Source organism: Pantherophis guttatus, chromosome 2, assembly GCF_059756535.1.
Source record: "Pantherophis guttatus breed Tessera chromosome 2, ASM5975653v1, whole genome shotgun sequence".
Classification (NCBI taxonomy): Eukaryota; Metazoa; Chordata; class Lepidosauria; order Squamata; family Colubridae; genus Pantherophis; species Pantherophis guttatus.
In genome coordinates, this window is record NC_142064.1 from 119,658,250 (window position 1) to 119,783,925 (window position 125,676).

At 42.2% G+C, this 125,676-nt stretch overlaps 5 protein-coding genes and 1 long non-coding RNA gene across 29 annotated transcripts in view; 2 read left to right on the forward strand and 4 right to left on the reverse strand.

Annotated features, from left to right (window-relative positions):
• UBL4A (ubiquitin like 4A) overlaps positions 1-6,227 on the reverse strand; it is a 9,641-nt gene extending 3,414 nt beyond the window's left edge. The window contains exons 1-2 of one of the 2 annotated variants that reach the window (XM_034434147.3): positions 5,882-6,227; positions 2,862-2,967 (exon numbers count right to left, since the gene is read on the reverse strand). In XM_034434147.3, the coding sequence (XP_034290038.1) occupies positions 2,862-2,967; positions 5,882-5,929 (154 nt within the window). In that variant the 5' untranslated portion in view covers positions 5,930-6,227. The remainder of the gene's footprint in view (positions 1-2,861; positions 2,968-5,881) is intronic. The other variant, XM_060683368.2, reaches the window with a different exon arrangement.
• A 214-nt stretch (positions 6,228-6,441) lies between these two features.
• On the forward strand, positions 6,442-7,844 carry LOC117675355 (uncharacterized). Its single transcript, XR_004594186.2, has 2 exons — positions 6,442-6,512; positions 7,638-7,844. It is a non-coding gene; the product is annotated as an uncharacterized LOC117675355 (long non-coding RNA).
• A 25,568-nt stretch (positions 7,845-33,412) lies between these two features.
• On the reverse strand, positions 33,413-37,202 carry SLC10A3 (solute carrier family 10 member 3). 2 transcript variants are annotated; one of them, XM_034434140.3, is made up of 2 exons: positions 36,187-37,202; positions 33,413-35,244 (listed from the first exon to the last, which is right to left on the reverse strand). In XM_034434140.3, the coding sequence occupies exon 2, from the start codon at positions 35,113-35,115 to the stop codon at positions 33,805-33,807; it is 1,311 nt and encodes a 436-aa protein (XP_034290031.2). In that variant the 5' UTR covers positions 35,116-35,244; positions 36,187-37,202; the 3' UTR covers positions 33,413-33,804. The 2 variants fall into 2 exon arrangements, with proteins under 2 accessions (XP_034290031.2, XP_034290029.2); XM_034434138.3 differs by having other exon boundaries at positions 37,028-37,151.
• A 3,896-nt stretch (positions 37,203-41,098) lies between these two features.
• Positions 41,099-64,774, reverse strand: FAM3A (FAM3 metabolism regulating signaling molecule A). 7 transcript variants are annotated; one of them, XM_087886592.1, is made up of 11 exons: positions 62,754-62,901; positions 61,906-61,981; positions 49,381-49,494; positions 47,745-47,768; positions 45,417-45,540; positions 45,239-45,297; positions 44,722-44,772; positions 44,276-44,360; positions 42,241-42,367; positions 42,039-42,139; positions 41,099-41,187 (listed from the first exon to the last, which is right to left on the reverse strand). In XM_087886592.1, the coding sequence occupies exons 1-10, from the start codon at positions 62,775-62,777 to the stop codon at positions 42,041-42,043; spliced, it is 783 nt and encodes a 260-aa protein (XP_087742718.1). In that variant the 5' UTR covers positions 62,778-62,901; the 3' UTR covers positions 41,099-41,187; positions 42,039-42,040. The 7 variants fall into 7 exon arrangements, with proteins under 7 accessions (XP_087742718.1, XP_087742719.1, XP_034290032.2 ...); XM_087886593.1 differs by lacking the exon at positions 62,754-62,901 and adding an exon at positions 64,358-64,774 and having other exon boundaries at positions 41,099-42,139; XM_034434141.3 differs by having other exon boundaries at positions 41,099-42,139.
• A 97-nt stretch (positions 64,775-64,871) lies between these two features.
• On the forward strand, positions 64,872-90,721 carry KDM5C (lysine demethylase 5C). 8 transcript variants are annotated; one of them, XM_034434127.3, is made up of 28 exons: positions 65,041-65,913; positions 68,327-68,404; positions 69,605-69,727; positions 69,980-70,150; positions 70,456-70,590; positions 73,435-73,503; positions 73,925-74,048; positions 74,135-74,316; positions 74,696-74,854; positions 75,089-75,208; positions 75,545-75,703; positions 75,840-76,021; positions 76,898-77,060; positions 77,145-77,264; positions 77,465-77,659; positions 77,748-77,929; positions 82,342-82,466; positions 82,818-82,965; positions 83,242-83,338; positions 83,465-83,823; positions 83,953-84,091; positions 84,183-84,362; positions 84,452-84,592; positions 85,359-85,895; positions 87,607-87,664; positions 87,912-88,111; positions 89,565-89,768; positions 89,880-90,721. In XM_034434127.3, exons 1-28 carry the CDS (start codon positions 65,368-65,370, stop codon positions 89,886-89,888), a joined length of 4,905 nt encoding a protein of 1,634 aa, XP_034290018.2. In that variant the 5' UTR covers positions 65,041-65,367; the 3' UTR covers positions 89,889-90,721. The 8 variants fall into 8 exon arrangements, with proteins under 8 accessions (XP_087744762.1, XP_034290018.2, XP_034290019.2 ...); XM_034434128.3 differs by having other exon boundaries at positions 89,883-90,721; XM_034434129.3 differs by having other exon boundaries at positions 70,459-70,590.
• A 1,855-nt stretch (positions 90,722-92,576) lies between these two features.
• LOC117675470 (semaphorin-3F-like) lies at positions 92,577-119,973 on the reverse strand. 9 transcript variants are annotated; one of them, XM_087888638.1, is made up of 18 exons: positions 119,466-119,973; positions 117,544-117,659; positions 110,377-110,537; positions 109,446-109,508; positions 108,529-108,648; positions 108,083-108,176; positions 107,062-107,181; positions 106,240-106,379; positions 104,335-104,449; positions 103,546-103,615; positions 103,305-103,449; positions 102,877-103,099; positions 100,979-101,067; positions 100,831-100,872; positions 100,486-100,643; positions 98,310-98,377; positions 93,831-93,961; positions 92,577-93,493 (listed from the first exon to the last, which is right to left on the reverse strand). In XM_087888638.1, the coding sequence occupies exons 2-18, from the start codon at positions 117,644-117,646 to the stop codon at positions 93,014-93,016; spliced, it is 2,322 nt and encodes a 773-aa protein (XP_087744764.1). In that variant the 5' UTR covers positions 117,647-117,659; positions 119,466-119,973; the 3' UTR covers positions 92,577-93,013. The 9 variants fall into 9 exon arrangements, with proteins under 9 accessions (XP_087744764.1, XP_034290026.2, XP_087744767.1 ...); XM_034434135.2 differs by having other exon boundaries at positions 93,831-93,964; positions 119,466-119,972; XM_087888641.1 differs by lacking the exon at positions 119,466-119,973 and adding an exon at positions 118,610-118,960.
• Positions 119,974-125,676: the final 5,703 nt, after the last annotated feature.

Sequence of the window (125,676 nt, forward strand, 5' to 3'; positions counted from 1 at the left end):
GGCTGCTGAGTGGACAAGAGCATAAAGCAATCAATTCAAAGCAGATCTAATAGAGGACATCCTGCACTGAATAAACAAAACTTTATTTCCAAAAGCTTGGCTGCGTTACTATGTTGGTGGTGAAAAACAACCAACAGCTTAAGAATGAACACATACCTAATAATTATAGATTTTAAGGACCAGAGGCTATTATCACCCCATCTGCTTTCTATAATAGTAGATAAGACTTCAAGTCTGAACAAGTGAACTTTCGTTCTCCAAATCCAAATAATATTCTCTTCAGAGTGCAGTACTGCAGGCCACTTCAGCTGACTGCTAGCTGCAGTTCGGCAGTTCAAATCTCACCGGCTCAAGGTTGACTCAGCCTTCCATCCTTCCAAGGTGGGTAAAATGAGGATCCAGATTGTTGGGGGAAATATGCTGACTCTGTACACCGCTTAGAGAGGGCTGGTAAAGCACTGTAAAGTGGTATGTAAGTCTAACTGCTATCGCTATTGCTATTTAGTGAGATTTAGCCCAGTTTCTAAAAAGAGCAGATATTTGCTATTATTCCATTTTAAAAAGCATATAAACTTCCAAAGGTGAGGCTCCTTAGTTCTTAATGGGCATTATGAAGTAAATATTTAATGAAAGAATATTTTCCATACTGTCACAAATGTCCAGCCAGATAATGACACAGCAGAGTATCATTTGCAACTGGCTAATCAGAGGAGCCTCTATCTTTCTCTGAAATATGCTGCCAGCCCATAAAACTACTTTAATTACAGATAAAAGCTTTGTACAGAAAATATTATAAACACTACTTCTCTTACACATACAGTACCTCAACACAAATGGTATTTAATATTTTTTATAAATACAGAAAACTATGTACACATCAAATGTTTGCACAGATTGCTACAAACTACAATATAAGCCAGGGATCAGCAAGATAAACCTATATTCTTGCTACGATACTATAGTATTGTAGAATCAAGGGGTGTTTACAGCACATAGTTAAAGTACTGCAAGTCAAGAGGGCAGGTGTGATAGTGACATTCAAACTCTGCCTGGTTTTTATGGCCATGCAACACAAAAAGACAGGCAGAGCTTCAATTGCACTACCACAGCCATCATTTGATCACTTTGGCTACACTCAGTTTATAGGAATAATAATAATAATAATTTTATTGTCATTGTACGTGTATACACAGTATACCTATACAACGAAATTCACTTAACACCCAAAGACCAGGTCCAACACACATAACAATTCCCAAACACACTCCCACCCACCACAAATTCCCCACCCCTAAACCACCCAAACATCCAGATAACAGACCAAGTAATGCTGTCCAACAGCTCACTGATGGTGGCCCTTTAGTTCATTGTTGAGTGCAATTATAGCTCTGGGATAAAAACTATTCAGAAAACATGTGATCCGAGTTTTAATTGTTCTGTATAATAATAAAAATATAATTTTTAATATAAATATATAAATATATATATTTATTTTGTATAAAATTTATAAAAATATTTTATTATATATATATGCCTTGAGTGTGTGTGTATATATATATATATATATATATCTAGATATATATATATATATATATATATATATATATATATATATATATACACACACACACACACACACACACACACACACACACACACACACACACTCAAGGCAGAAATAGCTATTTGAGTCTCCTAAAGAGCTGGTTTGTCAGCAAGAAACAGAAAGCCCAGAAACTTGTGAATGAGATTTCACAGAACCAGGGCTGTAGAACATCTTAGCTTACGTAGGTAAAACCTGGCTAGAAAGAATATGCATATGTGTATATATATATATATATATATATATATATATATATATATATATATATATATATATATATATATATATTCTCAGGTTTTCGCGGGTGTTTGTATGTAGGTCTTTGGTTATTCGGGTCTTCTCCCACGTAGAATTGGAAGTGTCTTGGCGACGTTTCGACGAAGTCTCATTCGTCATCTTCAGGTTGGTGTTCTCGGCTTCGTGCTTCCAGGAGCGATGTGAGATCGCAGCTGTCTCTTCCTTTTAACTGCTAGTGGGGGTGGGAGCTGATTGGGTGGGAACTTGGCTGTGTTCTGATTGGGTGGAGGTGTGTTCTGATTGGTTAGGGGCTTGGTTGTGCTCAGCTTAGTCTGAGTTGCAGGGGGATTTGAGCTGGTGAGCTGCTATATATATATGTAGATCTTTGGTTATTCGGGTCTTCTCCCACGTAAAATTGGAAGTGTCTTGGCAACGTTTCGACGAAGTCCCGAATAACCAAAGACCTACATACAAACACCCGCGAAAACCTGAGAAAACATATATATATATATATATATAGGTCTTTGGTTATTCGGGTCTTCCACGAAGCCGAGAACACCAGCCTGAAGATGACGAATGAGACTTCGTCGAAACGTCGCCAAGACACTTCCAATTTTACGTGGGAGAAGACCCGAATAACCAAAGACCTACATACAAACACCCGCGAAAACCTGAGAAAACATACACACACACACACACACACACACACACACACACACACACACACACACACACATATATATATAAACTATCAGGACAGGTTGCATTGGTACATTTTTGAGACTGGCAGAAAGTAGGAGCTACTACTGTCCCATAAACCTGCAAAATTGTGTGCTAGTTTCTCTCATATCTCTGTCAAACTGGATGTCACAGAAACTATTGGTCTCATTCCTCTTAATGAATCCATGCACCTTTCTTTTTGAGACATCTTTTTGAGATGTCTTATACTTGCTACCTTGGATGAACCTGATTGCCCTCTCTGTATCACCAACTGCCTTATGATTAACCATTCGGCACCCACCTGCCAGAGCTTTGCCTTTGAAAAGTAAGCGCTGTTGAGAGATTGGGACATTCAGCTTTTCTGAGACAAGTCGCTTGAGAGAGGAGATGCGCTCATCAGGGGAGACCTGAGAAGGGAGAATGTTGTCTGGTGAGACTTACAAAGAGTGTGTCTCAATTTTATATTTGAAAGAATACAAGACCAAGAAACTGAGAGAGGGACTTGAGTAATGCTTTTTCAACTCCTGCTAGACGCCCTAGCAATACATACATCCCTAAGAATACCTATCTTTCAGCAGCTGGTCTGTTAAGTTTTCCCCATTAGCAAACTACTTGAAAAGGAGTAATTTTACTTTGTATTGAATTTATGGCTGCAAACTTTCCCCCCACTCATAGAGTTGAGGTTGGTGCACAGAAAATTAGCAAATGCAATTTTTTTCAGTATAGACATTTTCTGCAGAGTATTAACATCTATTAAATATTATTGGTGCTTTTTGACTTAAGCACTCCTTTCTGTGGGAGAAAAATGCAAACTATGATTTGGAAATTTATGGATAAAACTTCATAGCTCATTAAATATCGCAAACACTACTGCATTTAACCTCTGGCTTCCCCCCTGCCCCCGCCAAATTTCTTAATTTATTGACGGTAACAAAGATATGACCTTTCCTTAAACAACTGGAGCAAGAACCTCAGAGAATATAGACATGAAATTCTTAAAGAATAGTACAAAAATTAATATTTGAATACTTCAATATGAAATACTTTGTGCTCAAGGTTGGTTAAAACTGTGAAGGTGAAAACTGTATCTGCCTTGGTCAAAGTAAGCAAATTTGAACTTGACCAAGTATTAGGTTACATAAATTCCCTTAATGGTTTCAGTAAGCATGACAGGAAAGAAAGTGCTTTTCCTCTGTTTCAAACAATGACAGAACCTAAAGTCCTCTACTTGTTAAGAGTGGAGTTTACAAGAGATTCAGAACCTAGTAGTTCATGGAAAAACTATGGCTACAGATCTCTGAGTTGAAATAATATACAGGTAGTCCTCCACTTATGACCACAATTGAGCCCAAAATTTATATTGTTAAGTGAGACATTTGTTAAGTGAGTTTTGCCCCACTTTACAACCTTTCTTGCCACAGTTGTTAAGTGAATCACTGCAGTTGGTAAGCTAGTAACCCAGTCGTTAAGTGAATCTGGCTTCTCCATTGACTTTGCTTGTCAGAAGGTCGCAAAAGGGGATCACCTGATCTTGGGACACAGCAACGGTCATTAACTAGTTGCCAAGCATCTGAATTTTGATCACATGATCATGGGTGGGATGCTGCAAATGTGAAAAGCGGTCATGAGTCACATTTTTCAATGCCGTTGTAACTTTGAACGGTCACTAAAAGAAATGGTTGTCAAGGTCTACTTGTATGTAAATATGATTTCAAACTCCTGGAGTATGTGTGTGTGTGTGTATAATATTGTGTTATTCTATTTTTAATTGCTGTAAGCTCTCAAGTCATGTATTTGAGATGACCAGCTATATAAATTGAAATAATCTATCTATCAATCACTGGCTCTATCTATCTATCTATCTATCTATCTATCTATCTATCTATCATCTATCTATCACTGGATCTATGTATCTATGTATCTATGTATCTATCTATCTATCTATCACTGGATCTATGTATCTATCTATGTATCTATCTATGTATCTATCTATGTATCTATCTATGTATCTATCTATCTATCTATCTATCTATCTATCTATCACTGGATCTATGTATCTATCTCTATCTATCTATCTATCTATCCATGTATATATGTATGTCTATCTATCTATCCATCCATCCATCCATCCATCCATCCACCCATCCATCCATCCATCCATCCATCCATCTAAATATCTATCTATCTATCACTGGATCTATGTCTCTATGTATTTATCTATCTATCACTGTAACTATCTATCACTGTATGTATGTATGTATGTATGTATGTATGTATCTATCTATCTATCTATCTATCTATCTATCTATCTATCTATCACTGGATCTATGTATCTATCTATGTATTTATCTATCTATCTAAATATCTATGTATCTATCTATGTATCTATGTATCTATCTATCTATCTATCTATCTATCTATCTATCTATCTATCTATCTATCAATCACTGGATCTATGTATCTATCTATGTATTTATTTATCTATCTATCTATCTATCTAAATATCTATCTATCTATCTATCTATCTATCTATCTATCTATCTATCTATCTAAATATCTATCTATCACTGTATCTATGTATGTATGTATCTATCTATCTATCCATCTATCTATCTATCACTGGATCTATGTATCTATCTATGTATCTATGTATCTATCTAAATATCTATCTATCTATCACTGGGTGCTAGTCCTAATGGCTGCCTACCACCTTTAGAGACATTTGCCTTTTGAAAACCTCCTTCTGGGCCACACAAAGCAGAGGGTGGATTTACCAGCGTACCTAGTTGACAACGGTGGGAATAGGGATGTGGGGCCTTTGCCTGCCTCCTCTTAAGGCCTGTGATGCAGGGTGTAAGTATTACATTAATGTCAGCCATCCTGCAAATCCAGGCCAGCCTCAATCTCTTGGGTGTCTCGATTGGGTCCTGTTTTTTTTTTTTTAATTAAGAAAGATTTTTAATCCGCCAAGTGCAGCTCTGGCACCAGTTGGGGCCAAAGTGCTGTGAGTCAAGCAGGGGCTGCCGGGTCTTGGGAAGGAAAGGCTCCCGAAGGAAGGCCAGGGAGGGTCTTCTCTGCTCTCCTTCCAGGAAGCACCCAAGGAACCCAAGGAGGAGCGGAGAAAAGGATTGAGGCCCAGAAGGACCCGCTGCCCCGGGAACAGCGGAAGCGCCGCCTGCTTCGACCGCCCTGCCTGCCCGGCACAAGGCCCAAGGGGAGGCCGGGCCCTCCAGGAAGCCCCCTCCCTCTGCCCTCGGGAGAACCCCAAGCCCCCAGCGCCGATCCGCTGCGATCCCCGCCCCGGCAAGAAAGAAGAACTACCTGGAGGCTGCATTCCCGGCCCTGGAGCGCCTTCACCGTAAGTAACATCTCGGGACCCCGCAGCTCTGGAAGCCAAGCGGCCCCTTTAAGAGAATCATAGACAGCTAGACGGACAACCCAAAACAGAGCGGTCCAGTAGGAGGGTCAACACAACGCATTCCCTACTAACCTAGGCGGAAAAAAAAAAGAAAAAAAAAAAGACCCGGCCTCCTATCTCTACGTCAGGGTATCATAGAGAGACAGGAAGGAGAGGAGACGCGGAGTCTCTATGGTCGGAAATAGAACTTCGGAGAGCGTTAAACCGACCGGAAAGCGGAAAAGCCGACTAAAGGAGAATATGTCACATGCTCCGAAGTGATTAACTATAGAGAGGAAGTCATAGTGTTAAGAGTTTGTTCAAGTTTGAGGATTGCTTATATAGTGAGAATACTTGCAAGGTAGAGAGTAGAACAGAGGTCTTCAAACTTGGCAGCTTTAAGACTTGTGGACTTCAACTCCCAGAATTCTCCAGCCAGCATAGCTAGTTGGAGAATTCTGGGAGTTGAAGTCCACAAGTCTTAAAGCTGCCAAGTTTGAAGATTTCTGGAGTAGAACATCAAGATAAGAGAATCTCCTTTATATTAAGCCTCAGGTAGCGTTCCGAAGTTGTTAATTAAATTTGGGATTTTAGTTTGGACAATTTAAAAAATCTGCCACATGTGGAGCAATCTGAGAACTAGTACGGTATATAGGAGTTAATGGAAAAATGTAAAGAAAAGGGTTAGCAAAATTGTTAGTCTCCTTTCAGTTAAGTGTCTAAGCTACTTAGATTTCCTTTATCCAAGAAACTTAAGAAAAGAAGCAAATACATAATTTGGTCGTCTATTTTCCAAAATAATACTATCCACCTTCTATGCAGAGAAAAGAAAGAGCATAATGACATACAGCAGTGTTATGGGGCTATCTCCAGGAACCCTCTTCATTTTTAGAGCTTGAGCTAAAAATAATTCAATGCGTGAGAAGTTTTGAGATGTAAATTACTACCTGAGACCCTGTTTGTCTAGTAGTTACGGCCCTAGGCTAGAAATCATAGTCGCATATCTGTAGTATCTCACCTGATTCTGATGACAAAATAGGATTCAAATGTCATCAGCACATTGGTAGCACGCAACCCCAAACCTCCTGATATTCTTATCTAGTGTTTTACCAAGATGCTGAACAGCATGGGTGTTAAATCAGAACTTTCTGGGATCCCCCTTGTAGTCAAAGGGCCTGGTAAAAGTACTCTAAAGCCACCCTCTGGAGCTGACTGGATATTGTCCAGGTGGACAATAATTGAAGAACACTTCTTCGACTCCAGCTCTAAACTCCACAGGATTCCATAACTGATGCTATCAAAAGCCACAGGAAGTCCAGTAGGATGGACAGAGTTACAGTCCCCATCTTTCCCCAGAGTAGGTCATCTGTCCCAACACTTAAGGCAGTTTTAATGCCAAAACACAACTTGAAAATTGACTAAAATGAGTCTGGATAATGCATACCTTTCAAGAACAAATGATCTGCCACTGTCCTTTTAAATACCTTATAAGAGGATATTTTCAGCTGAGCAATAGTTCTCTACTTCCTGATCCACAATTACTTTTATCTATTATATTGTAGAATAGGTCATATGTTTGTTACAAAGTTATTCGTTTGGGTCAGTGCTTTTTCTCTTTTGTATTGTATTGTATATAATATATTACGTTGCTAGTAATTGGAGCTACTTTTGATTTTCCAGATTCCCCATTACATTAATAGAACAAAATCACCAGAATGGATTTATGCTGACTGACTTCAATGTCACTTAAAAATAGCTAACTTTTTCTGCGTTGGAATTGTTTGAAGTTTCTTTCCCCTGATTGTCTAATGTAATTCAGTGAGTCATAGTCTATTATGTACAAATCATACCATGCAGAAAAATACAGTGTCTACATTGGTAAAACAATTAACTCCTATATTCATTGAGCCAAGGACAGAAGGGTGAAAACACATAATTTTGAATAACACATCATAGAGAAGCAATAACATCGAACTGCAGAATCCATGCAACATTGTCTTCATTATAGAAAGCCAGATTATCCCTCTCAATGGATTAGCTTCTTGCTTCATTACATATATAACAATTCTCTCTCCCTTATACAGCAGCAGCCATCAAAAATATTGGTGGATAAAGACTGGTGCTATGAGTTAGCTTCCATCACAACATGCTGTAATGTTTTCAAAAAGGAAAAGTCACAGTCTCCAACCAACCTTTTATTCTGGAGGCAAGGATTCAAAATCTGTTTTTACTTCCCTGCCAAAGGAAGAATGAGGATTTACACTAATACATTGATAGCAGCAGTGTTGGGTTGCCCCTGGTTCGGACCGGTTCACAAGAACCGGTAGTAAAACCGGCGGGAGGCTCCGACCACTGACCCAGACATCATCATAGGTAATATGCGCATGCGCAGAAGAGTGCGAGCGAGCAAAGCAAGCATGCGCACGTGTGCACGTGTGCGATGTGAACTGGTAGTAAAGGTAAGTAGAACCCACCCCTGGATAACAGCAACATCACATGGAGAAGGAGCTGAAGTAATAAATATGGCTCCATTTAACATTTGATTGTTCAGTCAGCCCCAGTCTTCTTTCACAGTCTTTTTGAGAAAGTATTTTTCACAGGTACACAATATTTATTGCCACATTAAAAAAAAATCTCTTATCCATTAAATCCCAGCAAAGAGAAGCAACAAGGACCTCCCAGCTATATGAATCAGAAGATTAACATGGTGAAACAGTTCAGATTTTATGTAGAGGAGATATTCTGAATCTAAGGTATATAGATATGCTTTATTTCAATTTGGGTCATCTTTCCATTTTTTGCAACTCAACGTAACAAGCTGAAGCCTTTTTTTCTTTTTCTAAGCATACATTCTGTGGAACAAAAAAAGAGGAGAAACCCCTACCTTATTTCTTAAAGTGATTGTATTTCTCAGGAAATATGGAGAGTGACTAATTCCTCTACATAATTTCTCAGGAAATTATGGCATAGGCCAATTGCCATGGGCAGTTCTTACCCAACTTCCTGGTCACCTGTGAGGCTCACTCATAACAACCTTTCTTTGTTTGCCCAACCAGTCCAGTGCTATTAGGCATCATCCAGGGAGGTTTTATCAACCCCCTTCCTCTAACAGCCTCTTTTTCCAAGACATCAACTTTACCACCTATTGTGTACCCTCTGAGGTTTCTCCTCAAAACCAAACTCGGCGGAAAGTAGAGGAGCTCTTTACCCTAATAAGAATGAGCAACTTGTTTCATGTGGCAAGATGAATTTGGAATTTGCTGAATGAGAAACACTGAGTTTTAAGAATCCTGTTCTGTCCCCTTGGTATTACAGGCAAATGTAATACCAAGCACGCCTGCCAATATTTTATTAGGTAAACAGATTAGAATTCCTGGCAGACCAAGGTTTTGGCAGCAAACTGCCAAATGCCTGCCAAGACCGTTTTCACTCCCATAAAGCAGAAGAGGACTTATCTTCAGTCCGTTCCAGGAGCAACAAATTATCCATGAGACAAGAGTTAGGCAATGTTCAGTCCAAAATATATCCAAGCCGAATTTCAGAGATCACGACGTGACTTTCAGGGTTTAACTTTGTCCGTCACAAAGCCTGAAGAGCAATCCCACCCACTTTTATTCCTGGTGGGGCGTGGCTCCGTGACTCAGCTCAATCTCTGGCCCTCCCATGCCTCTTCAGTTGCTGCGCACGCTTCTCCCTCCGATGCTGCCTGGGATCAAGCCAGGATTCATCATCCTCGCTCCCTATCAATTGGTGCTCCGATATGCCTTCCTCCTGGCACATCCCAGGCTGTTCCTCCTGGCCTTCGGATGGAACCTGAGGCATTGTCAGAAAGGAGGGTCCTGGAGAGGGAGGCCTTGTCAGTTCCTCCCCATCACCTTCTGAGTCCTCCTCCTCTGTTAGGACAGGCTCGGGAGTCGGGGTCATAACAAATCCTATTTTTTTTATTGTAAAGATAAAAGATGGAGGGGATCCTGAAAGTGACCTGCGAGTAGCTTCCTCCAATCATCCCTAAGCCTCCTGTAGGAAATCTCTATCCAGTAGGATTTCTGCCCAGCTGATTTTTTTTATTGTTAAAATGTTTATTGTAATTAGAAATGCATGAGAAATGTGCCAGTCTTCTAGCATCGTTTTGAGGACTAGTGTCATTCCCATATAAATTTCACTCCCAAGTGTGCTTGCCTGCAGATCAGAAGATAATTAGGGTAGCAGAGGGCATCCAAGAAGGTAGGAGAGGGCGTTAAGATCATTAATTTTTCTGCTAAATGAGAATTTTATAACAGGATAGGCATGGGAACCATGGCAGCCATTTTGTGAGAGTACCTACAACATGGTCTCAAAATTACAAATGTACCATCTGGCCTCAAATGTTGCCAATGCTACCTTATGCAGTTGCTTAATAGACTTCGGAAAAAACATCCTTAGTGTGCCCCAGATGACTTTCTACTAGGGACATCTGCTATGTAAATATTCTGCTGCAGAGCTTGTTAGCATTGCCTGGAACATGTACAGCTGGAGGCTGATCACTGTAGCTAGTTGTGATTTTTTTATACGCTCTCAAGTTCTTTTCACACTGAATATTCCAAGTGCTGCTGATCGTATCAAAGAGGTGAATATTTAGGGAATGTTTAGCTGGCAACACATTCTCTTTTCCTTTTTTGGGGAAAAATCCAGCAATAAGAAACTTTGTCAACAAAGTTATTGGCATAAATCCCATGTCAATTTCTAGTAAATATTCTACTAAGGGACCTAAGAATCTCACACATCTATTTTTTTCCAGCTGGTTGGTCTCTAAAGGGACCAGATTTAATAAGCAAACTCGCATCTTACCACTCAGATCTATTGCTCCATCGAGCTAATTATCATATGGATTAAATAAGAAGGAGGAGGTTGGGACAGACTCAGTTGAATTCTTATTAGTGCAATTAGCCATATCCCCAAGGATTTTTTCACAGATGTTTGTGAAAAGAAACCAGAAGGTGAAGAACACTAGAATTTACTCCTGGAAAAAGGTTACTCTAGTCCAAACCACCAACTTTTGTTTTCTTTTTTCTTTTTCTTTTTTTTATTATAAAATACAAACAAACAAACAAACAACAACAAAACATACAAATAAACAAAAATCCATCTATACATCTTCTTTTCAACTTGTCGCATCGGTAATCTATATTCATATTTATACCTTTTCTCCTTCTTATTTTAACCGTCTCTTTTATCTATATTCCTAATACATCGTCTCTATATATTCTCTTAATCAACATTTTTAATTTACTATTAACCTAAATTGGTACTTGATTTCCTATCTATACTTTATATCTTCTCATTTATTTCCATATCTTTTTTCTTTTTTATTCTCCAACCAATTATACCATTTCTCCCATATTAAATAATAATCCTTTTCCTCTTTTTCTTGTATTTCCTTTGTAAGTTTGTCCATTTCTGCACATTCCATAATTTTACTAATTACTCTATCCTCTGTTGGCATATCATTATTCTTCCAATTTTGGGTCAAGACTATTCGTGCTGCTGTTAATATGTGGATGATTAAATATTTTATTTCTTTTTCATATTGTCCTGTAATTATTCCTAATAAAAAAATTTCTGGCCTCATTTCTATTTTTGGTATAATTTCTTCTATCTGCATTCTAATTATTTGCCAATATTGTTTTGCTTTCTGACAGGACCATCACATATGGTAATAGGTTCCTTTTTCGAGTTGCATTTCCAGCATATTGGGGAGGTATTTGGGAACATCCTTGCCAGTCTGGCCAGTGGGAGGTGCCACCTATAGAACATTTTGTACATGCTTTCTTTATAGGGTATAGACATTGTTAGTTTATAATTTGTGTTCCATAATTTTTCCCATTTTTCCAATTCAATGTTATATCTGAAATTTTTCGCCCAAATTATCATATTTTCTTTAACCACTACTTCTTCTAATTTGTATCTTAGTAGGTAATTGTAGGTTTTTTTAATCAATTTATTGTCTGTCCCTTGTAAAATTTTATCTAATTCATGTGGTCCTTTTTGAAATCCAAATATATAAGACATATATATATATGTCTTATATATAGATTTTATTTACAAGTATGGCCACCAATCAATGTCTGTACCCATTTCTTTCAGTTCTTGTCTCGATCTTAGTTTCCCTTGGTTATTTAGCAGGTCTTTTTAGGTTTTCATTTTGGCAATGTCCATAGCATTAGGATAGATCTGTGCCTCCATAATTGATAGCCATTCCAGAATTTTATCGTAGTGTGTCTTTTTTATCTCCTGCCATGTCTGGAACAATGCTTGTCTGATAATGTGTCTTTGGAAATATCCATGTTGCTTATCTTTTCCCTCCCACAGAAATGCATGCCATTCTTTTTGTAGATCAAATCCTTCTAGCGTCAGTATTCTTTTATTTTTGAGTTCTATCCAGTCTTTAATCCAAATCAGTGATGATGCTTTATAGTATGTTTCCGAGTCCAGTAGTGCTAGTCCTCCTCTCTCCCTTGTATCTTGTAGGTGTTTTATTTTGATCCTTGTTCTCTTCCCCTGCCAGATGTAATTTGCAATTAATTTGTTGAAATCTTTAAAGAAGTTCTTTCCCGGTTTTATCGGAATCACTTGAAATAGATATAGGATTCTGGGTAGCATGTTCATTTTAATCGAGGCAATCTTTCCAAGGAATGATAATTATAATTTACTCCAAATTTCTAAATCTTTTTTTATTTGTCTTGTCAATTTATTGTAGTTATCTTCTCTAATCGATGATCCTTTATTAGTGAGCCATATTCCTAAATATTTTACCTTTTTTGTCATTTGTATACCCATTTTATCCTCTAATTCCTTCTCTTGTTGGTTTGTAAGGTTTTTCGTTAATGCCTTTGTTTTTTGCTTGTTAATTTTAAGTACGGCTACCCTTCCATATTCTTCTATTCTTGCTAATAATTTAGTTCCTATTAATATTGGCTGTTCTATAATAAAAACCATGTTGTCGGCGAAAGCTTGAAGTTTGTACTCCTCTTTTTTGACTTTCAATCCTTTTATTTCTTTGTCTCTTCTAATTTCATTTAGTAATGTTTCTAGGGATAGTATGAATAACAGGGGGGATAGAGGGCACCCCTGTCTCACTCCTTTTGATATTGAGAATTGTTCCGTCATGTCTCCATTTATTGTAAATGGAGGAGTAAATTTTCTTTATCATGTTTATAAATTTATCACCGAATTTCATGTTTTCCAATTGTAGTATGAGAAATTTCCAATTTACATTGTCAAAGGCTTTCTGTGCGTCTAAAAAAATTAATGCCAATTGTTTATCCGAATTTATTTCGTAGTATTCCAGTACATCAATTATTAATCTCATATTGTTTTTTATTTGTCTTTTTGGAAGAAAGCCGTTCTGATCCGGGTGAATGTATTCATTTATTACTTTTTAAAGTCTTTCTGTAATAATCAGTGTAAATAACTTATAATCTACATTTAATAATGATATCGGTCTGTAATTTTTGATTTGTGTTTGACCTGTCTCTTCTTTTGGAATAAGTGTAATAATGGCTTCAGTCCAGGATTTAGGGATTGTGGCTTCCAAAAATGCATCGTTAAGGATTCCAAGTAATATTTCATCCATTGGGTGCTAACATGTCTTGTAGAATTCTGACGGTATACCATCTGGTCCTGGGGTTTTATTATTTTTCTGCTTTTTTCTTCCCTCTATTAATTCTGTCATAGTGATTGGCCTGTTCAGTAATTCTCTATGTGTTTCTTCTAATCCTTTGACATCTGTTTTATTTAAATATTGTTTAATATCCTCTTCCAAAATCTCTTCTTGCTCATATAGTTTTTGGAAAAATGTTTTTGCTATATTCTTTTTGTCCTCATTTCTATGGTATATCTCTCCTGTATCATCTTGTAGTTGGTGTATTGTTCTTTTCTCTTTTTCTTTTTTCTATTTATACGCCAGCCAATGTCCTGTTTTATTTGCATGTTCAAAATGGTTTTGTTTTGCTAATTTAATTTTCCTTGCTATTTCTGTTTGTGTGATCAAATTAATTTTGTGTTTTGTCAAATTTATTTTTCCTTTAATCGTTTGGTTTTGGGGTTCCTTTTGTAACTCAGATTCATATTTTTTAAGTTCCTTTAACAAATTATCTCTTATTTGTTGTTTATCTTTGTTTTTCTTTGCCATTTATGCAATTATCAGGCCTCTTATATAGGCTTTTGCCGTATCCCAAAGATTTTGAAGAGAGGTTTGCTCTTTTGTGTTTATCTTAAAGAATATATTCATTTCTTTTTCCATCATCTGTGTATAGTCTTTATCTTTTAGTATTTCCTTATTCATCACCCATCTTTTCTTTCTCCAATATCCTTTCCATATTATTTTTACCAGATTGTGGTCTGCCCAAGTATTTGCCATTATTTCTACCTCCTCTATGTCTTTCCTGAGTTCTGTCGTCATCCAAACCATGTCTATTCTAGACTATGATTGGTGTGAGCTGGAATAGAATGTGTACTGTTTTTTTCTCTCTATTTACCTCCCTCCATGCGTCTTGAAGACATAATTCTTGTATCATCTCCTTGAAGGTATCTGGAAGTGTCTTTGTCTTGGTTTTATTTTTCTTATTACTCTGGTAATCTTTTTTTGTGTCCATAATTGCATTAAAATCACCTACAATACAAATATTCTCATATTCCAAATCTTTTACTTTATCATGTATATTTTTGAAAAATTCATTTTGATTCCCATTTGGTGCATAGATCGAAATCAGTAATATTGTTTTTAGTTCTGTTTGTATCTCGATCATCAAAACTCTTCCATCTTCGTCTGTGTATATTTGTTTTGTTTTCAGGTGTTTTTTGATGTAAACTGCGATACCTCTCTTTTTGTGTTCTGCTAATGAAGTATATAGATTCCCTAGTCTTGGATTCTCTAACATCTTTTGGTGTTGTTTTTTAATATGGACTTCCTGTAGATTTATAATATTCATCTCCAATTTTTGTAACTTTGTAAATATCTGGGTTCTTTTGGCTGGCACATTTAATCCGTTTATATTAATCATTTTTATTTCCTGTTCCATTTTTATTCTTATCTATTTGTTGTCCTTAGTCTTCTTGTGTTTCTTGTTACTATTTGTGTTTTTCCCCTCGCTCCCTCTCTCTTCATTTTTTCTCTTTCCTATCTTCTCCTTTCCTCTTGTTCTCCTTCTGTTTCTTCTGTGGAGTGTTCTTCTTGGCTTTTATTTTCCAGTTATTCTCTGGTTTCTTGATCTTCCTCTAGTACGAAATGTTGTTCGAAAAACTCCTGGGCTTTTTCCAAACTGTCTATCCTAAATTTCTTCTCTTGCCAAGAGATTAGAATGACCTCCTGGATTAGCCAACAAAACATCATTTTATATTTGTTTAATTGTGAGAAAATTGTTATTTTTCCTCTGGTTCCTTACTTATCTTGGAATCTGTTTGAGTGTTATTATCTCCTTCCCTTTATACAAAATTGCCTCGTCTCTCATTTTTTGTAGATTTCTTCCTTTATCGTTTTTTTGGTGAATGTAATATGCACTTCCTTTGGCAATTTATGCCTGCGCGCATAATTTGTATGCACTCTATACACCTCGTCAATGTCCCTTCGTATATCCTCTTTATCCCTCTGTGTTGTTTCTGCCAGGATCTCCGACATTATCTCTCCTAGATCTTCCTCTTTACTTTCCGCTATGTTCTGGAACCTAAGATAAAAGGATGCCTTCTCCATTTCCAGATATGTGATCAATTCTTCTAGTACTCTGTTAGTTGACATATGTTTTTGTTCCAACGTTTCTATCTTCTTGTCCGTTTGTTCCATTTTTGATTCCACCATTTGGATCCTTTGTTCATTTGTAGCAATATTCTGTTGTATCTTTTCTATTTTGTCATCCATTTTCTTTATATTGTCTTTTATTTCTCCCACATCAGATTTCAGATCCTCATGGTTTCTTCTTGTTTCTTCGTAGTTGTTTGCGATAGATTCTTGTGTCTTATTCATTGCTTCCTGGATCATTGCCAATACTGATTAAATATTTTGTATACTGGAAGTGGAGCCTGCCTTTTCTTTATCTGCTCCTAGCATGGTTTCTATTGATCTTTGCTGTTCAGGGGATACTGTGAGAGATGCTTGGTTCGAGGTTATTTTCTTATTTATTTTGGTTATCGTTGTTGTGCCTGTGCTTGTCATTTTTACTCTTTGTTGTAGATTCTCCCAAAATTTCATACACTAGCTTACTTTCGATATCTTAAATTTGTTGTCTATAACAGTATTTAACTTCTATGTCATATGAATCTTTAAATGGCAATCTATATTTATAGTGTTGTAAATTTATCTATATAAATATTCTTATCACTCTAATAAGTACTTAACCACTCTATCAGGCAATATATAGTACTATATATCTTTCTATATACGTATTCAAGATTTGTAAATTCTAACTTACATATACACTTATGTTAAAGGAGAAGGAAAGTAAGAGGAGGGAAGTGAGGGAAAAAATTTAAGATTCTAACAATTCATTAATTTGTTCTTGATATAGTTAACACAATATATATAATCAATCTATAACAATAAATAAATAAAACTAGGCGTTATTAAAATTAATATCAATAAACACTAATTACCAATCAATAGTCAGCAGTCAACAATTATTGATAAGTAGTATATAATTCTACTCAAATTAATCAATTATATATATGATTCGTTATTCTCCTATCATACAATCCTCTTTCACTCTTGCATCATTTTCTGCTCAGTCATCTGTACAGTTCTTTTTCCAAACTCTCTTGAAGTATAAATTTTAATGTCTCTCACCAGAAATGTTCAAATATCCAAATATCCAAATTCAACACTTTTGGGTAGCAAGTTCAAAATTCGTTATTTTCCACGTCAAATCTGTCTATCACTCTTTTAAAGTCACCACTTCTCCAGTCACCGTTCTGTTTCCACCGCTCGCTCTCTTTCTCCGATCCTTAATGGCTTCCGTCAATCTCATAGTTCTTAATCCTAAACGCCATCTTCCTGCAAATCTATTTGTTTTGTAATCCACACCTCTCTCAAGTCAATGTCCAAATATATCTGTTAGAATTTCCTTCCTCGTCTCCGCCGCTCTCTCGCCTTTCACACACTCACCACCTGTCAAAGTTCCTTCTTTCTCCCATCGCTCGTTATCTCCTCCGATCTCTAGATGTTTTCGTCCAGCTCATAGTTCAAGTCCAAATCACCTTCCTCTATTCAATTTATTTGTTTTGTAATCCACACCTCTTTCCAGTCAAAGTCAGAGTAAATCCGTTGGAGTTTCCTCATTCCCACCGCTCTTTCTCTTTCGCAGTCACTACCTGTCAAAGTTTCTTCTTCCGCTCCTTTCAGCTTTTCGTCACCACTTTATCTGGCTGCCGTTCTGCTGCTTGTCTTGGAGTCCTGATCTCTCTGCTCTCTTTTTCCACTGTATAACTGTACCTCACTCAATATACTTTTTTTTCCCTCGTTTCTTGTACCGTTGTGATCTATTGTTTCAATTTTCACTTCCTACTTTTCAGCTGTCAGTGCTTCGGGCCAGCTAAAATGGCTGGTTTTTCCACTCTGGAATTAAGAGGTTTCTCCTGAACCTTCGGGACGATTGCTTTCCCCCCGAGGTCCTTGAAGATTCCTCTTTTTTCTATTGATCTCTCCGGGATCAATAGTGCCTAAAACGGCTTCCTGGTTGGGAATATTGGAATTTCAAGAACAGAGCTCCGTTCTCTTGTTCCAAACATGTTGGCGTCACTGCCGGAAGTCAACTTTTGTTTTCTATTTAGCATATCAGGTTATAATATTTAGCCGTCAATAAAGAGACATAGAGACACATACAGAGTGATACATAGAGAGGGGTGAGAGAGGGGAAGAGAGGGAGAGATACAGAGGGAGAGAGACATGGGGGGAGAGAGGGGGAGATAGGAAGAGGGGGAGAGAGACAGAATGGTTTTGTGGCTGGATAGGCATGGCTAGGGGGGGGTCATGTGACTGGGTGAGTGAGTGACATCAAGTTGGCCATGCCCACCCAGGTTTTGTGGCTCCGGTGTGTTTTTTTTTCTGTGGGAAACGGGTCCAAGTGGCTCTTTGAGTGTTTTAAGTTTGCCGACCCCTGCTCTTGACTAACCAAACTCAATTCCTTCATATGTTTTTGTCTCCAGCCGTTTAATCATCTTAACTGCTCTTCTTTGCACTTTTTCCAAAGTCTCAACAATTTTGTAATGTAGTGGATGCAGAATTCCAGGTGTGGCCTTACTAAAGCTTTGTAACAAGGTATTGGTTTAGAGTGGGATGGCTAAACATCTGCTTTACTATTTGTTTTTTACATCATTTACTAAGAAATGCTTGTTGAATATAAGATACAACAAACATTTGTTACAAGTTCTAAGTAAACCAGAGAGAAAGCCTTTTGTGGGCTCCGTGGCATCCTGTCTTCAAATGGGATAAGTTTATATGGCATGTTTTAACTTCCCTGGTGTTGTAGTACAGGAGTGTCAAACTGGCGGCCTGTGGGCTGGTTGCGTCATGCAAACCATACCTACCCCAGATCTGCGAATGGCAAAAACATCATGAAATGTCATGTGACGGCAACGTGGCAAGGTGAGTTTGACACCCATGTTGTAGTATAATGTTCTAAAGCTAAAATTTATACCTCTCCCATTACACAAAGGGTGTCATATCTTTTGTAAAGTGGAAGTAATTACTCAGCCTGATCTTATCTCATGGAAATTTCCCTACCTACAGAGTCACCACCCAAGGCATATATGAACCCACAGATCTGCTGAGAGGATTACATTCCAGCTGCTTTGTCAGGATAGATTAACCTTGCCCTCCTATTAGATTACACCTTTCCTTTGTGTTCATCATCGACTTTTTGTCTCTGTGTCCTACTCAGAGGAAGAGAACAGGAAGAAAATGATATATACAATACTTAGTTGGCTGGTTTTAATAATTTGTTAGATTGTGGTTTATTTTATTTTATAAATAACTCAAGATGGCTAACATCCACAATATTCTTTCCTCCTTCTATTTTCCCCACAACAATTTGAGTTGAGTTGGGCTGAGAGAGAGTCACTAGCCCAAAGCCACCCAGCTGGCTTTCATGCCTAAAGTGGGACTATGACTCACAGTCTTCTGGCTTTTAGCCTGGTACCTTGACCACAAAACCAAACACATATTGTCAATGTTGGCTTACTTGTGCAATGAGTGAAATCTTTCCATCTCTAGATTTTGACATATAACTGCCAAATAATCACCTTGTGCTCTGGACAGAAGAACCTATCGGATGTTTTATCTGTTAAATGGAATGCAATTTGCCTGCTGAAATAGAGGAAAGGAGATAGAAAGAATCCTGTTGTTGTTTTTTGCCCAGACAGTAGGAACAAAGTTAGATTAAACTGAAACTGACTGCCACATACCGAATCTACTGCCACCAATGATTAGATTGACATCACCCCATCATAAGCCATGGTTTTCCACCACGGGGGCTGGATTCATATTATATTATATCATCCCTCTGGAATGAGCTACCCCCAGGGATACGACTGATCCCGGACCTCCATACCTTCCGCCGGGCCCTGAAGACTTTTTTATTTCAGCAAGCCGGGCTGGGTTAAAAATCTTTTAATTGGGGAATTTTATGGGCAACGGGTTTTAAATTGGAGAAGCCAAAGATAATTTAATTTCGTTTTAATGTATTTTAATATTTGTATTGTGTGTTTTTAATTTTGGCTGTTCACCGCCCCGAGTCCTTCGGGAGAGGGGGCGGTATAAAAATTTAATAAATAAATAAATAAATAAATAAATAAATAAATAAATAAATAAATAAATAAATAAACTGAGCCAAATTAAATATAGCTTAACATGAGATGGAGCCAGTTACCGCTCATCAGAACTGCCAGCCCCTCTTGAATACTGGGGAATTCTAACAATTAAGAAAAAATGCATATTTATCTATGGCAAATTAAGTCATTAGTTTATCCAGTTCAGTGTTTGCTCAAAAGTGGTCAATTGCATGACTGCAACTCCCCAGAGCTGCAAACTGTATGTTGTCTCAGCATTATTGGAGATACTGGGAACTGAATGTTCTGATCCAACTACTGAACTGTGGTCTTTCCCAGGAGAGAGACCAAGGGTGACTGGCCCACATGTGGTAGGGATTGTGTATATTTGCCCTGTTCATTACAGGGAACATCCTGGGTATTCTGGGAAACAACAGTGATGCATTTTCTGTGAGAGGTTTGAAGAGAAATAATTCCTGTTTCAAAGTTACAATAGATAAGTCTGAAAAAGGCATGGACTCCATTCCAAAATACCATTATATTCTAATTTACAGCAGGAAAGGAATGTTAGAATCAGGTTATGTAGGCAGAGGTTAGTGTGACTTACTGAACAAATCATGGCTAATGTGTAAAGCAAGCCAGAACCTAATTCTCATTTACTTCAAAGGGACAAAATCAGAATGTTGCAATAGGAGACAGAGATAAGAAAAGAACAAAACAAAACATGTTCCTTCACTCTGCTTTCTGCTATGCCCAGATGTAGATTTTGTTCCGCAGTATCCTCTTTGCCTTCTTTTGTCCTAATGTATAGCTGATTTTAAACACAAACACTTTGGTGAAATGATGGATAAGCCTGTCTATTATTTCTGAAATTCTAGAGCTGTGTGGGGAGAGTGGTGTGTTTATTTATCTCTTTCTTGTCCAATCTGATGCCACACCTGTTTACCACTGCTATTATTTTATAGCTAGCACTGCAAATAGGCTAATACATCTGGCACATATTAGGAAGACTATTGTGTGCACAGCACATGAGAAGCATTTCTTTCCTGAATATTCATATCCTTATTTCCCCAACATACAAACGTGTATTGTTCACTACAGTGAGAGATATTTTGCTACTGTTTACAGTATAAGAAACCGGAAAGGGAAGATTTTTGAATTATAAACTTGTGAAAACTTTAAACAAGATGTTTATGTAACTGTAATTTGTGTACAGTATAACTATGCAAGTCTGTTTTATAAGAGGTAATAGTCATATTATTAGAGGCTAAGAATCAGATGAACCAACGATATAATTTAATCTGCTGTCCTGAATAATGTGCAACCTCCCACTTATCTCTATTATGAGCCTGTTAAATTGTCTTTAAAAGTCAGTGTAACAAGAAGGGACAAACTAGACTAATGACACTGGCTGTGCTTGAAAAACTGGTCAGCTCAAGCAATTAATTACTAAGTTGGCCTTACATTTTAAGTTGGTTTTATGTTCTATTACACTAATGGACACACCCAATTAAGTGGTCTCATGTTTCACTAAATATTTTTTTTCAGCAAACATTTTATCTTGCTTTCCTTACAATTTTAAAAAAGAGAGTTTAAGTGTTAAGGTAAAGCAAAAATCCATCACATCTAGAATTTACAGCAGAGCTCCATGAAACTGGCTCAGAGTTAACTAAGGTATACTACAGGATTATATCAGGACAGGGGATTTTCAGTCTTATCTTATAAATTGAAACAGTCACAATATATTCCAATGGATCGTAACACAGAGATAATTCAAGTAGTATTTATCTATTTACTTATTTATTATAAACTGTATGGCTGCCCAATCAATCTGTGATTCTGGGTTGCTAACAATAAATAACTGCACTGACAATTAAAACCAGTTAGAACACATGATATATGTGGAACAAAAAAACCTCAACAAAACAGCACACTTAATGAGTTTACCCGATAGCAAGGCCAATGCTGGAGGGAAGAGCCAGGAAGCTGTACCACCTTATGGAAAGCCAGCAAGTTTAGGACCATCTGAATCACTGGGGGTTTGTTGTTCCATAGAGCAGACTCTGTGACAGAGAAAGCAGGCTTCCTGGGTTCTATTAGATAGCATTGTTTAATAGAGAATTCCCAGAGCACATTCATTTGCCATAGTAGTGTTTTTCATATTATTTTAAGTGATGGAGTAGAGAGTTACAGTTGGTTTCATATATACTAAAAAAAAAAAACCCTGTATGCATAAAATTAGCATTTTATAGAGAAGAGTAGGCTAAAACTTAATTCTTGATAATACTGGATTTCTCACTGCCAGATTTTTGTGGATAAAACCATTCATGTATATTGTCCTCTGCTGATCATTAACACAGCATTGCTTCAGAAACTCTCATTGTGAAAATCACCTATATGATGACGGCCTTTCCCCCTAGGTTGCATTCAGGTGGATTTTTGAAATAGGACTTAACTTTTTTGTTCTCCCATGGAAGGAGACCAGTCTTCTGCCTACCAGTAGAATGCATTTGGCAGATATCAGTTCCTTTTTCATACATACTTTTAGTTTTCTATACATACTTTTTTTATACATATTTTAGTTGGAGTTCTCCAGTCCTAGAGAGATCAATACATCTAATGCGCTGGTTGTAACCCTTAAAACTCTACATGACATAGGGCCTGGTTACTTGTGGGATTGTCTGCTAATTTGATCCTGCAGAGTTGGCATATTCCAGATTCTTTATTCAAACAATATCATCTATTGGGATCCCAGGAGATCTCCTTCTCTGTAACAACACCTGCCTTGCTACAGATATTCCTCCTGAGATCTGGATGGCTCCCACTCAGCTGTTGTTTAGAAGGTATGTCAGGACTCGGCTCTTCACCTGGACCTTTGACAAAGAGGAGGGAGATCCCTCAATTCAACACACTTGCCATTTTTATCTTTTATGTTTCATTGATGTCATTGAAATGTCTTTGATTGTTGAGAGTCATTGAGAGTCAGGTGGCATACAAGTTTAATAAATTCTATGGCTGGTCGCACAGTCAGTCAAATACAGTATTTAAGCTTGATTTGTTATTTTTGTCCACCTAACAACTCTTTCCCAAGGATTATGGGTAGGCAGATGTTGTTTGATGGTGTTAAAGATATTAAAGGTATTGATGGTGTTAACAGGTATTAAAGCTGTACATGGTACATGTCCTCCTGGATGCTCGGCTGTCCCTAGAAGACCATCTAACGGCCGTGACCAGGGGGGCCTTCGCACAGGTTCGCCTGGTGCGCCAGTTGCGCCCTTTCCTGGACCAAGATGACCTTCGCACAGTCACTCATGCCCTGGTTACTTCCCGCTTGGATTACTGCAATTCCCTCTACATGGACCTGCCCCTGAGATGCACCCAGAGACTCCAGCTGATCCAGAATGCAGCCGCACGGGTTGTTACGGGAGCCCCTCGTTACTCCCATATAACACCCCTCCTGCGTGAGCTACACTGGTTACCAGTGGTTCTCCGGGTCCGCTTCAAGGTGCTAGTTCTCACCTATAAGGCCCTACATGACTTAGGTCCGGGATATTTGCAGGATCTTCTCCTGCCTGCCTCTCACCGTCCTGTTCGCTCACATAGGGCCACTCTCCTCAGGGTTCCGACGGCGAGCCAATGTCGTCTTGCTATGCCCAGGGGGTAGAGCGTTCTCTGTGGGTGCTCCCACCCTCTGGAATGAATTACCTACCAAGCTCCGGACGGCTCCTGATCTCCGTTCCTTCCGTCGGGACCTGAAGACTTGGCTGTTCAAACAAATAGGCTGACTCTGATTCCGGGCTTTATTATTTACTATTAATTAGTTATTTGGTTTAAAATGGGATTTTATTGTACTTGTTTCTTAACTTGTGTTCGCCGCCCTGAGTCCTTCGGGAGAATGGCGGCATATAAATACATGTAATAAATAAATAAATAAATATCCCATGATATTAGCTGTACCATGTAAAACTGTCTTTTGCAATTGATAGATGATTTTGTCAATACTGATGCTGTTCAAATGGTGCTTTATTATATTATTTAATTAGGTTTTAAAAATTACAGTAGTTTTTCTGTCATGCACCTCTTCATATCTTTTAAGTACGCTATTTTTATTTTCATACCATGTTATAATTGTTAAATGGAATATATATCTGTATTCACCTTCTTCCTGCTCAGATGCTGCAATGGCATCGGTTCCAGCCAATCGATGCAGTGAATAAACAATTGGCCTCTAAGACACAGAGGTAGATCCTGTTTCTCCTGAATAAGCCATGCTTTTTTAGTGAGGCTCATTGCTTTCCTTCTATAAATTTGCATGCAGCTTTGATCTATGAATCAGCAGGAAACAAGCCTGCCTCTTAAGGTGTAATAATTTTAGTACCTGAAAATAATCAGAGAAATGGGTCCCAAGTCAACTTGTTCAAAAAAGAATTACAAACTGGAAATTCTGGTCTGTTAGTCTGCTTCACCCTACTTGCTCTGGAGCAAAAATTAATTCCAGAACATGTAGGGAAGGACAACCAGACAGGAATTGGTTAGGATGTTATTAGAAAAATAAGAATATTTTTTGATTCCTCTGGCAATACCATTGTAAAGGAATGCAGAAAGAAAAGTCACAAAACTATCCGTTTCCTGAATACCACATTTTTCTCTTCAGAAAACGGGTTAGATTCTTGCACATTTACTTAGGCAATTAAGTTGCACAAGAATGTATTTCTACTTCCTGAGAATATTTCTGTATTCTCAGAAATGGAGGCAGATTGAGGAGAAATGTGTTGTGACGCAGGTCCAAGAAGGTATTATCAGACGCAATCAGTTCTAAACAAACAGCTTATTAGAACAGCTGAGAATTAACTCATTCTCAGCGTAGTCCAAACTAATTCAAAACAAATTCTTCATAACAGAATTCTTCAGCCTTATCACCAACCTTGGTCTACTGTGGCAAACTACCAAAGGCTTTTCTTAGCAAAAGTTCAGAAGCAGAAGACGCCGACAAGAAATAAATGCAGCAAGACAAGAAACAAATCTATCAACGCTGTTTTCTAACCAAGAGCCCAAGAGCCGTTGCTGGTCTTTTAAGCCTTATGGGAGGGGCCAATCATCTCTTGGCTTTATTCCCGAGTCGTCCTTTTTGCTTTAGCTGCTCTTGCCTTCTCATGCATGCACTAGGAACAGGCTCCTCCTGTTCCTCTGCCTCTCTGCTGTCAGCCTCTGGAGGCTCCGGAGTCCGCACATCACTCCCAGATGGCCCTGGCCCCATCTCTGCCTCTGACGCAGAGCCCTCATCCGGCCCTTCCCCAGCCTCCAGGACTGGCCCATGTTCTTCCTCTGCCTCCTCACTGTCTGACTCTGCTGCCAGCTCCACAGGCTGCTGGCAGACGACATCAAAATGTGACTTTCAGGGAAAGATATTTTCCTAATATAAGAGCAAGCTAGGGATGAAGAAAAACCAAAAAAGGCAAGGCTAGCTGTAAAGGGTCTTAGGAAGATACCGTATTTTTTTGACTATATGACACACCGGGATATAAGACGCACCAAGATTTCGAAGAGGTAAGTAAGAAAAATAAGTTTTTGCCCTCCCTGGCCTCTAGGAGCACTCTGCAGGTCTCCCAAACTATCTCTGCTCCATTTGTCACAAAAATGGGACAAGTCTCCCAAACTATCTCTGCTCCATTTGACACAAAAATGGGCCCATTTGTCACAAAAATGGGACAAGTGAGGCAGGGCTTCGGGAGGCCAAAAATGGCTGTATTCGGCATATAAAACGCACCAACATTTCCATCCTCTTTTAGGGGTGGAAAGTGCACCTTATACTTCGAAAAATACGGGTAATCAAGAATTATAGAATTGTAATTTCAGAGACAATTACATTGGTAATTGATAGGTGTTTGATAGGTTTTTGGCTTTCAGAATAAAGGAACATCTTCCGAAATGGGTCCAGTGGTGGGTTGCTACCGGTTCAGCCCGGATTGGGTGAACCAGTAATGGTGGCGGTGGGAGGCTCCGGCCACCCGCCCGTACATCTCTGTGCATGTGCAGAAGCATTGTATGAACCGGTAGCAACGGAATTTGAATCCCACTACTGGTTCAAACAGCCTTGAGTAATCCAACAACAGCAAATCATGGCCATAAAATGCCTTCTTCGGCCATTGCGAGACACTTACTATCTACTGGTCACCAGGTGGATCAAAACTCTATTTAAAGTTCTACTGTATCAACGGAACTCTTGATTCCTGTGTTTTGCTGAGGTGGTTGCCATTAAACAATTTGAAGCCCCCCTTGTGTGTGAAGAAACGGCTTTATGTCAATCTATGCCTCCCCTGGTCGTAAGGTTTGCCATTGATTGCTTTCCTGCATACGTTCTAGGCTTAATTGATGCTCTTGCTAGATCTTATATTTGAGGCTGATTTTAACTGTGTTATTGTAATGTAGGTACTAAAGAGTCAATACGAAATGCTTGCATCTACCTCTGTTCGTCTTTTGGCTGTACTGTTTAAATTCTATAACTATTTGGATTTTCCCATCCACATATATCACCAACTATGAATTATCCGGGGACTGTCACCTAGGTATGCTGAGCTTTTTCCCTTATAAGGTTCATTCCAGGAAGGGCCTCCAGGCTGGTTACTCATTTATAATTAAAATGTGATCACTCCTGATTGTGCAAAAGATTCAGCCCAGGGATGCAGAAACTTATTTTTCAATCAAGGGCCAATAGTCCATGAAGTACCCTGTTTCCCTGAAAATAAGACATCCCCTGATAATAAGCCCAATTGGGCTTTTGAGCGCATGTGCTAAAATAAGCCCTCCCCCCAAAAATAAGCCCTCCCCGAAAATATTTAAGCGCAGAGCTGGAAATCAGGTAAGATGGCAAGAAGAGCCCCGTCTTGCTCCACATGCCCCAAAATAATAAGACCTACCCGAAAATAAGGCCAAGTGCTTATTTCGGGGTTCAAAAAAATATAAGCAGGGTCTTATTTTGGGGAAACATGGTAGAAGGCCTTTACTGATCTTACTGATGGGTTGGTGGCTTGAGGACAATTTAGACAAGCCCTAGAAAGGAAGAACTGTGAAAATACAGATTAGTGTCTAACAATCTAACAGAGTTGCATTTTCAAAGGTATCTTTCCTAATCAAGAGACAAGATATGCAGGTAGACAGTTTCAATCTGAGAATTTAGCCATAATGAAAGCCATTATCTGCTAAAAAAGTTCCTCCTTTGCTTTAAATTTTTATTCCCAATGTGTGAACCGCACTAAGACTTCAGCAGAACCTTGCTTACTTTCTAGCTACATGATTTTATGCCTTAAGATACACATCCATTTTATTGCTTCTGAAAAGATGTTTCAGGTTTCTGTGTAAATTAAATGCCACCCAACAAAGTAACAAGCAAATACAAAAAGGTAATTATAGCCACCCAGAAAATTATAGATCAATTAGTCTGATTAATATTACAACTAAAATTTATGCAAAGTATCTAGCTAATAAATTAAGGAACTAGGTCATCAATAAAAATATACTCACAGAGGAACAGGCTGTATTTAGAGCAGGATATTCAACAATTGATCGTAGTTTTGTATTAGATCATCTGATGAACAAGTATGTAAAACAAGTGTGTAAAACAAGTATGTAAAACATGTAAGTTGCCTTTGTGGATTTTCATGCAACTTTTGATTCTATTGATAGAAACAAATTATGGAATTTGGATGTTTAATTTTGATCATGGCTTTATATAAGGTAAAGGTTCCCCTCCCACATATGTGCTAGTCATTCCCGACTCTAGGGGGCTCATCTCTGTTTCAAAGCCGAAGAGCCAACACTGTCCGAAGAGATCTCTGTCGTCATGTGGCCGGCATGACTAAACGCCAAAGGCGCACGGAACGCTGTTACCTTCCCACCAAAGGTGGTCCCTATTTTTCAACTTGTATTTTTTACATGCTTTCGAACTGCTAGGTTGGCAGAAGCTGGGATGGGAGCTGGCCCCATTACGTGGCACTAGGGATTCGAACCGCTGAACTGCTGAACTTTCGATTGACAAGCTCAGCGTTTTAGCACTGAGCCACCGCCTCCCTTGGCTTTATCTACAAATACTCAAATTCAGGTTAGGTTCACCTCAGTAGGGCATCTGACAGATATAAAGATACCAAGACTTTTAAATGATTGAAACAAGGGTGTACGCTTGCATCTTCACTATTTAATCTGTTTATTAATGATATCGTTCTAGTTGTTAGTGGAGAAAAAAAATTCCAGTAAAACCGGGAAATAGGACCTTGTCTGTATTACATTTTGTCAATAATTTATTGCTTATATCCCATTCCCAGATAGGCTTGCAGAGACAATTAAAAGCTTTGGATTTTAAATTGTCTAACTGTGAATGCAGAAAAATCAAAGGTGGTAGTATTTGGGGAGAAAAGACACAAATGCAAAGAGTATTATTTAAAAATAAAATGTCTTTGCCCAAAGAAATTTGTTTAAATTAGCATAAAATAAAATTGCCCCTTGGCATGCCCTTAGGAGGATCAAAATGAAATGCGAACATTAACTGAAGTGCATTACAGTACCATCCTTATGAAGGGCACTTATAAGACTACAGTTCCAGCAAATGGCATTAGAGACTACAGAGGGCCAATTCCTCAATATCCCATATAATATGTCTTTCTGCCATTGCTCCAAGGAAAATATAGAGTTTAGCCATTATTTATTAGATTGTCCTAGTTTTGCTTCAGCATGTAGAAAATTTCTGGTGCCTCTCTTGATAAGAAAACAAATTTTGCTTGATTCATATAAAATTGAATATCTAATTAATTTAGAGAAGAGGCAATGCTATGGAAATTAGCAAGTTTTACATGGGCTGCTGCTAAATAAGAGATAATATTTATCAAAATGTCCTAATGTTTTCTAATATTTTATTTTGTTGTAATAATAGTGTTTTCATGTTTTTTCTGGGCTTTGTGCCTTTTACTGTATTTTATTAATGCAGGCCATTTTTGTGCAGGTTCTATACTGTTTGTTACAACTGGTGACAAAAGAATAAATAAACTGATTGACAATGCTGTCTTAGTAAATTAACAAAAACATATCCCCCCCCACACACAAATAGGAGGAAGCCAATAGTAATCCAAATGAAGCTACTTTTCATAATTAACCACAAGCAGCACTGTGGATCCCAGAAATGCTAAGAGGTGTCCATCCAATACGAGGTAAGATACAAGCCTGGGATTGGTAGGTTTTTCTAAGAAGCATTTTTGAGGCTCTCTAGAATAATATTATAGATGTTCAATAGACTATTCAGGGGGACAACTTGGAGGGAACAAATATGTTGATAAGACTATTCAAGGAGATAGTTCAGAGGAAACAATTGTCCTTCAAGTAGCCTTGCTTCAAACATTTTAGAGAAAAGCCCACCCAAAAATAAACAGCAATGCAAAACTAGTAACAACAGAACTCTAAAAAACGTTATACTCCAAGGCTCAGTGAGTAATCTTGCAGCAAGATCTTCTGCCAATTTTTTGCATAGGAAGCCCTACTTCTGCACCACAATAACGGGAAGGATCTGTACTATTCCATTTGCAAATGGAAAGTTTTTTTTTTTTTCCCCTCACCTAGTTTTTATACCCAATGACCAAAATAAATAAATAAATAAATCCAGAGCAAACCTTATTACATCTCCGGAAAAAGTAACTCTTGAGAGAATAACACAGCTGCTACCGTCAGGATAAATTAGGATTTCCTTGTTTAAGATTCAAGAAGTGATGTGCATGATGAGACTCCGTACTGGCATCCTTCCATCAGGAACAGTTTACTGTTGTAAACTGCCCTGGGTGTTCCATGTAGATGTATTAAATAAAAAGTGAAGAAATTACTTAGCGGTATCTATAGTCAGTCTTATATCCGCAACCTAAAAATGACACAGTTGACTCTAATATGTGTCTGAAATGAATAAAGAAGTGAACAGGAGCGACCTTTATCTTATATAGTAAGGTAATTTTGACAGAGCCATTATTATTCATAGATTCAATAGAAAAGACCCCTTTGCTGCAGTTAGCATAGGAGAAAGTAACTGCAACACAGTGTGTCCTTGAGACTGGAGAATGCATTGGAAGCCATCTGGAAATCTTTTTGGGCCAGACTGAACGTTTAGGAGCCGGTTGGCTACTTCCCAATTCAAATCCTGTGGGGGTTTTTCCCCTCCATACAAAAAATAATGACTGTGTGTAACCGCTCACATTAACTTAGCAAACCAAAACCATTATGAAACTACCAGTGAATTTAGCACACACTTCCTCTGTCAAAAAGTAGTTCCACTCTAGCGAAAACATGAAGAAGGGTGCAGTGAACACTTGCCGATTATAATTGCTCCCCATAGATCGAAATGTTAGAGTAGACCAAGGGAAGCAAGTAGCAAACTTTAAATGTTTACTCCATGCAGTACTTACTTGCTAGATAACTATGTTTCAGGCGTGCTGCATTTTGATAAAAATAATTAGACCACCGTTCGCACTTAGAAAACACAAAAGCAGTTACTTCTTGGGTTGGCATTACTAAAGCTGTTTCTACATAATCAGGTCCTTTGCCATGTTTAGCATTCTTGCTAGGACTTGATTATAGTTATTAACTCCAAAACGTATCATCCCTGAACTGCAGTACGAGGCCAAAATGACTAGCTACAGTCTCCTGAGTAAGAGGGAAAGCTGTTCAGGGGAATACCACTCCACATCTCTGCTGTTTGATGCACTAATTCAGAACAGGGTGTTGGCCACATAAATGCACCAATCTCAAGAAAGTGCCAAATCTGGGCTGCTTTGGGATACCCGGTCTCATTCAAATATAAAATAACTTCCCAATATAACGCAAAATTAAATAATGGCAATTTGCAAGCCAATCCAGATGGGAATCCCTGACAAAGGATCAAAAGTGGTGGGAGCTTGATGGCCATTGTTTGATACTGGGGCACATTTTTCTGATTTGCCATCCTTCTTCCCTTCTACTGCCTTCTTAAACTACCTTCCAATTGATTGCAAACCACATTCCCATCGTAATGTCTCCCAATTCTTGACAATGCTTACCATGCATCCCTGAATGTATAGAAAGTATCATTCTTTTTATTTATTTTTCAGCCCCCCCCCCTTTTTTTTAATGATGTACAATATCACACTGTCAGCCCTCTGAGGCACTTCAGGTTAGAAATCAACCCCTGCAAGGATGATTGGAACTCCATTGTAGGCCCATAATAACACAATCTTAAAAGCCTGCCAGTTGCCCTTCATCCTCTCTTACGGCATGCAGAATTGAGGCAGGATTATTTTGCTTACGCTTCCTTCTTTCCCAAGGCTGAGATTTCACGTACAGTCTCTCTTACCGTTTTAAGGTTTTTGCATTTGTTTTCTATCTCTACTTTTCTCTATATATACACATCCCTTCAGCAGTGCCTCAGAGTCAACTGAGGCTTTTTTTTTTTTAGGTAAATGAGTCCAGAATAGCAGACACTGATCTCCAGGTAGTACAAAGTACAAGGATGCAGAATAGACTTCATGCTCACTTGTTTTTGTTTGGTTGTAGAGTTCCTTTCTTTCTTCAAAGAATTCTGGGGAGCATCCATCAGTATGTCCATCCCTGTCTATTATATCTTTATAACAGTAGTTGTAGAGGAGCCCAATAGCTAAGAATAAATGTCCTAATTTGTATTTGAACCCAGACCTCCAAAAATCAAGTCCAATAACAATCCTTTCTCATTCAGGTCTGTTCCTTTCACCCTGCTCACTCTGAATTTTATGCAATGCACTCCCATTTAGGAAAGAACTCCCACTGAGCCTTAAATGGATTGAATCTCAAGCAAGAATGATGAGAGATTTAATACCATAAAATCCTCAGCTTGCTTCCCCAACATGGGGAACAGAAAAATAAAAGCAATGCACTATGAATAATACTAGAATTTTGAAGGAAAGAAACTGCCCCTTCCAATTTAAAAGATGTTTTCACTTGACCAAACCAGAGAACTTCCCAGTGGTCACCTAATATATTAAGCCATAGTTTGATTGAATACATGTAGTGAATAAACCACAATTGGTTGTTTTTAACTTTCTTAAGCAATAAAGTATGGTTTTAAGTTTGAGTTTACAATGACACATTAAACCAAATTCAAACCAACCACATTTTTGTTTTTCCTAAAACTACGGTACTAGATTAGGGTTGCAAAAATCTGGGTAACCCTATGGATGGCAGCAAAGATTTTGCATTTTCTGTATCTCTTTGCTTCTATCTAGGGGTGATCTGGGATTCTGCAGCCCAGATGGAGTAGCTTTGGGCCTAAAAAGATGCACAAGGCCAATTTATTGCATACTTTCCCAAATATTAATAATATTCTTAGGCCACGTTGGCAAATGAAAGAAAAGCGGTATATTAAAGCAGTCATGAGGAACTCAGGCTGTTGTTGTAAGGGTGACTTGGCTTTAGGATGATGGACAAGAGAGGATAAAATAACAGTAAAGCTTATGTTTCTTGCCGGCTTCAGGCCAGATGCCAACCTCTCTCTCTCTCCCTCCCTCCCTTGTTGACTGAACATCCAACTGCAATTCATGAGCAGCTCTGCCCTCAGAACATGCCGTGCTGCTTCTCTGCACCAGCAGATGGGTGAGTGCATTGAAAACACAAGTCCCAGTCCTCCCAGCACTAACACAGGATGATGACATATCAGCACTCCCCAGGAAGAAATGAAAAGCGGTTGGAGCAATCCAACTGCCTGCTTCTAATCTATCTGTAGCTGCTACATTTTCAACAGCAATACTAGTGTGAATGACAAAAGAAAAGCTGGATTGGCAGAAGCTGGAGCACACCTGAAAATCTGTACATTTCAGAAGGACCACAACTTCTGAGAGAAAAAGCTTCTGTACTGTGTGATTAGGCTCCAACTTCTCTCATTCCTAGGAAGTATAACCAAGATGACAGTTGTCACCCCATAACCTCTAGCAAGAACCCACAGCAGGAGCCTTTCAAAACTCCCAGAGAGAAGAAACTCAACTTCATAATCAAGACAGGCTTTGTGACTGAGTTTGTCGATCAGAAAGGCTGGCGGTTCGAATCCCTAGTATAGGTCTCCTGCCTGAGCAGAGGGTTGGACTAGATGACCTACAAGGTCCCTTCCAACTCTGTTACTGCTACTCTCCAAATACTAGCACATCCATTATGGCCTGAGACCTGAGCTTAGGTAAGAAAAACTTTCTTAGTTGTTAAACCAGTTGGCAACTTGAAGATAGGTGACTTCAACTTGAGGGAATTGGGAAACTTGGGGAATTATGAGTTGAAGTCCATCCATCTTCAAACTGCCAAGGCTGAGGAAACACCGTGTTAAACTAACGCAAGGCTATGTATTTACACATATTAATATAGATAGGCCAAGTATTTCTTCCTATTATTTTCTATACTCCAAAGGAAATTTAACATGCAAGTCCAATCTTGAACATTTGTTTTTGTTACATTTTTAGCTCCCCTCCAGGCATGCTCTCAAGGCAGCTGCTTAATCATTGGTGTGATTAAGTGTCTAAGTGAATAGGTGTAAAAAAAAAAATCTCCTCCTTCCCCTGCTTTGAACATTATCCTGCTAAGCTCTGCATCTTCATCTCCTCCAGCAGTGAAATTATTTTATGTTTGAAAAAGACAGACAGAATAGATTATCTTCAGTTGTGTTTTATTCAAACCCTGTATCCCGCTGAGTGGGTGAGGTGAAATAGGACAGATTCACCCCCATTATACCCCCTCCGTCTGTGCAACTCAAATGTTAAGCTCCAGAGATACCTCTTGCTATATAGAAAAACAAGTTGAATTTTAAAAAAACAGAGAAGCTCAGGTTCCCCCCACATCACAACTTGTGGGATATGCCCCTGCAAAGGGCCCCTTGGTATCTGAGCACCCCATCATGGGTTTCAGGCTGAGGTCTTGCTTAGCCACACCCCTACCAAGGGGGTGCCTCACATCCAGCTCCTAAGGCTTTTGGTATCCATCTCTGATCAGGCCACACCCAGAGTTCAAATCTTTGGTATCTGCCTCCACTTTCCCAGGGGTCTTAAGAGCCAGTTGAACAGAGTTTGTTGTATGCCAAGTTCCCCAAGACAAGCAGCAACATCTCAGACGTGCTGCTCAGGGCCACAATAAAGGGAGCTTGGGAAGCAAAGTCAGCTTGGGCCCTTTGGAAGGAGAGTTGCAGCACGGCCAAGGCCAACAGGCTATTCTGCACCCCGACCTCAATACTGACCGTCCGACGCTGTGGCCCTGGCAGTCCTAAGCACCAGGCCAGCAGGTAGCCCAGCAGCAAGCCGAAGATGGGCACAGTAACGCCAGCCAGGATGATGGGGGGCCGCACGCTGGTTAGGATAAATGCTCCCATATGGTAAGCCATGAAGAGGCCTCCAATGATGAGGGTGAAGCTGAAAGGTTTGATGAGGAGGAGGAGGAGGCGGGAGACACGGGGCAGCTTACACTTGACCAGCATGCCAGTAGAGATGGGCACTGCGATGAAGAGGAGAGTGATGAAGATCTTCAGGAAGGGCACATGCAGAGTCTCATGGGCTCCCAACAGCCATCCGTAGAAGCTGGAGGAGAGGGGCATGAGCCCAGTGGCTGCTATTGTGGATAGGAGAGTCATGGAGATGGCCACAGTGACATCTCCACCCAGTAGAAGGCTGTAGAGATAGCCACCGCCACCACCGGGGGAGGAGCAAGAAATCACTAGCCCCAAAGCCAGTGCCTTAGGCAAAGAGAAGGCCAAGGACATGAGGTAGCCATAAAGGGGCATGACAACAAATTGGCCTAAGATGCCCAGCATGATAGGATGAGGTTGGTGAACCAGGCTTCGGAGAGCGTCCACCTCTACCTTGCAGCCAAATGCACATTTATTGAGGAAGATAAGAGGCAGGAGGGCAAAGAGGATCGGGTTCTCTGAGAAGTGACCCAGGCTCATCCGTATAGTTGGCTCCAGATCAGAAGTGTCAACCCGAATCCGGAAATCAGCTCGTTCCTCAATGAGGCGGTTCTGTTCCAACAATCTGAGTTGCAATGGGGCCAGGCCAGCCAAGCCAGACTGGAATCTGACTGTGAAGCTCCCTCCCCAGGAGGCACTGACATTCTCTATGACTACCACGGTAGGCTCCAGTGAAGATGCACTCAGCCAGGCATCTGATCCCGGATAGTGGCAAGTGACCAACAAAACACCCTGGCTATGCTCAGGGAAATTGAATTCCAAAACTGTTCCGTCCCCAACATTCAGATAAGGGGCACTGACTGTTGCTCCCTGAGTCCAGCCAGTTACAAAAAGTTTGAGGAAGAAGAGGAAGAGAATGCGTGTCCCAGACATGGTGCCGAAGGCTGACGAAGGCATGCTGCGGGCTCATTCCATTAGAGCTCTCCTTGCTCCAACATCATGGTCATTGTGTTCCTTCAGCGGGGATCATGCTCTTAGCCTCAGTTCCATAGGCTCTGCTGATGCCTCTCTATGAAGACCTTCCACCTAGTCAGAGAAGGGAGATGAGAAGTGAGGACCGACATACAGTAATTTATGCAATGAAGTCAAGGCAGAGGGCTAGTGATCAAAGAGGTACCGAAGTAAAGGCTAAATCACTTCGCCCAGGCATAACATTTTGGGGCTGCAGTTGGGGCTGATGTAATACAAACTGCATTTCTCACCTCTTAATGTTTTATTAGTTTACCAAAATATAAAATACAGAAGTACAAAGAAAAATAAAAGTCAGGGAGGAAAAGGGGAAGAGAAAAAAGCATAGGGGAAAGGGGAAAACAAAAAGAAAAGCATTGACTTCTAACTCCTTATGGTGCAGTAGAATAAAGTAGTTACATAAAACTTCAACTTTTTACTTTTATATGATAATATATACTAGCCATTTCTATAACAAACCTACCTAATCAGCAAAAACCCCAAATCAAAGTTTCACAAATTGCATTTCTGTTAGAAAGTCACTGTCCCAATGCTTACAATTCCCAACTTTTTCCAAAGTTATGTTTTCTTAAGACACTACAAAAGTATTTCCAACTTTGCAGAGACAAGTAGTAGAAATATCTCTGAGCTCGGGACAGAAATCCCCAACAGAAGGCCTTGGCATGTCTTAAAGCCCTGAATCCAAAAGAACAAATCCAATAACTAGAATCAGGATATCTGTAATTATAAAGATGAGGAAATTATGCCAACCGATCCAAATCTCTGCCAGGCTCCCTCTGTCATTCTCATCCTATACAGTTTAAAGCTCCACTAAATGCGTTAGCACAAAATTCTGTTGTGGGGAATATAGCGGGAGTTGAAGCTATTAAATGTTCTACAGTTATACGAGTCTCAATCTGCAAGTAATACGATGACAAAACGTTATTCTGACAAAATGTTATTTTGCCTGAGGCGAGAAAAATCCTTGGCACAACCTCGCCTCTGTGTTCTCCTAAATACCTTGAGCAGATGTCAGGGTAATTTCGAAGCCACCATTGCTTTTCCTGTAATGTGTACATCTTCTCTCCTTAGGATCGTTTCAGGTAAATGAAGTTTGTTGGCAGCCCACTTCTGGGTTTTAAATCTTGTCTTCCTTGAGGAGTTTTCTGTAACCTGACCGCCCTGAATATTAGTAAACATTTCCCTCTTTTTTACAGCTTTGCCCAGGCAAAACAGATTTCCAGACGGAGCCTTCTCTGCCAAAAATTCTTCCTAGCGGGAAGGGGAGGGGAAAAAAACACCATGCTGGAGCTATTATCCCCGAGCAAGTCTTGACAGCTCCAAAACTGGAGTCCCTCCCGCGGCAGCAGAAGGGGTGAGAGAAATCGGAGACCCGTGAATCGGCGGGTTCAGGGCAGGTAAGTCCCACTCCCCTTATTTCCACCCCCGATCCTCAATTCAGCTGAGTCACTTCTGTCTTAAAGCTACAAACACCTGTTGGGAAAGAAGCTGATGCCCCCCAAAACTTCTCCCCCTGATTTATTAGTAAGGTAAGAGGAACATCAGACATTCCTCTTTCTTCTTACACCCTTTTCCCGCATCAGTCTCCTTTCAACGCAAAGACTGCGCACCTCCTTTCACTGGGGGAGAAGGGAGATATTTCGGCTCTCAATCTCGCCCCCCCCCCAAAAAAAACACACACCACCTACGCAATTCTCACTAAGAAAGCAGCCTCCGCAAAGCAGATCGGATCCGTTATAGCCCAGCTTTATTGTTTAGAGACCCCCATCTCTGCCCCAAGTATGTTTAAAACCACCCCACGATTAACAGCCCCGGAGAGCGGAATCGCTCCGCAATTTACCTTCGCGGGGCTTCGTTCCCAGCGTTCGTTCACCGGCACCGACCTCAACTCAACCGCTCGATTTGTTTGCTTTCGTCCGCTCCTTCTTTCCCTGCCCGGCCCCGCCCACCGGGTGGTGCGCCACAGTCATAACCACGCCCACACAAGAATGCGAATTCATGGTAGGGGCCACCCTCCTCCCCATGACTTTAGGGCATCCTGGGAATTGTAGTTTTTTTTTAAAAAAAATTTTTTTTAAAGCAAAAAATACATCTGCTTCGGTTTTAGTGGGAAGAATGCTAGTCGCTCGCCTTGTAACGGATGGGGTTAGAAAAAAACGCACTTCATATCTCTGAGCAGGCAGTATGATTGTCCGAGTGTGAAAAACCATGAGGGAATAATAGCGATCTGATTGGAGAGAGCAGATAGCCACTTCTTCCCGAAATAGAAATTAATGGTACATTTTGCTCCAGGAAGCATTAAATAAAGTTGTTAGTTGATTGGCTGGATCAGAAATGTACTGTCACCCGATTGGAAGAAACAGGAACACTCTTCTATATCCCAAAAGGATTAGGCGATGATGGAAGGAAGAAAAAAAAAAATACAGCGATCATCCTGCAATTTTATTGGAGCATTGAGGGTCTTTTATCCTCAGATTGACTGACCTGGGTATTACTGTATTTTGCTGTGCTAGGATTATGAATTCATTCATACCCATTAAATAAATTGATTTAGGATTTTTTTTTGAACTGGGATTAGAACTCAGGAAAGAACAGTCAGGGAATACAACATTTTCCAATTCCGCAATTTAGGGGCAACAGCTATATATGCAATGGAGACAAGTGTATATGGGGGAGTGGCAAAAAACAGAAAATTGGGGGAATGAGAGGAAGGTTTCAAATGGCTGGACAATGGTCCAATGCCCCTTAGAATTTAAGGATTAACAAACCAAGTAAAGGTACTGTTGGAAGAAATCTCCTTCTAGGTTCTGCTCCAAGTGGGGAAACAGACACTGGAAACATGGAGACTGCTTGGAAAGATGTTTTAATGGTGGACAGGATCACATGGCTTGAGTTCCTGAACAGAAAAGGGGGCAGATACAGGGAGTCCTTGGGTTTTTATGCTCTCTCTGGCTTTGCATTTCCTGGGGCCCCGAAAGAGTATCCTGATTGGTTGTCAGACTCCCAATGGGGGTCTTAGCTAGCCTTCCTGGCTGATGGTCACATGTGCTTCCCAGGTCACATGCTTCCCAGGTCACATGTGGTGAGTTTCTGCTGCTATTATGTAGAGGGCTAATCCTATCTTTGTTGGATTCCTACAATTCCTACTATGGCTCTGCCTGAAGGAGGTAGATCTTTGTTATGTAGAATAAACTGGCCCAAACCTTAATGGCCCATTGACAAAGAGTGGAGGCAGGAAGATGGGAGCTGCTTCAAAACATGCTTATCCCAGGGAAATATAATATTCTGCCTTTTTCATATTTCCTAAAATATTTCACTCTTCCAAGAAAGGGGTGGGTGCTAACTTCCTACAGTACCAAAACATGAAAGACAAAAATCTCAGAAAGATAGTTAAAAGAGTTTCAGGGAATTGTTAGAAGCAATAAATCAAGGGGGGAGGGATGACACCAATGAACATATACTGATTCAAAGATCAAAGTAAATACTGTACAGCAGAGATCTAGAGATGCCAAAAACCTCAAGTACTAAAATTTGAAGCTATATCAGCATTCCAGTCCTTATCAAGTTATATGAAACCCATCCTTTCCACCAGAGACAACCCTATTGGTTGAAGCATGCTCTTCAGATGGCAGCAGGGTTCCCTGCAGTGCCTTGACCTAGCCAGCTTTCTCATGCCCTGAATAATTTATTTTGCACGAGGAAAGGATAGCAGATGATGATGGAATGGATTATTTTGACAAGCATTAAAATAAGATTGGCCCTGGTTCAAAGATGGAGAACTTTCTGGGAGGAGGGTAGCATTTAGTCTTTGGATGGCATGTCAAGGGCAATGCTCTGAAAAAGAAGATAGGGCCAATGTTTAAAAAAAAAACCCCAGCCATGAAAAAAACCATTGTGAATTATATTGAAAATAAGCAATTCCAAAAGGTTAAGCAAAGTTTAAGCAATATTTTGGTATTAAATTTCAAGAGCAATCATGGAAAGAGCAGTTTCTACAAAAGAGACCAGGCACACTTTACCCACTCCTGTGTTAAATAACAAAAATATAAGAAATAAATTTTCTGGAAATTCAAGAAATCTTTTAAGGTACTTATCTTTTTCAAAGCCCAGCTCCATCACCACCATGGTCACCAAAAACCTTACAATAAATTGCATGTATTTGGTGGAAGAGTAGAACAGTGAAAGACAGGCAGGAAGGCAATTTAAATTACTTGGTTCTCTTTCCTATTTAATTTAGACTGGCACTTTCTCCTTTTCTTTCACCCTTTCTTTAATAAGCAATTTGATTTAATCGCCAGAAAGCTACTGATAAAGCATATTAACAAGTTGCAAGCTCCACAATTTAATATCTACAGTATATGAAGCTGCTAGATGAGGCCATCCATCAACAGGTCAGCTATCAATATCCTGATGATACCTAGTTATAAAATCTATACCTTAGAGCCAAACCAGATGCTGCTGTCAAATTATCTGGAGGCTGTGAGAAAAACAGACTTCAGCTTAACAAAAGCAAGAATGAAGAGGAGGCGGCAGTGCCTTCAAGATAGTCTTGATTTTTGGCAACTGTCCAGACTAGTACCTCCAATTTTCTAGGCAATTTTTCAGAAGTGGTTTGTTGTTGCCTTGGCTCAAAACCACCCAGCTGGTTTCATGACTAATTGCAGGACTAGAATTCAGTCTGGGTTTGTTGTATGTTGCCTTAACTACCAGACCAAATTGGCTCAGCTGTGGGTTTGGGGGATTCTCCAATACTGGAGGCTCTCTACTATTGGTTCTGGATGGGATTGGATGGGACTCCCAGACAACACTGGTGCACAATTTGAAGATCCTGTTGGATTCTCAACACTTACTGCAAGAGCAGGTGGTAGGCAAGAGTAGTTGTGGGTGTGCCCAGATAGCACTACTACCTTGCAAGCTGTACTGATTCCCTATAGGCTTTTGAGAGTAATTCAAGATGCCAGTTGTACAATACTTTAATTATACTTTCCTTCTTAGCATAGGGCTTGGTTATTTGTGGCACTGCTTATCTTCAATTAGCTTTGTTCATTCCATGACATCCAGCAGAGTAGCATGCTTCTCTTTTTTTTTTTACCTGGGACGTGGACCTTGTGGGATCTAGCAGACAGGTGTGCCTTCTCCCTTGCAGTGACTGCCTTATGGTACAAGATTCCCTCTGAAGGTCTGATGGCCCAAACTTACTGGCTTTCGGTAAGATGATGAAAGCCAGACTTCTCCCTTCTGCATTGAGCCACAGTATTGGATGATCCCATCCAGAATTGAAAGGACTTGACTATAAGACCCTATTGTTGGTTCATTTACTCTGTTTTCAATGTTGTGTTGCTCTATTCTGGTTTTTTAGTCTTTTTCCCCTCTTATCCCCTAACCATTTGTAAGCCACCTAAAGTCACTTCTGTAGATGTCTGGCCATGTAATTCAAATCAATCAGACACATCGGGGTGGGAGAAGGGATCAGTGAAGAGTGACGATCGTAGAAAGTAAAATAAAAGGCAGCTGCTTTTGTAATTTAGTAATTGTCTTCTCTCCTGCCTTCCAAGTATTGTAATCTGGCTGCCTCAGTGCTCATATGATTTTCCCCCCCATTGTAAGGAAAGGAGGTAAAAGAGAGGCAGAAGTGAAACATATAAAAATGGAGCATCGAAGCTCACGTGCAAGATATATCCTAGAGGAGAAAACTCTACCAGTGCATGAATTGGTGCATAGATAGGTCAACTGGCAATGGACAAAAGTCTACCAGCCAAAATGTTGGCGGTAGTAGTAAATAAAGCTGCAATCGAAAATTCAACAAGTGCATAATCACATTATCTTCAATTATAGATCCCATGGGATGAACCAGGTGGTTTTTTTGGGGGGGGAGGGGCAGGCAGCAACCATTTCAAACAACAAGCCTCAGTTGTTTTACACAGTATTTATTGAAGAAGTTGTTCAGCAACAAGGATTGGGCAAATGGAAACTTTCAACTTGGATTCCCTCAACTACACTCTATAAAAAAAAAGTGAACATGGGCAAAAGGATGAATGAATGACTCAGTCCTCACCCAATCCCCTCCCAAACTGAAGCACCAACATTACACTACAGGAAGCAGTAACTGGGCATTTCTCAAGTTTAGCAAACTAAGGGGAACAGCAGTGGTGTTAAAATAGAGATAAACACATTTGGAACAGCAGTGGTGTTAAAATAGATAAACTCTGATTCAGAGTGGTTCCTTTGGCAGAACCTCATGAATACGGGACTCTTCCTTTGACCTCCATGCTTTTCAGGTGAGCATTGCAGGGATTCTACACATGCAAAGAATGCATGTTTGATTGAGATGTGCATGGATCAAAGAAAGGTGCAAATATGTAAAGAAGGCATGATAGAAGCATGTTGTAGAGATAAAGAAATGGGGGGACCTTCCCACTTTTCATGGTATCTCCCACTTACTCCCCCTGCCCAAGAGTTCTTCCTCCTGCTTTAAATTATCACAAATAAAACCCCCAGATCGGTTCTCAGTAGAGGAAATCAATTGTCTCTGCAAATTTATAGCAGGGAAGAGGGCAAGGAGGATTAGCCCCTTCACCTGGGAAAAATGTAAGGCACTAGAGAAGGGACGTGAGAACTAACCCGACAATAAGGAGTTGTTTACACGTTCTTTCTTCCCAAAGTCCAGGGCAAGAAAACTTTTCTGAAAAGGGCAACTGGTTGGCCTTATTAAGGCACTGCCAAACAGGCCACTGTGGAGAAGGGAAAAAAGGCAGCTGCCACAATAAGGGTAGACAACAATAAGTGGAAGACTGGAGACTTTTTCTCCCATCCCCATGAAAAAATTCACTTGAAGTTTCGAAGAAACGGACCCTCACAGGACCTCGGTGGTTCGCTGCGGAATGCAGCCCTCCATCTCAAGGGCTTCGGGCCAGCCCTCATACTTGTTGGAGCTTCTGCTGTTTTTCATATGCTGCAAAAAGAACAAAGGTAAGGTCTGGATGGAGACTGACCTCTTTTTCAGAGATTATTTCAATTGATTCTTGGGACCTTCCAAAGTCCTGAACCAAATACCTGCTCAAAGGGACTCCTGTCTTGCACTCCTTTGGCTCCAACAAAGACCCAGCTGTCTCGAAAGGCCAGTTCCCGAGCAAACTTGCTGCCCAATTCTGTGAAGATTTTACGGGCCTCTTCATTCATTCTACAGTGAAGCAGAGAAGATGATTGAGGAAAAACATCTCTATGGTTTATTTTTTTTTTACTCCATCTGATTTCCTCTTCCTTCTTGTATTTTTGGGTGGATTAAAGCAACTTCCTTTTTACCTTCTACTACATATTCACTCCCACTAACCTTCTTATTTAAATCAAAGGCAAGAGCTTAAAAAGAATTTGGAATATGGAGATTCTCAGTCATCTAGGTCATGGTTGTCTCAAAGATGCTTTTTCACGAGGCAAATGGACTTTCTGATTTTCCTTCTGAAGAGCTGAAAAAGCTTCTTGGATGAGCAGCAAAACGTCTTCAAAGAAACCCAGAAAGTCCAGTTGTCTTTTGAAAAAACACCTTTGGGACAAGATTTGGAATAGTTTCCTCAGCATATATAATAACTGGAAATATTTTCTCAGTGTTCCAATTTGGGTGGTTGACAGAAGTACATGTTTCTCTTTCAAGGAGCAATAGATTTCCTCCAAATTATTCCAAGTGACATATTTATATGTTTTGTGAGGATCTGCTGATGCAGGGGATTCCAATCTCAAACCTGAAGAGATTTATTTCTAAGGAAACAGGTCTGCTTAGGAAGTCTATTGAAACCCATGCAAATCTGTAGTTGAAGAAGACCAGTTCAGCACTTCATGGTCTAACATTTGAAATGATCCGTGTATCTACATATATACCAAACCGAGTTCTTCCAAGGAGGGAGAACTCCATCCAGAAATGTTAATGAGAAATAGCCCTTCTAGACTGTCAATTTCACAAAAGGTAGTAGCACAACTTTTAGAAGATGGAAAAACAGCTGCCTCTCCTCTTCTAGAGAAAGATCCATGTGATGCCAAAAGGCTGCCAAAGGTGAAGAATTACAATCAGAATTCCTTTTCCACCTATGTGCTACATCAATGGGAGAAGCTGCTCCAGTTTTGTCTTCTGGGCAATTCTTAAAAACACAAAACTGTTCTTGGTCAGATCTGGCAACCTGACTTTTGCTCTTAAATTGGGGTATTAGACATCAGACCTTTGGGCTGCATCAGCACCCCCTTTCATGGCCCGGGGGAGCCTGGGGGGAAATTTTAAGGGGCAAAATGGATGTCCTAAACTGCTATGCCAATTTCCTTAAAACATCCCCTCCAATTTCAGCCCCACTTTGACTTCTAGCTTTGCCCACTTTTGGACAGCACCCAAAATTTTATCAAGCACCTTCTGCAGCCCTGAAATGACAAAAGCTTCCCCCTTTAGACCAATGATAGTAAAGCCCAACATTTCTGAGCCTTGTATCTTCCTTCCTGAATTTATTCAAACATATTTGCCCACCATCTGATAACAGCATTTTCATCAAACATCAATCTGTGTACATAAAGCAACCATTCCCAATCAATGGGACTTTTGTCTCATGATTTTACTATTTATTTATCTTAACCGCCCATTTCCTTCACAGGCTCTGGGTGGTGTATGCATATGTTATGTAACGTATTTTTTTTAAATGCCTGTGGACTTTTATACTAAGGGTTGACCTATAAACTTGTAAAACTGTTAATTTCACATGACTTCTGACTGCTTGTCTACAAGAGCCAGTTGATATGATGACCAAAAGGTTCATTTATGTAAACAGGCAAAAGGAAATCCTTACTGCGTTGTTAAAACTATTCAAATTGCTTGTAAAGGATGTGGCTAAAGCCAACTTAGAAAGCTTTAATGGATGTTTAGGCTCTCAATAGCTATTAGCCACACTGGATACATGTTACTTTCACATTATATAACGTCTGAGTATTGTTGCTCAGAATCCTGATTGGGAGGATGCTATAATGTACATAAGAATGTTTCTTAATGTTTTATGTCAATACAAATTTCATCACATGAATTAGTGTATTTTTGAGCTGAACATCATTCAACACTCACTTTGTGGCAGGATCATCATAAGAGGCAACAAATACCAATGTCCCTTCGTGCAATGACCGGATGAATTTTAGCAGCTCATTCACATCTGGAGATGAGAAGAGTTAGAGTGAAGAAGGTAGGAAGGTTTAGCTCAGCCTTCCTTACATACTGTATCTATAGCATCCTTTCATTTTTTTTCGGAGAACTGCCTCAGCTTCTCTCCAGACCAGTGACCCCCAATCTTTTGGGCACCAGGGACAGGTTCCGTGGAGAGAAATTTTTCCGTGGACCAGAGGGTTTTGTATGCTGCCTGCATCCTACGAATGGGGCTTCGCTTCTTTGTGTGGCCCAGTTTCTGGCATGCTATGGCCCGGTGCTGGTCCATGGACCGGGGGTTGGTGACTCCTGCTCCAGAGCACTCTATATTCTATCTATTAATACCAAATCCTTTCCATTACCACACTCACCTCCTGCCCACATGTCAAAAGACTTAGCATCAATCAAGTCTCCATTCACACCTGAAAGCAAAGCAGAACAGGGTTAGTGGCCACATTTACATTACTCTCCAGCATGTTGAGTGGGCAATTGGCACATCATCCCTATCATCCTTTTATCATATGGTTGACATCTACTACTGTACTTCATTTCCATTTTAAGATATTTTTAAGTGTGCCATTTTGTTTGTTCTGCTTTTTAGAATTTAAATTTTGTATCTCTCCCCTTCCTCATTATTCCAATATCCCACCCTCTATGACATTGTGCACCCGAATGACAGCCTTAGCCAAACAAATAAATTGTTAGGACCGAATCACGGTGCCTAATATTATGGATTATGAATCCAACACTAGATATATTGGAGAATTGAGGTGAGCATCTTTTGAAGCAGTGGCTTCAAAGCCTCCATGACTCGAGCCCCTTCAGTGGCTGTCTGGCATTATAAAATCATACAACTTTAGCATATGTATTCCCTTAAGTCTATCTTACCATTCACCAGGGCAACATTCAGACCTCTGCCTACATTATCCTTCATGCTGCTCATTAGCCTGAAACAAATAAAAGGCCAGATCAGATCCTTCAAAAGGAGACTCTCCAGGGGTCTAGTACAGTCAGTCCCATGGACTTGCACAAATGTATCCAACCGTCAAGACTTTTCCTGGCTCACATTTTATCTTCAAGGCAGATTTTGGGCCCAATAACATTGGCTGCACCGCTTGTCATCCGGAAGGCAAACGAATGCTCTGGGCAGGGCTGAGGGAGGCCACACTTGTATTTCTTTGGCCTTGGTTCTGAAAAGATAGCAAAGGTGAGATCTTCAAGTCCCTGGTCAGAAGTATACTGAAGTGGAGAAGTATCTTGCATATACTTCCAGATTAGTATGGACTAACAATTTTTCTTATTACCCTTACTCCAAGAATCACAACGTTTCCCCTTCTAACTATGATGACTTAGCACAAGCGCCAGGGTACTACACTCAACCTTCAGTGTCCCAAGGACTTGAAAGACAGTTTTCAAGCCAGCTTAAGAAGAGCTGGTGCCAGGCCAGTTAGAGAATTTTGAGGACCTACTCAGGAGAGGGAAATCCATTCCACCACCCAGCCAAAATCATCTTACAAATCAGGGAAAACACGCACAAAGCCTCCTATATTCATGAATTAAAAGAAACAGGAAAGACATCTTTCCTACTGAGCAAGGGACCTTCTGGGAAATAAGGGCATAAGGGAAGGTAGGGAAGAAAAAACATTTTAAAACTACTACACGGAAGTCCATTTATGCTATCCTGTATCCCCAATTCCTTTTCAACTCCTCTGAACTCACTGCGATGACTATTGCGGCTGCCTGCAAAATTCTTTGCCGAGACCACTCTGATCTTGTCCAAATCTGACAATGATGGATAAAGAGTCAGGATTCCAGGGATAGCAAGAGAGACACAAAGCCAGGACAGACAAGACAGACAAGTGGCATGGGATCTTGGCTTCCGACCGGTCCTTACAATGTCTTACACCAGTCTTCCTCTACCTGCCTTCCCTCTCACAATTCTTTAGCTATTTTTTTTTTTGTCATGTTAACTGAGAATTCTGGGAACCGGACCATCACATCTATGAGTAGCAAATAGAAACATGCTTTATATGTAATATCTTTATCTTGCACTCTGGCTATAGAAAATTCACTTCTCACCGAGTTAAGGGGAAACGTATCATTTTCCCCTATCCTATATCTGGTACCTGTAATCAGTTTACAGATTCTGCAGTTACACTGCAGCAAAGAAATTGAAATTTATTACCAGATAGCTAAGGATTAATGCGAGTCTGCTTTCCCCAAGAAAGCACATACAGTTACCAATGCAAGCTTCCCTTTTGTTTAGCCCTGCACTATATAATTTCTGTCTGCATTTTTACTAATTTATTCTTCCTTGTATGGGCCAAATCATATACCCCTCAGCTAGTGAGGGTGTCTGGGCAAAAGAACTTGTTGACTTCCAGAACTCTTTAATTTTCTGTTAACTGTGAACAATTGTTAATCATTTTTGTTATTTCTCTTAGCCATGGCAAGCAGCATAGCGAAAACACTACTGATGATCCTTGATTTATAACTGGTTGTTTAACGACTGTTGACAGTTATGATGAATTTTTTAAAAAGCTACTTATGACTCGTTCTTGAAGTTACAACCGCCACTTCATCACCCCCTACAGTCATGATTGCATTTTGGGTATTTGGAAACCTATTGACTGGTTGCCAAGCATCCCCAAATCACATGATTCCCATTTGCAATCTTCTCTGCCAGCTTTTCCAAAAAGTCGATGGAGAAGCAAGCAAAGAATATTGCAATTGCTGCCACCTTCATGCGCTGGGGGAGGAGAAGTTCCTGTGGCAGACTGGAGGGGTTTTTTTTTATTTTTTCCCCAACCAAGCCACTGGATTTCTCTTTTGCATAGAGAGGGGAGCTCTTTTGCTCTGTCCACTTAATGACCCATCTGGTCACTTAATAGGAGAGTGAGGATTGTGTTCATTGAACAAAGTGATCACATGGGCATCTCACGTAACATCCGCAATTCCAGGATCTATTTGGTCATAAATCAAAGATACTTGTAATGGACTGCATTTATTTCAGCTGTGCTAAAAGTTACTTTTTTGTTTAGTCAGATGCAATTCAAGATCTGCTTGAAAGCTGTAATGATTTAATTGTCCAGGAATCTTAGCAAGGCCAGGTTCAGCAATGAATTTGCAAATATAAGGATTCCTCGTACACTAACCTTGTCTCCTTATATACCGTATGTTATATGTATGAAGACTCCCACTACCAGCAATAAGATAGCTAGGGATGATGGAAGTCAATAGCCAACATATCAGAATGGCCACCTGGTTAGAGAAGTCTGTTCTACGCATGTATTGCTTGCAAACTGCTACTCCAACTAACTAGGAACAAAGGGAGAGGGCACCAGGTTGGGGGAGGCTGGTAGGAATGGTGCAGAAATGTAGCCAATCATCTTACCTGTAGCGGGAGTGTTCTCTGGACCTGCAAGGAAGCAAAGAAACATTAGCATCAGCAAGATATTCAATGTAGAGTTATCACTCTGTGCTAAAAGGTTTAGTCTGGTTTAGACAGATGCAAGTTATGATCTGTTTGAAAACTGTAATTAATGTCCTGCCTCGTCTGTTCAAAGATATACAGGCAGGAGCCAGTATCAAAGAATCCTTCATTCTTCAATACTTCAGCGCAGAATGAGCCAAAGAGTTACTTTTAAAAGATTTGTTTCTGATTAAGCTTGAAAAGAATATTCAAAGCAGCAAGCTAAGGAAAACTTGCCTCTTTGGACTGACCTGACTGATGGCTTAAAGCATCAGGTGTCATTAGGTTTGTTAAACCACTCCAAGGTTCCACACTCTGAATCATTAATCAGTCTCACTCAATTACTTTACACTGTCTCTTTTTTTTCCTATTGAGCCTGGTTTATGAAATTGTTGCAAGAATAAATGCAATAAGCCCTTGAGCAAAATAAATTCATGCATCACTATACCAAGTGAAGTGGGAGTAATTAAAATGCACTGGAATAAAAAGTGGAAGTGGGTATTCAGAAGTAATTTTGGGGGTTAAGTCACCAAGGAAAATTAAAAGTTTAGGATAATTTAAGTCTGACCACATAATAAATTGTGCTCAGTAAATTATGAAAGATCTCTGCTGGGGTCTCTGAATTCTCTCTGCTTTAATCCAAATTTTTGTTCTAATTTCAGGTAAAACCGGCACCTAGATTATAGCTGCACCTTAACACAGCTTTAGTTTCACTTACTTGCAGGTACAAGGCTGGTCCAGGACACCGTATAATATAAAAAGAGGCCCAAACTGCCAATGAATTTTGTCTAAAATTCATCATACAATCCTCATGACAGTGTATGGATTTCTTCATGGATTTCTTCAGTGACTTGACAATCCAATGAAGGTGACCGGCTTTCTTTGCTATCTGTCCCTAGTACTTGGAGTTATACTTTCATATACAAAGATCTCATTTAGCTTTCATATCTAATGGCCATGCAGAGATATTTCCCAAATTAAGCAACTTCTATTATATGTGGATGTCAATTCTCAAAATTTTTCAGCAGTGACCATACTGGCTGGGAAATTCTGGAAGCTAAAGTCCAGACATTTGGAGGGCACTTAGATTAGAAAAGGCATATCTAGAAGTTCTTTTATCTTTCTAAGTATTTTGATGCCCTATTGAACATTCTGCTGAATGTAATGGAGGTCAAGAGTAAGGAAATGCAGCACTTCAGATCCAAAGAAAGAAAAAAGGAAGTATGAAGAACATGCCTGCCTCTACTGCAAGGCATCTTACTTCATCCTGTCAACAACGCCTTACCTAAAATGTGCATTTTCCTGAGACTGTATCACTACAATCTATGAATGACACACCCACCCACCTCAGGAGAAGAAGGAACTTTTTGAAGTTTTCCAACTGCTGAAATATGCAAGCTCACCTTTTCTGCTTTGGATCTGAAGCACTGCATATCCCTAGCTAACAGCAAACCACAGTGAGCATGCACAGGAAAGATGGTTGTTGCTGCCAGGGAACACTTGTTCTATGTCCTAGCACCCCTCCATCCTTCCCCTCTCTTAGTGTCCTTGTTCTTACTGTTGAGGAGGAACTGCTGCAGGCGAGAGAAACTGCTTTGGGTCCCCAACAAGATGCTGACAAGGATCCAGGTCAGCCCTGCTGTCAAGACAATCACAACAACTCGAAGAGGACCTAAAACAATTAAGAAAGATGAAGTCAAGTCAAAGCAAAGCCAAAAAAGAAACCCTGGAGGAAGACTGAATCCAACTGCTACACTACAGTCATCCAGTAGTGGCTACAATTTTCCCCAACATATCCCAGAAGCTTAAATGCTCTAAAGGGCTACTGGATGTCAGTGGCTAAAAACTATTAATTTTCCTGTCTGAAGGGCTGCCTTTTGCTGTCACCATCCAGAGCTCACCTGCTAGTCTCATGGCCCCTTGAGAGTGTCCAGAACCAGTGGAAATCCAATGCTATTAGGCTCCTGAGGTAGCAGAATGGGTGAGGGAGTCTGAGGTAGGTTAGTCACATGTACCCTTCAAACTACAGAGATCAGAAATGGCAGTCAGAATCAACCCAAGGAAGATAAAACTCCTGCATGACCCCCAATACTCAGGACAAATGTCCACGAGTTCTACACTAATAAGCACACATATAAAAATATAACCTTCATAACATACAGACAACAGAAATCACAAACCGCCTTGTACGATTTTCATGGTTAGGCTGCCGGCCACTTCATGTAACACCAAACCATTAAAAATTGAACTACAACCAAATTCATCTTGAATACATTTCTTAAAAAGTGTTTCATCAAACTTGCAAGTTAAATTGCTTTGCCATCTTATGGACAATTGAGGCAGCTCCCTCAAGGCAATATAGCAGAGGGCCTTTGAATTTTCTTACCCCAGGACATCTGTAGCTATACTTTGCGTTAAACATAGTGTACACTGTAACCGCTGGATACTTTTCAGAGGTTTATGCAAAACTGTAGTCTATTCTAGTGAAATGAAACTTAATAGCTAACTGTGGAAGAGAACTCTATGTAAAAAAAAAAAAAATTCCTGAGCAGGGCAAGGCAGAATTTCCTCTTTTTCTTTCTTTTCTTGCCTGTCTGCAGGCAAAAGGCATTTTTTTAATTGCCTAAAGGGTTAATTTCCAGGGGGTTGCTAAAATCTACACAGAACTGCAAAGCTCAATTTTAACCAAGACCTCCACAAAATGGTGTCAGTTTAGCTTGCAGGGGAGGGATACTACTAAACTTTACACTCTGTATCAAGTTTGACTTGAACCATACTGAACTCTGCAGCACTCCTTGTTTCACCCTTTGGACCTTCCAAGACCAAAGCAAGAAAATTCTTTGGCCTCCACCTCCTTCCTTAACTGTATTCACTCTCCAGACAGAACTTTTGAGCAACTTAGTGCTACTTATTTAACCCACTTCCAAAACTGGGTGGATTCCCTTGGGAGATAAAGTCTCATTTATGTGACTTCCCCTTCATAGGTATAAATATGGACTTTTATGACAAAGAGCACCCCTCTTCTACTTCTGGTTCTTTTTCTTCTTCCACTTTCTCTTAAGCGCTGCAAACAGGATGGCAACTTAAGTTCTCACATCACCTACGGAGGTGGAACCTTGCCTCTTTCTGTCTTGTTAACATCCGGCCATGTCCAGAAGGGAACAATCCCGTAATTAAGTTCTGTTCAACTACTACCCGAAGCAAATTGGCCTCATGCTTCTTGATCACCCTCATCCCCCCCCCCCAAAACCACATAAATAAACCAACAACCTAAGCACGATCGTCCCGGTGGTTTCTACTCGGGTAGTAAAGCACCGAGAAAACCACCAGAGACGAGCACTGGACTGGAACAGGTCGGACAAACATCGCGGGAAACCGAATGGCAACCCCCACTTCCATATTGTTGCCAAGCGAACCACACGAACACGTCGTCATAGTTGAGCATCCGGGAGAGAGAGAGGCTTCTGGCCCTTCTCTCAGCCGGTGGCAGAGAAGCCCCAAGACCCTGCAACCGGTCCACGGATCCCGCCTGCAGCCCGGTGCCGAACCCTTCGGGCCCTCGCGCAGGGCCTCCCTTCTTCTTACTCCGCACCCTCCTCCCACTCCTCCCCGGTTGCTGCCTGAACCCTCCCGGCTGCCCACGTACTCATCTCCCAAACACCCCAGTCGCCTCATGATTCCCTCCAGCTTCCTCCAGCGTCCGGTTGCCGATGCAATCCGCGCGGATCTTCGGTCGCTTCCCAGGAAAGAACAAGATTTTCCGGCTTGCCAAGTAATAGCAGCAGCAGCAGCAGCAAACAGCTCCTCCTCCTCTTCTGTCGGCGGCTCCGCCCAGCCTCCTGGGTAGAACAGCTTAGCGGAGACCTCGGTGGCTCCCCTCCGCTCTGATCGAGTTCCTCTTTGGGCGTCCCGGCCCTTCGCCCCCTCCAGGCTGGGTACGGAGCCCTTCCCCCCGCTCCGCCACTGGCCATCCCCGCTGTCCCACCCGCTCAGGCTTATTCCGATCGGACGCCGCTCGGGAACCGGAACTTTCCCACGGTCTACTGGCCTCGTTCTCTTATTGCGCCTGCACCCGCTATTCCCGAGGAAGGCCCTCTCTTCATGGGTTAACTGGCGTAAAGAGCAGGGCTAGGGTTTCGTTTAAAAAAAACAAACCCCAAAACCAGCGTTTCGGAGAAATCCTAGAAAAGCCTCTTGAAAGAATTGCGGTTAGAGGTTAGGCTGGCATCCGGGCACTCCCGCGCATCCTTTGGAATCTCCTGGAAACCAAATTACGTCCTGGAAAGGGGAGGGGAAAGATGACCAAATAAAGCTACACTGAGAGAGAGCAGTGATCCTTCAGTGTGGCTTTATGTGTTTTTAAATTGTTAAGATTTATACAGCCTGCTTTCCCTCCAGGAGCATCCTTTTTCCATTTTTCCACAGTAAATTTCGAGATACCAGAAAGTAGCTGGCCACAATTCACCCAGTCGTCTTTCATTGTGAGGCAGGGCTTCAACCTAGTCTAAGTGTCTGTGGAGATTCTCAGTTATTTACCACAGGTCGTGGTTGACAACCTAGTCGACAATCTAGCTGACAATCTAGTCTGGACAACCTAGTCTAGTCCTTTCTGGGATTAGACCAACATTTTAACTTAATTGCACCAGAGGTTAACAAATAGTTTGCCTTTGCCTCTGTGGCTCCATCCAATAGTTTAATTTACACCCACAACTCCATGGGTCTAAAACTTCTGAATTATTCTGACAGATTTTAAGTTACATTATATTTGGCATAATAAAATGTTAGCAGTCAACAAGTCACAGGTTATTTTATACAGCATAAAGTGTTAGAAATTGTTCATTCCGATTTCCAGGGTTTCAGTACTGTAATCCGTAAAACTCCCACGTACCAATAAAAGAGAGTATCTGTAGCTCAGGGTTGAACTCCCATGTACTGTTTTTTTTTATTATTATTATAAGTTTTTTATTATTTTTTTAAAGCATAAACATAAAATACATCTTTCAAGAACGAAGCCTTGATCCGGTCATAAGTAGGTACAATCACACCCCTCTTTATCAAGCTCTTTCCCAAATCTCCGCCATTACATCTTTTAAAATGAACACCAAAACATAAAATTTCCCCACAATTATAATATCTTAATCTAAACATTTACCATTCTATTATTTCACCAAAAATCTTAATTTCCAAATAACACAACTCAATATTTAATTACAGTTATTTGCCCTAAGTTCTATCTATATACCCATCCCATGACCCATTACATTGAATCTTTAAATCCTAATCTCTTTTATCTAACACCAATATTTCTTAGACTTATCACATATACACTCTTCATTATACACAGAATCAATTCATTATCGCAGTCTTATTATCTTCATTTTGTTATTCATATCAAACATAGTCACCTTTATTTCTAGTGCTAATCCCAACATGATCATTTTATTATTACTATCAATTCCAATTTAAATCACATTTATTTTTACCTTTTTATCTCTTAATCATTTTCTTTCTTCTTTTACCAGCATATTCACCTTTATTTTACTTTCAGATCCAGTATACACCTCTCCCTCTATTGTTATGGCTGTTTTCCAGCATATTCAGTTATTGATTGGCTGATTCCCAGCATAATCTATTTGTTTTGGCTGTTTTCCAGCATATTCAGTTATTGTTTGGCTGTTTACCAGCATAATCTTCTAGTGCTTTGGCTGTTTACCAGCATATTCCCCTTACACCTCTCCCTCTATTATTATGGCTGTTTTCCAGCATATTCAGTTATTGATGGCTGATACCCAGCATAATCTCTATTTGTTTTGGCTGTTTTCCAACATATTCAGTTCTTGTTTGGCTGTTTACCAGCATAATCTTCTAAACACATTTTAATATTACTATTTATCTCTGTGTAATTCCCTATTTTATTATACCTTCCATCTACACATTAGTTCTGTATATTTAATCTTATTATCATTCTCAACTTTGTTTACAATTTAACATTGAGACTTAGTTCTTACATCAAAAATCACCACATACAGTCAGGTCCAGAAATATTGGGACATCGACACAATTCTAATATCTTTGGCTCTATACACCACCACAATGGAGTTGGAATGAAACAAATACAATGTGCGTTAACTGCAGACTGTCAGCTTTAATTTGAGGGTATGTACATCCAACTCAGGTGAACGGTGTAGGACTTACAGCAGTTTGCATATGTGCCTCCCACTTGTTAAGGGACCAAAAGTAATGGGACAGAATAATAATCATAAATCAAACTTTCCCTTCTTAATACTTGGTTGCAAATCCTTTGCAGTCAATCACAGCCTGAAGTCTGGAATGCATAGACATCACCAGACACTGGGTTTCATCCCTGGTGATGCTCTGCCAGGCCTCTACTGCAACTGTCTTCAGTTCCTGCTTGTTCTTGGGGCATTTTCCCTTCAGTTTTGTCTTCAGCAAGTGAAATGCATGCTCAATGGGATTCAGGTCAGGTGATTGACTTGGCCATTGCATAACATTCCACTTCTGTCCCTTCAAAAACTCTTTGGTTGCTTTTGCAGTATGCTTTGGGTCATTGTCCATCTGCACTGTGAAGTGCCGTCCAATGAGTTCTGCAGCATTTGGCTGAATGTGAGCAGATAATATTGCCTAAAACACTTCAGAATTCATCCTGCTGCTTTTGTCAGCAGTCACATCATCAATAAATACAAGAGAACCAGTTCCATTGGCAGTCATACATGCCCACGCCATGACACTACTACCACCATGCTTCACTGATGAGGTGGTATGCTTAGGATCATGAGCAATTCCTTTCCTTCTCCATACTCTTCTCTTCCCATCACTCTGGTACAAGTTGATCTTGGTCTCATCTGTCCATAGGATCTTGTTCCAGAACTGTGAAGGCTTTGTTAGATGTTGTTTGGCAAACTCTAATCTGGCCTTCCTGTTTTTGAAGCTCACCAATGGTTTACATCTTGTGGTGAACCCTCTGTATTCATTCTGGTGAAGTCTTCTCTTGATTGTTGACTTTGACACACATACACCTACCTCCTGGAGAGTGTTCTTGATCTGGCCAACTGTTGTGAAGGGTGTTTTCTTCACCAGGGAAAGAATTCTTCGGTCATCCACCACACTTGTTTTCCATGGTCTCCCAGGTCTTTTGGTGTTGCTGAGCTCACCGGTGCATTCCTTCTTTTTGAGAATGTTTCAAACAGTTGTTTTGGCCATGCCTAATGTTCTTGCTATCTCTCTGATGGGTTTGTTTTGTTTCTTCAGCCTAATGATGGCTTGCTTCACTGATAGTGACAGCTCTTTGGATCTCATCTTGAGAGTTGACAGCAACAGATTCCAAATGCAAATAGCACACTTGAAATGAACTCTGGGCCTTTTATCTGCACATTGTAATTGGGGTAATGAGGGAATATCACACACCTGGCCATGGAACAGCTGAAAAGCCAATTGTCCCATTACTTTTGGTCCCTTAACAAGTGGGAGGCACATATACAAACTGCTGTAAGTCCTACACCGTTCACCTGAGTTGGATGTACATACCCTCAAATTAAAGCTGACAGTCTGCAGTTAACACACATTGTGTTTGTTTCATTCCAACTCCATTGTGGTGGTGTATAGAGCCAAAGATGTTAGAATTGTGTCGATGTCCCAATATTTCTGGACCTGACTGTATAAATCAATAAAGTTTCTTGGATTTTTCTCATGTTCATACACAATCTTATTCACTTATAATAAACTTCTTTTTATCAATACATTCTATCTTTACTACATTTTCCTATTTTAGTCACATTATTTTATTTTCCATCCTTGTATGTCTTTAAACACCTCCTTTTATAATTAATATTCATTTAAACAATACAATTCATTTATTAATCAGACTATTTCTATATTCTTCTTTCCAGTCATATATATTTTATTTCTTCACTTCCTTGTCTAGCAATTTATAATCCATGTCAAATTCAATGTTCCCAAAATTGTTTCTTCGTATATCATTTTAGTTCTTTTTATTACTTCAATTCCCTGCAAAGAGACTTCCGGTTTGACATCGCAGCGAGACAGTCAGGGAAATAGCGGTCTCTGATGAGCCCCGCGAAAACCCCGGCTGCTGAACCACCGCCGATGGGTCTTTGGACTGAACCCGTCTTGCAGGGATGGCGGAAGAAGAGGGGCGCCTCGAACGACCAAGAGGAACAGGCAAGTTCCTCAGAGGTTGGAGGGAACCCTCTGTGAGTCGGCGGCGGGGGCGGCAGCCACGGCGGCTGCAATGAAGCTGGGACAAACCGAAACAAGAGATGTGCAGGAGGAAAGTGAAAAGAACGAAGCTCTTTGAAGCCGGGTGAGTGACACCAACCTAGGCTTGAAACAACGCTGGAGCAATAATTGGTACTTGTAAGACCCCCTAACCTTAAACAGTGGCTGTGGATTTGAGGGGCTTAGAAGATTTTGAAAAGTGACATTAGAAGGAAAAGATCCGCAAAGAAAATTACTTTGGTATTGAATTAATTGGAACAATTGAACATTGAGGCAGGTTGAAAAACCTGGAAAGAACTTTTAAATTAGAATTGGACTTGGAAAAAAAAAAGGAGGATTTAATATTTTTAAAACTCAAAAGAAGACGAGAGTTAAATTGGACTGTTATATAATCACAACAAAATGGAGACTGGCGTGACTAAGGGAAAGTGTGGATTGCAGAGCAACACTTTCCATTTTAAAAGGAAACATTATAACTTTGTTTAGGAGAGTCATTAAATTATTGAAAAAATAATGGTGGAAAGAAGGAAGAAATACAACGGAACTTTTATAATTGTGACTAATTGGCGCAGGAACAAAAGAAGTCAAGCGGCGCAGGAACAAAAGAGGGGAAGTTGAACTCCCATGTACTGTTAATCCTCTCATACAATGCAATTTTCTTCAACCTAGTACCATATGTCATGCACCACTAGCCATAGTGTACTGATTGAGAATTATGGAAGTTGTAGTCAAGCACAGCCATAGAAAATCAAATTAGGAAAACTGCAAGATTTCATTCTTAGCCTTTAATTTACAATAGGATCAAAATAGGTTTACCCAGTTTCCTATTACAAACACTAGAACCCACATTGAACAAGAAGCAACTGCAGAACAGCTATTATATAGCAGAAACGCACAATGTTTAATGGCATCAGTTCTGTACTATGATTGGCACGTTCAGGGTTGCATTCCACAACCGAATACATCCAAAGCCCATTTTTGGAGGGCCTGGAGATTTTAAGGTAGAAATGCATGCTGTAAACCTCTGCAGGATATGATACCCATCCAAAATTTTGGTTCCCACCCAAAAGCTGTACATGGGTACAAGGAGGAAATGCAGTTCTATAGTATGCAAAATCCAACTATTTCTTTCTTTCTTCTTTCTACTTCTGAAACATCCTTTTATAATGCAGAATAAAGAAGCATCTTAACTTGATAATATGCATGTCTAATGTATTCCAACTCCCTTGGCTTTCCTTCCTTTTTTCATCTCCTACAATCCTGAAATTCTGTTTCTCAATTGCTAACTAAGACAATGAATTGCTGGAGCTCTATAATTCATATGCCCAATGGGATAATCCTGCCCCTCTCGCTCTGGCAGTAGAGGCCTTGTACAGATCTTATCAGCCAAGGAATTTCAGGGAGTGAGGGCGAGGAGAAGACCCTTCTCTGCCTGGTCCCGTCCTCTGAAACATCTTGCCACTGGAGGTGACATCTGCCTCCACCTTTCTGGCCTTCTGGAAGGGCCTTAAAACCCGGCTCTGTTGGTTGGTTTGGGGCCCCAAGGTGGGTGTTGCTATGTTGGAGGTGGTTGGTTGGTTGAGAGTAGTAGTGGGGACATACTAACATCTCTGGTGGTCGTGCAGGAAGGCACAACACTACTGGCAGGAGATTAAGAGAATAATTAAAGAAATAACAAGGCAAAAAGTAGAAATGAAACCAGAATTTTTCCTATTTGGAATGACTACACCACAATACACTAAAGAGATAAAATATCTTACCATCCACATTTTGACAGCGGCACGTATAGTGTATGCTCAAAATTGGAAATCCAAACTATTACCAACAGAAGAAAAAATAATTGCAAAAATAACTGAATGTGCGGAGATGGACAAGCTCACTAAGGAGCTTCAAGAAAAAGAGGATACCAATTATTATTTAGTTTGGCAAAGATGGTACCTATGGCTAGAGGGAAGGATAGGGCCAACAACATAGGATATTAGGAGAACTCAAATTAAGAAACAAAGAACTAGTCTCATGAGAAGAGTTGTATGATGGTATAAACAAATGGTTAACAGGACTATAGAAAGATACAGCTCAAAATGTATAAAGTATAACAAAGTGAAAGCAAATTAATCTGAAAACTGTAAGATAAAGGAAAAATAAGGGAAATAGAAATTAACCACTGATGCGAGAGTTTCTTAAGAGCTAGTCGATAGACTTCTTGTTTTTTTTTTTGCTTTAGTACTGTGTTAATGTATATGTGTTTGTATGTATTTGTGTTTTACGTCTGTTCATGTTAATAAAAAATTTAAAAAAAAAAGAGAGTAGTAGTGGGTTTCAAATCCCGTCGCTACTGGTTCGCTCGTGGTTGTGCATGCGCTTGCCCGCGCAATGCTTCTGTGCATGCGCAGAAGCATCTGGGTGGGTGGGCAGAGCGTCCCACCGCCGCTACCAGTTTGCCCGATCCGGGGCAAACCGATAGCAACCCACCACTGGTTGAGAGACCAAAACCTACCGCCAACAATGCTGTTGATTTTTAACCTGTATTTTTAATGCTTTTACGCCATTCTAAACCTCCCAGAGTCATTCTAGATAGTGAGACAGGCAGAATATAAATTTAATAAATAAAATTAATCCAAAGGGAATTGGAGCTATCCCATTGGCTCATTCTACCATACTGGGCCTCCAACTCATATTCAACTGAAGGGCAGTAAAACTTTATAGAATTTAGACCATCAAACACACAGAAGTCTACTTGGGTGAAGTACTATACATGTACCATAATGAATTTAGCTAAACACAGGTAAGTATCTCCTTTGTCCACATGAAGGCAAGGGAACAGGATCTGTGACATTCTTGAACACCGAGGCATTGCTTTGCAGCATAATTTGCTTGACTTCTGGTTCCTTTGCTGTGTTTCCCCACCTTATCAACTTTCTGATCCTTGTTCTTCAGTACCCAGTATTCTCCAGCCAGTATGGCCATTGTTTCAGTATTCTGGGAATTGAAGTCCATACACCCCAAAGTTGTCACGGTTGGGAAGCAGTGCATTAGCAGTGCACGGGCCAAGCGGTGGGCCTTTATATATTCCATCAGGACATGCCTCATCTATTTTTTAAATAATCAGTTTAATATTATTAAAAAGAAAGCTGCACCAGCATATAAGAGCGTTATTATTTTGTAGCAATATTTTTGGGTCCCATTTCACTGAAATAGCATATAGCATCTTGGTAGGCAGTGTCCTCTTTGTAAAAGGGTAACAACTAGGGATGCCCACCAGAGCAACCATTCTGTGAACTGACATAACTGCTGTGGCAGCCATTTTATCTGCATCACCTTTTCAAGGTCTTGAAATTTCCTCCTCAGCTTGCTATTAGAAAGAAAAAGAAACAACTCTATGTTTCTGCCAAGCAAGCATTAACCAACAAGTCTTTGGTTAGCTGAAACCAAAGCATGAAAAACAGGAGCATGAAAAACAGGAATCCCTACTGTAACAGCTTTTTCTTCATATACACTTAAAAAACCCTATACATTTAAGACAGCAGCAATATGTGTGTAAATCAGATTTGACATCTGATTTGACATGGAAGAAGCTAATTAACTTTTGCAATGATTAAAGAAATAGGAAATATTTTTAGCGAAGAATTGGAACCAAAATCAACATTAGAATTTGCTACAACCTGTTTCAACTTCATCCAAACCCACAGTAAAAGGCCAGACAAGATTATATTGTCTCCCAGTGCAGCCTCTTTCAACCTTCTGTATGGAGAAAATGAACAGCATTTGCTCTGGGATTAGCATTAGCAGATTTATTTTTTTAATATTCAGTTATTATTGAATCAGCCTTTGCTCCTGTCTATTGAGAGATTGGAGCAGATCTACTGCACTGTCCTCAAACCTGGTTACACAGCATCCAACACACAACTGCACAATAAATCTTCTATAAATCAAATCACAACTGCCACATTTATTCACCAGCCAAAACAAAGTATTATTTTTCATCTGCTGCTCACAGAGTTATCCATCACAAAACACACTCTTCAATTATTGCCAAAACAGTCAGGAACCATTTGAGGATAATGTAAAGCCAGCACAAACAACTGATTGTGGCAACATTTGGAATATATCTTGATTGCTGCTCCTGCTCCCTCACTTCTAATTGCTAATTTATTCTCTTGCTGCTGATTCAAGATGTGCTTCCACTAGTTGTAATCTTTTGCTTCACTAGTTCCAGTTTTTACAAGCAGGTAGTTTGTTTTCACTGATAATGCTGGTGTTTATACTGCTTTCCAAGGATGGATGGATGAATGGATGGATAAATACATATGGATGGATGGATGGATGGATGGATGGATAAATACATATGGATGGATGGATGGATGGATGGATGGATGGATGGATGGATAATGTATTTAAATAGACATGTGAAATTTTCTAATTGTCTTGGTATATATAACTTGTGATATTCCCCCCAAAAAATATAAAAGTGGGGAGTACTCAGAACCATTCATTTATCACATTAAAATGAATATTAGTTGTGCTTACCACAACTGGCACTGTGCAGTCTCAACACAATAATTTCCTTCATTCACAAAAGATTTCACAATAAATAAAATTAAATTCTAAAAAGACGGATTCCACTATACCTTTTTCATTGCCATTATCTTTTTCTAATAATATATTCCCATGTGAAAATAATCTACTCTACCTAGAACTGTGCTTTCATCCTTCCTACATTTAATGGTACTGCTGGTATATAAATTTACTGTTTCAGTGAAACAAAAGTGAAACCCTCAGCATTAATTAATCTACTTTGTGCTTCCTGCAGAAATTTCCTGACCTCTGAAGCCATTCATGGAAGATGTCATATGCATTTATTACAACTTAATCTATGTGCTAGATTCATATCCCTCCTTTTATCCAGGAACAAAAAGTAGTAGCACACTATAGAGATCTCCTTTGATTACCCACTAAATAGTATACCTTCTAGTAAATTAGTGATAGGAATTATCTTTTGAGCCAAATGACAGTTTTTCAGGATGATGCAGAAACACTAGGACATTATTTTATTATTTATTTCTTAAATCTGCATCTCATCCTTAATCTAAAGCAGGGGTGTCAAACTGGCGGCCCATGGGCCGGATGTGTCATGTGCAGGCACACCCACCCCAGTTCTGCAAATGGGAAGAACGCCATGAAATGTCACATGACGGTAATGTGACATGACGAGTTTGATACCCGTGATTTAGGGCTCAAGGCATCTTATATGGAGATCTCAATATTATCCCCACAGAAGCCTTATGAGATAGTTTGGAATAGAAGAGTAATTAGACTAAAATCATCTACTGAATTTCCAAAGCTGGAGTGGATTTGAATATGATTCTACCAGTCAGTACATCAATCTGGTTAAGTTTCTTTCCTTACCAGGGGGTGAATTCTACCACAACCAGTTTCATAGAGATAATAACTCAGATGAAACAAAGAAGCATCTCTAAACCACAGGGCCACATGAGCCCAAAAATGAACTCAGGTTTTATATATAAGCAGTCCCAGGTTCAAATCTGCAGGTATAACCCTCAAACATCCTGAAAAAAGGGTGGGGCCAAGGAAATCAGGAGGTCTGCATGAAGCAACTGCATGAAGCAACAGCAACGTCCCACACGTATCATGTCATTCTTCTGATTTCCCATATGAAAAATCCTTCTCCCCTAACCCTAATATTTTGTCCAACAGGCCTCCATCTCATCAGCATCGTTTCCCTCCCTCATAGTTCAACTTCTTCCACACATTTGTATGTAGATTTCTGCTTTCACACTAAGAATGTTTTCTTCCCAAGTTGACTTACTTATGACAGCAACGGCATCTATTTGGTGCCTTCTCTTTCTGATGGGTCTCATTTTTGTTGAGAGAAGAGAGTTTGCCTGGGGAAGATACAAATAACACACTGAATATGGGTTGGAGAAATTTACCCTATTTTAAACAGGCAAATATTGTTTGTATATTGTGGAGGCTCATCCTTTATCCCCAGGAAACCAATGCTGCTACCCCATATCTTTAAATCCACCTAAGACAGTGATGGCTAATCTTTTGGCCATTACGTGCCAGGAGCATGGGGGTGTAAGGGGGGTCGTGCACACGCTTGCTCACATCCATAATTCTATGGACCTCATGCATACGCTTGCAACCACCACCACCCCGCTCCTGGCACGTGATGGCCCGATGAGCCCGGTAGGCCTGTTTTTCTCTCTCCCCAGGCTCCAGAGCCTTTCTAGGAGCTGGCCCCCCTAAAAACAGCCTCCCCCCCCCCGCTGAGGCCTTCCGGAGGCAGGAAACGTCCTGTTTCCCTACTTCTGGTGGGGCCAGAAGGCCCAAAAATCAGATGGCTGGCACACACATGCATGCTGGAGCTGAGCTCACGTGCCCACCGATATGGCTATGCGTGCCACCTGTGGCACACGTGCCATAGGTTCGCCATCACGGACCTAGGACATAGTTTAAACAGTTTAATTTAATTGTCACCTTAACTACTGTGGCTTATTCAATACAACATGGTTAAAATAAACTATAGCTTAGCATAACATACAGATGCAATCAGTGATAGGATTCACATAAACCCTAAACCTCTTGGGGGCACATTTAGTGTGACATCTAAGCCCCTAAGTATCTTTCTTAGCTTGATTTAGATTAGTTTACCTTAAGCATAACCCAGCGTGCCATCTCAATCTGGTGTAATAGGGCAGATTATTATTATTATTTATTACATTTATGCACTACCCATCTCACTCTGAAAAGCAACTCTTTTGGTTAAGCCGCCATTAGTCCTCCAGGAAAATGAGGCTACATTCAGGAGTGGCCTCATAGGAGAGCTTCTCTGCATTAACAGGGACACAAAGAGGTGGACGTTTTAGGCATGGCTGGAAGATTCAAGATTTTTCTTCTTTTGGTAGGCATCAACTAGTCAAGGATGCCAGGCCTGGCTTGCATTAATCTGCATGACTATAAAAATGAAGTTTCTTGTATTGCTCTTCTGGTGTCTGGAGATTTCCAGCGCAGAGCTAGACTAATTTGCCAGTCAGCAGAAAAGTTGCAGGAACACCAACAAAAAGAGAAGGACTGGCAATAAGTAGTTGTGGGTTAAATTATGCAGTTAATCATATTTACTAGATAATTACCTTGAGATACCCCAAAGGAGATGAGAGACTGTATGCAGACAAGATACAAACTGGTATAGATGTATTAGAAGATAGTATGGTTTACAAAGATAGGGAATTAGTGAAATGTGCTGGGGTAGAGTAAATTTTGCTAGCTTTCCTTTTCTCACATGTCTCACATGTCCATGTAGACTTAGCGACCACTTATTGATCATTCTAAATTATGCCAGATCCCCCCCCCCCACAAAAATACTTATGACCTGATTCTGAGGTTATGTCTGCCATAACTTTCCTCCCCAGGAGCAAGTGTCTTTTAATTTCTTGGCTGCAATCCCCATCTGCGGTGATCTTGGAGCCCAGAAAAATAAAATCTGTCACTATGTCCATTTCTTCCCCATTTATTTGCCAGGAATTGAGAGGGCCAGTTGCCATGATCTTAGTTTTCTTAATGTTGAGTTTCAAGCCAACTTTTGCACTTTCCTTCTTCACCCGCATCAAGAGGCTCTTTAGTTTCTCTTCACTTTCTGCTATTACCAAATACCCAAATTTTGATCATATGACCATGGGGATGCTGCAACAATAGTAAGTGTGAGGATTGTTTGTAAATCACTTTTTTCAGTGCTGTTGTAACTTTGAACAGTTGCTAAACAAAAGCTTGTAAGCCATGGACTTTGATAGAATATATAGTTGCATATTATTGTTCACTTTTACCCTGGTAAACATTAAATTATGTAATTGTATAATGTATCATGTATAACTGATTTTCATTTGAGGAAATATTCAGTTCAGATTGTTTCTTGCTTCCACAAAACTTTGTGGAATTTTTTTGTAGTTTAATACTGCCTCTGTAACCTATATCTCATTTTACATATCCAAAGGCTCTTCAAAACGCAATCTTGAGTGCAACCTGCTATAGACGTTTATCAAATCTCAGCAACGTTTTTCATTCTACCCCATTATAATTTTACGTATCTTTTATGTACACTGAGAGCATATGCACCAAGACAAATTCCTTGTGTGTCCAATCACACTTGGCCAATAAAAAATTCTATTCTATTCTATTATAATTTTATAATTACTAAATTGATACGAATAAAAACATTGTTGCATAAAGAATTTGGATATATATTTGGATATAAAATATACCTGTGAGCAATAGTATATTTAATATAGAGCAGTCTTCATCAATCTAGATGTTAGACTTTATTTCTCATAATCCATCAGTCAGCAGTATTTCGAAAGGTGAAATCCAAAACTAAATTAAATAAACCCGCTACTAGAACAAAATGAATTTAACAATAGACTTAAAGGAGCCAGGCTTCAAAAGTTAGCCTTGCCACGGATAGATCACAAACTACATAGATAAGATTTTTATCAGCACCACGATGCAGTGTATAAACCCAGCGAAAAGTCTGAATTGAGCCAAACCAATTGACAGCTATGAGGCTCCCGCTGTAGTTCTGACAACCGAATAGGCGGTGTTACGATTAGCTCCGCCCATTCAATTCTTCTTCTTATCCTCCTCCCCCTCCCCCCTCCTCCTCCCTCCTCTTCCTGTTTTCTGTCGTCTGGCGCAGGCGCGGTGCGGCCCTTTAAACGTGCGCAAGAAGTTCCAGCGATTACATCTCTTGTTAGTTGTATCTTTCCGCCTCGGCCCTGAGGGACTTTTTTATTTGGCTTTATTTTGGTTTTAAAGCTTCCAGCGTAAATCAGCGGTCTTTGATGAGGCTTAGAAGTTGCAGTCTTTGTATCGGAAAGATTACCCTAGGCCGGTGTGGTGACGTTTCCAAGAGGTTCCTTTGAACCTTTGGAGGCTGGCGGAGGGAGACGTTTTGTTGTTGATGGGCAGCGGCTGTGGAGGATATTGAGAAAGTCCAAAATGGCGGCGGCTGCCAGATCGAGAGGACCCGGCAGGCCTTGAATTTAGGGAGGGGAGAGACCAAGAGGGACTCCGGGCCCGGAAAAGTGCCGGGAGATCCCAGCGAGGAAGAGGGGCGAAGCTGAGCAACCGAGCACCGGGGAGAAAAGCTCCGGCTGAGCGGCCTAGTTCCCCCGCCCGTTAGGCCTGGTGCTCGAGCGAGGAGGAGGAGGAGGAGGAGGGGCCGGGCATGGCCCCCTGAGGGGCCTCCCAGAGAGCAAAGGAGCCGGTGGAGGGTATGGAGTCCAGAGCGGAGCAGCTGGAGCAGAGCGAAGGGCCAGACCAAGGGGCCTGGGGGGAGAAGGGGCCCCTCGGGGACCAGGGCGACTGGGTGTCCCGTGGGGAGAAGGGGGAGAGGGGAAGCCGGGGCTTGAGGGGGGAACGTGGCCTTTCAGGGGAGAGGGGAGAACATGGGGACTGGGGAGAGCGCGGCTCCAGGATGGAGAAGAGCGAACGGACTGTAAAGGGTGAGCGGGCTCCCCGGAGTGACAAGGCCGAACAGGGCGATGGGGCTGCCCGGGCTGATCGAATCCTCCGACCGCCTCGAGCGTCAGAGCAGGCGGAGCGCGGCTTGTGGAGCGCAGAGCCAGGCGAGTGGATGGAACGTGGCCCGTCCTGGGCTGGAGATCCCGACCCCCTCTTGCCTCCCGAGGACTTTTTGCCGCCACCCGAGTGTCCTGTCTTTGAGCCCAGCTGGGCCGAATTCAGCGATCCGCTGGGCTACATCGCCAAGATCCGACCCATCGCAGAAAAAAGTGGGATCTGCAAGATTCGCCCTCCCGCCGTAAGTACCGGCAAAGGCTGTTGGGTTTTAGGAGAAACTGTCAGCTGGGCAAGCAGAAGCAGGATTTGGGGGTTAGTGTAAGTGATTCACAGGTACTGGTGATGTTTGTTTGTCTTTTTAAAAAGAGAGATGTCTCTTCTGGTGACCATAATGAATTGGATGGAAGGAAATGTATTGGAGAGCTTGTGTGCCAGGATGAGAGTTGCAGACTTGAACCAGTGTGTCTTTAGATGGGAAAGAGTTCTTGCGAGCATTTGTTACTGGAGACAGTCACGTTATTGAGTGAGTTGACTGATACAAATGCAGTGTTTCTGAGGAAGAATAAGACTATTGTGATGCCTTAAAAGAAATAACTGAACACAGGCCTGGTTCAACCGACAAAATAGAGTGGGTGGTAGAAGTTACATAGCAGGCCCTGCTGACTAGAAATGGTGGTAGTTCAGTACATTTGAAGGGCACCAAGTTGGGAAAGACTGTTTTATGGAATTGATGAGGGTTGAATCATTTAGGTGCCTCCCATGATGTAGTAGGACAAGTTGAACGTAGGTATTGAAAGCAGTTGATGTGATGCAAAAATATAATGTGCGATATAGTCAACACTCAGATATAGATTTGAATACATTATGGGAAAAATAGGGTAAAGCGTATACTACAGGGACTGGGTTTCTTTGGAATAGTTGGCATATAAGAGCTTTGTATTTTGAACAGTCAAGTTCTACAGTTTTGTGCATGTAAATTGCTGTCTCTGTGATAATGGTGGTGCCTGTGTTGACATGTAACTGTTACCATTTTGAACAGCTTGCTCTTTCACCAGGCTGGAAAACTTGTATGTGTCCTATTTCTGCTATTTTCCTCTACATCCTACAGCTAGGCCTCAGCTGCAGGCAAAAAGAAGAAAAGAAATCCCCCTATTCTAATTAAGTATAGCAGGAAATAGGTTTTCCAAGTCTTTTCCTGCTGTATTTCTTAAGTCCATTTAATAATATTTTTGATTATTTCATAATAAGAGGTCATCTAGTATGACTGCCAGTTGCAGAACCTTTGTCTAAGAAGGAACGCAAGACTAGGAAATATTTGAGGAACTTGGTTTTCTTTTGTACAATTACAGTGCAGAAGATGCTGAAGCAGATCTCTTGCTCTCTGGTCCCAATTAAAAAAACACTTCTGCCAATCTTTTTAATCCTCTTTGAGAAGTCATTGTGATATTTTTAATTGGGGCAGCAAAATATTAGCATCTGCTTACCCAATGCAAATGGAGTGTTTAAATGAATCTTGCTTTTTTCTGTAGGCTGTAAATTATAGTTCAGGTTAGTCTGCAGCCTTCAAATCAAAAGTTTCTGTCACAATTCAGTTGGAGGAGAACCTGTCTTGCTGGTGTGAGTCTTAAGTATTATCATGCTAAAATATTGTCCTGTTAGCAATATTTCATTTTTCCCTTCTCTTGAAAGTTCTAGGATGACTGTTTACCACTTCCTAACTTACTATATTTTGATTTGGATGGTGAATTTATTTCAGTATGTCTAATAAAAGGAAATACAATTCTGTCATATTTGTGCTTTTGACATAAAATTTAGCACCATGTGAAAATGCTCTTAAATGAGAAGCCAAGGCTTTTCCAACTTAATCACCCACTTTAGTACAAACTAATAAATATTTCACTAAAAATACAAGAAAGAATATACATTCATGAAATTCACCAGGCCTAACTGTGATTCCAATTTCTAGAAATCAAAATTTTGCATAGTCAATTTGACTCCCTTCTGGTAAAGTTTATTTTAAGACTATGTGGTCTTTCTCACACTTAGACAAATAACCTTAGCTTCAGTGGCCTTTCTCTGTCTTGCTGTCTCCAACAGTTCTTGATGATAGTTACTCCATCTTTGAAGTGATTCCTTTGTACCAGAACAGTAGATTTTGAATGTGTAATGCCTTGGGATATAATATTTTAGATTGTTTAAAGGGACATCAAAGTTATCCTTTCCCTTTTCTCAGGCTTCCTATACGTAAACAGTAAAGATGAACGCTTTGCAGTGCTTAGTGTGCTCCTGTTTTATTAGGAGGTGTTCACTATGTTTCCTTCAAATGTCAGTTTTACCTACTTAAGTCTCTGTCTCTCTTCAGCACTGAATATCACATACAGTAGGTTGCTTCACTGCAAAATTAAAGGCTTTCATTGTCTCAGGTTTGTCCTGTGGTAGTTTGTGTAATCCATTCTTGCATTTATATTCTGTTAGCTGTGAAATTAAATTCTGATTCTGTAGAGCTGTTTTCAGACTGAGGGTAGATTTTTGGTTTAATTCTTATAGTGTATATGTATTAGAAAAAGTGTTGGATCTCTTATTAGCTGGTAAATAGACTTCGAAATGTATGATGCTGGGATTATAATTATGTTGCCTTTCTGTTTCTTCCTCAGGACTGGCAACCTCCCTTTGCTGTGGAAGTTGACAACTTCCGGTTTACTCCACGGATACAGAGGCTCAATGAACTAGAGGTGAGTCCTTTGCAGAAGACATAATAGAATTGTAATGTAGTGCCATTCACATTTCTTTACATTTAACAGGATAATTAAAATAAACAATTTTACAAGAAAAAATGCCAAGAGCTACCAATAAATAATAAATGTAAAAATTTAGTGGTATATAATTAAAAAAACAAAATGCATTAGTTTTAAACAACTGTTGTCCAGTGGTTGTGTTGGACTACCATTGAAAGAATTGACTTCAAAAATTATGTCAGGTTGCCTGTTTATACAAGCATAAATAAATGGTTTTGTGATTTATTTCAAAGTAGTACTTAGGATTGAAATGAGGGTCCTTGGCGCTCTCTGAGCTTGGTTGTTTTCTTGCAGACATTTCATTACGTAAACTAGGTAATATCTTCTGTTCTAGACACTCATCTAGCATTGATAATGTTACCTAGTTTAGGTAATGAAACGTCTGCAAGAAAATAGCACCAGAGAGCACCAAGTTGTGTTTAATTATCCAGGTTTTTATATTTTTGACAGGATTTTTTGCAAAATGAACCTTTTGACTTGCATTTATATGAAATGAGTGTGTGTATCTTAGTACTCTTAAATAAATTTGCATCCCCATGAATAACTGTTTTCTGTTAAAATGATGAAACTCAGCATCTTTTTAGAATGAATGTATTCCTATGTTTTTAATTAATTTCCTACCTTTTTTCAAGGCAGTATACCCTGTAATCCTTTTCTCCAATTTTATCCTCACAATATTATCTTTTTAAGGTATTTAGACCAGGGATCCCCAACCCCCAGGCTACGACCCACTTCCAGGCCGTGGCCGCAACCAGGCTGCAGACCAGTACACATGTGAGTGCACAGCTTGACTCAAGTGAGCAGCAGGTCGGCACATGTGTATGTGTGCACAGCTCAACTTGCAGTTGAGCTGCGTGTGTATCTGCATGCCGACTTGGCACGGCCCAGTTCCCCTCTTCCCGCTCCGCCCCCCCACTAGGTCCCTGGGATAAATAATGTGTAGCTGTATAAAGCAGCTGTTACAGGAAATCTCCCAGGTCCCAAACCAGTTCGGTGTGCAAATATATACTGTTTACAACTTTATTAAAATTTGGTGTTGCTGGTATGAAGATATATTTGAAAGATGTATGGTTAAATGGGAAGCCATTATATGTTATTGGCTTGAGAAAGGCTAACTTCAGTTTATTCCATTAACAGGCACAGACCAGGGTAAAACTGAACTATTTAGACCAGATCGCAAAGTTCTGGGAGATTCAAGGTTCTGCACTGAAAATTCCCAATGTAGAGAGGCGTATCCTTGATTTGTACAGCTTGAGTAAAGTAAGTTATAATTACATTCTTCCCAAAAAGAATTAGAGAAAGTTACATTTTTGTATTCAAGCTAATGGGGTTAATTACTGACACTGGCAGATTCAATGAAAATTCATCTGTGACACTGATGGATCTTAATAAGTTGTTGGTCTTAGTTTGGAATTGGGGATAAGGAAAATCAAGTACCTGATTTAAAAAAAGTATATGTTCATGTAATTGTACCTGATAATTTGTAGTTTTTCAATATTCCTGTATTTTTAGATTGTGATGGAGGAGGGTGGATATGAAGCCATTTGCAAGGATCGCCGATGGGCACGGGTGGCCCAGCGACTTTCTTATCCATCAGGAAAGAATATTGGTTCCCTCCTTCGTTCCCACTATGAGCGTATTATCTACCCATATGAAATGTACCAGTCTGGTGCTAACCTGGTGGTGAGTATCGGGACCCAGAGTATAGAGTTCTCCTGTAACTTAATTTCATATTACATTTCCTCCACAGACTACAAGAAAACCCCTCTTTCTAAATAGACTTCCCTTGGACATTGTTTCCTACCCTGGGAAGAAAATAGCTTGCTAAGGAAGATGGCAGAGGCTCATGCTTAGCCAGGAAAATCATATCTAAACTTGTCATGCTTTTGTTCTGCCACGGGATAGTTTGGTTAGGCCCTTGCTTTTTAATCCAGTGATGAGCAACAGGAGAAGCTTTACTCAGTCTTAATGCTATTCCTTTCTCCCAGCAGTGCAATACTCACCCGTTTGATAATGAAGAGAAAGACAAAGAGTATAAGCCTCATAGCATCCCATTGCGCCAGTCAGTGCAACCTTCCAAGTTCAACAGCTATGGGCGGCGGGCCAAGCGACTGCAGCAGGAGGTGAGTGTCTCACACACCTTCAACCCTAATTACAATTTTGTTTTCGGTTGGACCAGTTCATAATTCTGAGGGCAATTGTACACACCCCGTGCTCTGACTCAACGGAAAGCATTATTTTTTCTCAGGTTTGGGATAGAACCATTTAAATGTCAAAGAAGTCTCATCCTACTAGAATGTTAAAACTAAAACTGTGATTTTAAATGCAACAGGATAGTTTTTTAAAAATATATAAGGTATAATAATTTTAAATATATTTCATGTAGTTTGTCCCATGTAGTTTAGTATGATCCGCCGGCTCCCTGAAATTATCTGAAGAGATTTGCATAGTATTCATCTTTTCTGTCATGGTGACCTGGGGTTTAAGCTCAAATGGTGTAGTTCTCCAGCTATTTTTAAAATTAAGTTTTACTCTGTATTACAATTAAAAAGATAAAAACTCATGTGAACTAAAAAGAAAAGAATAAAAAGAAAAAATAGAAAGTGGAGGAAGAAAAAAAAAGAAAAATAGAAAAAATAAATATTAAAGAGATAAATAAATAAATGACTACCCTCTTCGTGACAACAAGTATAAACAATTTTGGTAACTTATCACCTCTTAAATATAACAATGGTCTCTTCCATATCTTTCATCTGTAAGCAAATATTTAAAACCATATCTATTTTAACCTTAATCAGATATCCAATTTTATATTATTTCCTGTTACTGTTAACAATCTTGACCCTCAGTTCCCTTCAACAGTGTCCTAGAATTTGATTTCTTCTAATTTTTGCTTTATCCCTTCTCACAAAAATTTTCAGAACTTTAACAAAACTTTCTTTTTAAGTTCAACATAAAAAAGTCATCCAGATTGCTTTCTTGATTAGTTAAGACATCAGTCAGCTTCGTTTGTATATCCAGTGTAGCATTTCCTTCTACATTATTACTTTAGCGCATCATTTTAAAATCTACTTTCAAATTAGTCTCAGTCCTATCCAGTAAAACGTGTTTCTCTTCCATAACATCTTTTAAACAAAGTGTCTATAGAGGCAGACATTCTTAAAATTAACTTCTGGATCCCTTGTTCACAAATATCTTCCATTACATCTAGTGTTACTTTATTTTGCTCCATTCCGTATTAATAAGTCAAATTTAAGTGTTCTTTTCCTTTAATTGTAATCTTTAGTTCTCTTATGTTTCCTCTAGCATCCAACCTTCAAAATCGTATCTTATCATATTTTTTAAAATATTCAAAACAACAGCAAGTATGTGAACTTAGTGTCCTTTCAAAGACACCAACCCTGAGTTGAGCAAGATGGCTATTCCCATATCTTCTAAACCCATCAGAGCCTACTGTCATGCAGTCCCCTTGGAAGGAGTAACTATCTGGAGTGCTTGTGGGCAATCCAAAATCCTCTCTTTCAGTTTGCCATTTCTTCCCTGGAAGTCCACCTCTCCAAACCTATAACGTGCTCACTATTGAATGGAAGGACTAACCTCTTCATTGTTTTGTTAAAAAGGCATTTAAAACCAGCATCTTTCAATAGGTTTTTAATTGTTGAAGAATTAATACACACACATTGTTTCTGGTTTTAACGTGTGTTTTGTTTGTTTGATTTTCTTAATTACAAAGAGACTTCAGCAAGTGATATAAACATTGAATAAAATATAAATAATTCCATATTAAATGTTAATCAAAACAAGATTTTGTTACGTGGCACCTGGCATTTCACTTCACTTTCAGGATCAAGTTGATCTTCACAATCTTAAGTAACACCATGGTGGATAAAAGCCTGGAATGTATAAAGTTTTTTTTTTTTTTTTGCATAATGGATGCTGTTTCCCCTTTCTTACTTGTATTTATAGTTTAACAATTTAGTTGTAAGCCTTTTTGATTAGTTGCTATGTGTTAAGTGTTTGAAGAATGTAAGAGCTTATGGCTGTATCTGTATTTGTTTTTAAAGGAAAAAAGCATGACTATCAATTTTGCATCTGTTTAAGGAAACATTGAATCTTTTAATTATATGGGTAAAAGTCTTTTGATAAAATTCAAGGCTGTAGACAAAGGCCTTCAAAGGTCAGATAAAGATACAGTCCTGCATTTTGTTTAAATTATTCCAAACAATTAGTAAGTGGTTTTCCAAGGTTGAGTAGAATGTCAAGTCTCTTACTAGGAATGTGCAGCTGGAGCTTAGTCTCCATGTGTATTTCCAGTAAAAGACTGAATGAGGGAGACAGAATTCTTCTTTCTAAATTAGAAAAAAACAAGTATGTATTTCATATGGGCATTCTCACCATAAAATCTGAAACTTATCTGTAACCCCTAATTCCATCATTCCATACCCCAAGTCATGAAAGTGAATTAGAATCCCAATCTTTTCTACAAAAGCTTTTACTGAAAATCTTACCAAACTCTATATTAAGTATCTGATTAATTTATGTTAAAGGGAGCAAAGGCAATATGCAGTTATTTTTAAAGTTTTTCTTTGTTCCCAAATTCCCTCATGCTTCTGTTCTTCCTCTCTAAAATAGGAAATAAAATGTCATTGTGCTTTCTCTCCTTATCTTTAAAATGTTGTTTCCTAAACCCCATGCATTCTGTAGTTATTGTAACATTTCCATTTGTTAACTCCCTTGTTGTAAAACACCATAATCCTTATACTTTTTATAATAATAATAATAATAATTCATGACATTTATATGCCACTCGATCCTTAGCAACTCTAGGCACTTAAGGGGAAATGGTATCCAGCTTCTTCACTATGATCCAATAATGATTTCCCCTTTTATTTCTCTTGATGCCCTTTCTACTACTCCTAGAGCCTTGTTGATCCCCACACCCCACACATTTTGTCGCCCTCTTGCAGGAATCCGACTCATACCCTGAACCTGCGAGTTCCCCAGCTCTGTTACCCGAGCAAGCACATCAAGCATGGGTACTGTTCCTGTTCTGTCCACCTCTGCTGCCTCTCTTTCACTCCACTTATTTGTCCTGCTTCGTGGCTAGAAGTCCTCAGACTCCGTCCAGCAGGAGATGTGTCTTAAATGTCTCAATGTGCACTGTTTTATTTCAGTGTGCAATGCATTCTAGGACGGTCTCACCTTGTTGGTGTATCCAGCCAGAGGCTTGCTCCGAAACAAGATGACATTTCTGTCATAGGTGTTCAATCACGACCTCAGCAATGTCTATCATTAACCAATTGTCTTTCTGAAATTAGTTCTCCTTTCTCTGGGACTCAATTTATTCTTTGTTTCTTTTCCTCCCTCTGCTGCTGCTGCTTTCTGAGAATCTTTGAAACATGATTTTAAAATTCATGTCTTCATATTGTCATTCTGTCCTAACTATCTTTCTTGCAGCCAGAGCCAACAGAGGAAGACATTGAGAAGAACCCAGAATTGAAGAAGCTGCAGATTTATGGTGCTGGTCCTAAAATGCTGGGACTGGGGCTTGTAGCCAAGGACAAGAACATGCGCAAGAAAGGTGAGAATGGAGGGCTAGCCACACAATTAGGGAGCCCAAGGAGAAGTTTGTTCTGTTAGTTCTAAGTTTATGTCTTCTTAATATAGACAAGGAGATGCCTGAGTGCCCCCCAACAGTGATAGTAAAAGAGGAAGCGCCTGTTTCAGAGGTGAAGCTGGAACCCACTTCACCCCGAGGCTATGCAAAAATGAAAGAAGAGTTGAGGCACAGTCCAGAACCTTGCACCAAAATGACCATGCGCCTCCGTCGCAATCACAACACTCAGTTTGTAAGTTCTCACTTCAGTTAAGTTCTGCTCTCTTATTTTTGGTAAAAATTGTTTCCACCCCCACCCCTCCATCATTATCAGTAATATAGACTGGCCAATGAAAATTATTAGCTGGTAATTGTGAGCTCTGTGATAACATCCATAGCTTCTGCCTCCTTAAAAAATGCATAAAAGGAAATAATAATTCTGCTGAATTTTTGCTTGTCCTTCTTTGAACTTGTCATTGCCTGGAAAAAGAAATCACGGGGTATATTTAAAACCCCTGTAGAGAGTCATTAGGAGTCAACACTTGAAGGCACCTCACAAAAATATTGAACAAAACAAGAGGTATTTGCTTTTGTGTGTAAAACAGTATTTCTTATACTTCCTACTCTTTTAGATTGAATCTTACGTTTGTCGGATATGTACCCGGGGAGATGAGGATGACAAGCTGTTGTTATGTGATGGCTGTGATGACAACTATCACATCTTCTGCCTCTTGCCTCCTTTACCTGAGATTCCTAAAGGTGTCTGGAGATGTCCCAAATGTGTCATGGCGGTAAGGAAGCTTTATTTACCCTTGACAAGCACAGAGGAACATTCTTGCCTCACCAGAACATCTGGGTTTGAACTTGATCAGCTATTGAGAGATCCGAGAATTAGATTTGAGCTATTGATCACACAATTCTTCAAAAGCATAACATGGACTCCATTTATTGTAGTATGGGTGGGAAAAAATAATTCCTTACTTGTGATTCCTCTCTCATGTTTTCCTTGCTTTTTCCTTTCCCAGGAGTGTAAGCGGCCCCCAGAGGCTTTTGGCTTTGAGCAGGCCACTCGGGAATACACACTACAGAGCTTTGGGGAGATGGCAGATTCTTTCAAAGCCGACTACTTCAACATGCCGGTCCATGTGAGTTCTGCTTCTTTCGCTGTGAGCACAGACAAATAGTACCAACCATAGTTTTATTTATTGTGTTAATAACCCATCTTTCCTCCAGAGACTCTCAGGGTATTTACGTACAACAATCTCTTAATTTTATCAGCAGTAAGCCATGTGAGGTGGGTGGGCTGACCGAAAGTGATAAATCAGTTCTGGTTAAGCGTGGACTGGAATCTGGATCTTTTTTGTTCTTAACCTCCACCGTACATCCCATTCTTGGCAATTTCATCATACGTGTTTCTAGTATCCTATAACTGAGGATATAGAGTGCATAGTCCTAACTGCCTCTCCTACTTCCTTCCCCAGATGGTGCCAACAGAGCTTGTAGAAAAGGAGTTCTGGCGCTTGGTGAATAGCATTGAGGAAGATGTGACGGTGGAATATGGGGCTGACATTCATTCCAAAGAATTTGGAAGTGGTTTCCCCATCAATGATGGAAAAAGGCAACTCTCTCCAGAGGAAGAAGTATGTTCCCTTTGAAGGCAGAGGTCTCCCTTTCCCTATGTTTGGAGCTTCTTGTTCTGCCCCTCAAGGCTGACCGATTGTGGTTGTCCCTATCTGCTTTCTTATCCTTATCCTTTGCCTTGCCTTGCCTTGCCAGGAGTATGCAGCCAGTGGCTGGAACCTCAATGTGATGCCAGTGCTGAAGCAGTCGGTGCTATGCCACATCAATGCTGATATTTCAGGCATGAAGGTACCATGGCTCTACGTGGGCATGGTGTTCTCTGCTTTCTGCTGGCACATCGAGGATCACTGGAGTTACTCTATTAACTACCTCCATTGGTGAGACTTCAGGAGGGAGGGAAACAATCTGCCATCTAGAGCAGTTTTTTGATAGTGAAGTACCGATAGTCCTCGACTTACAACAGTTCGTTTAGTGACCCAAGTTACAACAGCACTGGAAAAAGTGACTTATGATAAATTTTCATACTTAACGACCGTTGTCGCATCCCCATGGTCACGTGATCAAAATTCAAATTCTTGGCAACTGGCTCATATGGTTGCCATGTCCCGGGGTCATGTGATCCCCTTTAGCGACCATCTGACAAGTAAAGTCAATGGGGAAGCCAGATTCATTTAACAGTCACGTTACTAAATAACTGTAGTGATTCACTTAACTGTTAACAGAAGAAAAGTCATAAAATGGGGCAAAGCTCATTTAACAACTGTCTTGCTTAACAACAGAAATGTTGGGCTCAATTGTGGTTGTAAGTCGAGGACTACCTGTTGTGATAATGGTTTCCACAAATGGAAATAGCATACCAGTTCTTATTAAAATAGTTACACTTCAAAACTACAATTATTTTTTATTTGTGCAAGAGAAGAATTGAAATAGAAGACTAATGAAAGAAAGTTTGTTTTTAATGACATTTTGTATAGCATTACATGTCTGGACCTTTTAAAGTATGTGGCTCTTCAGCATCACATCTATATTCCTTAATGACCCTTATTGCATTCCTGTCATTTGGTGGCAAGCCCTCGAGACCTTTAAGGCTCTGAATTGCAAAAAATTGCTCCCTTCTGATTAAAGGGGACTGTATTTGAACTCTCCATTAAAACCAAGTGTTCAGAAAGAATCATCCCATTATCTTCCTATGACAGTGTTTCAGTTTTCTCTCCCTTTGTTGGACAGTATTCTCAACAAGCTTATTTTTTTAGGGGTGAACCTAAGACTTGGTATGGGGTCCCATCCTTTGCAGCTGAACATCTGGAAGATGTTATGAAGAAACTGACCCCAGAGCTTTTTGAGAGCCAGCCAGACCTGTTGCACCAGTTGGTGACACTCATGAACCCTAATACACTCATGGCTCATGGCGTCCCGGTGAGTCATCTTTACATGCTTGGGTGTACCTTTTCCTTCTCTAGGTATACTCCCTGCTTTCATGGTTTCTCTTCTCTTCGGTAGGTTGTCCGGACCAATCAGTGTGCTGGAGAGTTTGTAATTACCTTTCCTAGAGCTTATCACAGTGGCTTCAATCAGGGCTACAACTTTGCCGAAGCAGTTAACTTTTGCACTGCTGACTGGGTAAGTTTATAACCAGCAGGAATTTCTCGTGTTTGCTTGCATAATTCTTTAAAAGGCTGTGTTAAAAGTAACACAGAAGAGGAGTCAGGAACGGAGAATCAGGTTTGCAGTTCATAGTTCTCAGCTGTAAAAGTTGTGCATGGGACCAGAATTCTTCATATACTTCTAGATTTCTTTTTCCCCCTCTGCCTCATGTTCAGCTGCCAGCTGGTCGCCAGTGCATTGAGCACTATCGGCGCCTTCGCCGTTACTGTGTCTTCTCTCATGAGGAGCTTATCTGCAAAATGGCTGCTTGCCCTGAAAAGTTGGACTTGAACTTGGCTGCTGCTGTACACAAGGAGATGTTTATCTTGGTCCAGGAGGAGCGTAAATTGCGAAAGGCTCTCCTTGACAAGGTGGGTTGACATGGCAAGTGAATACTGTCCGAAGCCAGGATTAGTTGGGAATGATCAAGCCGCTCATCAATTTTCTCTGCTGCCCCAGGGAATCACTGAAGCAGAGCGAGAGGCGTTTGAGTTGCTTCCAGATGATGAGCGCCAATGTGACAAATGCAAGACAACCTGTTTTCTGTCAGCGCTGGCTTGCAATGATTGTCCAAATTGTCTTGTCTGCCTTTACCACATCAATGACCTCTGCAAGTGCCCGAGTAGCAGGCAGTACCTCAGGTGAGTAGAAACGGGCTATTCCACCAATGAGTCATCTTAAGTTAAAATATAGTCCCTTATTGAGTTAGATTTATATGGCTGCCATTCACAAAATGGTACTTAGGGTGGCTTACAATTTGTAGGAACATAAAAAAGGAACTAGAAAATACAATACAGTACCATAAGCATAGAACGGAAAGGAGTACAATTTGAATAACAAAACAACAGAATTAACTGAGATCAACCAGCATATATCTCATGTAGGATCTCTCTAGAGAAGCTCATCCTGGGTTCTGGGTAGAGTTCATCTGAACCACGGGGGGAACATTTTACAGGATAGGCACTGCAACAGAGAACATCTACCTGCTTAGTTCTGTCAGGAGATACTGCTTCATAGAAGGGATCTGAACCTGCTGGATCTCATGGGCCAAGCAAAGATAACTGGATCCCACAAATAACCCAATCCTATGCAATGAAGGCTTCATCGGAGATAACCCATACCCTGAATTATGCTCAGCTTATGATAGCAAGACAATGCAGCTTACAACCTTACGATGTACTAAGGCAGTGGCCCTCAACCTTTTGGGCACCAGGGACTGGTTCCGTGGAGATAAGTTTTTACACTGACCAGAGGAGCTGTGATTTCGTATGCTGCCTGCATCCCACAGATGGGGCTTTGCTTGTTTGCACGGCCCAATTTCTGGCATGCCGCAGCCTGTTGCCAGTCCATGGACTGGGGGCTTGGGTACCCCTGTACTAAGGTGTGCCATTCCTATTTACACAGCTGCACTTTCGACCATTTGCAGATTCCAGGTTAGTTTAGTTAGTTAGTTTATTATATTTATATACTGCCCTTCTCCCGAAGGACTCAGGGCGGTGAACAGCATGGTAAAAAACAACATACAGCAAAATTTAAAAACTTAATTATTTATTTTTATTTTATTTTAAATTTATATACCGCCCTTCTCCCTGAGGACTCAGGGTGGTGTACAGCCAGAATTAAAAAACATGAAATACAAATATTAAAAACAATTAAAATATATATAAATTTGACCCAAAATTAAAAATACAAACCAATTAAAACATTTAAAATTTCTTCTTAAGCCAGCCCGGCTTGCTGGAAAAAGTGGGTTTTAAGGGCACGGCTAAGGTCTTGGATTCTCCTTATCTCTGGGGGCAACTGATTCCAGAGGGTAGGTGCCCCCACAGAGAAGGCCCTCCCCCTGGGGGTCACCAGCCTGCATTGATTGGCTGATGGCACCCTGAGGAGGCCCTCTCTGTGGGAGCACACAGGACGATGGGAGGTCATTGGTAGCAGCAGGCGGTCTCGAAGATAGCTAGGCCCGATGCCATGGAGCACTTTAAAGGTGATAACCAGCACCTTGAAGCGCACCCGGAAGACCACTGGGAGCCAGTGCAGCTCGCGCAGGAGCGGTGTTACATGGGAGCGCCATGCTGCTCCCATCACTACCCGCGCTGCTGCATTCTGGACCAGTTGGAGCCTCCGGTGCTCTTCAAGGGGAGCCCCATGTAGAGAGCGTTGCAGTAGTCAAGGCGAGAGGTGACGAGGGCATGAGTGACTGTGCACAGGGAATCCTGATCAAGAAAGGGCCGCAACTGGCGGATCAGGCGAACCTGACAAAAGGTCCCCCTGGTTACAGCTGTCAGATGTTCCTCCAAGGACAGCTGCCTATCCAGGAGGACTCCCAGATTGCGAGCCCCTTCTGTGGGGGCCAAAGACTCTCCCCCAATAGTCAGTGATGGAGTCAACTGACTATATCGGGATGCCGGGAGCCACAGCCACTCAGTCTTGGAAGGGTTGAGCTTGAGCCTGTTCCTCCCCATCCAGATCCGCACAGCCTCCAGGCACTGGGACATCACTTCAAGGGCATCATTGGGGTGGCCTGGGGTGGAGATGTACAGCTGGGTGTCATCAGCATACTGGTGGTATCTCACCCCAAAGCCACGGATGATCTCACCCAGCGGCTTTACATAAATGTTGAACAGAAAGGGCGAGAGGACCGATCCCTGCGGCACTCCACAGATAAGAGGCCTCGAGGTCGACCTCTGCCCCCCTGCCAACACAAACTGCGACCGGTCGGAGAGAAAGGAGGAGAACCACCGCAACACGGTGCCTCCCACCCCCAACTCTTCCAGCCGGTGCAGCATGATACCATGGTCGATGGTATCAAAAGCCGTTGAGAGATCTAACAGGACCAGAACAGAGGAGCAACCCCTGTCCCGAGCCCTCCAGAGATCATCAACCAACGCAACCAATGCCGTTTCCGTGCTGTGCCCAGACCTGAAACCCGACTGGAACGGATCTAGATAAGATGTTTCCTCCAGGAATTGTGGGAACTGTCGCGCGACCACACTCTCAACAACCTTCGCCATAAAGCGAAGGTTGGAGACAGGACGATAGTTGGCCAATATTGCCGGATCCAGGGACGGCTTCTTGAGGAGAGGCCTCACTACCGCCTCTTTCAAGGCAGCGGGAAAGTGGCCCTCACTCAGCGAAGCGTTGATAACACCCTGGAGCCAGCCTCGTGTAACCTCCCGGGAAGCCAGTACCAACCAGGAGGGACACGGGCCCAGTAAACATGTGGCCGCAAAATCCTGTCCACATCATCGGGAGTCACAGCGTCAAACTCCTCCCAGATAACATTTTCAAGACTATTCCTCGTCACTCTGCCCTGATCTACCCAGTCAGAGTCCAAATCCCGCCGGATCTGAGCGGTTTTGTCATACAGGTATTGTCCAAACTCCTCCGCCCTGCCTTCCAAGGGATCCTCCCGCACTCCCGGATGGAGCAGGGAGCGGGTCACCCTAAACAGGGCGGCCGGACGATTCCCTGATGACGCAATAGAGGCGGAAAAGTAATTAAACTTTGCCGTCTTTATCGCCACTAGGTAGGTCTTAATATGCGACCTTACCAGTGTTCGATCAGACTCAGCGAGACTGGCCCTCCAACCGCTCTCCTGGCGTCTTTTCCGGTGCTTCATTTCCCTCAGCTCCTCGGTGAACCAAGGAGCCGGGTCAGAGGCCACAAAGGCACGACTCGGTCCAAGGCCCCACCAGCCGCCCGATCCCAGGCGGCTACCAGGTCCTCAGCTGAGTCATGTGCTAGAACCTCAGGAAATGGCCCAAGCTCCATCTGGAACCTCTCAGGATCCATCAGGCGCCTGGGGCGGATCCATCTAATTGGATCCGCCTCCCTGCGGCGGGGGGCAGCGGTTCGAAGATCCAGGCGAAGGAGTGAGTGGTCTGTCCATGACAAGGGTTCCATATCTATATCCCCAATAACAAGACCACTCAACCACTGGCCAGAGACAAAAATCAGGTCCAGAGTGTGACCTCCCCTGTGAGTAGGGCCATGAACTAACGGTCAGGTCCATGGCCGTCATGGAAGCCATGAACTCCCGAGCCACCTCAGACGTTTCACCAGTGGATGGCAAGTTGAAATCACCCATGACTAAAAGCCTGGGTGTATTTACTGCCACCGTGGCTATCACGTCGAGTAGCTCAGGTAGGGCTGTTGACACGCGGCAGGGAGCCAGGTATGTAAGCAACAAGCCCATCTGAACCCCATGACCCCACCTCACAAGGAATTAAAATAATTCAAACATTGGCCGAATTTAAAACACCCAACTAAAATCATTTTAAAACCCCTATCAAAACCCAATTTAAAATCCTTTATCACGTCAGACCAGCTTGCTGGAATAATAGGGTCTTTAGAGCACGACGAAAGGCGCGGAGGTCGGGGATCCTTTGTATGTCTGGGGGCAGTTCATTCCATAGGGCCGGGGCCCCCACAGAGAAGGCTCTCCCCCTAGGGGTCACCAGCCTACATTGTTTGGCCAACGGCACCCTGAGGAGGCCCTCGACATATGACCCCAAGTGAGCCCAAAATTTCTATTGCTAAGTGAGACAGTTGTTGCGAGTTTTGCCCTAATTTACGACTCTTCTTGCCATAGTTGTTAAGTGAATCATTGCAGTTGTTAAGTTAGAAACACAGTTAAGTGAATCTGGCTTTGACTTTTTTTTTTTTTTTTAATTTGATTTATATGCCGCCCTTCTCCGAGGACTCAGGGCGGCTTACAATGTGCTCAGCAATAGCCTTCATCCTTTTGTATATTTATACAAAGTCAGCTTATTGCCCCCACAGCTGGGTCCTCATTTCACCTACCTTAGAAAGGATGGAAGGCTGAGTCAACCTTGACTTTGGTGGTCAGAAAGTTGCAAAAGGGGATCACATGATCCCAGGACACTGAAACCATCATAAATAGGAATCAATTGCCAAGTGTCTGAAGTTTGATCACATGACCATTGGGATGCTACAATGGTCATGTACCTTTTTCAGTGCAGTTATAACTTTGGTCACTAAATGAACTACATTTACCATTTTTCTGCTCTGAATGTCCTTCCTCATTCAGGTATCGGTACACTCTGGATGAACTCCCAGCCATGTTACATAAATTGAAGGTCCGAGCTGAATGCTTTGACACATGGGCCAACAAAGTTCGCATTGCTTTGGAAGTGGAAGATGGACGCAAAAGAAGTAGGTGGTCCACCCATGCACTCCTTGATTTTGGGGTCTTTTAAGAAGTCAATCCCTGAGGTCTTAGTGTATCGCTATCACATTTTTTCAGGCATGTTGTGTGGAGAATTTGAATCCTTATTGGATTATAGGTTTGGGAGATTGGAGTGGAGATGGCAGCATTGAGTCCTAGAAAGAGGCTTCTGGATGAAATGGAACTACTAAGTCTGGAATGGGAGGAATAATGAAGTAACTGAGGGCTAGATGATTGTCATTTATAAAACTCAAAAGCCTCACTTTTTCCGGGAGAGTCGAGAGTAGCTGGACCAATCCAATGGGCCTGGATGCTACAATGTTCTGTGCTTTTTACAGCCTTGGAGGAGTTGCGTGCCCTGGAATCGGAGGCACGTGAGAGGAACTTCCCTGAGAATGAACTTCTTCATCGGCTCAAAACCTGTCTGAGCGAAGCGGAGAAGTGTGTCTCAGAGGCCCTGGGTCTGATAAGTATCCAAGAAACAGAGTGAGTGGAGAGAGTCGGTTTTAAGTAGAATTGTATTGATAAGACAAGATGCCTTTCCCTCCTTTTAAATCATCCCATGAAGCCTTTTACCCCCTTTTTAGACTTAGCTTTTTTGCTTTTGTTTTCTGGTAGATAATTATACTTTTCAGGAAGTGTTTTCTCATATGTAATGGTGTTCTCTTTATCTGTTTGGTATTTTCATGTCAAGCTGTTTTTGAGATTTATTTTCTGGAATTATAATGAGACATCTTCCACTTTTTTCCTCCTTACTTACAGAGAGTCATCAGTCCATATGACAGTAGAGGAATTACGTGCCTTCCTAGAGCAAATGACAAACTTGCCCTGTGTCATGCACCAGATAAAGGAGGTCCAGGTGAGCAACAGAGAGTTATGGTATGATTATTGATGATCACAATAAAGGGAAGAATTAGTACTGTGTCTGGGTGGCACACTGGTTGCACAAGTGGGTTGGCTGTGATTGCCATGTGTCATTTTCTAGGACGTGTTGGAGAAGGTGGAAGCTTTCCAGCTGGAAGTTCAAGAGGCCCTACAAGATCTTTCAGGCAATTCACCGGAGCTGCACAAACTACTGGCGCAAGGAACACGATTAGGGGTTGAGGTGCCAGAGATGGAGCTGCTAGAGAGGCAGGTGCAGCAGGCAGTCTGGCTGGAGGAGGTCAAGCAGACTCTACGTTCACCCCAGGATAAGGTTACGCTATCTGTCATGAGAGCACTCATCACCTCTGGCTGTGGAGTTGCCCCTAGTCCTGCTGTGGATAAGGCGATGGCTGAGTTGCAGGAGTTGCTCACTATTGCTCAGCGTTGGGAGGAAAAAGCGCAAATGTGCCTAGAGGCTAGGTAAGCTTAAGTCGTGGAGAGTCTCTAGCTCCTAGAGGAGGGTTCATACCAATTTAGCCAGGCATCGCTTTGTAGAGACGCCCCGTGACAATTTATTTGACAATCCTGCCCATCCCTGATTACTTGCAGGCAGAAGCATTCGCCAGCTACGCTGGAGGCCATCATCAAGGAGGCAGAGAACATCCCAGTGCACTTACCCAATATCCTGTCGCTCAAGGAGGCACTGTCTAAAGCACAGGCTTGGATTGCTGATGTGGAGGAGATCCAGGTGGGCTGTAGCCCTGGGCCGGGGGCAGTGGAACGTGAGCTTGCTGCTTCAACTCTAGAGTACTCTAGTCTATGTTGTGTCCTCTTCACAGAATGGAGACCATTATCCCTGTCTGGATGACCTGGAGGGCCTTGTGGCTGTGGGTAGAGATTTGCCAGTGCACTTGGAGGAATTGCATCACTTGGAAGTACAAGTGGTTACTGCTCATTCCTGGCGGGAAAAGGCCTCCAAGACCTTTCTCAAAAAGAACTCCTGTTACACGTTGCTTGAGGTTAGGGGGTGCTTTTGGAACTGCTAACGATGGGGATTTAAAGCCTCACCTCAGAGGCAAAAAGCTTCATTCTTCAATGTCTCTGTCAGGTGCTGTGCCCGTGTGCTGATGCTGACTCTGATAGCGTCAAACGCACTAAATGGCAGCGGGAGAAGGAGCCAGGCCTCTACAATTCTGACACAGAGAGACTGGGCCTCTCAGCACAGGACCTCAGGGACCCCGGCTCTGTTGTGAGTAGCTGGCTTAGGAAACGCGAGGGTGTTGCTGTGACTAACACAATGCAGGATTTTTTAATTCTTGGTTGTGCTATTCTAGTTTAGCCGGATTAGTCATCTTGAGACGAAATGCTTTTAACCTGATAAAACGGTCAAGCTGTAAATACTGGTGTGGGCAGAATTCGGCTAAAAAATTTGCAAGAACTATTTGTAAGGCTTTAAATCAGGGATGTCAAACTCGAGACATGGGGTGCTTAGATCTGGCCTGTGGAGCCGCCCTGGAAACAGCGAAGGATCAGCCCACGGTGCCTCTGCCAATGAAAACTGAGCCCGGGAGGGCTGCGCAGGAGGCCATTGCAGCTGAAAATGGAGCCTGGGAGGACCACTCCGTCTTTGCTGGCAGATGGCTGCAGGACGTCAAACTGGCCATGCCCAGTCCGCGCCCCCCCCCCCCCAAGTCAAACACAACCCTAATGCAGCCCTCAATGAAATAGAGTTTGGCACCCCTGCTTTAAAGGATTGAGGCAAAACTGCACACAGAGCAGAGATTGGTGTTAGGAGAGTCACGCAGATGGAAGAATTGGGAGATGAGGTTACAGATTTCACTGATTGCTAATTGCTTGTTTGTAGTTGTGTATTTTACTTGATGACACGCAGCTCACAATACACCAAACAATATAATATATATATATAATACAAAACAAACCAGAGAAAAAATAGTGTATGCTTTGTTGGGTCAAAAGTGCCCAGAGAATCACAACCATTCATTTTATGCCGGCAGATCTTGGTCTTCAAAGAAGGCGAACAGAAGGAGAAAGCAGGGATCCTACGCCTACGCCAGTCAAATACCCAGAAGCCTGTGCCATCCATCCATAGTCCTTCTGGGATCCAGTACTGTGTGTGTTCCCAGCCTCCCAGCCCTGCTATGTTGCAGTGTGAACTGTGTCAGGACTGGTTCCACACCACTTGTGCAGCTTGGCCTCGCCTGGGCAATCCCAGGCCTTCTCCAGCATGGTGGGAGTGGGAAGCAAAATTCCTGTGTCCTCTATGCCAGAGGTCCCGCCGGCCGCGCCTGGAGACAATCCTGGCTTTACTGGTGGCTCTGCAGAAACTTCCTGTCCGGCTGCCTGAGGGAGAAGCCCTCCAATGCTTGACCGAGCGTGCCATTATGTGGCAGGACCGCGCTCGCCAGCTCCTAGGCTCCTCAGATGTAGTTGCTGCCTTGGGACGTTTAGCTGAGCTACGGCAGCGACTGCTTGGGGACTCGGCCAAGGACGCAGGTGCACTCAAAGAGAGCAGCTGCAACGAACAAACAAGGGTGAGTGGAGGAGATGAGCTTTCTTCCGGCCTGGCTAGTCCTCTCCAAGGGGAAGGGAAGGCAGGTGCCAGGTTTGTCACGCGTGTTTCCTGAGGACAGAATTTGAGGCAGGGCCTTGCAGTGTGAACCCTTCGCAGAAGTTAGCCTGTCTGCTGTGTTTGGATTTTTTGAAAAAATAATGAAAGAACCCGAGAGATTTGAAGCAACTATTCATTTCCTTTTACAAAAGCATTTATTGTAGGGGAAACCGGGTAAGGAGACTTCTCTCACCACTCCTGCATTGTGTTTATAATATAAAACATTGTATCTGTACTTCAAGTCAATTAATTGGTTGAGTTATTTATTTGATGTCTATACAGATAGCCCTCGACTTACAACAGTTCATTTAGTGACCATTACAACAGCACTGAAAAAAGTGCCTTCTGACTGTTTCTCCCACTTACAGCCATTGCAGCATTCCCCCATGATCATGTGACGCTTGACAACTGACTCATATTTATGACGGTTGCAGTGTCCTGGGGTTATGTGATCACCTTTTGCAAACTTCTGACAAGCAAAGTCAGTGGGGAAGCCAGAGTCACTTCACAGCCATGTTACTAACTTAACAGCTGCAGTGATTCACTTAACAAATGTAGCAAGAAAGACCATAAAAAGAGGCAAAACTCAATTGTCTCTATCAATTGTGGTTGTAAATTGAAGACTACTACTAACTGCCCATATCAACAAGTTAGTTGAGCTCATAAAGCCAATAAACATACATGGGCCCTCACAGGCACACAGTCTTGCAATTATTCTGCTCTCACTGTGCTGGCCACATTATTCCCTTCATAATAGAAATTGCCATTGGCAAAATTTCTCAAAATCCAGCACTTCCTGCCTCTCAGACCAATTCTCTCCTCTCGGAGGCAGGTAAGCATCTTGATCTCTGCCCTTTTTTTTTTTAATAAGCTCCTTGCCTGCTAGTTTCTCAGAGCGCTGTTTACTTGGTTCTGCTTTCTTTTAAACGCTCTTTCTTGACTCTTCTCCCTTAGTCTACAGTTCATATTCTTAAACACCAGGACATTTTTCTTGCCTCCTCTCTGATCAATTACTTTGTTAGATTTATATCTCATCTTTTCCGTGTATGCCCAAGACTTGTATAATACTCTTTTTATTTGCTCTCCATCACAGCAATCTTGTGAGGTAGATAGCACTAAGAACGTGCCTGGCATAGTCATACAGGAATTTCTGTGGCTAAAGGTGAACTAGAACCTGAATTTCTCTAGTCTAGCCTGGCACCTTAAGCCTGCACTACCCTGGCTCTCTTTTATCGTAATTTCTTAATCCCCAAACCTTTCTGTAGATTTACAGAGTTTTGTACCCTTAATTCATTTCCCAAGGTTATACAAAGTCTTGTGACTTCTTCAGAGTTTTATGTTTTTTTCTCCTCAGTGGCTGCTCACTGATTTCATTTCTGAAGGAGCCGAATATTTCTTGTTGTCTTAGCAGCTCAACCAATCTGTCTTGGTGATGTTGCTGCCATTAAGTGTAATGCAATAAATGTTTTTGTTATTCTGCATTAACAAAACCATGTTTATCTTGACAAGAGCCATTGTCCCTGCCCCTGCCATTAGCTGAAGAGCCAGGGTAGGTCCTGATGGGCATGATGTGAAAATGTGCATTTGTGGCTCAAAAATCTCTTCCCTCACATTTCTTCCCTCCCTTCCCTCAGATTTCCTTAGAGAACGGAGATGCCACAACTCCAGAGAAGAACAGCTCCTGTGCCTCAGGTACTGGTCTAGTAGGATCCTATATTGTTAAGTCTTTAAGTAACTGGCCAGTTTTCTTTGCTTTCTTGAAAATACTGAGAGTTGAAATATGGACTTGGGTACTGTTCTTCTACCCCACCCCATCACTCTGGGTTGACAGTTGTCTAACAGTTGTTTGTGGGAAGATAATTCCCTGTTCTGTGATTTTTTTAAAAAAATAAGTTGGGCTGTTCCTTTACCCTGGGGTACCTTTGTGCTTCTCTTGCAGACCTGGAGATGCTTTGTTCTTACCTGCCCCAGCTGCAAGGCCCTGTCCTAGAGCTGGCAGATGCCGTCCGTCTACCTTTGGAAGAGCTGCTAATGGAAGGGGATCTTCTCGAAGTGACGCTAGACGAGAGCCAGAGCATTTGGCGCTTGCTACAGGCTGCTTGCGCTCCCCAGCTTCACAAATTCCAGCAGCTACTGGATGTGAGTATTCAGCAAATACTCCGAGCTGTTCTTGTTTGTGTGGGTATCCATGTCTTCTTTGTGAAGGTGTGAAGGCTGCCTCTAATAAAAAGGCTAGTAGAGCATTTTTAGCCACAAAATTTGCCACTTTTGTTAGTATCTCAGGAGCTGAGTCAGATTTTAAGATTCTTGGGAAGTTGGTATCACACAGGAAAGGTAAATACGTGTGCTGCTTTACCACAAAACAGTGGCAATCAACTACAGAAATGAAAATGGTTTTTTTCCCTTCCTGTGTGATGGCTTTATAGTAAGAGACAGAGATACAAGCCAGGAAATCTGAATGCAGATTTTTTACATCACTTACGCGATGCTGAAAACATTTGATTGAAAAGTGTTATTATCTGTATGGAGGACATGGTGAAAATCTGTTGAGATATACAAGATGAAAGGAGATGATTTGTATGCTAACAGCTAATGTGAAACAACTCATTTTTAGGGATATCTTAGGGATCTTTCAAGCAGATCATTTTTCAAAACTTGGGATTTTTAAAGTCCGTCCTGCCCCCACATTTTTCAGTAATTGCAGCAGTTGTTAACTTTTAAATGTCAAAGAAAAACAAAATTGCAGCATTCTAGCCCTTTGCTTTTTCTAACTGTACAGCTAGCCCTCGACTTACAACCATTTGTTTACTGACCATTGAAAGCTACAGTAGCACTGAAAAAAGTGGCTTATGGCTGTTTTTTCCACTTACGACCATTGCAGCATCCCCATGATTGCGTGATCAAATTTACGTGATCAACATTCACGTAATGCAACTAGCATGTATTTAGGACTGTTGGAATGTCCTGGGGTCATGTGATCACCTTTTGCAACCTTCTAACAAGCAGTCAATGGGGAAGCCACATTCACTTAACAACTGTATTACTAATTTAACAGCTGCAGTCATTCACTTAACAACTGTGGTGAGAAAGGTCATAAAATGGGACAAAACTCACTTAACAACTGTCTTGCTTAACAGCAGAATTTTTGGGTTCAATTGTGGTTGTAAGTCAAGGACTACTTTATTCCACATCAAGCATTTTTTCAGTAGCTATGATCTGGGTCTGTATGTTCACAGATTTTTGTTGTGTTCTTATAGAGGGGAATACTAAAGCCTTCAGTAAATGAGGATGGAAAATTGAAAGATGGGAAATGAGCAAAGGTTCTTCTGGTTATAGAAGCTTTCTTTTTTCAGCATTTTGTGATGGGGGGGTTGCATCTTCAATATACTTTTCTTATTCAAGAACTGCAACTATGATGGTCAGAAATATGTAATTACTACAAAAAAAAAAAAAAAAAACCAACCTTCCTGAGTATGTAATTATACCTTTTAGCCACATTATCGTGTTTATAAAATACAACCACATGACGCCACATATATATATAACAAGAGAGGGCCTAGTTTTCAGTCCCTGCATTCTTGTCTTTTTCCAGCTGGAGCAAGCGGAGCGGCGTGTCACCCGTGGGCGAGGCCGAGACTCAGAGCGGCGGCGGAAACGCAAGACAGAGCGTGGTGATTGCCCAGCCCTGCCTAAGGAGGAATTAGAGCCAAAGAAGATCCGGGCGGCAGACCCAGCGTTGTCCCAAGGTGGCACTCCCCCTGCAGCAGGCACAGACTGCAGCCACAATGGAGTCGGAGTAAGTGAAGAAGAAGGACGCCACCAAGTTGTCTAGGGGTGTTTACAGGGCAGGTAGGGCTTTTTGCAATGGGCTGGCTAGTTCCTAACCTGTAATAATTGTCTTCCCTAGCAGTTGTGACGGCTAGAAGATGCCTGGATTTCTCCTTCCTGGACTATACTGCACTGTAAGGGACTCTGGCAGCCCCAGGTCACTCAGTTGGCTTGACTAGCACTCTGCATGGGGAGGCACCCAGCCCTAGAAGTTGTGGCTGCATCTCCCCCCACCCCCAGGACTTGGCGCTGGCCCTGCATCAGACTATTTTTCAGATGATGTAATATTTTATTTTCTTTTTCCTCCTTTTGTATTGTCGATACTGCGGAAAGGGGAGGCATTGCAGGGGTCACCAACAAGCAGGGCCCGCGTTCTCTTTGGCAGAAGCATCTGAGGGCACCACCGCGTTGCTGTAAGGACCGAAGCCTTGCAGAGATCCGGCCCGGGTGGTAGAATGTGCTGGGACAATGCCCAGCTCCTCGCTTCAGGCAGTGAAAGGAGTTGGGACCTCTCCTGAGAGGAGCGTCCTCCTTTTTGTACCAGCATTCCCTGGATACTGCAGGGACAGCACCTCCTGTTGCACAGAGGGGCAGCTCTCCCTAGACACCCCTATCCTCCTCCTGGTACCTGTTGGGTTTTATAGGAATTGTGGTAACCACTTTATTCTCTAGGGTGGTGGAAAAGGCAAGGAATATTTTAGTTCCACTCCAGCCACTACTCCACCCTCATCGTCCCACCCCCAAATCATGGGCCCCATACTGCCTCAGGCTCCGACACTAAAAACCTTTTGTCTTTCTCTTTTTAGTGTTTTCCTTTATTTTCTCCAGCAGAGAAGGGTGGGATGTTGGGGGTAGGGAGGGGTGTGTTATTTTATTGTATTATGATTTTTTTATTATTATTAAACTTTGGAGGTTAACAAATTTACTTGGATCTTGGGATAAAGGCGACCTGGTCAGTTAGAGTTGCTGGTGGCAGTTGTGAGCATGCCCAGTTTCACATAACATATTGTCAGTACTGTAGCTTGTTTTCTAATTTCCTACTATGTAGGAGCATGACCATAGAGTAATGAGAAGCCCTGAGTATGTGTTCCCTTGTTTCAAACCTGAATTTTTGTATCATGGTTCTCAGTGAGGTGTAGTGTGAAATGGCCCTTTCACATTACAAATAGTTGTAGATAATTCTATTTTGTTTCTCCAATTGTTAGATACACATAATTAGAGAATTGCAATTTTTGCAAAAATAATATATTGCCAATGACAAAAAGCTATTAGGAACAAATCTTTCAGACCAGTGAAAAGTAATAAAATTTCCTGAAATATTTCAGGAAAAAAAAAACCACCATCCAGAGAAGTAGTAGGACCAATAGGTGAAGACAAAAAAGTAGAAATATGATAAGGCAAGTGAATAGAACTTGAATTCTGTCAGTTTTCATTCCAGATGAATTTAAGAATCTTTTTGGAGAATGCACCTTTAAAGATACGCTAAGCAGAGGTGATCAGAGGGCTCATGATAATTAAAGGAGAAATTGTTAATATCAACTGGGCTACATATTATTTAACCACGATTTCTTAATTTTAATATAAAAATTTGAGCTAAAATGTATGACTTATAAAAAGTGGCATTTTCTGTATATTTGTAGAAAGCATTATTATACTAAAGGTAGTTGAATACACCTTGGGCAAGCCGAGGAAGAACTAGCATGAATTCTGTGAGAGAAAAATCTTAGAATTCTGTGTCTCAAATGTGAAATTAGTGATCATCGAAAGATCATTGTGTACTTGAAATTTTCAGATGCTTTTCACAAAAATCTCATACCAAAGCTTATGTTGAATGAAGAGGGTATATCTTCCCATGCCTCAATATTTATCTAGGAAAAAATGCAAGTAATGACACCAAAATACTCTGTTAAATTTAAGAAATGAGGCGTAGCAGAAATAAATAGGGAATAGCCAAGTTGACACCTGGGTTTAGATTATGTAATCCCAACCAGCCTGGAAAAGGGCTTCAAAAGAGTTTCCCATCATCACATACTCTGGAATTCATTCCATGAGCTGTAGTGATAACCCCCCTTCTCCCCTCACTCCCTGAGTCCCGTGGCTTTTTAAAAATATTACATTCTTCAGGAATAAAGCTGGTAAGACCTATCAACAGTGCAAAGTAAATGAAATTTAAATGTGTATTACAATTGGGAATTGATGGCGCAGAGTATGGATCAACTGTAGATGAAACTTGGTTTGATCTAATACAGAATCGGTTGGTTCTTGTTCTGGAAGAGCTCATAATCTGCAGCGTTCTTAACCATTTCTGTTAAAATTATCAGAAAGGTGGAGGTAATAGAGAGAATGTGTTTCTGCCATAAAAAGATACTTCCTCCAAAGAAGTTGCAACTGTAATTAATACCAAGATAGCATTTGTAATGGGTTAAAGCCTCCTGCTTTCTTTTGACTGAAAAGCAGTTGATACAGATATAGATTTGGCATATATTAGATTGGCATTTGTATCACCAAGCCCATATATTCTGTATTTCCTTATTCAGTTACAGGCTGGACAAAAACAGGAATGGTGTGAGTACTTCCATTGAAGCAAAGGTTCCGTTTAATACCTGTGGCATAGGCAGTACTCAGGATAAACTACTAAACTCGTTAACATTGCCCTCTTTCAGTTTGTGGCAGGGCTTGATTCTGACAAGGCTGGGTCTTAAAACTACTTGTAACATTGGGCTCACTGTGCATGGAAATGTTCTTCCTTTCACAAATCCACAATGGCCCTTTTCCATTTTGTTTAGAAAATAAACTGGTATTTTATTTTCTGCTACATGCTTCTGCAGCATAGGGTTAATAAAATGATGGTGTTAATGTTGAAGGAAGCTCCACAGTTTTCCTTCTATGATGTGAGAGGATGGCATAAGGTTGGGAATGAATACTGTAAAAAAAAAAAATGAATGCCAAAGCCTTTGCAATTAGCACTGGCCACCTTTCCATTTCAGGAAAGAACCAGTAAGCCCTGGTCCTAAAAACCCTGGAATTAGCTTGGACACACCGCACCCCACACTTTGTTAGCAATAGTGTTGTCCCCTCAATCTGGAGGAAGCAAAGAGGTTTTTCCCCATCTCTGGATCCACTCAGCTCTTTACAAAGAGTCCACTGGAATGTCATTCTCTCGCGCCAAAGATTAGGTCAAAGCCCCTCCCTGCCCACTGTCTTCCATCCAGCTCAGCTTCGAGGTGGAGTTCGATGCCCTGCCCATGGCTTGGAGCGGTGGTGGTGGTGGTGATGGCGGTGGTGGTGGGGGCGACGGCGGCTAGTGGTGCTGCCGCTTTGCGAGTGATGGGGAGTACTGGTGGTCCAGTTCAATGATTGCTGCTGAACAGCTCTGTACCAGTTGGACTGCTGTTCAGAACTCCACAGGCTGGGTCCAGCATGGGACTGGTGGCCGCCCTGCCTATGCTGGATATCTTGGGCTCTGTTGAACTGTTGCCAGTAGCTCTCACAAATACCCAGGGTGGGTGCCTCTTCAGAGGTGATGGCCCCCTCCAGCAAAGACCGTGGAAGGACATGCAAACGAAGCCGCCGCAGCGTGTGGCGAAAGCGATTCTCGGTGCCTACACATTGGTAGAGCCCACTGTCGGATGGCATCACTGGGCCTAAAAGCACACCCTGAGGTGTTTGAAGCAATATGCGATCCCGGGGCAACTGGGAAGGAAAGAGCATGTGACATAATTGAAATTACTTTGCTTTTTCAATTCGCATCTTACACAGCTGTTTCACTAGTCAGTGGCCTTGTCTACATAAGCTGTAATGTGGTTGGTTTTGATCTAACCAAGTGTATGCGAGAGTGATTACAGGTTTTGTGAATTCAGCAAAGTTTCAGTTGCCAGCTTCAACATCCACCATGAGACAGTTACTTTAGATTTTGTTTTCTTAAAAAGAAAACCATATGATATGATTTTTCCAATCCTCGGTTTCAAGTTCCCACAGTATCGGCGCACACAGCATAAGGCCACGTTCAGTAATGTTTAGCAGGACTTACCACTTTGCGTTTGGTAGAATCGTCTGTTTGCATAAGCCACTTGATGGTCGCGTGGGGAGATCGGGGTTCACACTCCAGAAATACACTTCCTCCTTCTAGTCCGTATTGAATCTGTTCACTTAATTGCTGTTCTGCTGTGATGGGGGCAGGGGGACCGGGAGGGGAACAGCATTCCTTGAGTTCTGAGACCCCACTGCATTTCAGTAAAGGCTGGAAGTAGACAGTCTGCTAAGCACAAGTCTGGCTTCCAAAAAGTTTTTGCTGTAAAAATATTTAGTCTTAAGAAACGCAGAAGCTATCACCAAATTTCTGCTAAAATGAACGCAATAGGGCTGCTCATTTCTGACTCATTTCTAAAGTACTATGCTACTACAACGTACCACCTACGTTCTTTCAACTTTTACCAGGGAAGAGAAAACAAAATTAAAGGATTTCTCCCAACTTGAACGCAGTTAAAAATTAAGCTTTTGTAGGAAATGGTCCTTGGATGCAGTAGACATTATAAAAACCTGTCACCCCTGTGTTGTCCTGGTCAGAGTGAGGACAATTCAGTAGTTGTCCACTGTAAAAATGTGTGCAAAGCTAAAGCAGACTCCTGGTTAAAATTTCAAGTACTACAAAGGCAACAAAATAAAAGTTTTTTTGCAATACAGCTTTTGCCAGTGTCTGTGCTATCTTGGGCTGATGGGAATTGAAGTCCAAAACATCTGGAAGTTATTAACAATGTAATCTACCCAAGACTGCTTAGAAGTAGGCCCCTTTTCATTCCCCAGAAGTTTGAAGAGAGCGTGTCCACAAGTACAGTCTTATAGGAGCATACAGTCTGTTGCTAAACATCTTCCTTTCTGCCTGTTTTTTAACATTGTTACTAAAGTGATACGGGTTCTGCCACATAAAGGGGACTTGCCTAAGTGTAATGGCTTGCCAGCTCAATGAGGAACTTGTACAAAAAAAGGCATCATGTTCTCTTTGTGGCTCAATGTCACACTTTTTCCATGGATCAGCTGTGCAAGGGAACAATGACAAGGTGGCAGTGGGGAGTGATAATCAGTGAGCAAGTATATATGTGTGTGAGAAGTTGAATATGCAGAGTGTGTGTAATGGAGCTGAGAGAGAGAAGTGAGAGAGAGAAGTGAGATATATGAATATATGGGACTATGACTTTGGATTTAGCCACTGCCGGCTTCAGGAAAGTTGCTCATAAAAGAGATGCAATCTGAGTTAAGCGAATAATTTCTTAAGCCAAGTCACAAAAATATGAGATCTGTTCAAAATATGATACAATTATAAACTGCATCAGGAAGAGTAGCTTAATAGGACCTGGCTATCTACGGGACCGCCTGCTACCACCAATAGCCTCCCACCGACCAGTACGCTCCCATAGAGAGGGGCTCCTCCGGGTGCCATCGGCCAAACAATGTCGACTGGCGGCCCCCAGGGGGAGAGCCTTCTCTGTGGGGGCACCTACGATCTGGAACGAGCTCCCCCCAGAGATACGGAGGATCCCGGATCTGCATACCTTCCGTCGCGCGCTCAAGACCTTTCTATTTCACCAAGCTGGCCTGACCTAAGCTTTTCCCCTTTTTAAATGGAAATTTTAAATTTGGTTTTAAATTGTTGGGGTTTTAAATTTGTTCAGCCAAATTATTTAATTTTGTTTTAATCTATTTTAAATTTTGTATTTATATGTTTTATTCCATGGCTGTGCACTGCCCTGAGTCCTTCGGGAGTAGGGTGGTATACAAATTCAATAAAATAAATAAAATAAATAAATAAAATAAATAGGTGCAGCCCTTTTATTTGCACAAGTGCTAATACGTTATCCAGGGAGCCTAAAGAAAGACGCCATGTGCCTTTTGATTGAGAATTTTATCAGTTCCCATGGAGATTTAAGTTACCAAAAAATAGGATGGTGGAAACGATGCACTGGTGTTGAGGTCCACTTCATGTAATTTTCCTGGTTGGGCTACAGAAACACCATCTGGAATGTTTCTCAACTTCCTCAGTCTAGCCAAGCATCTGAAAGAGGTCACTCTGTAACTTGGCAGAAGCTACACTAAATGCTCCATGGAGAAAGAATCACTAGAGCTACTGCTAGGTCTTGCACCGCAATGCACGTGGTTCACTTTTCCTTTACAGATTTACAGTAGGTAGTCACCTGACATACTGCAGAGATGGCTTATGTGAAGTCCTCAATTCACTATTCCAATAACCAGGATGATTTATTTTAGAAAGCAAAATCACAGTTCCCCAAAGAATGATTTCCTCGTATCTGTCTAGCGGTAGATACATCTACTACCACCTTCTATTACCTTCTAGGTTGTTGCACAATTTTACTTTTGCAATTAGGGGGAGAAGCAATGCCAACTGAAATATGAGGTGCTGTATTCAGAAAATGTAAATAGATAAAACCCAAACTGTGACCCAGCCCTTTTAGAAGTTAAAGTTAAAAAGACACGAAAGCCCCAAAAACAGTAAAGAAGGTAGATGCAATGGACAGAAAAATCTAGGAAACAGATAATGAAAAAGTATAAATCAGTTCCCCCAACCTGGTGCCCTTCAGACATTAGTATCGGATATTCTCTAATCTCTGGGGAGACAAGTGAACAATCATTACCAAAGATAACCCCGCTTCACCAAGCAGGAGGAGCCCACTACTTAACATACAAATGCAGGAAAGTCTTAAGACTATTAATTCCAGTTGTAAATGTCAAGGAGCTGATATCTAATTATAGCTGTGCAAAATCTATGTATCCGGCTCTCAATAAATGTATGAAAATAGCATTGAGGGGAAAAAAGCACAGGAAGAGCTAAATTAAAATGCAGTGCTTTTACTCAGATGAACTTTTATTTCCCACTGTACAATTTTGCATCCTTTTCCAATATACGCCTGGCCAACCAGACAAGCAACTTATCCTTGTTTCCGTTCCAGTAGCCAGCCAACTGCTGTTTCCTCTACCATGCCTAGCCATTGGTAGAAGAAGAGCAACACCCAAGAATTCCTTATTTCCCAATACTTCCATGCTCCAGAGAGGAAGATAAACAATTTGGAAAGAATCAGGAAACTTGTATAATTTCGCTAGCAATAACTAAATTAATTTTCCGATCCAGTAGTTTCCAGGTGTATGGATATTCCAGCCTCCAGTCCCTTAGGTTATGATTACTAAATCAAGTTAATAATGCGTATTTACATAATATTGCACTAATATCAGCCTGCATTGCTGGTGACACAAGTTAACACAAGCCATCTCCACTCACAGAACTGTACTTGTTTTGCGACTCCCTACAAATTATCCGGTTCTAAGAAGCCTCAGCTCTGCTTTCCCTTTCTAGAAGAATGGGTCTTACAGCTAGCCAGCTTCCTGAACGGTCAATTAAATCCTGCTCCTGCCTCAGTATGAGGCTGCCCTCTAATCATGAATGCTGGAGAATAAGTACAATTTCACTTTATAAATCTCCATTATACTATTCAACGTTCCAAGTACAATCTTTCTTCCTCCTTGCAATCTGGGAATAACACGAGCATTGAAATCTGCCTAATATATAACAGGCAATTGGTGCACCTAGCCAAATATTGCCTACCAAATGGCAACAACTTTCCACTTTGCATTACCATCATGTATCTCCTGATACTTCTTAACATGAGAAATGCCAAGATTCCTTTTGGCATGCAAAGCAGGTATGTTTTCCATGGAATAATGGTTGTACAGGTAGTCCTTGGTTAACAATCATTTGTTTTGCAAGTGTTCAAAGTTACAATAGCACTGAACAAGAAGATCCATAGCTGGTTCTTGAAGTTGTCAAGAACCAGCTTGCAGCCTCCCTGTAGTTATGTGATTGCCATTTGCAACCTTTACTACATGGGGATTCACCATACTTGGAGTATGGGTACATGGGAGTACCCATACTTCTATTATCCTTCATTAAGACATAATTTTTGCAGATGTGTGCTGCAAAAATCCAGAGGACGTGCAAAGAATGAACATTTTTTATCTTTTTGCTGTTATCTAGTGAACATTTTTGCAGCCTAGATTTGGCCTAGAATGGGTAGCCTTCCTGTTACTCCTCATTTAAGAAGAAAATCTGACTGGAATTGGGCAACTCAACCTTACAGCTAAGTTTTCTTTAGACTTTTACTTCACCGTTTTCTTTCCTTCAAAAATGCTGACCACTAGAGATCCTGACCTGTGGAAGGGATGTGAGAAAAATGTGTGTTTTTTTTAATTATTTGATTTATATGCCGCCCTTCTCCGAAGACTCAGGGCAGCTTACAATGCGTTAAGCAATAGCCTTCATACTTTTGTATATTTATACAAAGTCAGCTTATTGCCCCCACAATCCCCTTTTCATCCCGTATGCCAGTCTGTTCCCCAGGCTGCTAAATTACTTCTGTGTCCATTATAAAAAACAAAACAAAACCAATATTGGTTGGCAAGTAGACACTGACAACCATTCATAGGCAGGTCTGGAGAGACTTACCCTTGGCATTAAATCCACGGCACTGCCTCAGGGGATCGCCATGCTTGATATCCTGGCGACGGCTCCTCCTGGTCAGAGACAAAAGATACACCCTTCATTGCTCACTCTCTTTCTTACGCAGCAACTGAGGAAATGCATTGTTCACAACAAATACAATGCGATTACTCCCCATATATTTCTTCTTTATGACTTGATGGCAAGAGCAACATAACCATCATCTTGTCTTCAAAGCAACTTTTATACACAATGGTCTTGTTCACAACACTTGCTAACCAAGGAAGGGCAAGAGTCGAGGCAGGAAAACAGGAAAACTCAGTCAGGCAATTAATCCAGAGAGGATTGGTTTTGGCTCCAAACAGACCTCGATTTGTTTAGAGCTCAACTAAGTTCCCTCAGTAGACCAAATTACCTGAAAATTAACTGCCCCTTTCAATGCCTGTTTCTTTTCCGGGCACTTCATCTCAATTAGCATTTCCTTTCCACAGGGGTACACAAGCAATGTTTGTATGAAAAAACAGAACGAGGTAGGGAATGGGGGAAGTGATGCTGCCTTGCTGATATTAATTGCACCAAATACATGCATATGTATGTACACACACACACACACACACACACACACATATATGTATATTCCTCTGCTGCCAGCTCATGAAGGTGGTAAGGAATCATGGTCATACCATACTGTAGGAATACAGCTGCCAATGAACAGTATTATTTTCAATCTCAACAGAGGGTGTTTTCCCGAGTTGGTCATGTCATGTCCCTAGATAATTCCACATTTGGGGGAAAAGAATAGAATAACAGAGTTGGAAGGGACCTTGGAGGTCTTCTAGTCCAACCCCCTTCCTAGGCAGGAAACCCTACACCACATCAGACAAGTGATTATCCAACGTCTTCTTAAAAATTTCCAGTGTTGGAGCATTTGCAACTTCTGGAGGCAAGTTCTTCCACTGATTAATATTTCTAACTGTCAGGAAATTTCTCCTTAGTTCCAAGTTGCTTCTCTCCTTGATTAGTTTCCACCCATTATTTCTTGTCCTGCCCTCAGGTGCTTTGGATAATAACTCAACTCCTTCTTCTTTGTAGCAGCCCCTGAGATACTGGAACACTGCTATCATGTCTCCCCTAGTCCTTCTTTTCATTAAACTAGACATACCCAGTTCCTGCAACCGTTCTTCATATGTTTTAGCCTCCAGTCCCCTAATCATCTTTGTTGCTCTTCTCTGCACTCTTCCTAGAGTGTCAACATGTTTTTTAAAAGAGGAGGAAGACACTCAGGATAAGTGGAATGGAACCATATTAAGACCTAAAAAACATCAGTTTTATTGATATAACCTAGAGACACAGAGATTATTTTAGAAACACTGTTTCTTGAAAATAGGAAACCTGCAGGCTTTCATTATAAAAAACTTGGTTTTGGTGGAATTTCATAAATACACATGTAGAAATAACTGTTCTTTTTTAATCCCTACAATGTTTACTTACATATATATATATATATGAAAAGAAAAATTTTCTTTGGGAAAAAAAATAATAAAATATACCTTGATTGGCCAGGGGGGCTGACTTTTGGGTTACTGTATATATGTATCTGTGTGTGTGTGTGTGTTTATATAGAGATACAGATTTATAAATATGTAGAGATACAGTATATAAATAAACACAGACAAACATACGTTTTCTGTTTCAGTCAAAAAAAAGAAGAACTCAAGCATTTCTTTGATTTGCTGCGCTCAACCTTCTCTTTTAATGGACTGACTCCAAATTCTGTTGTCTTGAACCGACTCACTTTTTCTTGCCATGTGTACAAATCTGCCTTGACTCATGTCTCTGTTTATCTGTGCATGGCTTAAAGTCTGTCTCATGATTATACCGTAAGGTTAACCCTCTGCTTGTCTGCTAAACTGCCCTGATTTCTGCTCTTGTCAGCAGTGCAGTAGGGCGATGCCATCTCGGTGAAAAGAGGAAACTAGATCAGGCTGGGAACAGCTAAAATCCAGGCCGAGCAGTCAGGATTGGTCCTGCCACATGCTGCTTCTCGCAGGCAATTGACTGGATAGAAGTGCTCATTCAAATGCGATTCTGGCTCTCTCACCAAGACACACACAGAATTCTGACCCTGGTTGTCTTTGCCTCCAAACTCTGCAATGTGCATTAGCAGTTTTGGAAAACTGACCTTTTGGCTGTGTGACTGTAGCGGGCACAACGTTGCCCATCCCATGCGCAGTAGGGGTCCCGGGCCAGACAGCAATCAGCACAGACTTCACCATATTCCCGGCATCGGTGGAGGGTCAACTGGGAAACGCCCATGTCAGAGGAGACATAGAGCTGTTGCTACAAAAAGAGGAGAGTGGGATGAACCTGGGGCTTTTGCTACTCATCCGCTGTTCCCACAGCCCTTTGCCTCTGATAAAATGAAGGCATTCTTCCTTCCCCCACTGATAGGCAACTCTTATAGAGTAACTCTTTCTTTGTGCCCTGTTTAATTCCTTGGCAATATATATCCTGAACAACCACCTACTCGCTTTGAGGATATCCACAGTGTCTTCACTGGAGCTGGTACCTATAAGGCAACAATAAAGGGGGGAAAACCTTGAGAAGAGCAAAAATGGCGAAGGTTAAACAACATAGCAAGAGGGAGTCGTGACTGGGCTTGTCTATTTGCTCACCCTGAACACCTCAACTTCCTCCAGAGTCAGTTCTTCTAGTATCCCTTGTTCCTTGGGCAACACAATCACCTTTTGCACTGTACCTTGATCTGGAGAGAGAAGATAGAAGCATTAATGAGACAACGCTTTTGCTGCCCAGTGAAGGGCATATGACTGATCCATTTCTGAGGATAATTAAGACAGCACTGTTTACCTTCAAAACCCACTCCTGTATGGAAATGGAAAGAAAGCTGGTTTTCATGTCAACTTGCCAGCAAAGGGCCCCCTTCTCTAAATAGCAATGATCAGAAACGGGGGGGTGGGAGGTGGGCAAAGGAACACGGGGACTATTTTACAGTGGGCTCCCCTTCTATGGAAATCTGTTCCCTTGAAAGCTGTAAATAAGAGTCTGCTTAAAAACCTTTTCTTGTCCCAATTTTTTTTTTAAAGATTTTGAGCAAATAGCGATTTATCACAGACGTGAATTCATTTAATAGCCTATTTAACTATAGCGCCTGGAATATTATCCCCAGCACTTGTTCAGAAGTTTCTTTGCTCCTGCCAAAAACCTCATAACTGTCCCATCCATCTTGCAGAGAAGACCTTCTTCTCCTGGGCAAAATCCAATCCTTTGTTTTCTATGACTTTAGAAAAGACACTATAGCAATAGCATTTAGAGGTATATACCACTTTACAGTGCTTTACAGCCCTCTCTAAGCAATTTACAGAGTCAACATATTGCCTCCAACAATCTGGGTCCTCATTTTACCCGCCTCGGAAGGATGGAAGGCTGAGTCAGCCTTGAGCCTGGTGAGATTTGAACTGCCAAATTGCAGACAGCCGGCAGTCAGCAGAAGTAGCCTGCATTACTGCACTCTAACCACTGCGCCACCGTAGCTACAACAATTCTCCTTCACAGGATACTCTTTGCTCTTGTCTTTGGTTCTCATGTTCTGTTGCATCCTATCAAGTTGGAGACCTGGATTTAATTCTCCAGCTTTGTCAACTATTTTGTTAATTTGGATAAGGAAAACATAATTTTTCTAAAATTTTTCAACTGATTTTTTTTTTTACAAAGCTTGCCTAGTTCTCCTTAGTTGCTATAAGTAGCATGCTAAGCTGCTAATGTAGAAGCCAACCCTGTCATAGATGTTGGAATAACCTCCCCTGTCTGATCTCACACTGTCTGATCAATTAGTAATTTTTAATTGAGTGTTTTCTTTTATTCTGAAATTGAGTGTTTTCTTTTATTTAACCAGCTGCACTGGTTACCAGTGGTCCTTCGGATCCGCTTCAAGGTGCTGGTACTTACCTATAAAGCCCTACATGGCATGGGCTCGGGGTACTTGCAGGACCACCTTCTGCCTGCCTCCCACCGCCCTGTACGCCCACATAGGACTGCCCTCCTCCGGGTGCCATCGGCCAGACAATGCTGGTGGCACCCAGGATGAGGGCGTTCTCTGTGGGTGCACCGACCCTCTGGAATGGGTTACCCACGGGGCTCCGGACGGCCCCCGACCTCCACTCCTTCCGCCGTGACCTGAAGACATGGCTTTTCCAACAAATTTGCTGATCTGATGGGTGATTTTAATTGGGAGATTTTAATTGATTATTTTAGTAGCCATTTTTATTGTTTTCATCATTTTAATTTCCATGAGCCGCCCTGAGTCCTTTGGGAGAAGGGTGGCATATAAGTATAAAAAAAATAAAAATAAAATAAATAAATTGAATCTGGGTATGTATTTGTTCATCTGACTGTAACTACTTTCTATTATTATTCTCATTATTATTACTTGGAATCAAAGCCTAATTTAGGTTACAAGTCCTTTTGCCTTTTAGAATGAGAAACTAAAAAGTAACACAGGCCATCACCAAATCTGAGCTGGTCCCCAGGTGGAATTGCAAAGTGTTGGACATACCTGTGCCAAGGAAGAGCACCTCGTAGCGCCCATCCACCGCATCCACAAGATCCACAGCCAAGGTAGTGAAGCTGTAGGGGACATTGGTCCTCACCAGGAGGGGACGGCGCTGGAGGGGATAGACTGCATGGAACATCAAGGGATGGGCCCTCACGAAGGTTACCAGCTCATCAGAAAACTCACGTGTAGAGCGAAGGCCTGGGGTGAAGGTTCCTCCCGGGCACTAAAAAAAAGGAAAAATGATCCCATAAACTCATAACTGGAGAAAAATTAAAGAATTAGGATTTGGGTTTTCTTTTCTTTGCTTGAATTAGAAGCCCTTGCAGAATTAGAAGCGAGCCAAGAGGTTACTGGAAGGAGTTTACAGAATAAGAGGAAACAGGAAATGAAATCTTGAACACTTGGAGGGTAAGATGTTTGAGACTCACGGCTCCAGGACGAGGGTAGGGCACACGTCCTGTGTATGGCCCCCACTGGTAGTTGTGTCCTTCCTTGTGAGCAAAGGGCCCGTTGAAGACAGTGCGGATGTCAGCCATGGAGTAAACACAGACTGCTGAGCCACGGAACACTGACCTTGGAGGAGAAGAGGCAGAGACAGAAGGACAGAGGAGGGATGCTGGGATCTCCTGCACAGGCTCTCCCCACCCCCATCACATGGGCTTTACTCACCCCAGGGTGGAGAAGACCCCATAGAGCAAGGGATGCTTCTCATCCTGAGTCGGCAAAAGGAAAACATCACCTGGGGGAAGGAAACAAACCAGTCGAGCACCTTGAAGGAGATGCGTGTTCAGGGTTTGCATGCAAAGCTCTAGGGCAGTGTTTCTCAACCTTGGCAACCTGAAGATGTATGGACTTCAACTCCCAGGGTTCCCCAGTCAGCATAGACAGATCTATTTCATGCTTGGAGGCTTAACTTCCCCAACCTGGAAACCTCCAGATGTGTAGGGATTACAAATGTTTCCAGTTGCCAGCTGGCACGAGAAAGTTATTTTAAGAAACAAATGAAAAGAGAAAGACGTTTAAGTGAAGGAGTGTGTGTGTGTGTGTTTTAATAGCCGTTTCACATACTAGATTCAGAAACTGTTTATAAAATGGCCAGGATCAACAACACTGCCAAATCCAAATGGGTGCTAGATTACATTGATTTGAAGGTCTGCAGCTGGGTTGTTCTACAACACTTAAGGCAGAAAATACTTTTAGACTGGCCATAATACACTGATGCTAGATTTCAATGGCTGTTTTTTTGTCACTGCTTAAGCACAGCCCATCTTTAAGTCCTTCAGCTGGAATCTCTCCCCAAAATGTGGCAGAATTTCTGGCTCGCATCCTTGAACAACCCAATCCAACCCTCTTTCGTCAAGTCTCAATTTTCCATGCCTTCACCGCTATCACTACACCCCAACCCTGTCCCCTCTTCTCCCAAGAACAAAACTCTCTCTGTCCAAAAGAAGGGCTCACGCAGCTCATCAAAGAAAGTCTCCACGCCATCCTCTCCAATCACAGAGCATACGAGACGAGCTTTAAGGAAAGTCGTCCACTTGTTCAACAAGGAGCGCTGTCCCCCATCGTCGTTCTGAAAAAAAAACCCAAGAGATTTATTAGGATGACCCCGTGATTCCGCAGAAACATAAACCTTGAGACAAGAAAGTAACGGGACCACTTCTGAGCTGCAAGGGGGCAAAAAGAGCTGTTTGCACCTGGGAATTATGGCACTGTTTCAGCCTGCAGGATGTGAGTAACAAAAATTAGGCTGAATCAAGGTACAGGGCAGAGGAGACCTAGTAGAACAGACTTCTTCATCCAAAAACCACCACATGAATGGGGTTACACCTACCATTGAGCCAAGACAGCTGAGTCTGTTTGAGAAAGGCTTCTTCCAGGTTGGGGGAAGATCTGAAGACCTCAACTGAGTACAATGGGAAGCTTTAACACTACAGTTGATAGCAATAGCACTTAGACTTATATACCGCTTCACAGTGCTTTACAGCCCTCTCTAAGCAGTTTACAGGATGGAAGGCTGAGTCAACCTTGAGCCTGGTGAGATTTGAACTGCCGAATTGCAGGCAGCCGGCAGAAGTAGCCTGCAGTACTGCATTCTAACCACTGCACCACCACGGCTCAATAGGTACAACAATGGCATGTGGTCTCCAAAATCTGTGGTTCTTCCAACAGCTGTCATCCAATTGCAATGTGCAACATGACCAAAGGAGGGGGGAATTATTAAAAGACAAAAAAAAAATTCACAATTTTATAAATTTAAATTTAATTTAACTGAAATGTATCTTATTAAATCGAATTTAGTTTTAATCCTGGCTGCACCTGACTATCTACATGTGGTTGCTGACATGCCAAAGGCTGAATTCCTTTGGCTGGAACAACTGCTCACCCTTGATCGGAAATCTCCAGATTAAATACTTTTTTTTTTTTGCAACTTCCCACCACGGAGAGCCATGCCAAGAGAACAATGGGACTCTAGGGAAGATCTCATTTCCCACTTCTAATTGTGGACGTGGGCCTCCCCAGGGCTGAACAAGCCATTTGGCTGTGCAGTAGCATTTCAGCCCTTCACACTGCCTGCACTCCTGAGAACTCACCATAAATTGCAACGCAGCAGCTGCTCCCTCACCACACGGTAGGGTTGCACTGGCCATCCTCCCATTTGCTGGGAAAAATTTAAATCTACCAAGGATGATTCTCAAGGAAATACCCCAGTAGGTTAGATTCGTGACTGTGTATCCCCGGAGAGCAGGACGGATACATGCACACTTACCATCTATGCTATCCATAGGGTATGTATGTGCTCTGCAACAGGCAAGGGACAAAATTGCATGTACCTCTTTGTGCCTTTCCCTTGCCCCCAACACGTTTCCATCTACCTCCCCCAAGGACCACTATGTTTGCTTCATCTTCTTTGTTCAGTTGCTGCTGTAAAGCTGGTTCTTTTCACCCTTTATTTTCACCCAATTCTCCAAAATTGATTGCTACTTTGGCAAATCTTAGAAGGAGGGGAGTCCTTATCATGTGATCCTTTTTATGTCTCACGGAAGACTTTAGCATTCCTGTCCCATCAACACTTGCCAATTATGTTTGCTCTTAAAGATCCAGCTTGGCACTTTCAAGAGGGAGGCTTACAAGCGTCCGACACTTATTCTTTCCTAGTATAGAGTGGAAGTCAAGCTTGGTTCTGGCTCCTGAATCAAACCTTTCGTTCCCTTGGGCACATTTTAGAATCGCTAAGGAGAACATCAGCTCTGCAGTCGAAGAGGTCCCCAGCAGCAGCTCCCAGTGGCTTGGCCCTTCTCAGCCCGCCTTGCCCAACCCTGCCCACCTCCCCAGCAAAGATAAACCCCTCACTCTGCTCACCAGGCACACCCGTCCCACCCGAGCGAGTACGGCAGGCCCCACGGCACCCTCCAGGGCTTTTTCACGGAAAAAGAAGTAGAGCTTGTCATCATTGTGGTCGGAGCTGTCAGGAATGACGTGGGCTTGGAGGAAAACGGGGTCTGAGGAAGGGGAAAAGAGAGGCCGTTGCATGGGTTCACCACTAGATGGAGACAGCAAGTGCTCTAGCTTAGCCTGAAGCAAACTTTTGGGAAGAGATGCTGCCAGAAAACAAGTCCAAAGTATAAGGTCCCTGTCCTTGGTATATACAGTTCCTCTACAGGTCACTGTTTACTCCTGCGCCTTGGGACAGTTTTGCCTGCAGACCAACCAACTGAGGCCTTTAGAGGCTACAATAGAATGGAGGACAGAAAATCTACTTGGCAGACTTTGGCTCTTTGGCAGAGGTGTTTCATTGGCTGCAGGCTCCACGGTGTAAGAAGCACGCTGAAGCCATGTCTTGCAGTCACCAGAGTACAATTTTTAATCGGACAGAAGCAACTGTACATCAATGGGGGAGCAATCATATGAAATGGCTTGCAACACAATATGATTCTCCTGCTCCTGCCCACATTTGGCTTGCCAGTCAAACTCCAAGAACAGCCCTCATCCTGGCAAGGCTATCTATCTTTTTCTGGGTGACTGGCAAGTCCTGGCACCAGCCTGATGTCCTCCTCTTCCCCCCCCCCTCCTAAGATATTCACACTATAAGAATTCACTCTTGTTATCCATCATGGTCTCTTATCTCATCCTTCAGTCCAATTTCCCCCTTGCTTTTTCTCTAGATGGTGTTTGGCCTCTTACCATAGAGCCATCGGGAATCATGCTGCTCTGTGCGTATAGCTGGGCGTGGTCCCATGGTTCGGAACAAGGCAGCATCGGTGCCCATAAAATCCACATGAACTCCAGCGTACAGTGTGTTATCTGGAGGGGTGGATCAGGAAGAAGAGGAACAATGGAACATCATCGGGTGTAATCATGTGCAGATATAACCAGGGAAACTCTGGAAGATCTGGAGTTTTGAGAACATTAAAATACAGGGAGGTGCCTTAGGCTTTGTCAATAAAATCTACTCAACAGCACGGATATCCTTGAGGGTGGGGTAGGGAAATGATAGAGTACGCTTGGGTGTGATGATGCCATTTGCACAAAGGCCACAATTTATGTACTTGTATCAGATATTGTGACTTGAGAAAGTGTTGGTGCACTTCAGCTGTGTCATCATCACAGGCATGGCATCATTGGGGCATCATTAGGGCTTCTGATAGATGCTGCTGTTGCTGCTGCCTACAGACACGGTCAGACAATGGTACTTCTCAGCCCTGCTCCCTCCAATCCTTTTAAATGAAATGCCAGGGATGAACATGAGACCTCAGCCATCCCAAGCATTTCTGTGCAATTAATGAAAGCTTCTCTCGCAAAGACCTTCCCAAGTACTTTGTTCCCCTCCAGTCAGCTGTTTACTTCCTGCAGCCCTGATAACAAACCAAAAGCCACAAAGATCAGATAGGAGCTATAGATAGCAGGGCTGTGCGGCAATTCAGATTCAAAGGAAACCTGCAATTCAAACAGCACATGGACATACACACACACAGAGCACATGTCAGCAACTGCTTAAACCAATCACCATTTTTTTTTCGTGGGATCGTATGACAGCTGTGGAGGGCAGCCATGCCACCCAGGAAGAAGCAGCTTGGGTTTAACAGCTACAATACAGTCTCCACATGGGTATTGAGTTGACCAGAAGGATGCCTACGCAACAGCACAGTTGGACTTTACACCTTAGCAATACCTCATCCAACTCAATTCACTCAAAGCTACTTACTGATAAGCACAGCCATGCTGGACTGCCGGGGGTCATAAGGACATTTCCCCTTGCCTGGTTCCAGTGAATGAGGCACTATGCGGAACAGGTATTCCTGCGGAGGGGCAAACAGGGAAAAGACAACAGGGCCATCATCATGAAAACTTACTTTGATTTCCAGTCATTTAGAAATGAACTCTACAGGGTAAGGGTTCCAGTCCCTGCTCCCAATTTCTGTCTTTGCCCTGCCCTCTTTTCTCGACTGTCCCTTCATAGAAGTGACCTCATATCAAGGCAGACTACTAGCCAGTTGAGTTAATTACTACTTTCTGCTCTGATTATCTTTCTCAAAGTTCCCCTGAAGATGCGACAGATTGAGAATATAGAGAGAGATGCCTTCTATCGCTAAGATACTCTATGGTTCTTTTCCAGCAGGAAGACATGGAGTCGCGGGTCAGTTTTCTTACTTCAGAGCGCCAGCCGCGATTGATAAGGCTGCAGACTGGATGATAAGCCCCCGTTCCGCAGGCATAGAGATGAGTACGGTTCAAAGGCTCCATAAGCCGTATGTAGTTGAAACATTCACCCTACAGGACATGAAGAAGTAAAATATGAGCTGGAAGACATAAGGAGTTGCCAGGCAGGAGTTAATACAGTCTCCATCTTCCCGGGAATACATAGATTAAGGATCCTGGACTGTATAGAATCTAAAAACTAGCAACCGAGACAAAACCAAAGCAACAATTTTCTTTCCAGAGATGCAAGAAATCAGATAGTTTTGGACATTCAAAACCAAATGTCCTTTTTCTTTTAAATTGAAAATTTTAAATCTGTTTTTAAATTATTGGGATGTTTTAAATTTGTCTCAGGCTAAATTGTTTAATCTGGTTTTATTTCTGTTTTTAAATTTTGTATTTATGTATTTTATTTTGTGCCTGTTCACCGCCCTGAGTCCTTCGGGAGTAGGGCGGTATATAAATCTAATAAAACAAACAAACAAACAAACAAACAAATATATTTCCAGTTCACCGATGCATTGAAGCCAGAAGTGGGCTTCACATAATTTAACAACCAGTTCGCCTAGTGCAAAACCGAAAATGTGAGCGGTGATTTCATGCTCACAGCTTCCAGCACACTTTCTCAGGCAGCTGCGGTGAGTAGAACGGGCGAGGTGCAGAAATCAGCTGGGCTCCATGGGCGGGGCAAGCGAGCCAGAGAGTGAGATGTATAGGACAGGATAGCACAAGGGCAGGTGGGCGGGCCCAGCCTGTGATCGGAACTACCAGTATGGGCGAACCGGCAGCAGCCCACCTCTGATTGAAACCAAGCCAATAAACACACTAGGTACAGGGTAACAGTGAAGGAGCAGAAAATTGCCACTTACTCTCTGCCCTTTCCCTGCCAAGCGACACTCATTCTCCTGGTTTGGTAATGCTGGCCAATGAATCTGAAGAAGTAAAGAGAGAGAGAAAGAAAGATCGTCTTCAGACGCCACTCCTTTTGGATTTCTTGCTTCTCCAGCCCTTTTACAGTTGGCCTTTCTTAGTTTGAGCTACAACCCAATGAATCCTATCCATCTTGCAAGGTATATACCGTATTTTTCAGAGTATAAGACGCAGCTTTCCCCCCCCTAAAAGAGGGTGAAAATTTAGGTGCCTCTTATACACCAAATGTAGCCCTTCCCACCCACTGGCCCCCACCCTTTGGCCTCTGCCTCCCAGCAGTTTATCTCCTTGCAGCAAACAGCAAGAAGAAACAGCCCATTTCAGCTTCAGCACAGCCTAATTAGCACAAGTTGTCCTTTGAATCGACCTCTTGACTCTCAGCTGTTGCCTATTGCTGCATGGGCCTCTGCTGCTTGCTGCAAGGAGGTAAATTGCTGGGAGCAGATTTTTTTTTCTTGTGCTAATCAAGCTATGCTGAAAACTTAAATGAAAGTAAAGCAGGCTATTTGCTGTTTGCTGCAATGAGGCAAAATTGCTGGGAGGCAGAGGCAGATTCCTTTTTCTTGTTTTCCTCACTAAAAAAGATAGGTGCGTCTTATACTCCGGAGCGTCTTATACTCCGAAAAATACGGTATGTTTTTTTATCCCACTGCTTTATTTACTCTACTGTCAACCCAGCCCAAGACAGTTAGCAACCACTGCAGAAAAATGTTGGACATGATGAACATTAGCGGTCATCATGAACATTGGCTCTCCGAGTTTGATTGTTTTCCAGCAGACGTTTTATTACCCAAACTAAGTAACATCATCAATGCTAACAATATTCTGAACTGATCCAGCAGGACTTTTTTTTTTTTTTTTTAGACTTACAATTAGTGGCTCCTTGTTGATGTTGTGAAGATCCAAGGCCACTAGAAAATCTCTTGCCCCCAGGTAGAGACGTTCCTGGTCTTGGTCCACCAACAAGATGCGATAATCACTGGTGTTAAAGTTGAAGCTGAAAGGACGAGCAGTGCGGGTCTCTAACAACTCTGTGGAGGGAGAGCCTCAGAGTCAACTATCAGTCTCACAGTTTCCTACTTCTCAGGAGTAGGGCACCATTTACGCACCGAGAAAAAGAGAGGTCAGGCTTGCCTAAATACATTTTTAGAAATCTTTATGTAAAGCGAACTTTGGTTATCTTACTAGAGTGGGGAAAGCTGTAACTTAATAATTCATTCAATAGAGCCTTGATAGTACAGTGGTCTAAGCACCCTGTTATTAACACAGCTGCCTGCAATTTACTGCTGGTTCGAATCTCTCCAAGGCTCAAGGTTGACTCAGCCTTCCATCCTTTCTAAGGTAGGTGAAATGAGGACCCAGTTTGTGGGGACAATAAGCTGACTTTGTATAAATATACAAAAGGATGAAGGCTATTGTTTAACGCATTGTAAGCTGCCCTGAGTCTCCGGAGAAGGGCAGCATATAAATCAAATTAAAAAAAAAAAAATTGCTGCCGGAAGATTCAACATTGATGGGCAACTCCAGGGTCTTCACTTCTCCTTACTCTTCCCACCTACCACTCTTTTCATCTGAGCAAGGTCCAAAAAAAGTCTGCTTTCTTAGAGATATCTGGCCCCTGACCATCCTTCTGGAAGAGGACAGTCCTCTATGATGAATTTAGCCTGGCCCACTGTCTACCTGACCATACAAACGACAAGAACCCAGAATCCTAATCTGCCTTTTTTTTCTTACCCTTCCCCCATCCCCTCGCACACAGAAAGGGCAGCAACTGGATCATGTTGACCCATGTGATGGGTGGGGTGGACTGGCTTGGCTTGGGCTGAGCTCAAGGGGTATTTTGGTCCCTTGAAGTGGCAAAGGCGGAGCCAATGTGGGTGAGGGGGGGTGCTCAGCGGCTGGTACAGCAAAGAGTCTAAATCCCCCAGCAATCCCCCAGCCACATTCCATGGGCACAGATCAGAGAGCGATGTGGTGGACTTCCCACCTGTGGTGACCTTGGGGACGAGGCCAGAGGACACCAGCCAGGCCCAGTTATGCTCTGTAGTCAAGTCTAGGCAAGAATGCAGAGATCAGGGACCAAAATTGGCCTAATCCCTCTAGGCAAGTGGGCTAAAGACAGGAAGAAAAGCAGATTTCCAGGAGGTCAAAGAGGAACAGATGCAGGGGAGAAATGAGTCTGGGGAGATGAGGAATTAAAATCAAATTAAAGAAACAACCAAGCTGAGAGTAGAATTGCAGGATTCTGACCAATCTCTCCTTTCTCTGTCCAGTTCAGCTGACATCTCCCATTTCTTCTCTGGAAGCTGGGAAGGAACTCTGGAAACCTGATGGAATTCCCCAGGCATTAACACACGGCAGGTGGAAGACTATCATGCTCGCCCCAAGAAATAATGGCAATATGCCCAGGGGTAGGTTGTGTCATGCATACTACCCAGTTTTGATATACAATGACCATTATATAACACTGGGGGTAATATAGCAGTGGCATTAATCTCTTCTAAGACAACCTAGCAATGTTAGATTATCGGTTATCCTTGATTGTGATGGAGAACGAACGAAGTCCTTCAAAGCAGAACCTCTTGAAAGCATCTTCCCAACGCTTCTTCCTCCTGCACTCATTTATCACCAACGGAATGTTGATAATGGGGATAGAGGTTTATTGGATGTCAGATGAAGACGGTCTCACTCCCCTGCTGGACTTCTCTGGGACAAATACATAATTCAGGTGCAATTGCTGTACCATCAAGATTGTGTGGGTGGAAATCGCTGGTGGTATAGAGAAAACAATCCATTCTCAAGATTTTTGTGGATGCCATCTTGAATTAGGAGGGACGGTGGCTCAGCGGTTAATATGCTGGGCTTGGCGGCTGGAAAGCCGGCAGCCCAGGTTTGAGACCTGAGCTCCATGCTACGGGGTGAGCTCCCGTTACTTGCCCCAGCTACTGCCCACCCAGCAGTTTGAAAACATGCCAAGGTGAGTAGATAAATAGGTATCACTTTGGTGGGAAGATAACAAGATTCCGTGATGCCATGCTAACCACATGACTGCAGAAATGTCTTCGGACAATGCTGGCTCAGTGGCCTTGAAACAAAAATGAACACGCCCCCTAAAGTCGCCTATGACTAGTGGAGTAAAATCCACAGAGACTCCTTCACCTTTTTTTTTTAAAACTACCTGGAATTTCCATACCCAGAAGAAGCCCATTCTATTGCAGACAAGCAAGCCTTTAGGTAAGAGTATGCCTTGGCAGAAATGGAGCCCTTAGGTCCCACAAACCCCTTACTGTTCGATCTCATAAGCCCCCACACTTGGAAAGAAGGATGGATGGCCTTCGGAGGAGCCAACAAGAAATCAGGAAACATTAGAACCATCTGTCATCTTACAGGCAGACTGAAGCAGGCTGTAGCCAGCCAAAACAGTCAATGGGAAATATGTGTCTGGGAAGTGCAATTGGTCGACAACATGTTGTTGGTCTTTGGCATGATGACTGAAGCTCTTTGGGCTTAATGTATCTTTTTTAGCCTTAGCTCTACCACCACTCTAATGAAATATCCCAAGGAAGTTGAATTCTGCTCAGACAACTAATTGCTTCTGCAATCACAGAACTGTGACTTGTATTTCTGCGTTATTTGAAGAGTGTACCATAATGTACGTTAGTCAGGATTAGTTTCTCTATCCAGCAAAATGAAAAAAATGAAATAAAAAAGCTCAGGTAGTAAATTGATAGGAAATGAAGGAACACTTCAGATGTTCCCTTCTGTAGAGAAGAGACCCAAGTTGCCTAACCTCCAAAGCTTAAAAATGGTGCCTTCTGCTATGAGAGAAATGCCGTCCCGTCACTCATTCTGAAGTGAGATTCAGCAGCTATTCCAGCCGTTTGTGTAGCTGGTACAAGAGAGTACCATTTTTGCTGCTAGAAGGGTCACCCTTCTTGCTGCTAGAGCTTTCAGTAGGGGAAGCAGAGTTAGTTATCATCTAATGGTACTTCCTACAATAACCCAGTAAAAGAAATCAGGATTATTATCCTTTATATTGCAGAGGGGAGATGGATGGACCTCCCTGGCTCATGCCATTACCCAGAAATGGAGCAGAATGGCAGCTGAGGATGCTTCCAACATGGAAATGGGTAACATTTTCCATTGCACCAAAGGGTAGCAGGATCGCTCAGGAGTGAGTCCAGGGCAGCTGTGTGCTCCATCACCAGCTCAACCCTCTAATCCCTTCCCTCTCTTCCCTGTAACCCAGCACTGGCTTTTATCTCTATAAGGGTAGGTCCAACCTGCCCACATAAGAGAAAACACCTGGCTAAAGCTGACTGTGTTCTTGGCAAGAGTGAGGTTCATTGAGAAAATAATTCATTTTCATGAATGAAGGCAAATATACATGTCCCAGGATAATGTTGCGGGATCCAGTCTGGGTCAGACATCAGAACCAGAGGCTTAGTCTTCCGAGCTTTTGGGTTTGTGCTAGAGCCCATCCTCTGAGAACTTCTCTCTTACCAGAATGTGTGCTTTGGGCTTTTCTCTGCATAGTATTTATGTGGTGCCTGGTTGTGTGTGGCTTTTTTAGTTGTTGATTGGGGTGTTGATGGCCGTAAGTGACCGACCCACAACCGGCCATCAACATCACCATGACCAATTTAAAAAGCCACATACAACCAGGCACCACATAAATACTATGCATAGCACAAATTCTACTCAAAGCACACGTTCTTGTGTGAGAGAGGTTTTCTGAGGATGGGTTCCAGTATGAGTCCAAAAGCTCGGAAACTCTGGTTCCAGTGACCGACCCAGATTGGATCCTGCATAATTCATTCTGTTTGCCATTGTCTTTCACCAATTTTATAGAATGAAGACGCAGAGTTATTTTCTGTGGCAGACCTTGGAACAAGATGGACTATTACTTTATAACCAGCAACTACAGGGTCCTCTCAAAAACTTTAACATGCTGTAGTAATCAAAGGGCCTGTGTTTGCAGGAGCACCTCCTTACCGAGCCCACTTAATCCAAATATGCTGCCTGTATGTGGCAGACCTTGCTTAAGCCACAGCAGACATAGTCACAGGGACCTGCTGTTGTACTGGCCACCACCATCCCCAAAACCCAGAATAACCAACATGACTTGAGCTATGGCCTCTGGTGGAAAAGTTCCCGTGGAAGACACCAGCCTCCCCAGGAGGACTCAGGCTGAAAGTCTCACCAGGAACCCTCCTGCCTGATGGTCCATAACCTGCCCAGTTCCAGGAAGACCCAAGTTCCTGACATCTTCACTAGTTGCATATCCCTTATGGTCCATGTATGTATGTCCACGAGCCTAAGCAAGGACACAGAGTGGGTGGGTGTCTCTTTATCCAGTCGGGCACACGCGCATGTACAGAGAAATCAGAGTGATGTCTGGAACTTTGCCTTTTATAGCCAAGGCTGCTGCCGCCCAAAGGAATGAATTGTCCTTTGGCCAAGGCTCTTGCTGTTTCTTTATGCACCCTCCTCCCTTTCACATGTTCACATGAGCTACATTTTCATAGTTGAAGGAAAGGACGACAAAGCAACTACAGTGAGAATGGCAGCAGGGTATCTATAGCAGGGAACGTGGCATGCACACCCTAGCCATTAAGCTCCTCTTCAGCCCAAGCTCCCTCTCTTCCCCTGCCCCACAATGTGCTTTAGGAAGGGGAATCCATCCATGTTCTAGTCCCTTCTCTGTATGGCATGCTGGGTATTTTAAGCTCTTCTGGGAAATCCTTTCCCCCAGTGGCTGGCAAGTAATTAGATCCCGGAATCCCCAAGAACAGAGGGGAGTGTAGGGGAACCCAGCAAGGTCACAGGATATTTTTCTTTGGGTGGTGGGGGGAGAATGCTTGTAGAAGCAGGCAGACAGACCCCACAGATGATGGTATGATGTGCCTACACAGCAGTAACTTATACAACCCCTGTACAAAAACACTCTCTGCAGCAAAAACACAATCCATCCAGACAATGATTAGCAATACAGAAACGGGCAAGGGTGTGACTCTGTGTGTTGACAGCCACAAACTGATGCATCCATCATACACCGACAAGCTGCTTTGATTGGCTGCCTTGGGTCCACATGGCTAAACTGCCCTTGAAGGTGGTTCTGCACATATAACACTCACCAGCACCATAGAGTGTTTTAAACCCATACCGTAAAGCCACTGAGAAAATCTATAATCTACAGTTAGCCTTAAAAAAAAAGAAGAAGAAGAAGGTACAACTGGCCATCTCAGGTCAGAAATCTGGGAATTTGGGAGCATGAAATTAATGCAAATGCTAATGCAAAACTCGCTGTTCTTTAGAATGTACAGAAGCAGTGGCCTGAAACAAGGCTGTGTACTGTTATGTCTGTATCTGTTTTTATTAGGTCCAACATAAGACGACCACAGGAACCCATTGCCATTTCCATAAATAATATTAAAATGAAAAAAAGGGGATTAGAACATGAAAACCAGAGCTGCCGCCTTGCTACAAATGACAGCAAACTTCCTCTTTGACAACAAAATCTCTCCCGTGTAGCAGCTGACTCACAGAAAAGAAATTATTCTGCACTCGTAAATCTCCAAGGTGTTTGGTTTGACACTAGAGGTGGAAGGAATTCTTGGCAAAAAGAAACAGATTATTGGTTTAAACCAAACAAAGCCATTATTTTAACTGGACAGTCAATATTTGCTGTCCCACCAGAATCCACTTGTACTGTAGTTTGTTTTCAGAGATAAGAAGTGCAGACATACCACTTTCCTCTAAGCTGTTGTTGGTAGTTTACCTGGGGATTAGCTCTTTATCCTCATAGTCTGTCTATGAAGTATGTTAGGCTGAGACTGATTTAGTATGAAAGTAACATTTTCTTGCCTTCCTGGACCTCGCCAATCAAAGTTGGAAATACAGCTGATTACTTTGGGCAGCAGTATCAATAAGCCGAGCAGTGATACGATGCAGGAATAATTCCTTTCCCCGTGATAACAATCCATTCCTGGGACAGCCAAAATGTTTACTCAAGCTATCAGAGCGCATAGTTAAAATTATTGGTGAGCCAGTCATTGTGTTTTCATAATCACCCCTTTTAGCATTAAACAGCAGTTAGGCAACCTGCTCAGAAAGTATGTTTAGTCCAATTTGAATGGGCGACTACAAGGAAATCTCGGGGTTGGCACCAGCAAGCCAGTTCCACACTGTTGCCAAGAAAACCACGACAAAATTATCAGGAGTTGTCATCTTGAGAAGGACCATAGTTTACTTTAACAACATTATTTAGTTGTTAAAGAAGAAGTATTCCTGCTGCTTTCCTTTCCCACAGTAAAACTTTGGAACTTGTTACAATTCCCTCATTTTCAAAAGGAAGGAAGGAAGGAAGGAAGGAAGGAAGGAAGGAAGGAAGGAAGGAAGGAAGGAAATTTAGATTTACTCCAGCCTTCCTGAAAAATGCACTGTCTACCATGTACCCATTTAATTTAGGAAGTGTCTTTTAAGCGTAGTCCAACCAATATAAGGATAATTCCTTGTTCAGCTAATAAAACCTCATAGTCATATACGGCAGATTTACTATTGTTCTTTGAAAGACTACCTTCATCTAACTTACTTTCTTAATTTTCAGGTTTTATCCCTTCAGATAATCTGCTGCCATGAAATCCCTTATCTAGGCTAACAGTCTGGGTGACTGACGGTAGGCATATAAATCTTTAAGAAACAAAGAGAAGAACAAAAAAATAAATTAAAAAAAATTCAAAAGGTTGCACTTTTCCCCACGAATGAATTGTATTAGTCTGAAAAGAGGATACCGGCTACTTTTCTGATTTTTGAATACCATCAGACTCTCTTCCCCACAAGAAAAACGCTGTCTATTCTGTCAAGAGTTTTGCAATGGATTGCCATGCCCCACCCATGCCCACCCCAGTGCCACCTTGCAGCTTTCTCCCTTCTCCGAATACTGACATGCCCACCCAGGAGAGGAGATGCCAACGGAAGGCAAAAATACAATCTTCTTACCGGGGACTCACCTGAACGACTTTAAGCCTCTCTTACCTTTGTAGGTGAGATAGACCCGGGGCGCTCCCGTCTGGCCGCCGTGACCCAGACAGCAGCAGAACAGCAGCCCCAAAAGGAGCAGCGTTGCCCAGGGCACCATGGCGGGGTCAGTCCTGGAAGGAGAGAAAGGGTGATGACGTCCAGCTGGACCTGGGTTCGAACGACGGAGGATGTTGGAGGCAGAGGCGCCGCGTAGCTGCAGGGAAGCGCTTGTTGGAGGGGCCCGGGCCTAGAGGGCGCTGTGCGGAAGTAACCAAGATCAAAGTTCCCTTCCTCGGCCGTCCCACCGGGCCCCGGGCCAAGCAGCTGTAACCCGAGTGGCGGCCGCGGCTGATGGGCACTTCAAAGGCTCTCTCTCTCTCTCTCTCTCTCTCTCCCGGCCAGCTCCTGTAGATCCCCCCACCCCGCCCTTCTTGCAAGCTAACAGGCCTTTGAAGTTGGGGCTAGAGAATGGGAGATCCAAGATAGGATCTCCTTCTTCCACCACCACAACCCCCCCCCAAAAAAGGGGGGGAAGGCAGACTACCTTACCGGGCTCCGCCTGCCTGGCTAAGAGCCCCCCACTCCCTTGGAAAGAGCGACCCCTGCTGGGGTCCGACACGCAGGCGCTCCCATATAGGTAGAGAAGCCGAGCGGGGAGGATCCTTTCATCTTGGGACGGCCCCCTTCATTCTGGAGAGGGCACCGAGGTTCGAGCTGCCATTCTGGACGCAGGCTTGGGCTTCGCGATGGCCTCCTGACGCCATCACTCTCAGTACAAGGGACGCAGGAACGGCAGCAATCCTTCCCCGCACCCCAGCCGGGCTATAATCTTCCCCATGCCACAGAACAGGTGCCCGGGGACAATGCCAGCAGCAAGTCCATCCTGCATCAGCGCAGCTCCGGGATTCGGTGCCAACAGGGGGCTTTGATCCGTCTGCCAACCCCGCTTTTTTTTTTTTTTTCTTCCCCTCTCCCCCCCCCCTCCCCGCCCCGAAGCGGGCGGCTGCGTGCGTAATGTGTGAGTTTCTGCGCGCTCCGTCCTGTCCTGTCCGCGACGTGCTGCGACCTGCCTCTCCCATACCTGAGCCAGGTGCAGCGGAGGAAGCAACGCAGGCTGGGACTTGGGAGTTCCCAACTGGCCCCCCCGTCGGTTGCCCTCCATCCTCAGGCGCTGAAAGACGCGTCCGCCTGCCCCGTTCGCCAGACTCGCGCGCTCGGGCGCTTTCCCCAGTTTGGCAGGAGAGCACAAAGCCGAGCTCCGCGCCTTCAGGGCGACTGCGACGGCTTTGCTCGCCTTGTTCCATCCCAGGCGGCTAAGATGCCTGGCGAGACTTCAAGGGAGCCGGGACTCCGCTCCGCAGCTGGTTGCATCTCCGCCAAAAGTTGTCGGCCATCCCGGAGGCAGGTTTCTCCCCCCCCCCCCGCACCACCACCACTTCCCCTCCTCCCTCCCCCCCTCCGGAGAGAAGAGCTTCCCTGAAGTCTCGCCAGGCGTCTTGCCGGCTCGCCGCGAAGAGAGCCGGGTTCAAAGCGAAGCCCAAGCGGCTTCCACGGTGGCACTGCAGGCGGTTGCAAGAAAACGCCCGAGCAAATCGAGGATAGGCTGAGTCCACAGGGGGAAAAAAAAAATGAGGGGAAAGGGAAGGGCGCGCGGGGCAGAATAAGGTAGCAAAATCATTCGCGGAGGGAACGAGGGTCCGGAGCTGAAGTCCGACGGCTGAAGAGGACGGGAGCAAAGAGGTCCCTTACCCCGCGGTAGCTCTCCGGTCCGAGATCTACTCCCCGGGTTTAGTTCCTGTCAGCTCTTCTGTGCCCGGGAAAAAAGTTTCTCCGGGATGGACTCCTAACCCAGCGGCTTTGAAGAGGGACGCGTCTGCCTCACTCACTCACACACACACACACCGCCCCCCCTCCCCAAAAAAATCCGGATTTTATACCTCTGCGAAAGGACCCATGGCGCAGGGTTTCCCACAGGGCAGGCTTGCAGCTCCGGGCTTCCCTGGAGCAGATAAGCAACACCCTGCCTCCTCCGAGACGGGCTGGGACGGCTTAACCCCCTCGCGGGGCGGCTCCTCCTAAAGCCAGGAGGGAAGCCGGGCTGTAGGTGGTGGTGGTGGTGCTGGGCGAGCCCCTCTCTCTCCCACCAGAACCAAAGGGTTGGGGGGAGGACTGGACTCCGGGGAAACCGGGATCAGGATGCGAATGGGGACGTTGCTGAGGAGATTGAGCCAGTCCTACTCCATCAGATCGCAGAGATCTGATTGCGATCTACGGGACACCTCCACGCCTCCCGTTGTTGCTTGTGGCTGCTATAGCCAACTCATAGATCTGGGCCGGGCGCCTTTCACCTGAGGCGTAGTTTCTATCCAGGAAAGCCCAGAGGCCCGTTCCTCCCTGGAGCTGTGTGTGTATGCAAGCGGTTAGCCGCACCGTTGACTCTCCCCAGCAAGGAGGGGAGGGGGCCAGAAACAGGGGCGAGCCTGGCAAGGAGCTTGAGAAGCGGGAGGGGAGATCAGGTGCTGGTGGATCGCAAGGAAAGGCGCTTTGGCAGATCCTGGAAGGCAGCAGCGAGGTGACTTTTAGGGGCAAGGCAGGGCCTCCATCTTTTCCTTCCCCGTACTGGGTTTATAATTGGGTCTTGTTCTCAATGGCCTCCAAAGTCCTTCCTGGAGAAAAACAAAACGAAACAGGGAGCAGCAATCCAGTATTCTGGATGTATCCCGGATTGGAAGGAATTAGGACTAGATCGGGGAATGCAAAACCCTGGAGCACCGCTAGGGGGCGGGCAGCAGAGACTTCCTTCCGCAGCGCTTTGCTGCGATTTAGTCTGAATCGTTTCTGGCTGGAAAACTAGGCCGGAGCCTGCCCTGCCTGCCTCAGGGCTTTGCTCTCCCTCAGCAGCACGAGTGAGCCACAGGCATCCCCAAATGCAGCAGCAATGGCTTGCCCCCTTATAAAGGTAGGAATCAGTGGTGAAATCCAATTTTTTTTACTACCGGTTCTGTGGGCGTGGCTTGGTGGGCGTGGTGCTGCTTGGTGGGCGTGGCAGAGGAAGGATACTGCAAAATCTCCATTCCCATACTGCAAAATCTCCATTCCATCCCCACTCCAGGGGAAGGATATTGCAAAATCTCCATTCCCACCCCACTCTGGGCCCATCCAGGGGTGGCATTTGCCAGTTCTCCGAACTACTCAAAACTTCTGCTACCAGTTCTCTGAACTACTCAAAATTTCTGCTACCAGTTCTCCAGAACCTGTCAGAACCTGCTGGATTTCACCCCTGGTAGGAATGCTTTCCTAACTCAGTTCAGACAAGGCTAGAGCTGCATCTGAAACTTCCAACCTGCGGTTATTGCTCAAAAGCTTCTGCTGCTCTTTCAGAGGTTATATACCCTGAAGAAGGAGAAAATAAATGTCTTTGTTTTCAGGCTTGGAATTTATTTCCTGGAGTTGGGATTATATCCCGCATACATATCAGGGGAAGACCAGGCTTCCAGCCTGGTCTAGTGTGAGGCTCTTCCTTAAATTTCTGGCCAGAGGGATTAATGTATTGTAATGCTAAAGAAAGCACTGCCAACATAGCAGTACAGACACACTCCGGTACAAAGGAAACAATTAGATATAGAAAAGATAAATAGAAGAAAGTATGATTCATGGAAGCTGAACAGAGTGCATCTAACTAGGGCATGGTTTATGGAAGATCAAAAGGGGTGTTAGTAAATTACCCATTTTTTTTTTCATTCACTTATCCGCAAAAGTGTATTTGAAATTTACCACATTCCAAACTAATATTTTCTAGAAAATACAGCTGAGGTTGATTTCCTGATAATACATCAGTGGGTAAGAGCTTTCTGGATTGATCTGAGGGTTTTATTTATGCTTCATTGCATAGTCAGTCAGATGTTCAGACTGGATTTGGCACTTTTGTCCTCCCGTCGAGTCCTTCCCAAGAATAGGAATAGGCAGACATGGATGTTTGATGGTATTAGAGGTATTGCTGCAGAATGTAAGCTGTTCTGAATAAAGCTGCCTTTTGCAATTGATTGGTGGTGAATTTGTCAATACTGCTGGTGTTCAAGTAGTGCTCCAGCTGTTTTGGGATTGCATTGCCCCTAAGGGATCTGTTACTATTGGTACTTAACTTTGCTTTCTTTTGCTACAGTAATTCTATTTCCATTTGCAAGTCTTTGTATTTTGTTATCTTCTCTGGTTCTTTCTTGTCTATTCTGCTGTTTTCAGCTACTGCCATGCCCATTATTCAAATTTATTTATTTATTATTTTCATCATCATCATCATCATCATCATCATCATCATTATTATTATTAAGTTTGTTTGCCGTTCATCTTGCTGCAAGGGTTCAGGGGAAAGCAGAGACGATCCAGTTGATCAAAACAACCCAACTGATTTGATACTCCTTTTCCTGGAGAGTCAAGCTGAACAAAATGGGAAGGTCCTGATTCATGGGTGTTTACTTAAAAGTATCCTGCAGATGCAAAGGAGCGGAAGGCCAACACATGCTGAAGAGCAGTGTTTTGTAAACTTGGCAACTTTAAGATGTATAAATTCCAATTCTCAGAATTTTCCAGCCAGCATGCTGGCTGGGGAATTCTGGCATTTGAAGACTACACATCCTAAGTCAAGTTTGAAAAACACTGATTTTAAGGGTACCTGTTTGGGGAAAGTAATGCTAACTGAGAGGTGTTAAAATACCCAATTAGGATCAGAAATAGTCAACCAGCAAGATTTTTTTTTCTGGAGCTTAAGGAAAATTGAGGTTTTTCTGGTGGCTGAATTAAATATAGATTGCATAGGGAGCAGCCACAACTTAAAACTTAGGGTATGTTTGGATACAGATGGTCCCTGGTTCTGTCACTAGTTAAAATGATGCAATAAGTGATGGAAAAGACCACTCTATACCTGATATCCTGGAAGACAGTTGGGCAGAATAATGCATACTGCATTGTGCTGGAGAGACTTAGTTTTGGGAATTAAAATACTACAGCTCAGTTAAACAAAAAGCCTTAAATTCAACGTCAGCATTTTCAATCAGGCTGGGAAAAAGCCTTCATCAGAAATCTTGCTAGTATAGCCAAGAAGGAGTAAATAGATTGGTAGTAGTTTAAGTCGTTTTTAAAGTTCTTTATATGGACTTTTCCTAAGAAGAGTCAGTGCAAGCTGTCCCCTGAAACACCTATTTTTAAGTATAGCAAGCCAACAACCTTTTTGTATTCACGTTTTAAAAACAGCATGTCAAAAAGTTATATTGCACAAACTGAAAATAAATCTGTGCATTTTATATCGGGGGTAATTTCCTGTCCTGTGTGTGCGTGGCTTTCCGAACGACCATTCTCACCCCACCCTTCCTTATCTCCCATTTTTTCTTACTTAAGAAAGCTTGCATGATTAAATATCCCACCATACTCCCCCGAATCTGAACACGTGGGAAATGCACAGACCGATGGGAACTCTCAAGTACAATGCTCCTGCTGGAAACAAAAAAGTAGCAGTGCACAGTGGGAAAATCTTTTTGCCCTCCACTTTCTGAGTCCTCCCCCCCCCCCCCCCGCCTCTTGCCCACATTTCCCAGACTAGTGCAAATGCTTCTTTTCATCCTATGGTCTTATTGTTAGGAATCATTTTCTAAGCAAAAGCTAGTCCTGTCTCCCGCTCGCTATCCTGTTTGCATGCCACCCACAGCAGGAAGAGTTCCCACGGCTCCAGGGTCCCCCAATCCCCTGCAAGGGGGGCTGGGGAGCATTACTAAGGGGAGGGGAAAGGGGCTACAGTGGTGGGGAGGAGAGAGCAGTGAACTCCTGATTAAGGGAGGGGGCTGTGATTATCCCCACTGCCAGCAGGTGCCCGTGGAAGGCATTCCTTGGGGATCTGAGTGCTTAGCAACATGCTGTGGAGCGCAAACAGGGCAGAAGCAGATGGGACGTGAAAATAAACCAGGCATGGGGGATCCGTATCTCCCCAAGAGAACATAGGATCCGGATCACATTCCTAGGATTGGGAAATGTCTCCAATCTCCTAAGAGGGAAAATTCCCTAGGAAGAAAACGCTTGTTTACCTGCCAATTATTTCCTGACATCAGGTAGCTTTGCAGGATGGTTCTACCTGTTATAGGCAGAGGGGGATTGCTTTGCCATCTTCATTGCATCAAGGCTAACTGCTCCATGCCCGTTTCAAGGCCTTCTCCACATACCAAGACTGGGGTGGGTTGGTGGGGAGAAGACAGGAAATCCGAAACAGTTTATATTGACCAAATATTCTAGAGAATCTATTTTTTCCCCCATCTGCCTTTTAACTGTACTGCCTAGCTAAGTAATTTAAAGTCTCAAGGGAGGAAATCAGATTCTAGATGAATCTCTCTCGACTATACTTGCTCAGAATTGATACTCAGTTTCTTACTATTTTGATGCAGGGCTATTCTGCTGCAGGATACTAAAAAACCATAATGTAAGCCCTGAAAGCAAGCATAACAAAGAAAATCCACCACAATTGAGCCCAAACTTTCCTTTGCTAAGCAGGACAGTTGTTGAGCGTCCCCGTTTTACAACTTTTCTTGCCCCACTTGTTCAGTGAATCACTGCAGTTGTTCTTAGTAACCCAGTTGTTCAGTGAATCTGGCTTCCCCATTGACTTTGCTTGTCAGAAGGTCCCAAAAGAGGATCACGTGACTCCTGGACATGGCGACCTTCATAAATACATGCCAGTTGGCAAGCATCCAAATTTTGATCATGTAACCCTGGGGGTCCTGCAATGATCGTAAGTGTGAAAAAAGGTCATAAGCCAGGGGTGAAATGCTCCCGGTTCAGAGCGGATCGCCTGATCCAGTAGTGATGGAGGTGGGTGGTTCGGAGAACTGGTAGCAAAAATCCCTGCCCCCCCCCCCCATGCCCAGCTGAGCCACACAATCATCAGAGGCTTTTTTTTTTTACTTTTAATAGCATTTTTTCTACAACCTCTTTCGCCGAAAAAATGCTTTTAAAAGTAAAAAAAAAAAAAGCCTCTGATGATGGCGCGGCTCAGCTGGGATCGTCAAAGGCTTTTAAAAGAAAAAAAGCCTCTGCTGATCAGGCAACTCAGCTGGGATTGTCAGAGCCTTTTGAAAGCATTTTTTTTTACAACCTGTTCGCCGAAGAGGTTGTAGAAAAAATGGTTTTAAAAGTTAAAAAAAAAAATTGCCCACACCCACCCAATCACATTACCACCCCCCACACATACCAAGCCACACCCACAAAACCGATATTAACAAATTTTAGATTTCACCACTGTCATAAGCCCTTGTCCCAAAAGTGCTTTTTTGAAAGGCAACTGGACTTTCTAAAAAGCACCTTTGGAACAACCATGACTGAGAATCTCCATAGACATTCAGTCATAAGCCATTGTTTCCAGTACCATTGTAACTTTGGCCATTAAACAAATGGTTTTAAGTTGAGGACTACCTGCACTTCTTCCACAACAAGAAAAAAAAAAAGGTTCTCCCACAACAAATTTTTGTCCAGGACCCTCTAAATCTCTTGCTGTAGCCCTCAGTCACAGAAAAGAAGCCAACTCCAACTCACATGCAGTGCATTTGGTGGGGTTAGCTGAGTCCAAGCCTTAAAGCCAGAACTCCTGAGTTGCAGGTCTGCACACTTTAGACCCCAGAAACTGGTGTGTGTTGGCTTCTTTAACAAAATGAGAAAGAAGAGATAAGCTGGAAGTGTCTTCCTGACACAAGAGCACAGAGCTGAACTAGAAGTGGCCAAGGAATGGAGAAGATAGAGCAGTTCAGAAGGGAGAGAAGATAAATGACAGAGAAAGGGTTGCAGCCTTAGGGGCCTTTCGGTGGCATGTCAGGTATTCCTTTTCCCCTCCCTACCAGGTCTGAAGATTTGTCTCTCTTCATGTCTTTCCTCTCTGATCTCTCCCCTTTCTATCCTTCACTTTTTGCCAGTCCTCTGAAAAAAATAACCCTAAATGGCATCCAGGATGGCCATCACCTGCCAACCTTTAAGTACAATTTGCTATGGCGGTTTCTAACTATTCAGCAGACGCTGCGAGTAGTTCCTCCAACTCATGCTTTTGTTTCTTCCCAGCCCATTTGTCCCCTTCCACTTGCTGTCAGAGCTGATTCTAAGGTTCCTCCAGCATGAAGGAGG

Bases quoted from the DNA above. Each gene is read 5' to 3' on its own strand.
- SLC10A3 (XM_034434140.3), bottom strand. From the start codon at position 35,115: ATGCCTTCGTCAGCCTTCGGCACCATGTCTGGGACACGCATTCTCTTC.
- FAM3A (XM_087886592.1), bottom strand. From the start codon at position 62,777: ATGGCACGCTGGGTTATGCTTAAG. The intron at 49,495-61,905 runs GTAAGTCAACTT...TAATTGTTTTAG, and splicing joins AGATGCCGTTGCTGTCATAA to GTCCTCTTCGAGTTGTTGTG. The intron at 44,773-45,238 runs GTAAGATAGACT...CTTTGCTTTCAG, and splicing joins GAATGTTGCCCTGGTGAATG to GTGTGAATGGAGACTTGATT.
- KDM5C (XM_034434127.3), top strand. From the start codon at position 65,368: ATGGAGTCCAGAGCGGAGCAGCTGGAGCAGAGCGAAGGGCCAGACCAA. The intron at 70,151-70,455 runs GTGAGTATCGGG...CCTTTCTCCCAG, and splicing joins AGTCTGGTGCTAACCTGGTG to CAGTGCAATACTCACCCGTT. The intron at 84,593-85,358 runs GTGAGTAGCTGG...TTATGCCGGCAG, and splicing joins TCAGGGACCCCGGCTCTGTT to ATCTTGGTCTTCAAAGAAGG.
- LOC117675470 (XM_034434135.2), bottom strand. From the start codon at position 117,646: ATGGTGCCCTGGGCAACGCTGCTCCTTTTGGGGCTGCTGTTCTGCTGC. The intron at 106,380-107,061 runs GTAAGAGGCCAA...CCCCTTCCTCAG, and splicing joins TGATTCCCGATGGCTCTATG to ACCCCGTTTTCCTCCAAGCC. The intron at 103,100-103,304 runs GTGAGTCTCAAA...CCTTTTTTTTAG, and splicing joins CCTACCCTCGTCCTGGAGCC to TGCCCGGGAGGAACCTTCAC.